This window comes from Ornithodoros turicata, unplaced genomic scaffold, assembly GCF_037126465.1.
Source record: "Ornithodoros turicata isolate Travis unplaced genomic scaffold, ASM3712646v1 Chromosome88, whole genome shotgun sequence".
In the NCBI taxonomy this organism is placed as follows: domain Eukaryota; kingdom Metazoa; phylum Arthropoda; class Arachnida; order Ixodida; family Argasidae; genus Ornithodoros; species Ornithodoros turicata.
The window spans coordinates 26,843-171,021 of record NW_026999396.1 but is presented as its reverse complement, the minus strand read 5'-3'; the positions used below and the strand labels follow the sequence as shown (position 1 = coordinate 171,021).

The 144,179-nt window shown below is 46.5% G+C and overlaps 1 protein-coding gene and 2 long non-coding RNA genes across 6 annotated transcripts in view; 2 read left to right on the top strand and 1 right to left on the bottom strand.

Annotated features, from left to right (window-relative positions):
• Positions 1-26,798: 26,798 nt before the first annotated feature.
• LOC135374647 (uncharacterized) lies at positions 26,799-35,295 on the bottom strand. 4 transcript variants are annotated; one of them, XM_064607596.1, is made up of 8 exons: positions 35,084-35,295; positions 34,877-35,027; positions 34,407-34,525; positions 33,999-34,332; positions 31,132-31,230; positions 29,834-29,927; positions 28,817-28,894; positions 26,799-28,694 (listed from the first exon to the last, which is right to left on the bottom strand). In XM_064607596.1, the coding sequence occupies exons 4-8, from the start codon at positions 34,176-34,178 to the stop codon at positions 28,315-28,317; spliced, it is 831 nt and encodes a 276-aa protein (XP_064463666.1). In that variant the 5' UTR covers positions 34,179-34,332; positions 34,407-34,525; positions 34,877-35,027; positions 35,084-35,295; the 3' UTR covers positions 26,799-28,314. The 4 variants fall into 4 exon arrangements, 3 of the variants coding, with proteins under 3 accessions (XP_064463666.1, XP_064463668.1, XP_064463667.1); XM_064607598.1 differs by lacking the exon at positions 33,999-34,332; XM_064607597.1 differs by lacking the exons at positions 33,999-34,332; positions 34,877-35,027.
• A 20,426-nt stretch (positions 35,296-55,721) lies between these two features.
• On the top strand, positions 55,722-131,021 carry LOC135374639 (uncharacterized). The gene is made up of 12 exons (XR_010417037.1): positions 55,722-55,772; positions 88,473-88,506; positions 88,862-88,891; positions 96,219-96,254; positions 97,643-97,678; positions 97,750-97,780; positions 99,731-99,774; positions 104,575-104,613; positions 106,416-106,430; positions 109,455-109,499; positions 109,988-110,071; positions 130,908-131,021. It is a non-coding gene; the product is annotated as an uncharacterized LOC135374639 (long non-coding RNA).
• Positions 131,022-143,368: 12,347 nt separating this feature from the next.
• Positions 143,369-144,179, top strand: part of LOC135374648 (uncharacterized) — a 22,022-nt gene continuing 21,211 nt past the window's right edge. The window contains exon 1 of the long non-coding RNA XR_010417048.1: positions 143,369-143,385. This is a non-coding gene — a long non-coding RNA (uncharacterized LOC135374648). The remainder of the gene's footprint in view (positions 143,386-144,179) is intronic.

Below are 144,179 nucleotides of genomic sequence, written 5' to 3'. Positions count from 1 at the left end.
CGATTAAAACTGGATCGTCTGGATCGTCATTAAAATCAGTGATTTAAGTCAGTCTGATTCAGATCAATCAACTCTGGTCACACTTCAGGAAAACAAAGATGTGCTTCGTTTGGCATCAAAGCAACATGCCTGCACATAATATATGCAGTTATATGAAGTATGCAGAAAGGCTACATACAGCCTGCAGTAAGTGTGCAGATAGGACACAGAAAGTGCACAACCACTTCGCCATCAAAAAGCCCACAGCAGGGATATAGGGGATACACACAATGTCTGTATACCTGGGTCACAAAAAGGATGAGTCTACAAGTTCACAGGGTACACAGGAAGTACATTGATTGGCGATAGGAAGGTATTATTAGGTTATTTTTGTAAGGGTTGTACGATTGGCGAATGGGACGTGAATTTTTTGGACATCCAGTAAACGTCTGCAGGACCTGTGTGAAATCCACGATGTTTGCGACCAATCTGGTAAGTCTCCTGGATATTAGTGGTTTACTGGGGAAATTCACTCTAGATGTGAAATAATGTTATTTCGAAACACATAAATCGATGGGGAGTCACGGACGTCATAGGGTGAACAATTCCAAAGCTTCCCAGAAAAATAAGAAAATAAAAACATACCGTAGGGAAACCAAGCATGAGTAAACCATACCATGGACGGTTCAAGACAATATAAAACAATATAAGGTATTTATATTTAACAAGTTCAGACAACGATCTAACGCGCAAGAGAGTAAAAGCAAATGAAGCCGATTCTCCAAATGACGTGTGTAGCGTAATGCGCAGTGCACGTTTCTGTAACACATACAAGTCATGGAGGCAAGTGTCATAACTGATACCATAAACCTTCAAGGCGTAAGAGAGATGACTGTGGAACAACGCGTAGTAGACTTCTCAGAGCACCTTCAGAGGAAGGAGATAGTTTAAACGACATATGGCATATAACCGTTTCTTAGCCTTTTTCCTCATATGTTCTATGTGAATTGGCCAAGGTAAATGATAATCTACGTATACGCCAAGAAATTTCGTGTTGCCAACCCGCGGTAGCCGCATACCCCTAAATAATAATTTACAGCTACCACAGTCAATAGATTTTTGTTTTGGATGAAAAATCATATAACATGATTTGTCAACGTTGGGTTTTAGCCCGTTCAGAGATAACTATAAGCTGAGCTTACTGACCACAGACGTAGCCTTGTCATATCAGTCACAAAGGGAACTACTTTCAACAAACATATTCATGTCGTCTGCATATAGCGTGGTAGTGGTAGATAAAAATCTAGGTAGGCCGTTAACACAGACTAAGAGGAGGAAGGGACCAAGAATTGACCCTTGTGACACACTGCGAGACGTGTATTGCATGGATGCGGTATACTGGCCTTGTGATACATATTGTTTCCTTCCTGTCAAATAACTAGGGAGGAGATCAAGCGCCGTACCCCGAATCCCATAGTACTCAAGATTCCTAATTAATATTGCATGGTCCACAACATCGAAAGCCTTCGAGAGATCGATAAATAAACCCAAAGTCAACAATTTATTAATAATATTAGTTGTGATTCTTTCCATAATATCCACCAGAGCAAGCTCAGTTGACTTGCCCTTAGTGAAACCGTATTGAGAAGACGACAGGAGCTTGTGATCAATAAAAAGAAAAATTCTAATCTAGTCAATATTACCCTCTCAAGTTTGTTTGTTTTTTCATTGCGTGTTAGCGCCGCGAAGCAACTATGGCTATGAGCGGCGTACAGATGTGGAGAGAGAGAGAAAGGACAGCAGGAAGGAGTGGGAGACAGGGGGATTAGTGTTAGTCCTGGGCCGACTTCAGGGGGAACTGTGCCGACATTCGTCTGGAAAGTCTTCGGAAAACCCAGGGAAAACCTCAAACAGCACAGCCGGCTGTAGGATTCGAACCCACCACCTCCCAGTCTACAGCACGACCTTGGTTACCACCAACGAGCGGACGCCTTAGCCCACTCGGCCATGCCGCTGGCCCCCTCTCAGGTACTTTACTAAAAACAGAGTATGGATATAGGACGGCAATTGGAAATGAAAGAGGATCAGCTTTTTTTGTAGACAGGTATAACCTTTGCAATCTTAAGTTTATCCGGAAAGCAACCCTCGGAAAAGACAAGGTTGATTAGGTGGGCAAGAGGACCTGCTAACAGGTGGTGAAATTTTTAACGATGTTTACTGAAATACCATCATGACCCACTGCAGCCGTATTATTTAGTTGCAGGATAACAGATTCCATCTCGCCTTCATCTACCGGCGCTAGAAAAAATGAAGCCGGATGTCGTTCAAGATTCAATAAGTTAACCGATTGACAGTCACACTCTCCCGTTCCAATGTTCGTTAAGAAGTTGTTGAACGTATCGGGAATACTAAGTTTGTTCGAGATAAGCGTTCCATCGTCATCTCTAATCGTCATAATGTTGTGTTTCTGGTTACTTGTATTCCACGCCTGATTGATGTTTCCCGATACCTTCTTTGTGTTGCCGCGAGCTTGCGTAACGCGGTCGTGGTAATGCGACGTTTTTGCGCCTCGAAGAGCCGAACGTTGAATGTTATATGTACTAAATCGTCTACGTAAAATTGCAGAATATCTGGATACATACGTATTTTTTTGTAGATGTTATTTTTGCGTTTAATACATCGCAGCAGAGATGCCGTTACACAGGTCTTCCTTAATTCATTGCGTTTACTAAATTCTACAACAGCAGTGTTGGTAGCCACGCTATTGCTAATTTCGTCAATGAATTGGTCAATCTTGTTGCTAACAGAAGTGTCATCGGTCAGAACATCCCGCAATGATTTCTCAAGCAGATTATAATCAACTAAGCGTTTCTGTAGTTTTCTTAGAGGTTTTGTAGTAATTCCTGTATCACACAGGAACACCATTTCGTGATCTGCGACATCAGCAGATACTCTCTGACCATTCATATTTGTGATGATATGATCTAGTGCTGAAGCAGTTCCTGTTTCCATGTATCGAGTCGGGGACTTTATCACTTGTTGGCATCCATTGGATGAGATTAGCTCCAGATATTGCATAGAATCTGAGCTGTGTCTAAGGACATCAATGTTTGTAACCGAGCAATAGTATATTGAGTTTCCGTGAGGAAAGCTCATGGAGTAAGGCCTCTAATGCTGTTAAGAATACACTGTTGTTCATAATTGGAGATTTGTAAATAACACTAATCAGCGGAGAATCCTTAAATGCTAAGGAGGGATCTGAATGAATATGTTTTCGCACATAGGGACGTCGAGTGCAAAGTTATCACAGACGCTTTAAGCTATTTCGTTGCGAATGTATAGTGCAACGCCTCCATGGCTATCTGAAAACCTATTCGCAAATGTGCTCGTGTATCCATCAACATAAAACATTGTCGTTCAGATATAAAGCAAGTCTCAGATAATGCAACCACACTAGGTGATGAACAAAAGGGAAAAAACATTTGTCATTATTGGATCAAAATTTTAATTAAGCTTTGCACATTCATATGTATTACACTTAGGTTGGCGTCCTTTGCAACATTTGCATATCCACACAAAGACATTCGTGCCACCTGCACTGGTGGTGTGAAGCGATAAAACGAGGAAGGAGATAGTTTAAACGACGAAGAAAAAAAAAGTTATGGCATGCATCATTCAGCTGCAACAGCCTACAGCACACTTTGATCATTGCAGTGCTCAATGCGTACTCTTTCAGATGCGGCATCCTTCTTTACAAAGATATTTCCATTACGAACCCACATAAGCATGTATACTTTTTGTTTAGCTTGAAGCCTGGCTTGCCATAACAGTTTTTTGTTTACAGCCGTCAAGTTCTCGCACACAAATGCGTCTTGATACATCGTTCCAAAACTGCGCAGATTTTAGTCAAACTTATTTATTACAAAGCGAACGCCTCTGTGAAGCTATAGGGCGCTCAAATAAACAAACTTTTGATATAGTGGACTAGGATTAGTGGTGTGCTGAGCGAAGTATGGTACTCTCGCTATTAGGTGATTCTACATGAGTCTCGATAGCGCGCGGTTGAATCGCCTCTCATGGATTTCCGCCAAACTAATCGTTACGTGACAGCTCCTGGGCCGTTAGCCCAAGATCATGTATTTCTTCCTTCTTGCATGCACTGTGTTTCACCTTGTCCAGGGCAGAGAGCCCCGCCAATGCCACACGTAGTTCCAGTTTCTGAAATATGTCTTCTGTGCATTATCTGTATGTTAACCAGTCAACCAGCACGTTAATGTCGGTACGCGCGAGCTTCAATGACAAGAATAAGGTTTACAAAACCAACTTCGATATTTTTCAGTCTGCGTGGGGAATCTGGCAGTTCATCCTTACCTCACGCATTTAAGGAAGTTGGATTATCTGAGTATAGCCTCCACATATTTCTGATCATCAGCATGGTAACATCCTCGTTACACATACATTATTTAAGAAAGTTTAACACCGCATAACTTCATTGAATAACTATCACCATATTTACCGCAGCGACAACTGGTACATTATCCCCTCCTAAACAAAGGGCTCAACCGCTAACAACCTATGTCTATGAAGGATAAGCATGACCACGTAAAATTTCTTGACAGAAATAGGTCATAGTGGCGGTTGGCATCATCTCTCTTCATGGCGAAAGATAAACATTGTTAATGCAATATGTCGGGTGTTCCACGAACCGGTGCACCAATCGAAGAACTTTGTGTTTTTATATATGCATTTATATATATTTTAATATATTTTTAAGAATGTTGCTATGTTAAGTATCAATCCGACACCTCCTACAAGCTATACTGCATGAATGGGAGGCAGTCGTTATTTAAATAAAAATTCTAATGAGCTTCACCCAAAAACTTTGTCTCTCAAGCACGGCGCCTCGGTATTGAAGTGGGTACTACCCCTTTTGGCACCTTCGGTGGACATCTTTTAAAGAATAATCTCCAACCGAATAGGGTCATTGCGGCAATTAACAGAAAAAGTAAACGAAAAATGTTCATGCACAACTTGCAAGGTTCCGTCCATGGTTCCGTATGAACCGTAATTTAAACCGGTTACCGGTATTTTTGTTTCAGTTCTGGTTCAGCTCCAAAAGGGCGTCGACTTTTGCGGTTTGGTTCAGTTCCGGCTCGGCCAAAGTTAGTAAAAGTGTTCATTTCAGACTGCATTCGACTCTATGACACAAACAGTCCCACTAAACAAGTGCACGGTTCATAATCTATGCATGGGCATAGGGAGGTGGTCCTCCATGACCAAGCAAAAAGCTCAGGGCAAGAAAAAAAAATGCGCAATGAACTACTCAGTAAGTCTGAGAAGGGTTCCTCTTATCAGGGCACAAAACTAATCCACTAGTTAAACCGGGATCTAGCGCATTGAGTCCGCTGACACAGTCCCTTGATGTAAGTATAGGAAGCAGTCAACAGATGCACGAGGCAAGTAACCTATTCGCTTTCTCCTATTACGTATACATAAAGGGGTAATATATAGTGTGCATGTTTGATGGATTGCTGTTTATGACCCCATTGATAAAAATGAGCGGCCACCGCGCCTGAGAGATCACATGTGCTGTGAATTTCCGGTGTCTTTCCCTGGCAGCGCACATGGAGCGTCACAGCCCCGGGTGTCACCCGATTTGAGCACAAATAGTTGCTGGCGAATGAAATAGCTCACTATCCGGACAAGGTAGCTGCTTTGAAAAAAAACTTGCCACGGACTGGAATACTGAGGTCACCGTAGTTCGACAAAAAAAACGCTTTGTGTGCGGCAATGGCGTGCTCATAAGGTCACGTGCCCGGCTTCAATCCAGGGGTACACGCCTGGAATGCTTTGCAGAGGCCGCTCAACATGGCGCTCACACTAGTGCACCATACTGCTGACGTCATCCGGGGAGAACAAAGGTTTCGAAGCGGATGACAATGCTAACGGGTGACGTCATGCTATCCTGCTCCGGACGAACCACCGTAGTATGGAACTTTTTTTTTCTTTTCCTCTTCGCATTTTGTTTCGTGTGTGCTGTTTTCACAATTTACTAATTAATTACCAGCGCAAAACGAATAAGTTTGTTGTATTCGGCATCGAGGAGGTGCCTCGTGTTCGATGTGATGCTCACCTTTTTTTTTTAATCCTTGCGGAGTCTCTCTCTAACCAAACCCAACCGAACCAGGTTTACAAGTGACAAGTGTTATTGCGTGGTGGTATCGTGGAACTATTTGGCATTCCATTACTGCATTTATAAGGAGTAATGTGTCATGGTTATCTCTGTGCTGTCGTTCGCGGCGACATTCAACGACATTCGGATAACCTACACTGTAAAAAATTGCCGTAAATTTTACGGTCAAAATCTATTTTTTGTCGTAAAAAGAACAGGTATGCTACTGTAATTGGAAATACGGTCGAAGTAGTGTAATTAATACGGCACCAATGAAATATGCCGTTAATATGACTGTTATCACGTAAATAAGACAGTAGTGTGCCCGTAATCCTGATTACGGTCAAATGACTGTAGATATTACAGAAGTCTGCCACACTTTCACATTGGATTCCAGTATCTGACATTGTGCTACGCTTGCTGGGAACAGTGAATTTTGGCCGATTTTGGATAAATGGCCGATTGCTGTACATGTATACATGCATATGGTGGCACAGTGTTGGTATGCATTGTATTTCATTAGATGGTACCAGTTGAAGGTGGTCTGGTGAGCAACTGGAAGTGAGGTGGTGCCAGTTCGAACTGGACCAGTTTACATGTTTGGGGGAAGTTTCGGTTTCAGTGCCATGACATGTTAATATAAAGATTGCAAGGCGAAGTTAAAGTAATTTTATTAGTAGAAAAGAATAATATTTCAATTTTTGGAAAACTTCATTAGCGTTAACGAATGTTATTTTGGAATTCTTATATTTGTATTTTGTGCGTTCCTGCTCCCGTGATGAATGATGCGTTCACTGTGCAACGGTCGCTTGCTTAGCGGCTTGCCTGTACAACGCTTTTTTGCTCGTTATTAGCGTGATGTGTGACACAGGCGTTGGTTTTATAATCGAAAGGATTTGTCTGTAAGTTACGACAGTGCGACAGTACAATGAGCGCCAGCGGCCGGGCGGGCGGGTGTTATAGGATTACAGCTGGCCTACAACTGTGGATACCGCTTTATCGTGAGTACTTTTCCCTTGTGCACCATTTAGAAATATTAGTTCTACTAGAACATCATCTCTTTGTTCCGCGTCAGGTTCGTGGCACCTGTAAGTGCATGCCGTTTTACGAGTAACATGTACGAGTAGCTAGTTAACGTTACCAACAACTTGTTTCATTCTCGTGTTTTTGTCTTTGTATTTCTTCGTCCATGCTTGTGTTTTAGATCCTTCACACCACGGGTGTTCTCGAACTAGCGTAGAACTAAGAGCTTCGCCGACTTTCGGGGGCAATGAGTAGTACTCATTGCCCCCGAAAGCCGGCGAATCTCTTAGTTGATATGTCCAACTACTCCACAACAGAAATGTTGGGAGATTTGCGTGCTTTTTGGGGCCACGACTGCTCAAATTAACTGCACACTCTAATTACATGTTGCAATTGAATGCATATTTACTTGTGCCTTTTCAACTTTCCAGAAACCTTAAGCTGCTTGGGCTCAAGGACAAATGTCGATCCATCGTGTGCTATTAAGAACATCTCACATACTTTGTTGAATGATTCAAGATGACCACAAGGTAGTCGAGCAAGGGACCCATCAGCCATAAAATATTATCTATTCCATGTAACTCTGTAGTTCCTCTACTGCTTTTGTTTAATTACATTATAGTTACGCTACATGTACATTAGAATATGTGCAATGTTTGATTACAAATAAAATGTAATTTTGTATTGCAGTTCTTTGGATCCGTCGTTGCTGGGAACAGCGATCCTGCGAAGTGGCACTGGTTGCCTACCAGCTAGCCTCTGTCCAAGCAGGCCACTGTAAGTCAAACCACTTCAACTGGTCCCAGTTCAACAATTAGGTTTGCAACCAGCTCCAGTCGAGACTGCGACCGGTTAGAAACCAGTTCAGATTGGGACTGGCCAGAAACCAGTTGGGCCAACTGGTTTCTGGCTGGTCCTAGTCACAACTGGTACCAGTTGGCCCAACTGATTTCTGGTCCCAGTCTCAGCTGGGACCAGTTGCAACGGGGACTGGGTGGACTGTGTTATCGAACAGAGACCCGTTGTCCCAACTGGTACCAGTTGAGCTGGAACCGGTTGCACTGGTCGCTGTTCAATAACACAGTTCAACTGGTACCAGTGAAAAAAAATTTTGCCTGAGGTACTCCCAGAAGACACATACTTTTGCCTTATTGTACGCGAAAAGGGAAATGATCCTGTGTACTATTTCCAGTCACCGTTACTTGAAGCTGCTGACGGCTAAAAGAAGCTGAGCAAACTCCGTGCGCATATGCCCACTGATGTAACCTGGAGGTATATTATCTCGCTGATGTGTTAGATTTACTTCTTTGCATACTTCAGTGCTCCAAGATACTGAATGCTAAACCGCTCTGCTGTAAATTTTGTATTCTAGGTGAAAAGATCTAAGAACATGCGTATATGACATATCACATACTTCATATGCGTATGACTTGTCAATGTGGTGTTACTTGAACGATGTCATGATTGTTGAACATGTTTAACGTGTTCTTGACCCTGCATAATTTGTTTGGTTCCAATCTGTTCCAGCAGAGATGGTCACTTCTGGGCACACCATCCTTCCTGGCCAAGTCGTGTGGAAAAGCATCCAAGACACCCTTGGCCTTGGATCACTTTCTGGAAGAAGATCCAGGAGGGGGCATCTCTTTTGCATGGTTTCTCGTGACACTGAGTGAGTATTTCAGTTTTTATCATGAATCAGCATTGCATCACTTTATCATTTCAAACCTTCACTCTGCAGGAGCACATTTCAACTAGAAACTGATACTATTCCGGCTTATTTCATTTAGCCGTTTGTACTGCTGTTCTTTAGTGACTGTAACACATGCTTGTTGTGTTCATAACTTAAATGTCACACCAATGTCTCGAAAGGTAGAACATAGGGAGCTGGTGTCCCTTATAACTTCACATGGAATTAGGGTATTTTGTTGGGTTGGCAGGCTGCTTGTCCACCCTTGAGCATTAGCATTCCTTTGCAATTGAAATTGTGCCTTCTTACCCACTTAGAATTTGCGGCAATAAGTGCATAGCATGGCGGATAATGTTCGGTGTCCCTCTCCTTATTTTTTGTCGGAAACAAAGTCGTTGAGTAAAGTTACTGGTGGCTGGCTAGTACGTGTAGCTCCATATCTTATTATATTGAAAGCTGGGTGACCACACCGGATCAGACAGGGTGGTCCGGTCGACCTCTTCATTTTTTTTTCTTTGAAACATATTTTAAAGCCTTGTTCCTAGGAGGTATATTGGCGCTGAAAGTAGTTGAAAATAATTGGTGGTTATTTTTTAATGTACTATCATTCAGATGTGGGCATTTTGACCATTGCGCTTTCTATGCAGTTTGACGCCAAGTATCTTCATAACTATTTGACATATTTAGATGAATTTGTTATCCGTGTATTGCCTGGGATGGGTAACACTGCATACGAAGTTCTGCAGATTGTAAGAAGGTGCATCTTTGATGAGCAAAAAATCGCAAAGTTGCTTCATTTGTAAAATATGGTACGTTTTGGGAACCTCATAACTCGTCCCCCGTTTGTGATACCGGAAAATTTTCCACTGCGTCCATCATTGCGTTCGTCTCTAAATGCCCTTTCCTCGCATAACGAGTACATTGCATTGTGAATTATGGCAACGGCCCCAACAGTCCTTTTATGAAGGGTGTCTACGAGAAATGCGTAAATTCGACAGTGTGTATCCCATATATTCCCACTTGTGACATCGTTCATTTTACTCACAAACATTCTCCGAGAAGACTCAAAACAGCACACACAAAAATTTGCTTCAGGGATGGTCGAAGTTACGTTCGTAACTCAATGTCATTCGCAACGTAATTTCGACCATGTCTGAAGCCATTTTTTTTTATGTGCTGTTTTGAGTCGTCATGAAGAACGTTTGTGAGTTTACGAGTGGGAATATATGGGATGTGCGATGTCGAGTATACGCATTTTCCATAGATACCATTCACAAAAAGACCGTTGGGGTGCAATTCGCGATACGATGTAATCGCTTTGCGGAGAAAGGTCATTTCGAAACAAACAAAATGATGCAGATCATTTTCAAGCATCACAAGGGGGGGCCGAGTTGTGAGGTTATCAAAACGAATCATATTTTACAAATGAGGCAACTTTGCGATTTTTTATCTCCTCAGAGGCAAACCTTAGGATTCTCAGAGCATAGGACGCAGTGCTACCCACCTGACACAACACTTGAAAACAAATTCAGCTTAATATGTCAAATAGATATGAAGATATGTGGCGTTGAACTGCGTACGAAGTGCAATGGTCAAAATGCCCACATCTGAATGATGATTCATTAAAAAATGACCACCAATTATTTTCAACTACTTTCAGCGCCAGTATGCTTCCTAGGGACAAGGCTTTAATATATGTTTGAAAGAAAAAAATGGAGTGGTTGACCAGACCACCCTGCCCGATCCTGCGTGAAATCACCCAGCTTCTGTTTCTCCCTAGCAGTAAGAAAGTGTGGTGCCCTTTGTACGCTGGTGCACCGTGATGCTGTGCTCTGCTCTCCAAAGTATATATTCATCCAGAATGCAAGAAGCATTACAAAGTTGTTTCTTTGTTATGACTATAGTCTAAAAACTGAGTTGTACAGAAAGCCCATTTTGATCACAAAATATTATACTGGTGCGACACAATTGCAGTATGCTGTTTTAAAATGATTAGTGGGTAAAATGGATGCGAGGCAAACGGGGAGGTAGCTCTAATCATGATTTGTGTGCGGAACAAAGAAATCAGTGTTAGATTCGACATGGAAATTGTGTGCTTTATCTCCCTTTTTTTTCGGTGATGAGTAGTACAGGTGCGGGCATAGGTGGGCATTTTGGTGAAACCTCACTCGCCCTCACCCTCACGGCCCTCACGGGCACAAGCCCTCACTCGCCCTCACCCTCACGGCCCTCACGTGCACATGCCCTCACTCGCCCTCACCCTCACGGCCCTCACAGACACACGCCCTCAATCGTCCTCACCCTCACGGCCCTCACGGGCACATGTCCTCACTCACCCTCACCCTCACGGCCCTCACAGACACACGCCCTCACGTCCCTCATGGGCACATGCCCTCACCCTCACGGCCCTCACTTGCCCTCACCTCACGGCACTCACAAACGCCTGAGGTCGCCACAAAATTCCTGAGGGTCTTACCCTCATAAGGTCTCCTGTGAGTGCACTCATCAGGTCTGAGGGGCGCCAGCTCTCTGTGGGTGAAGTCACTGGTGAGGCCTGAGGTGTGTAGGCTCAGTATGAGGGCATTCAGAAATGAGGTCAAATAATGCATACCAGACGTGCGCAAATTAAATTATGAAGGCATTGATGATATGGTTCCAGCGACACAACCACCGGCTGTGTACACTTTAAGGGGCTGGTGTGCACGTATTTAGCAATTTCGTCTATGTCGCACTGGGAACACAGCAAAGCGTCCCGAGCTGACTGATTACTTGGCGATATGGTTCCAGCGACCCAACTACAGGCAGCGTGCGTTTTAAAGGGCTGGTGTGCACGTTTTTACAAATTTAGTCTGTGTCGCGCTGGGAACACAGCTAAGCGTCCTGAGCTGACTGATTACTTGGCAATATGGTTCCAGAGACCGAACTACAGGCAGGGTGCACTTTAAAGGGCTGGTGTGCACGTTTTTACACATTTAGTCTGTGTCGCGCTGGGAACACAGCAAAGCGTCCTGAGCTGACTGATTACTTGGCGATATGGTTCCAGCGACCCATCTACAGGCAGGGTGCACTTTAAAGGGCTGGTGCGCACGTTTTTACAAATTTAGTCTGTGTCGCGCTGGGAACACAGCAAATCGTCGTGAGCTCACTGATTACTTGGCGATATGGTTCCATCGACCCATATACGGGCAGGGTGCACTTTAAAAGGCTGGTGTGCCCGTTTTTAGCAATTTCCTCTACTTCGCGCTGGGAACATAGCAAAGCCTCCTGAGCTGACTGATTACTTCGTGGCATGGTTCCAGCGACGCAACTACCGAGAGCGTGCACTTTAAAGGGTAGGTGTGCTGGTTTTTAGCAATTTCGTCTTTGTCGCGCTGGGAACACAGCAAAGCCCAGGACACTTGGCTGTGTTCCCAGCGCGACGTAGACGAAATTGGTAAAAACGTGCACACGAGCCCTTTAAAGTGCACCATGCCTGGAGTTGGGTCGCTGGAACCATATCACCAAGTCATCAGTCAACTCAGGACACGTGGCTGTGTTCCCGGCGCGACGTGGACGAAATTGCTAAAAACGGGCACACCAGCCCTTTAAAGTGCACCCTGCCGGTAGTTGGGTGGCTGGAACCATGTCACCAAGTAATCAGTCAGCCAAGACGCTTTGCACTGTTCCCAGGGTGACATATACGAAACTGCTAAAAACGGGCAGACCCGCCCTTTAAAGTGCACACTGCGTGTTAGGTGGGTCGATGGTACCATATCACCAAGCAATCAGTCAGCTGAGGACGCTTTGCTCTGTTCCCAGCGCGACATAGACGAAATTGCTAAAAACAGGCACACCAGCCCTTCAAAGTGCACATTGCATGTAGTTGGGTCGTTGGAACCGTATCACCAACTAATCCGTCAGTTCAGGAGGCTTGGCTGTGTTCCCAGCGCGACGTAGACGAAATTGCTAAATATCGTGCACACCAGCCCTTTAAAGTGCACCTTGCCGGTAGCTGGATCGCTGGAACCATGCCCACGTCTCGTAAGCGTCATTTAACCTCATTTCTGAATGCACTCATACTGACCTCACACCCCTCAGGCCTCACCAGTGCTTCACTCACACAGACCTGGCGCCCCTCAGACCTCATGAGTGCACTCACAGGAGGTCTACCCCTCAGGCCTCACCAGTGCTTCACTCACACAGACCTGGCGCCCCTCAGACCTCATGAGTGCACTCACAGGAGGTCTCATGAGGGGCAAAACCTCATTAGTGCACTCACAGGAGGTCTCATGAGGGGCAAAACCTCATGAGTGCACTCACAGGGGACTTCGTGAGGGTAAGACCTCATGAGTGCACTCACAGGAGACCTCATGACGGTAGGGACCTCATGAGTGCACTCACGGATGGCTTGATCGCGGGCTTGCCCTCACTCACCCTCACCTCAAAGGCGTGAGGTGAGGGTGAAGGGCACTCATGAGGGCCCTCATGAGTGAGTTCGCCCAGCTATGGGTGCGGGACGTGCATGTGTCAGTATGAAGGACATTAGGGTGCAGCGAATTTATGTGGTACATATTTTATAACAAAACACATGCACGCAATTCTCTGGTGCATGGTGAGATTAGTGCAGTGATTTTCCATAAACTAACCATCTCACTCCTGCATACATCACCCGTGTCACTAGTCATGAAAAGTAAAAATTTGTACTTGCTTCACTGATGGCGTTGCTGATTCTTTCCTTTAAGACGTATTTTGTGATTGGAACTACCTGTTGAATTGCTTGGCATGTATTTCCTGGAATAATCTCAGTGACATTTGTGATTATACGAGTGAAGCGTGCTTATTTCATAACCAAACATATTCTTCGTTTCAACAATTTTAGGCTACATCTATAATGACAAACACTGTAAGATCATTGCGTCTTCACACAGTCACTCCACATGAAATCATCAATATCTAACAATATTTAAATCGATATATGTACTATCCCAGTATGGGTGAAGGTCTTTATGAACAGTATAAGACCTTAAGGTATTTCTTCGCTTGTATTGGAAACTACTCAGCCAGCACCATGAAGGTGCCTGTACTAGTGCCACCATACTGAATGTGTAATGTGCAGAGGTGTGTGCATGTGGACCTGCATTCGAATGGTAGAAACTGTCGTACTACATATCCTGCATTTTCTTTCTTACAGGGGTATACTGTGGATCAGCCCTGCAGGGGCAGCAAGCTGAAGAACAAAGCCAGAACCTATGAAGAAGTTCTGGAGATTGTGTCGAAAACAGCACAAGTGTAAGGGAACGTTTTACTTGGTAACCAGATACACTTAATATACTTTGCAACTCTAAGATGTTTTTTTGATCGCTGCAGATTCAACAGATGTCACAGATTTTTCACCATTTCTCTGTATGTGCAATAAATGCTCAGTCCTGTACTCTATGACTTCTGTCACACATTACTGCATGACTTGCAATTCTATTAAAGGAAGACAAACACAATTACACATCCTTCGGTGCTGTTCCCAAATTTGTGGGAATTAATGCACTCCACACTTCAAACAAAAGCCGACTCTCTCAGGTTGCCGTGAAAATTACGGGGAAGAGCCGGCAACATAGCTGCCATTAAAATCCCTGTAAATTTTACGGCTGCATTTTTTGTAAGGCACCGTAATTTTCACGGGAAAAAAACAGCATTCTGGTTACATCAAAATTACTGTACATTTAACGGCAGTACTTCTTCCGAAGTGGCCGTAATTTTAACGGGAAAAGTCCGGCAACATAGCTGCGATTAAAATATACGTAAATTTTACGGTAGTTTTTTTACAGTGGGGGGTGCTATTTTCTAATTTCTAACGTGATGGAAAGAAGCTCTCGCACCCTGGCTAATGGCACATCGCGGCCTGCAGGCACCGACAGTTCCTCAAGAGAGAGAGAGAAAGAAAAAAAAAACAGCAAACATATATGACATCACGTACAAAGTAGGAACTGGCCTATTAGACAGCTAAGGAAAACAGCTGCCGGTTAATGCTGCTACTGTTCCGGTGTCCTTACCTCGAGCTCTGCACTTATGGGGCCACGACTTCTTGCCGGCCGGTGTTCTCAGTATCTACGTCCGCATGTTGCTTCCTGTAGCGCCTTTGCTTTCTCGACGTGGTTAATCGATGGATGAACACCGACTGCAAATTGACAAACCATTATTGCTGACAGCACCATTTAAGAGTGTTCTACGAGAGCAAATATGCCACAACTCACCCAAATTTCCTTGCATCTTTTCTACGTCTTGGTTCCCTCGCGAGCATTTTCCCAGAGCATATAGGGATATACGCTCTGTAAGCGCGCGGGGTCACCGCGCATGACGCAGGAGTGACGTTTCAAGGACGCCTTTGATTGGCTGGACGAAACATGTGCTCGCTCCTAAAAGGTAAACAATGCAGCGTCTAGCCGAAGCTGAACTGTAAAACAGCGAATACGGCTCTGATATCGACATCAAAAGTGTGTTTTTTTTCTATCTGTGATGATCTTGGCTGTATGAACAGACGTGAAAAGAAAGTTGAACGTAGGAAACGCGCTTAAGCGTGAATTCCTGGACGTCTGTATTAGTTCGAATGCGCGTGCTTCATTCAGAGATCGTTCATACCGCGTCAGGGTTACGCTGTCGACCTATGAACGGATGCAGTGTGCTTTATGTGAATGCCCCAACGGAAATGAGAAATGTAGTCATGCCGTTTGCTGCCATCAAGTACGTGTCAAAAACTAACGTACCGCAACAGTAGAAACGCCGCCCCAACAGTACCATACCACTAGACATGAGGAGTGTATTTAAGTGTGTTTATAAAAGGGCCAAATTTAGTCATCGAACTTGAATACTTTTTCTGTACTTCTACGCATTTTCCATGTTACACTGAAAGCACTACTCTGTGTGTCACCCGGATGTCAAGCGAAATATTCCCTTTTGTCGCAGCAATGCATCATGTGTGTATGAATGCTTCAATGACCGAAACAAGCGGGACATCCATGTCCCTCTTTTGAAGGCGTAGCATACTGTGCCTCTGGTTTGGGCGGTTTGGGGGCACGCAGGAAGCGATGTGAGGTCCTGAACGGTATGCGGTTAAACTATCAAAACCCAATCAGACAGGACCGATGTCCGTCGGAATGTGACATCAAAGTATATAGAAAGTAGCTCGTTACTTTTAAAAGTCCTGAAGATGGTGCCTCGGAACTGCGGCGTCAAAGTAACGACAACAAACAACTCTGGTAGCTGTATCTTACCAGTCGCGGCGGTCGAGTGCCTTCCGCCACCGCCTACGTTCCCGTTTGTCTTTTGGAACAGGGGAGACAGATACTTCATCCAATTGTCCATAGCACGTATTTATCACAACACGAAATCCACAACACGTATTTACCATTTTGTCGCTTAAAAACGACGTAAAACACAACAAACTGACAGCGTGAAAGCGACCGATCCGTCTTGTTTACCTTTTTCGCTGCTCGCACGTGGTGCAATGGGCGTCTCCACCAATAGGAGCTCGCCACATCACCGCGCGCGTCACTCCACTCTCTCCCCCTCCTCTTCTGCGCAGAAACTCACTTATAAAGCGTATGGCTTTGCCAAGGAAGCACCTAAAGCATTATACTCCCAGCGCAGTTTTGCCGTGGATCTAGATGTGATTAGGTTATGCTGGCTGCAGTAAGGAGGAAAAGTATATGTAGCTGACCTTGTCCAACTACACTGCACAAGTGAAATGAAAATATGTGCTACATACTCTAGGTAACGAATCAGCTCGTGCCGAAGTTGAATGCTCTGGAGTTTGTGCTGTTTTGGCGTCATTTCTTCGTCAGGAAGTCAGAGAATTGTGGGAGGTGCACGGTCGACGCTGCGTCCTGCAACAACGGTGTACTGCGAGGTCGTGAGAAGCAGGACATAAGCAAAAGGAAAAATTGTTTATTTGCACAATTCATGAAACTTTTTGTGGAGGGGACTAAACTCCTTATGCACACACATGTGGAAATAAACAGCATCAAGTTATATTGAGAACAGGTATTATACAGAGATCAGTTACACATTCTACATAACTAACATGAGGGAAAAAGGGAATGCACTTTGGAATGGCACACATCATGCCACGTGGCTTGTAAATCAACACTGGCCATGGAGTAAGGAACGAATTTAAGTGGACGACACTGGTCTGGTTACTTTCTTGCAGCACAAAAGCATTGATTTTCTGTGCATATTCGCTGCTTGTCAGAACTGAGCAAACGAAGTGTACTTGTCCGTCCCACAAATCTTGAACCTTTCCAAATGTAAGATTATCTCCATCGTTTTCTATCATTATCACATCAGACGTATGGATCACGACATTGTCCACTGTAACAGATGGTGCAGAGAGTGCCAAGTTCCCAACGTCATTCCTGTTGACACCTGCAGCCACAAAGAGTGAGGTCAGCGCAATGGGAGAGCAGGCTCTTGGGGCCTTAGTGGCATCACACACACGTGGTTTGCCTTCTTCATCCCAGAGGTCAAATGAAATGTTAACCTGGTAAAGATCAGCAACAGACAACGGAATATTTTTAAAATTCCAAAATTTATTGGTTTTGGGTAATGCATTTTTCCCTCGAATCTCATCGTCCAATGGTGTCGTGTCGGATCAAACATTTTAAGCTGCTTGACGACATGGACAAGCATATGGTGCTTCGGTGTGTGGGCCTCTCTCCCACAGCAGCTGATGAGCAGTCTGCTGTGCTCTGCAATTATAGCTTCCAGATCACTTAAAGCGTCTACCGTGATTTCGGGTGACAATATTACCTGAGTCAAAGTGCACAGCAGCAAGAAACATTTTACGTGGGGCTCATTTGGAGACACAACATGCGGCTCCGGAATGATCAGCATGTGAAGCACCAGTATGCAGCATGTGCTTGCAGACACAATAGGGTTACAGTCAGGGTCCAGGGGACGCGGAACATTGCCCTTACTGATGGAGTGGTGGAAACCAAAGGTGGTGATAGCATCATCTGACTGCCTTTTAGTCAAGCACTTCGCTTCATATATGAGGAACTTGGCAAATACTTTCGTGGTACGATGCCCTCAAGGAGATTGTGCATCGGGTCAAAACGCATATCAGTCACAATATTGAACTATCTGCTTTCAGAAAGAACTGACCCACTATTTATCCCGAATTCAACAGAAAGCCGTTGCTTCTCAGCTTTGCTCTTTGTAGCATTTAGCTGCCGTACCTCCCTATCGAAAATGTGTCTAAGAGACCACTCAAAATTTCCTGAGAGGTCTGAGAGGACCTTTCAAGAAATTTTGAAATGTCTGGTAGGACCCTTTAGCACTTCTGAGGCGTCTGAGAGGACCTTCAGAGAAAATCCGAAAGGTGTTTTAGGACCTTTCAGGCAGTCCAGAGGAGTCTGAGAGGACCTTTTACAGAAAATCTGGAACACGTTGTAGAATCATTCATGCAGCCCTCAGGGCTTTGAGGGGACCTTTCAGACAGCTTTGGTGCGTCGTGCAGCACCTCCCAGAGCAAGTTGCTACATGTCTTCCGCGCCGCGTGACATGCTTCCTCGTCAACTTTGGAAAATAGTTCGCAAGATTTCACATGTTTGTGGATTATTCCTCCAAGGAACAAGTGCCGTGATAACCTTGTATTGCCGTTCCTCCTTGAAGCTATTGTTCTTCGAATCCGTGCGTTATTGCACTGCATGTAAGTGGAAGCGTTTCGGCCAGTCGCCAGCGGTTCAATCAGTCTGTTTTGAAACGTTGAAACGTTGACGTCGGCCGCGGATCTCAAGTAATTTGCGTTTTGTCTTCAGGATTCTAACTGTTTTTGAGGTATGTAGACGATGTGTCAAATGTGTTTTTGTAAGTGACAGGCATTCCTGTTCACTTTACGCTTTTACCACTGTTCGCAGTCACGCCATTATGAGCGCCGATAGGAAGATTACCAACCACGTTAGGTTACCCGGCGGTTTGTGCCAAACGGTATGTTATATATTTCGATTCCTACACACACAAATTGCATTTCTTACAGATGAATCTCGTATGAAGCGACAGGTGGTGAGAACCCACTGATCTCTATAGTAATAGGCTGGATAGCGGATTGAGGGTGCAACCGTACGGTCACCGGCCGCCATCTTGCGAAGCTCAAAACATTGCCGTCCGCGACTCAGCTGCATATTCTGCATGCGTCTTTGCGTAGCATTTTTGTGGTGTCATGCCCACCTGCTGTGTTTATGGGTGTACTGCCCGTACTGGCAAGATACCGGGGACGACATTTCACAAGTAAGTAAAATAGTCTTACTAATAAATGTGATTTATTAGTCCACGAGCGGGGCGACAAAACGTTGTTGTTGAAGCATGTGCGCGGCACTTTGTGACTCGTATCTCAAGATCTAAACGTTAAACTTTAAGCAGTACGTTATCTGAAAAGAGTCAGTGTGATAGTCCAGACATCCTGCAGTTCACGGGTACGGTTTCGGCACGTAGCAGGCGTTGAAGTGCGCTTGTCAGATGTGAGATATACGGCTCAGTTTGTTGGTCACGGTGTCGACGAGTGCTTGCTTGGATCAGCCTTGTCATCCCTGCCGTAACTGATGGCATAAATTGTTCAATGCAGGTTCCCTCACAGCCGCCCACAACATTTAAAAAAGTGTGTGGTGAATGTCAGGCGAAAGGACTGGACGCCGTCGAGGACATCCGAGGACAGCCTAAGTTACTTTGGCAAAGTTACCTGAAAAAGAAAAGAGTTCCTCTGAATGTTACCAATGCGCAAAAGTATCGAGTTAAGTTATAAGTTACCTAAAAAAGGAACTTAGTTACAGTAACGAGTTGCCTCGAACTCTAGTCCAGTAGTAACCAACTCCAGTAGTCCAACTCTAGTAGTTTCATTGCAAGTATTGTCACTATATCTGACGAATGCTTTACTTCGCTGGTTGGGAAAATTGATTCTCTGATGAACGAGGTTTCGGAACTGAAAGCAGAGATGTCTAAACTACTAAATGCGTTTTAGTCTCTTCAAAAGGATAGCCAGTTCTCTTTGTATTGAACTGGCCAAAATGAAGGCAGAAATTATGGGCCGCTTTGAAAGCCTCCAGCAGCCTCGGGCTGCGTATCTTGAAAATTTCATGGGTACCTATTCTACCGTGCTACGAAAGAAAAAGACCGCACCTCCCTCGTCGGGCCCAACAGTTCGAGGCACATTCCCTTGCGACACTCATGTAGAGGATACCTCCGTTTCGGAACTGGGAGGGCATCCTGTGCTCGGTAACTCCTCTGTGAAACAGACGCGGGGATCCACCAATTCTGGAGACCATCCCTCTGCTCCAGGTGTACAGCAAACTCCTATTTCTACTACTGTGTCTCGCGACAGTGCACTGTCTTCCGTGGTGCACAACACGGACGGCGACGGATTCACTATTGTGCAGAACCGCAAAAGGCGGCCGCCAGTGACCCTGGGTAGAGCTAAATCTTCGGCGCTAAGGATCGCCCCTCTCCCAGCAAAGGAAAAGGCGCTTTTTTTCTCCAGGCTCGACGCAAGTACTACTGTCGACGAAGTCTCCAACTCAGTGAGTGATGTTCTGCAGAGTTCGCCATTCCGCTGCATTAAGCTGCAAACTCGTCGGGATTCATATTGTTCATTTTGCATAGTAACAGACAGTGCTAAGTTCCACCTCATTAACAATCAAGAAGTGTGGCCAGAAGGATGTTTGTTCCGGCCATTTCGCGGTAAGATTCCTGACACCGAAAATCTAGTCACTGTCGCTGCTGACAATAGTGAGCAAAACGCATGACAGGAGACACAACTTTTTCTGTGTTTTACCAAAACGTGCGTGGTTTCCGCACAAAATCAACTGAATTTTTAGCAAGCGTCTCGTTAAACAATTACGATGTAATTTGTCTTACGGAGACATGGCTAAATCCGGATTTTAACTCTAGAGAATATTTCCCATCAAGTTATAACGTTTTTCGGCAGGATCGTCAGTATCATCTTATGGACGCAAATTTTGGGGGCGGTGTTCTTATTGCTGTTATTACTGTTTCTTATTGCACTGCTCTGTTGTATGGAATTGCATTGGAAATGTTTTGGCATCGACCACAGAAAATGTACAACGCCGATTTATCAGAATTTACTTTGATAGATACCTCGGAAGACGATATTTTTATGAGTATAACAGAATACTGAGTCATTGCAATTTAGAAACGTTGGTCGCGAGACGCAAAAGTCGAGACATTATATTTTTGTGCAAATGCGTTCATGCCATTTTCGATAGCCAGTGTTTGATCGAATCAATTAGGTTTCATGCACCAATGAGAATTTTCCGCCAGTGTCGTGTTTTTAATGTTCCGAGATTGAGCTCACTAAGTCCTCTGGCCCGTGTGCAGCGTGTTTATAATCATGAAATTTGACGTTTTTGATTGTACAATGTTTTACTAATTCATGTTCCACTGTTTTGTACTAACCATTGTACCATATTAGAAGGCCATCGCGCTGTTTATGGACAAGCTAATAAAACTATCTAATAAAACTAAAACTATCTGATTGTACACTCTTAGAAATAAGTCTTCTATCGTGCCGTCAAGAGCTGCCGTATCTTCTAGATTCACGCTCAAGGCCGAAGTTTTAGACAACAGATGCCCGCGTGACCCGGGAGAAAAGAAAATACCATAAAAAATGGTCTTGCTTTTTTTGGCGCGTACGCCATATAGAGGACACGTTGATCACGTGACCAGGAATCGGACACCGTGAAGTCTATTTCGTGTTGTCTAAATTTTTGCCGTGGTTTCTATGCTCTCGGAGTGATCACCTGACCGGCGTCGAGGACCGGAGTCACGTGAACTATGCGACGGGGCCAGACATGCTGGTGGTGCGGCACTCGTCACACCTCTTCTTCGATGCCTTGCCGCCAGCGTTTCCTCGCTTTGCTGATTCTGGGATTCTTTTACACGTAAGACACCTTTGTTTAATAAATTTTATTGCGGTAACTATGCTAGCAGCACTACTATTGTCGTGGCTACCTGTTACTTCCCCAAGCTTCTGACGGGCATTTGGAAAGTGCAGGTGCGAATGGGAGTGTCATGGCGGTCGTGACAGAACGTCAACGAAAGTTATGTGGTGATGCTTGAGAAGTTGAGTAGTGAAGGTATTCGAGAGACGCTAATGCAAAAGGCGGCCGCCAGTGACCCTGGGTAGAGCTAAATCTTCGGCGCTAAGGATCGCCCCTCTCCCAGCAAAGGAAAAGGCGCTTTTTGTCTCCAGGCTCGACGCAAGTACTACTGTCGACGAAGTCTCCAATTCAGTGAGTGATGTTCTGCAGAGTTCACCATTCCGCTGCATTAAGCTGCAAACTCGTCGGGATTCACATTGTTCATTTTGCATAGCAACAGACAGTGCTAAGTTCCACCTCATTAACAATCAAGAAGTGTGGCCAGAAGGATGTTTGTTCCGGCCATTTCGCGGTAAGATTCCTGACACCGAAAATCTAGTCACTGTCGCTGCTGACAATAGTGAGCAAAACGCATGACAGGAGACACAACTTTTTCTGTGTTTTACCAAAACGTGCGTGGTCTCCGCACAAAATCAACTGAATTTTTAGCAAGCGTCTCGTTAAACAATTACGATGTAATTTGTCTTACGGAGACATGGCTGAATCCGGATTTTAACTCTAGAGAATATTTCCCATCAAGTTATAACGTTTTTCGGCAGGATCGTCAGTATCATCTTATGGACGCAAATCTTGGGGGCGGTGGTCTTATTGCTGTTAAGAAAACTCACTCTGGTTTTCGTCGTAACGACCTTGAAGTTTGTAAAGAAAGCGTATGAGTTGAAATCTGTACAAGAGATAAACCAAATCTGATAGTAGGTTGTTGCTACTTTGCACCAAATGTAAATAGCCATGATTTTGTCTGTCAACTGGAGGATCTGAGCAAATGCATAGACACCTTTAAATATAGTGTGTTGTGCCTCGGGGATTTTAACGTCCCCAACATTGACTGGACTGGTCCACGTCGTGTCTCACTTTCTGACGATAGATCTGCGTCCAAGGCGGACTCTGTTCTTTTTCTGATGTCTTTCCTGTCTTTAAGACAACAGAATACATTCCAAAATGATGCAGGACACGTATAAGATCTGGCCTTCACAAACTGCGACGTGGAAAGTATCGAAAGTGTCAGAGAACCTTTGGTGAGAGAGGACGTGTGGCATGTTCCTTTTTTGTTATCCTTGTGCCTTACTTCAACGCCGTCCAATAGATTTGATAAAATCACTTACAAGTTCGCCAAGGGCGATTGCCTTGGCATGTATCGATATTTTGAATGTTTGGACTGGTCTGCAGTTCTTGACGCATCCGATGCGGACATTGCTGTCGAATTGTTCACCTCTCCTGTTAAAAAAGGTATTGATGTCTATGTTCGTAAGAGTTGTGCGAGGAAACAAAATTATCCCTTTTGGTTTTCTGCCGAACTTCGGCGTGCGCTACGTAAAAAACTGAAGTTCCATCGTCGTTTCAGAGCATTACGAGATATTGATTCGTACTCAATATACAGCACACATAGAAAACAAGCGAAGGTTTTGTATCGTCGTGATAAAATGCGTTACCTTGATTCTGTTCAAAATAACTTAGTTCGTAACCCGCGAGAGTTTTGGCGCTATACGAAGGAACTAGGTTCCAACCGCGAAAGTATCACACATGTTAATGATCCTTCGGGAAATAGGAGGGATTTGCCATCTGACATTTCCAAGGCTTTTGCGGATCATTTTTCTTCAGTTTACGCCTCACAAGAGGCAAGTTACCCATGCACACCTATTTCAATAACTGATGATTACCTTCATGTACCTTTTATTGATTCCTCTGAAGTGCTGACTGCAATCCATATGCTTAAGTCAAAAATGTGCTTAGCCTTCGACAGTATACCTTCTTTCATTATCAAGGGCTGTGCTGTGCTTTTTGTGGTTCCCCTGACACATGTCTTTAACTTATCGTTATCGACATGCCGATTCCCTAAACTTTGGAAGGATGCCATTGTTATTCCCGTATATAAGTCTGGGAACAAATGTGATGTTCAAAACTACCGTCCAGTATCACTGCTATCTGCATTTGGCAAGGTTTTCGAAATCACTCTGTGTAACCGCCTCACGCATTATTTTAAACGCAAAATCGTACTGCATCAGCATGGTTTTATCAGAGGCAGGTCCACTGAATCTAACTTGGCTTGCTCTTTGAATGATGGGTATGTCTTGTACTTGAGGAAGGCGGTCAGGTTGACTGTCTATTTTGATTGTTCAAAGGCTTTCGATCTAGTTTTGCACCATGCCCTTGTGTCAAAGTTAATTTGTTATGGTGTTAGTAATCCTCTCTGTTCATTTTTCTTAGACTATCTTACACATAGAAAGAACTTCGTACGTGTGTCTGGCTGTTTGTCGCAACCATATTACGCTGTACATGGGGTTCCCGAGGGCTCAATACTTGGGCCTCTTTTGTTTAACGTATTTATTAACGACTTATGTTTTAACTTAAATTTTGCGAAGATACTGCTGTATACTGATGATATTAAGCTTTATATGCCTATAACTTCGATAAATGATTGCCTTATTCTTCAAAGTGAAATTAACAAGGTAAAGTTATGGTGTGGACAAAACGGAGTAATTTTAAACGCATCGAAAACATGTGTAACGTCTTTTACCAAGAAACGTTCTTCCGTTGATTTCTCGTATATGCTGGGGGAAACCCCTTTGAAGAGATCACTTGTAACTCGCGACCTGGGTGTTTCCGTAGACAGTAAGTTGAAATTTGTAGAACATGTTAACTATATTATTAGCACATCTTACTCTGTGTTGGGATTCATTTCAAGGGTCACGCGTGGATTCAGCGACCCTCCTTGTCTCATCAGATTACATCGTTCTTTAGTCTTGCCAAAGCTAGAGCACAGCTCTGTTGTATGGAATTGTATTGGAAATGTTTTGGCATCGACCACAGAAAATGTACAACGCCGATTTATCAGAATTTACTTTGATAGATACCTCGGAAGACGATATTTTGAGTATAACAGAATACTGAGTCATTGCAATTTAGAAACGTTGGTTGCGAGACGCAAAAGTCGATACATTATATTTTTGTGCAAATGCGTTCATGCCATTTTCGATAGCCAGTGTTTGATCGAGTCAAGTAGGTTTCATGCACCAATGAGAACTTTCCGCCAGTGTCGTGTTTTTAATGTTCTGAGATTGAATCACACACGTAACATGAAAAACAGTTAGGAGCAACTAATATGTTTTTCATGTTACGTGTGTGATTCCCTCTTCGCGGGCTCCTTGACAGTGTTTTATTTTTTTCCCCTTTTCGACGTATTCCGATATTGAGCTCACTAAGTCCTCTGGCCCGTGTGCAGCGTCTTTATAATAATGAAATTTGACGTTTTTGATTGTACAATGTTTTACTAATTCATGTTCCACTGTTTTGTACTAACCATTGTACCATATTAGAAGGCCATCGGGCTGTTTATGGACAAGCTAATAAAACTATCTAATAAAACTAAAACTATCTGATTGTACACTCTTAGCAATAAGTCTTCTATCGTGCCGTCAAGAGCTGCCGTATCTTCTAGATTCACGCTCAAGGCCGAAGTTTTAGACAACAGATGCCCGCGTGACCCGGGAGAAAAGAAAATACCATAAAAAATGGTCTTGCTTTTTTTGGCGCGTACGCCATATAGAGGACACGTTGATCACGTGACCAGGAATCGGACACCGTGAAGTCTATTTCGTGTTGTCTAAATTTTTGCCGTGGTTTCTATGCTCTCGGAGTGATCACCTGACCGGCGTCGAGGACCGGAGTCACGTGAACTATGCGACGGGGCCAGACATGCTGGTGGTGCGGCACTCGTCACACCTCTTCTTCGATGCCTTGCCGCCAGCGTTTCCTCGCTTTGCTGATTCTGGGATTCTTTTACACGTAAGACACCTTTGTTTAATAAATTTTATTGCGGTAACTATGCTAGCAGCACTACTATTGTAGTGGCTACCTGTTACTTCCCCACGCTTCTGACGAGCATTTGGAAAGTGCAGGTGCGAATGGGAGTGTCATGGCGGTCGTGACAGAACGTCAACGAAAGTTATGTGGTGATGCTTGAGAAGTTGAGTAGTGAAGGTATTCGAGAGACGCTAATGTGTTATCAGCTGTATCGGGTTTGTAGCTGTGTTAGAATTGCCTCTAAACGTGGACTTCACGAGCGCTAACGTTTGTGTATGGCGCAGGATGTTTTTCTTTCGGGGGCTCGTTTCGACCGTGGTTTGAGTAACCATTCTCTGTCTCAGCTGGCCGCAGTGGGTATGGACGTCACCAACGAAGACTTCACTGGTGGTCAACGTGCCGCCTGGAGGAAATGTGCGTGCGATTCATACTAAAGACTGACAGCCATTAGCCGCACGGCACAAGTGTTACCCCGAACATGCGTCCAATGCTAACACTCACCTGTCGACCATGACCGCATCAGTAAGATATCTCTTTGATCTCTCCTCCTACATACTTCGTACTGCTGTGGTACCAATGTACCATTTTTCTCTCCTCGCTGCCTCACCTATCATCGTTTTAGTATAAGCTATAGTTCGTACCGTTTCACTGTTGTCGATAGTGACTTTTATTACACTTAATGTTGTTCGTATCCACTTTGTAATGCGTCTTTGTCGTCGTTTACTTTGTCACAGTTACGCCTTGAAGCAGAATTTCGATTCGAGGCCAGGATGGGAAGCATGGAGGAAACGCTGCACAACGGGTGACAACTGCCATATCAACAGCCCCCACAAAGAGATGTACAGCCGCTGAAATATGGTGATCATATGCCCTGAGCAACAAACAGGTCTGCGTCCCAGCGAAACTTGTTTCGTAGCGAGTTTCAAGCTTGCAAATAGTTTGGCAGCAGCGGCGTCGAGCCGCGCCGTTTTGTGCAATCTGTGATATTTTGACTATGTGTGGTTCTGATTCATTTTTATTTTCTCTGAGTCATTTCTCTGTGAACAGGGTATTTTGCATAGTTTGCAAGTCTAGTGAATATTTACTGTATCACTGCAACAATTTCACAACTTCGCCGAAATAAAGTCTTCAATCCCCTTTGAAACAAATTCTGTTGACTGCAAGCCTGCCTGCCTGCCAAGCCTGCGTTGGGGGAGAGAGGAAGCAGTGGCACGCGGGGAGGGGGAAACGACCGGGAAAGGAGGAAACTGTGAAGCATAAAACAGACGCCACTTTTGTGGCTTCTACGACGGAAACCACGTGATGCGACGTCATTCCCCGCCCTTTCGCGTGGTCTCTACGTAGAAACCCCAAAATTACCGTTTTTCGGGTGTCTGTAGAAGACACGATAGAAGATCCATTTCTAAGAGTGTACCGCACCGACGACAGGTGGAGCGTAGACGGCGAAATTGGACATTAATGTTCCGATATCAAATTTCGGCATTAGCTTCTGAGAGGTCCTGTCAATCTGAGGGGTCCTCTCAGCTTGAGAGGTCCACCAGCCTGAGAGGACCTCTCAGACCTATAACACATTAGGCCTGATGGGTCTTTTCACTAGGGTTGGTCTGTGATTTCATTGTCAGTTCGTGGTGGGCAATCTGCATCGAACTGCACCTTGTGAAAGTCGCAAGTGGGGAGCTTACAAGCCCTGGAGGCCAAGCGTACGTTACAACCAAAGCTCTCCTTGAAACCCCCAATGCAGTGACTGGCCAATGAGTCGCCCACATACGCAACCAAGCAACCATGAAATGTCTCTTCCCCACACCCTATCTGCAGAGAAATACCATTACATAGGTATCCCATACCATTTACTGTCCCTACAAAATCCTGTAGTATAGCATGCTATGCCTCAGCACTTTTTAAGTCCTTTCATGAGCCACTGCAACTAGAAAAATATTGCTCAATTTGGATCTTTCTTTTTGAGGGACATTGGTGAATGTGACATAAAATATACAAGCTTTTCTTTCATCCCCCTTTTTGCTTCTATTGGGTTAGTCAGCTCTACATCGTCACTGTATAGGATTATTCCTATGACATTCTCTGCGTGATTTTGCAGAACAGGGTGTGATCTTACCCTGAGGCCATCATTATAGTCCCTTAAGACCCCACCATCCACAAATCTGAAGGATGACTTAAAGTACCTCAAGAATTTAGTGTGCCTCACTAAATGCTGCAGGAGTTTCTTTAAGGAAATAAAATAGGCTTTTGAACCACCAGGGAGGGCAACAAGTTCCGGTTTAACATAAAGGCCACATGCCTCATACTGTAGTTTTCGGGCTTTATCTGAGCTCATTGTGGCAGAATTAAGCAGCACATCTTTCTCAAGCATTAGCTGTTCCACAAAGTCCACCACTGTGTCAACAACCTTCTTCGAGCACCTGTGGTGCCCTTCAAGAGTCCTGAACAAATGCCCCAATTTTCTGACTGTAGCAAGACGACTTTCATTAGCCCCATCCCCGTCTAACTCCACCCTTTCAACAATCTGTATGGAGGACTCGCTCCTTTGATCTATTTCCACTGGTGCAGCAGGTTGGAATCACAAAATTCCCAATAGCCTGTAGCCATTGTAGCTGAGACTGAAATGTAGCCCCACATGACTGGCATGAAAACATGAAATTCGACTTTTCACAAAGTGCATCGTGGCTATGAAATCTACGGAAGGAAACTGTTTCTAGTTCCCAATACCGACAACTATGTGCGCGTACAGAGTGGGCTACGTCCTCGAGTCCTTGCTGTTCTCCCTGGTCTGTGTCACTGCTGGTAGTTCGATGCTGCTCACCCTGTTCCACGAGGCCGATGGCGCGCAGTTGATCAGGGAACTGAGACTCGCAAGAGCTAGCCACTTGAAAATTCCCTGTTAAAACGTGATGTGTGCACATAATCACTGCGTTCCTTATAGAGTTGAGCTGTTCTGTGATGTGCTACACACAGAAAGCGATTCTATACTTTCTCACTGTGTGTCATGTTAGAGCTTACCATATTCGTCGACACAGGGGGCAGGCAATAGAGTCTCCACTTGACGTGGATAATTCACTCCCTCTTTCTGTGAGTGTCCTAGTAGAAAGACCCCAGGGATGATTGGTTGATTATTGACTCATAAAACACCCAAAAGTACGCATCCCGCAAACAAGGGCCAAAAACATTGTTCTAAGCTGCATAACAGATTTTTAATAGAAAATATATCGCTTGGAATCGAATATCGCTTGGAATGGAATATCCGCTTTGCGGTTGTTCCCAACGAGTCGCTACAGCTCCTTCACTCTTCACTTGTTGAAAACAGATCGGCTCTTACAGCGTTGTGAATTTGTTGCGCGAAATTTAGGCGTCCACAGGCCAACTCATGTGATGGCGTCGCGTAGACTGCTCCCTTGGCATGCCTGCCTCTCCGAATTTCTTTTCTTAATATACTAACAGCTGCTGTCACACGCCGCAAGGCACTGGCATATCACGATGCATGAGTCCGTGAGTTCGTCAAGCTGTTGACTGTTTCTCCGCACGACAGCTGACCATAGCTCCTTGCCAGCTGTACTCCCTTTGCTGCTCCGTTTGAATTCGCTCCCGAGAAAAACCGCTCCCGTGACAAAGTAAAATTTCTATTCTGGACACAGAAAAACACTTTCCTTCCGAGGAAAACAAAAGAATTTTGTAACCTCTTTATCAAAAATGTATAACACTGGCCGGAGGCGTGACATCTACAAACACGAACGTGTCTTTACATTTTAGTTGTGGTGAGAAGCATCTACATCATCCCTATTTGTCGAAACGCATAAGGTACATTTTTCCTTTGTCGAAATCTCATACTAGTGTGGACGACTTCGCAACGCAAATACAGTTGTATGCGGAATTAATTTTCAGTGACTTTATTCAGGAATCAACCAAGACCAGGAGCACACCAGGTGATGAAGTCAAGAGCAATGGAGGATACTGTGCTGTCAGGCTGAAACAGGGCGAAAGCATATTTACGAATTACGCCGACACCTATAGGCAGCTTACCTTTATAAGGCCAGGGAAAGACATGGCAGTGTCCAGACTTACATTCTCCTGTCTTAATGTCTTTCATCTCAGTGTTTCGATCAGCTGGTATCACCTGTGTACACCAGATTGTTTACAGTCGCTACCAACAGAGAGAAGAACCGAAGAGGAAAAAAAAGAAGAAAGAAAGAAGAAAAGAAGAATTGAAGAGGAAACCAAGGATATATATATATATGAAAGGTCATATAGGGATAGGCCACTGAAAATGCATGGGGCGATATTTTGCTTTATTTTTGTCCTTGTACATGACCACAGCGCTTACAAAACATTAGAATGAAACTTCAGATAAACGGTTATCAGTCTGCAAAGTTTGGGATGGGCCAAACCTAGTGTTCTATTTTTACAGTGCGACCGAAATGTGTAATGTTTGCTAGAACAACCCTGTATATGAAAGGTCAACCTTGTTTGTTAGATAGTTGATTCAGAACACTGTTGGCCACCTCTGGGAAAGTTACAGGTATGGGACGCAAAGTGAAAAGTTACCCACATGAATAGAGAAGGATAAGCAAAGGTGTGCACCATAAAACACTGGAACGACCACAGCTGAATAAAATGACATAACTACGATCCCGAAAGTATGTATTCCGAACGGCAGCTAGGTTCAAGGAGTGGAAAAAACGTGTTGGCAGACAATCAAGAGATATATTACGATGGTGGATCAAATATAAACGAGGGCTTTCTTGTAGAGCGCATTTTGTCAACTGGTCGAAGGGAAATTGAAAAATGGGTTTCTCCATCCGGACACAAAGCAGAAAAATAATGGACACTCATTTTATTTGTTGCTACAAACACAAACAAAATGAAATGAAAGTCAGGTTTATATTTGATCCATCCTCCAATCTTGTTCAATGCAGACAAGGTTGCATGTAACCTGATGAAGATTGAGTTAGAAATCAGATCAATGTGTCAGAAATGGTAGGACGAATTTTCCCTAATGGTACTGTGATGTTACACGTAAGGGTTTGTCTGCGCAGTGTGGCGACATGTTGCACGTGCCGCAGCGTAGGAGTGCGGATAATTATGACCACATGGGTTTTTTTTTACGTAAGGCGGAAATCTCCAACACACTGTGCTGGAACTGTGCGCCCTCGGCCGGGATCGAACCCACGATCTTGAGCTCAGCAAGTCTGCAAGCACACTTACATACCAAGGATGGTCGGATTACATATGACACTCACTTCAATGGAAGAAATCAAAATTATAAATATTTGCTTGTTTTCTGTACCTATAAGGGCAAAATAGCCTTCCTTCGTACTTACTGCGCATTGCTCTCTATCCGGTTCATTTCTCTTCTCAACTTTTCCGTTCTTTGTGCAGTCATATTGGCAATACCACAGGAATCTCGTACCGTAGCCATACTGAAAACCAATGTTTGCCCTGTGTTTAGTCGTTCGCGTGAAATGCCTCTTGAGAATGTCATAACAACTTTAAAGATGATCCTATTTCGAGTTTGCTAAGACCTTCTAAGAGTATTTTCTTCTAACCAGGCTCATTATCTTACTGTCACACCTCGTATATGCACGACGCCCGCCGTTCCGCTTGCCTGAGAGCAGTTGTCTAACTTGGTACGCGCGGGCATCCCAAAAACTGCAGTTTCTTTCACGGTCGTGCAAGCTGGCGCAGCGGTAACGCGTGCGCTTGGAGACTGGGAGGTCCGCGGTTCGAATCCGCGGGCCGGCTGTGCCGTCTGGGGTTTTTCCTGGGATTCCCTCAGATGTGTAATAGGCGTATGCCGGCACAGTTCCCCAGAAGTCGGCCCATGGACGCAGCTATCCTCCCCCCGAGCGGATTCCGCTCGGTCTTCCACTTCACCCTCTCCTCTCCTCCTCACCACCACCTTTCCCTTCCCGAGAAACATGCCGCCTAATCAGGCAGGCAGACCTCTCGGGTTCCTCCCAACGACACTCCTCCTCCTCCTCCTCCTCGTCGTGCAAGCTCTCCAAACTAGACAGGAAAGGATAACACGTGACTTTATATCGCGAGACAGGTGTGGTCCTTGAATACTACTTACATGCGCCGAAATTTCAGCTCATCATATTTGGCAGAGTTCGATGAAACTCGTTACAAGTAATCCACTAGTGTAACTAAGTAAGTAAGTTTTCTGGTAACTTGTAACTTAACTCCTTACTTTTTCGTCATAGGAACTTTCAGAGGAACTGGTTCCTTTTTCAGGTAATTTTGCCAAAGTAACTTCAGCTAAGTTCCAAGTTACTTTTAGTTCGCTTTTCAATTACTTCCACGTATTTTCTTGCTTTCTCCCCGGTTCTTTCCTGGTATTTTATGCTATGAAACGTGATATTCAACCACTGACAGTATTCTATTCAGGAACAAGATCCAAAGTGCGCCCACAGGGTGTATGATACAAAGCTTTCGAATTGTTGGACATAAAGGAAAATGATCTAAGCGCGTTGCATTGACTTGCAGGCAACTCAAGGTCGAACTCAACTGCTCACGCACGCACTGTGTAGTGCTATTTTGGGTGCGAAGTAACTTGGAAGTAACGCCTTTCTGTTAGTAACTCCGTAACTGCGAGCTACATTCCAAAACAAAGGACTTCGTTATTAACTTTGTTGTATTTCTCACATGGTAACTTAACTCGTATCGAGTTCTTTTTGACGGATAACTTCTCGATCTATGATATTTGCCGTCTCCCATACACAACCCCGTGTCAAGTAACCATGACACCAAGTTGCAGGGCTCGACCGCACGCCCTTGGAATCCCAAGCAGATATGCTACCGATCAATAATTTAAGAACCACAGTAACCCTAGCCTGGAACGTATGCCTTAAGCAAGCGACTTTCCCCTTCGAGCAGCAGCACTCAGTGGGGCCTCTTCACTCTAGTGGACAACTACAGGAATGATTAACAACGTCGCGCACTTGCTCTTTGTGCATTCAATCTCGACCAACCTCCGGAGACGCCACAAGGACTTGTGCAAATTATTACTAGTAAATGGGGTGTTTGGATTGCTGGCGTCATTTTCTGTTTTCTTTTTCTTTTCGTATTATGTACTGAGTGTCACTCGGATGTGCAACGAGACCTGTAGCACTGCAAAAAGGAGATCGACACCGGTTAGAAGTAAAATAATGCAGTTGGACAACTCGACATATCATGAAATCGCCCGTCGGTACCTGCCCAGATAAGGACTCCTTATCATAATCTTATTGTCATTGCCATCGAAGCGTCTGTTCAACCAGGACCGTGAGTTGTTCCCGCACCGTGCGTACCTACCGCGATCCCATTTCTTTTTAAGAGTGCGCCTAACAGGTTTCTCTTCATGCGTAGTTAGGAAAAACATAAACACATTACAGATAAAAGCAATCGAATGCGTACCGTAGCTGAGAACAAGACTCATTTGTCTACAGCCTAAAGGTGAATCCTCTCTGCCCATGGGCATAGTAGCCCATAGACACAGTAAGGACAAAGTACAGCAGGAGGGCTGATTGGCATAGTTTCAACAAGGTAAATTTAGCCAGGCAGCGAAGGCAAGAAAAAAAAAAGAGCAAATCTGACACGGCAACACTGTCATCTCCGTGACTCGAGCGATCCCTGGGTGCTCGTGGCACAGCTACGGTCGTAAACAAAATATTTACGACGCGCGCATTGGTATTGTATAAACTAATAGTTTATTCATAATTCAAGTATAGGAAAAGCTATCTGTTGCCCACTAGTGCACATTTACGAAATCATCTACCACCTGAGTACGTTTCCGTATCCTGCTCAACTGCGCATGTGTACAGTACGCTCGTTTGTCCGTGCGTTCTTCTATCCGTGCCGTGTGCCCGCGCATATTTTATAATACAGAGTTCGTACGCTTCTTGGATTAAACAGGAAGCGACGTTTACATTTCGAAGCTGTAGGCCAAGATTAACACGTGTGAACATATGGGTGCTATGCATCCTGTGTTGCTGGCCCCGAGAAAAAAAAAAAAAGTTTCGTCATGGCAAGACCGGCCATGATAGCGTAAGCGTTAGCGAATCAGCTGTGCACCAACGATACCATGTTTTTTTTGCAACTGACCCACTATGACCGCTCGTTGAAGAAATACAGACAGCTAATCACTACCGGGTACGCTTAGGTCTAGGTTAGGAGTGAAACTTGCTGTTTATTTGTGGTTATCACGTACCTTCGTCAAACCTTGTGATAACTCTTCGTATTTCGAACTGACATGTGTCATTAAACCTGATGTGATTTGTTCTTCTCTGTTCTCGTCTGGTATTGCTGTCCTGGGTGAGTAGTATGGCTCGGTCAGGAAAAGGGAATGAGAATACAAGGCAAACGAAGTACGCGAATGCAAACGTGCCATGGCTAATTATGCAATACTTATTGTTCATGCTGCTGACGTCATATCTGACGTCATTTATTTACAAAAGTAGTAGTCCGCGCAATGGATGGATGGCGCTGACAGTCTCTATCATGGCGCCATCTGAAGACGCAGGGTCCTATGGGAGCTTCGCTACCTGTTTAAATATACCTTGGTTTCAACGTATATTTTCATGAAAGAGCTTAGTGGTGATCATCTGACATATCTCACATAATAATATTTGATCTCATGTCTAACGCAGCCATCGGACTCTGTCACTTTTGGTTGGCTTTCTGTTTTCTGGTAACAGCAGAGGACCTCCTCGAAAAGACCGGAAAGGATCATGGACACTGAAATTTAGAGAAAGGGAGCAATTTAATCGAACATGTAATTGACGTACATACTGTGATAGCTTCGGTATTCAATCGAACAACAGGACAACCAGGGATAACCAAAGACAAGATCAGGAAGCGCGGACCGTTTCGCCTCCGCCATACAAAGGATCCGTGCGGACACCTTTGACGTCAAGCTGACCGACGGTCGGCATGGCGGCACTCGCGTCACGGTAATATTTCATGCTCCATTAGCTCTTGTGAACTCGCCCTAAAACGTACACGTTAAATTTGGAACATTTTCCATGTGTACGTGAGAAGAGGAATGCGGAAATGCAAGAAAGCAGCTGTAGTCAAATTTATACGTACAAAATAGGACGTATGCAAGGAAGGTTACGGGCCTATTTGTAGATGCCATTCTTCTGGGTGTACTGTCGGTAGAATGTGCGTAAGCTGCCTCAACACACCTGGTACAAGAACCCTCTAATATCGTGTAAGTGTGATAAACAGGAGAAGCTGTCTGTAATATAACGAAAAACAGCTGAAAGCACAGTATTTGAACTGAACACCACTTACCTGACGGCGAATCCCGCTTATCGTTTTCGTGCAGCGCAATGTACCGCGGAATATTGAGCATAGAAACAGACAAAGAGCGAACGGAAGTGGGGCCAATGAAACGCAATGCACTGAAGCGAGCAGTGTAAGATGCACTTTCGAGCCAGTGCACTTTTATGTAGGAACATAAGGTCTATAAGAAGTCGACGTTAATGAAGGAAATACCATTTTGAACAATCGTATAACTCCACTGCCTCTTGCGGCATCTGTTACAAGGCCTGACCCATGCTTTACGCAACTTTCTCATTCGTCATCCCGCAGCACGTGTAATTAGGTAGTCACACTATGCAACAATTAACCTTTCACTTGTAAGTAACATTTAATTAACCTTTAAGTAACCATTTCAGAGCGAGATGGCCAGAGCCAGAGAAGCCAGAGCCCGGCTGATGACGCGCGATAGGAAAGGTTCATAACCTTAAAGTGCTACAGGCACAAAGACGGAGAGAGATACACAACGCATACAAGCCCTTATTTATTGAAAAACACACGAACTGCTTCAATGCTAACTGGAGCCACCCTTCCGTGGGTCGTGCCCTGCCCCGTCATCAGCCGGCACTCTTGCATACACGTGCTTAGATACAATGTGCAGCGCATTGATCCAATAAATTTTGGCTCACATTCAGTTTAATTCATTTTACACTCATTGGAAAGCTCTGCACAACTAATGTGACTATTAAAAAAAACATACTGGCAAGTGGAAATGGAGAACCAGTCCAATGACAAATATGCTGCTGTGGCTCAATGGTTCAATGATATATGAGGGTGACATTTAATTAGGTTTAAGCCGCCACTTCTCATTACATCTCACTAACATTTGGTTTGATTTCTCATAAAGACTCATTGAGTATTGCACCATTTTCAATGTAATATTTGCCCCAAACCATCTATTGCGAATAAGTATTTTCGTAGTCACTGAATGAGATTTGTGTATGATATCCAATATAATATTTATGATATCCAATAGGTTCAATGGGATTTTTATTAGACTTTCAATGAGACAGTTTCCAGCAGGGAGAAAAGATACACTAACATCACTACCACAGGGGTGGCATCCAACGTATTGCACCGTAGACGAAAGCGTGCTCGGCGAACGCAATGCATCATGGACAGGTCCTGGTCGCACGTCACAGGAAACAGGAAGGCACACGTAACCTTAAGATGCTGGCGCTGGGATCGGCGGCAAAATCGTTTGTAAACAATGTCGTTATTGTTTCTGCGCGACGTTTTTGATGTATTTCGATCATGTAACTATTTTTATCCCATGAATTCGCAGTAAAACGCGCAGTTTTGCACATACGGCCTCGTACCGTTGACGACTTCCAAAGATGTAATGACCACCGCGCGTTAAGACTCACTAAGCCCAAACCAACAATGTCGCCTGGACATCTGTAGAACGTCCGGCTCGGACGATCAAAACCTCCTTAGGGCGTCAATCATCGCCTATGAGACGTTTCTGGGACGTTTATTCTGTGGCTAAACTGACAGCCTGGAGTGTCCAAAAAAGTCCATAAGACGTCCGAGCAGATGTTCAATGGTCATGATTAGGACCTTCCACCAAGACCCCTGTACATCCCTTGTTTCTTGCTTTCTAGTGCTGCTCTCTATGTTTCGTTCCACTCGTAAAGTGACAGACACACACCATAACACAGGAAGCTGAAATATTTTATTAATATACGTTAAAAACATTTAAGACTTGTACTTCTCATCACACAGGCAAATGGCAAAACTCCACTTAATTCTCGAAGTGTCATTAAAAGCAGAATAAGTAGAATACTAACGCGCAGAGTAGGCCATTGTATATGAAGTGACGCTGATAAAATCCTATACGAGCTAATGTACACGAAGGCTATGAAAAGAACTAAACGCTCAATGCCAACCACAGCAGCTAGACGTTAACTTGAGCTTTGTGTACTCGCGTCGAATGGCGCACAATTATTTTTGCAACATTTTAATTTCAGAAAGTTAGAAAGCATGTTCAGAAACTCCCATCACAACTGGCAACGTATGTGTCAGATAGAGTTTTTCTGTCTAAAAAATGGGAGCTAAAAGTACCACGTGAGCATCCGACGCTTTTGCATGCGGTGATGGCAAAGCTCTCAAGTTTCTCAGTGACTTTTTTTTAGCGTGGTGTGTTCTCTAGCTAGGAAAACAGTCTGCTTGAGACACAGGCTGCTCGAAGCAGTTGCGATGATAGTTTCTCAACACTGTCTACAACTTTCCTACACCTCCTAATGTGTTATGGGACTGAGAGGTCCTGTCAGGCTGGTGGACCTCTCAGGCTGACCTCGCAGGCTGAGAGGACCTCTCAGATTGACAGGACCTCTCAGAAGCTAATGCCCAGATCTGACATCGGAACATCAATATTCAATTTCGCCGTCTACGCTGCACCTGTCGTCGGAGCAGTACAATCATACAGTGCTATGATACACCAGAGACAACTACATGTCACAAAACTCCACATATATTGAGTTCCTTCGATTGTACAGATACACTCAAGACGTGCACACTGCTATCAGATTTTCTAACAGTTATTTCAAATGTCTTGCAGAATTGTGAATATCTAATATTTGTTGAAGGATCGCTCGCAAGAAACTACACGAAACGGTAAATAGCAGCAACAGAAACTAGATTTAGCATTTACATATCTACGAAAGCATACAGTCATCATCAAAACATACTGCCGTATTCCACAAAGCGTGAACTCATGGGACACATATTCGCAATGTCCGTACAGCGACGATGAAAAATATTCTTGAGGAACTCTGCTTCTCGGTGATCAAGTTCGTCCGTTTTACGTATACTTTGGGACTCGCGACGCACCGTCTAGTTTCCTTTGCTTGCGTAAGACGCCAACCAACTGGCGAGATCGGGTTATCACCACCTGTCGCTTCGTAAGAGATTCATCTGTAAGAAATGCAATTTCAGAATGTCAGTGTAAGTCAGTGTGTAGGCATCGAAATACCTACCGTTTGGCACAAAGCGCCGTTGGTAACCTAATGTGGTTGGTAATCTTCCTATCGGCGCTCATAATGCGTGTCTGCGAACAGTGGTAAAAGCGTAAAGTGAACAGGAATGCCTGTCACTCACAAAGGCATATTTGACACATCGTCTACATACCTCAAAAACAGTTAGAATCCCGAAGAAAAAACGCAAATTACGTGAGATCCGCAGCCGACGTTCTCACACTTCAACATTTCAAAACAGAGTGATTCAACCTCTGGCGACTGGCCGAAACGCACGGATTGCAAGAACAAAAGCTTCAAGGGGGAACAGCAATACAAGGTTATCACGGCACGTGTTCCTTGGAGGAATAATGCACAAACATGTGAAATCATGCGAACTATTTTCCAAAGCGGACGAGGTAGCATGTCCCGCGGCGCGGAAAACATGTAGCAGCTTGCTCTGGGAGGTGTTGCACGACGCACCAAAGCTGTCTGAAAGGTCCTCCCAAACCCCTCAGGGCTACATGAATGATCCTACAACGTGTTCCAGATTTTCTCTAAAAGGTCCTCTCAGACCCCTCTGTTCTGCCTGAAAGGTTCAACCCTTTGAAGATTTCTTGAAAGGTCCTCTCAGACCCTTCAGAAGTGCTAAAGGGTCCTCTCAGACCTCTCAGGAACTTTTGAGATGTCTCTTTGACACATTTCGAGACATAGGGAGACATTACAAAAAATTGTGGGCAGACAAGACTATAAACACAAGTGGCTCAATCGCTAATGTTCTTTCTGTCCGTTGTCCTTACAGCTCCAATTTCTTCGCACAGGCTCTAAACATTAATTTTCAGCTCTCACTCTTTTGCAATAGTCACTCTTTTGCAATATCCTTGGTGCACAATAACATTGATATCTTGCATACAAAGAAAAAGGGCATCCTATCCATGACATATGATCTTGGCAAACAAGTATTGCGTGCAGACTGCACGTATTCAAAAGTTTTTTTTTTTCGCGTACCACAAGATATTGCACTGTGTCCTATTTGGTACACCGGAACGTAACTCTCGTGGTAAACAAAAGATTGCAAGTCTGTGCAGAAGCCCAAGTGTATAGGCTTCCAACGTTCCACCTGACTCATCAGCACTATTGCTAGTGTTGTGTTGCTGCTCTTTCGTATGGCATAGCCAGTTCTTGATTGATGTTTCCTCTTCATGCCGTGTTCTATACTGAAGTTTCTTGTTCCTCCTCACAGCCTCTGAAAATTATCATTGTAGATGTAGTCGTCCTGTGTAACATACTACACCAGATTATCAATGTAAGTGCCTGAAATACTAGATAAGGATAAGACAACCTCTCGTTTGTGCATCTCTGTACAATTGCTCACATCAAAAATGACGTAGTACTGTGTGCTTCTCTGTACCCTGTACTCTTGTCGGACACCAGGTCTAGTCAGTACGCGTGTTGCAGGAGTGGACAGCCAGAAGAATGGACGCGTGGGCTAGTATCATTCGTTTCGATTCCTGCGAGTAGATAGTTATGGTGGATTCCCACTCCTGGAGTGCTGGAGGAATTCTGCTACAAATAATGAAGTATAAAATAGCTAACCAGCTAGTTCGACACTTACAGATCAACCAATGCAGCAGTGGCGCCACAGAGCAGAGACATCCTCTATACCATAGCATCCTCCTATAGCATGCCATACTGATCAACCCTAAATTGTGCTAAGAGTATTGTATATTCTGGTTTTAATGAGACACTATACAAAAAAACATTATACCAGCTGTCATGTTGATCACGTTTTGGCATGCCTCTCCCTCATTAGGCTGCCATTGCTTCACTAGCAGACAACTCCTCGAGCTCGAGCTCGAGGGAGGTGGAAGCACCCTTCCTCCTCATACCGCGCATGGTTTTTCGTGACAATCAAGCAGGCACTTCTAAAGCAGAACTTCTTTTTTCCTACTCGTTCTGTTTCTATGCTGTGCATAGGTTTTGTTGGGTTTGCAGTTCACTCAATTCAAAATTGTCCAAAGTCTTCCGGACATCGACAAACGTTTCCGGACGGTAATTGCCGAATGTTCCACTATCCTCGGGCGGGTGCGTCGCCATTTTTTATCACTTTAGGTGAAATGCCCCGTATATTAGAAAATAGTTTCGTTTTTACCAAGGGTAGAAAGGTTTGTGAGCGCGATATTGCTAGGAAGAAGAAGATGTCATGCGCCGAAAATATGATTTTCACAGGAGCACTCGGGACAATCCACTCCAGTGGGAAAACGTAACGATTCGAATTCCAGAGTGGTAAATACATCCAACGGCCTTGGTCAGCGCTCGCTTGAGGCATAAGCACTTGTGTGCTTGCTCAGAGCGTCTGAACAGCACACAGCAACAAAGATGACGAAAGCTTCCCAAAATTGTGCTGCAATGCATCTGCTCTGAGGAAGCGACATGGAGGACACTGCTCAAACTAGTACAAATACTAAGTGAAGCTGTGAATTTCGAGAGTGTCACGGTTAGACAAGTGCTGCGAGGCACAGTCAAAGGCAAAAGCACAGGACTGTTCTCCTGCGTTGATGCCCATTTCATGACCGAATTCGTTAGAAACAGGCATCTTATCATAACACATTTACATGCTTTCTTAGCTTTTGATCCATTTGGTTCTGTAACTGTGGCACGGTTTTAATTATGGGACAGTTTGGCTGCACCACCAGTTTAGTTTGACATAAGGAAACTTCACTGTGCATACCCTGCAGGGAGGTGTCCAAAATGCTGCTTGTGCTGACCCCCGTCAGTGCAGATCTGTGCTTGACACGGTTCTATAAATGACAATGACACGGAGTACGACACTGAACGAAACAAACATTACTTGATTATCGGAAGAAAAAAATACATGTTATGCTCCATTTCTATACCTGCGATCGGAGGCAACGTAGATGACGACCGCTGACGCTAACGGTCTACAAGGATTGTTGCATACATGTGATGCAGTGAACTCGAGCCCGGAAGCCTTCGTGACGACCATCATAGCTGCCTGATGAAAAGCAAGGGTTGAACATGAGTTGTATCCATGTAACGTGGGAAGGTTGCAACACAGCTGTTATGGGTAGTGGGCATGCCTTGCTGAAAGGGCCTGTTCCCACCTGGTGACGTCCGACGCGGCGTCGTGAGTGGGCGGCGGATATAGACGTCCATTTCCGGAGTTGGGAGAGGAAAGACGTCGAGCCAAAAAAAACTGCCACGCCGGTCTTCTTCCACGTCGTCTGCGAGAGCTACCGAGAACGACAGCTGGCGACCTATTAGATGGCACAGAAAGTCCACGCATCCTGATTTTTCGTCTGCTTTGGACGACGGAAGGCCATTGTGGTGGGAACATGAAAATCGTGCGCGCTGACGGGGCGGCGGAATTGCGCCTCTACTTCGGCCGCCCGCTCACGGCGCCGCGTCGGGCGTCGCCAAGTGAGAACTGGCCCTAAATGACGATGCGCCTTGCCGCTTTGGGTTCCGCCGCCATTGTAGCTAGACGACCAGTGTGTTGTTTATGAGACCATCGAAACGCGAGCGCAGCGCCAAGCTGGTGCGAACTGTGAAGTGATGGATCAAAATCAAGCTCAATAACGCTCAGGACAGCGCTCTGCGATAAGCGTACTTTTTTTTTCTCTTGCTTTGGGTATGATGAACAAAAGCTCATGAAACCAGTGCACATGTACATTAAGAACACGAACTAAACTTAGTGATCCTGTCACGAGAAACTTGAAAACACGAAGCGATAACTGTTTTTAACAGTTTTTCGTCCAACAAACGTCCTTTCCAATCATCCTTCGCGGCTGACACTGGAACATTTTTACTGACGTCCAGTGTACGTCCTCATAATGCCGATCCCTGACGAGGACGTCGGAGTCACGCAAGGGCGTCCGTGGGACATCCATGGTTTCATGGGTACTTAAACTAAGGAGAAATGGGCTACCATGTTGCGGAGGAGGCACCGCATAGTTTATGCTGGCAAAATACGTTCATCTCTTGACGTTATGACGACGAAAATGTGTCGTTAAACGGCATAACGACAAGTTAACAAAGTCACAAGGCCTCAAAACGACGGCTTCTATGACGTGAGAAAATTACAAGATGGCAGTTTTGCCAAAAGAACCCACTTGAAGGTAGGTACAACAATGTCGGGCTTGTGTCACTCCTGTGATCACACCCCTCGATAGGCATGTGCGAAATCATGTTGACAACATTTTGATTGGCCCTGAAACAACATTTCGAAGTAGAAACCGCTGGTTTTTCCGAAGGTAGGTATAGTGATGTCATATGCCTTCACTTGGCGCTCAAAGGTTTAACCTTTCGGTTCCCTGCCTGCTCTAATTAACCTTTGAGGTTCCTCTATGCTGTAATTAACGTTTCAGTTTCTGGTCTATTGAAATGAACCTTTCAGTTTCCTACCTGTTGTAATTAACATTTCACTGTCCCGTCTTGTGTAATTAACCTTTCGGCTTCCCACCTGCTGTAATTAACCTTTCAGCTTCCCACCTGCTGTAATTAACCTCTTAGTTTTTTGTCTGTGTAGCTGCAGGGGCTGTTAGAGACAACTTGAAAAGCATCTGACTTACATATGCAGATAATATATTTTAAAAGTAACTGAATTACATCTTAAGATAGCTGAGAAATCCGCCGCCCGCTGGTAGGTATCGATAGCAAGCCCAAGCTTGCAATTCGCAACAAGACTTCCTGTAGTGTCATTCGTCTTCGTGTTTCCTCAACGTCGAGGGTGTGCTATGCTATGTGTCTGAATTACGGCTGGGAGTACCCAGTGAGAGAAAATATAACTCCAGATAGGAATTATTAGGCTTCTCCAAACAAAATTTATAGGCTATGTCGAAGCAATTCATCAGAATTTAAACATAAATTTCCGAACAGTTTTCATGATCAGCGCTGTTAAAGCTCAAAAGGCAAAATCAGTTCACATTCGTATTCTATTGAGCTTACCTTTACTCGAAAAGTAACTCAAAAACTTGTTCGCGGAAATTCAAACCTCATTTTCGTAAGTGATACTGCCACAGTCCGCATGCACCTTGCTGTTCCATACGGCAGCGTTCTTGGTGCCCTCGTGCTGAATATCATTATGAGTTCTCTTCCAGAGCAGCTGCCTGGTTACGTTCACACCGCACTATATTCTCATATGTTTGTAACTCAAACGTCGCCATGCCAGTACTGGACAGCTGTTTCGGCCTTGTTGGGCCTCATCAACAGTACGCAGGCAGGCAACGTTTGAGTGGATGGCGTCAGAAGGTCATGTAAGACGTGATTCCTCCCGTCAGGGTGAGATAACTCACTCACTGAAAGCCCAGTGCAAAGCCAGTGAAGTATAAAATGAAAAAAAAAAAAATAGCCGGAGCTCTTTGGCTGCACGTATAGCATATGTTTGTAACTCAAACGTCGCCATGCCAGTACTGGACAGCTGTTTCGGCCTTGTTGGGCCTCATCAACAGTACGCAGGCAGGCAACGTTTGAGTGGATGGCGTCAGAAGGTCATGTAAGACGTGATTCCTCCCGTCAGGGTGAGATAACTCACTCACTGAAAGCCCAGTGCAAAGCCAGTGAAGTATAAAATGAAAAAAAAAAATAGCCGGAGCTCTTTGGCTGCACGTATAGCATATGTTTGTAGCTCAAACGTCGCCATGCCAGTACTGGACAGCTGTTTCGGCCTTGTTGCCTCATGACATCTGGACCACTACCATTCACTGTGGCCCACTGCAAAGCCGACGGAAAGGTTCGTTAGACAATATTTCAATATACCTCCTCGATCGTGGCTTTGTTGTCTCACCTTTCAAGGCTGTAGCGAATGCATTTTTCACGCCAGATCGTTTCATAAGTTCTCGTTTTCATTGGGGACCCACCCATGGCCTTCGTCACGGAGCTGTCGGCGGCTGACGGGTCTGTCTGTGGGTAGCCCGATGGCATTAGGTCGCTCTTCCGGGAACATTTTGCGACCCTATATGGCACTACGAGAGTACCCACTGGGGAGGCCCGCTCTTTCTTGGCTTGTGCAAAACACTTTGCTCTCAATTCCGACCTTTTACGCGAGCTCAATACTGGGCTGCAGTCAAGGCTCTACACACAGGGAACTCTCCCGACTCTGATGGACTTCCAGCTGAATTCTATAAACGCTTGTGGTCGACTTTGTCCCCTTCCTTGACTATCTTTTTCAATAGCTGCTTGGCGGGCGGCTTCTTCTGCCCTTCCATGCGAGATAGAGTTATAGAGTTCCAGCGAGAGAGAGAGTCTTGCTCTGCAAGGACGAGTCTCACAGGCACGATCGGAACGCTTATAGGCAGTGTCTCTACTGAATACTGACTATAAGATTATTGATAACGTGCTATTGCAACGCATTTCTCCCGTTCTGGGCCTTGTCATCCCTCCTTGGCAGGCCTGTGCTGTCCCCGGACGGTCCCTGCAGCTCCATACTTCTGCGCTGCGTGATGCCCTTTATTCGGCTCATAGTCGCATCCAACCCGCAGTTTTGGCCTCTTATGACCAAGAGAAGGCTTTCTGCATGGTACACCACGGGTACATGCACCAGGTCCTGCACGCTTTTGCTTTCCCTGATACGGTTATTGTCTGGACCAGATTACTGTATACCGGCACTTCTGCTACTATTGGGCCAAATGGGGCTCTGTCTGAGAGTTTCCCCATAAAGTCCGCTGTGCGGCGGTGTTATCCTTTGCCCCCTGCCCTCCATGCCATGGTCCTTAGTCCACTTTTTGGGTCTCTTGTAACTGTACTTCCTTCGCATATGCTCAAGCTAGCTGGATTTACAGCTCTTCCGTTTTTTGCGTACGCAGATGACCTGTCTCTAATACTTTTTCGTCTTTTTCCCAGTCTCGGGTTTTCGTCATGGATCTTAGCCACCAGCTCGCTTGCTTTTTAACCATTTTATCTAATACTTAGCGATGAAGCTTCTGTTGCCGCCGTCTTAGGTGCTACAGATGCCTATGGAAACGTACGAAATGCGCGCATTAATCGGGCGAAGAGTGTTTTTCTCTTCCTTAATGCTACCCCGTCGTGTCCGGCGCCCTTTTGCGTTCCTGTTAGCGACGACGTTCGTATGCGACTCGATGTGGCCTTTACAGCTCAGTGGCTTTACCGCTTGAGACAAGTTGACTCTCCCACTTGCCGCCACTGTGGTGCTCTTGATCTGGAGCACATTCTTCTTCATTGTCCCCGCTACCAACCTTCCCGAACCGCACTCTCCGAATCTCTTAGTCAGTCGGACTCTCGCCCCTTCTCCCTATCGAAATGGCTTGATCCCTGGCCCAATCCAGCCCAGCAACGACCTGCGCTCAAAGCTCTTTTGACATTTCTGGACACAATCGGACTTCGATCGTTATTGTGAAGGGGCTCGTTATTTTATTCCCCACCTCTCCACCAGCAATGGGGTAGAGTATCGCCTGTGGCGATGAACTTCCCCTCTTTCCATTCCAAAATAAAGTTGTTGTTGTTAATAGTTGTGTACTCTCGTCGCCCTCATGGCTGAGGACTAGCGCAGTGTTCCTGTTCTCACTGATCTTTGGTTCTCCCTGAGGTTTGGCACTCCCTATCACGTGTCGAGCCCGTCTCCCCACCTCATGTTTTTTTTTTTTTTTTGTCAGTAAGTACTGGTACCACGGCAGTGTCGCTATTCCCCCTCGTCAGATCTTAGTCCTTGCGATCCGCACAGCGTTTCGTTTCATCTGGGTACTTAAAGGTCAGCTACGCCGATTTCCCGATGTGTTGAAACGGTTATGATATTCAGAACGACCACATCCTACTGCCCCCGAAACGCACCTTCGTTTCTCAATTTTGTCTTCCTATTACGAAAATTAATTCATCAAAGAAACCAAAACAAGCCATGGGCGCAGCCATTTTTGTGACGTAGATGGGATAAACCTGCTCCATCTACGTAGATAGAGAATCGTGCGTCTGATTGGATGAAAGCTGAGGCTTTCTCTGACTTCCCTGGCGTCTTCTCCCGTTTACGAGGAAATCCAGTTATGGCCGCCGGCTACGATGAGCGTTTCGTCCGAGGTAATCCCGAGAACTATTGAACGATGAAAACAACAACCGCGAACTCACCTCAACATCATTTTCGGCGTGAAATTATGATTATGTGCTCGAGAACTTCGCAGTTCAACCGTTCAGCTGCTATTCACGTCAACCCGTTTGCTGCTTTTACTACAAGTGCAGGCAGCGATTGAGCAACAACGTGAGACTTGGTGATCGTTTGAGCATATACCTGCAGAGGACTGGTCTTCAAAGAAAGAAGGCCGTATTTCTGCCCATGCACATCGTGCGATTGCCAGGCTTGTTACACGAGATACATATATTGTGCAGCATCATAGCGCGACTGCAATGAACGACGTAGGAATGTATCGTGACCACTCGAACTGCACTCGTTGAACCATTCGTGGGTTATATGAAAGTGCTCAATAGAGTTGCCCCGCACAAAAAGTGTTGGATGTAGTTTTGTAGTGTGTTGTTTATCTCGTAGAGCGCATCGCGGCACGTAGGTCGAGAGCCCTTATACGTATTTTTTGCATGTTTACTTGAGTGTGCGCATTGTTCTATACCACACAGGCCATATTTCATTCATAAATAGTTTCGCAAATAAACACGTACGGGTCGATCTCATATTGCTTTTGGGTTAGGCATAGTGTCTTCAGATCAGGGTATGTGTATCCTGTTTGCATGCCCAACAGATGTTATTAAGGGTAGTGCAACATTTCCCACTTCTTGAACCATGCTAACATTGCCAGAATAAGGAACATTACACTGTGCTGTGTATTCCACACTCAGTTGTCTCGCGACGTAAACCCCCAATTATTATATTGGGTACTCCACATGTTCAACCAGTCAGCACTTCCCATATCCTATTTTTTTTAAACATGTGCTTAAAATTCCACAACTGCCACTCAGGTAACTTTGCCACCAAATTAGTCAGTGACAAAAGGTATATGTACTTTATCACAAATTTAATAACCTTGGTGGAAATGGTTGATGGTGTCCTCTGCCTTGTACGGTGCACTTCATAGCAAAATACACAATAGTCCAAATGTTTTCCTTGTCCACAAATGCCCTGTCAAAGCTGAAAGACTCTTATAAAAATGGGGAAGCGGGCTTGCTTGTCCAGAGAAACAAATATGAAACTGCAGTGCTCAACGTAAATAACTGCATGCTCAGCAACTAGGGCTGGTGATGCCGAAGACCTAATATTTCTAGGTTAAAAGGAACAAAGGAGAAAAGACCACTGCGGCGTATTAATGTTGTTTCAAAAGTATAACACCACAAAATTTGTGAGACTCAGTTGGTGTATTTAGTTATGTTGGTCACCTCCTGCACCAATTTTTAATAAGATTCAAATGCGTTGCTACCAACCAGGACCTAAGCCTGACCTATGATCTAATAATAATAATAATAGTATCTATCTATGACCTATATGGACCCTCACCACTAGTTTGGTCCAGGTTTCACACGTGGCTTCTAGTGAAGTTCGAAGCTGCTTTGTAGAGCTGACAGGAGACTTGCAGAGTAGAGAATTCTTTATTTATATTTTCCATAGAACATGTAAAAAACAATGTGCTCTACCAACTGTATTCAAAGAAATACAAATATACTTTGTTTTAGCTATGTGCATATTAGCAGATTACAGGTGACCGATGACACACAATGGGCGTCAAGGGTGAGAACACAAGAATACTACCACTGCAGGCACTGTCCTGAAATTCTAAGTCACCATTTGTCAGAAAGCAATGACCACACACAGCCTAAGGATCATATTTAGCTCTTTCCATTATTCTTTTTATTGACAGCATGTTGGTTGCCATCTAGTCCATGAAAGTGACCCTTATCGTTGAAAGAACGGTTCAACAGCAAGCGAGCTGGTGATAGTGTCCATGATGGCGAAACCTGAAGAGGAGATACAAGAAGGGACATAAACACGCTATGTTGAGACATTGTGTATGTCCCTCCCTATCCCTCGTCTCAGGGTTTTTCGCTATGGACCTTCATGATGTTTCCTTCCGGAAACTTGACGTATTTTTATGTAGAATTGTGAAGGTACAGCTAGGTGCTGTTAGCAAATCACACAGTACTTTTCTTGAAACAAGAATCCATAGAGGGTACACAATCATCTTCAACATTGCACACATCTATGGGACATGTTAATCACTTTGGAATGTCACAGACAGGTCATGGAGGCCGGCACATGATTAGTGGTGTTGAACAGACGACTATTCGTCATATTTTAGACACAAAAAGCAGTTTTGGCACCTGCATGTTGAGACAGATGTATCTCTACATACTCTGCCATGACACAAATATATGAAGCAAGAAATGTACTCTCTAGTTCATTATGGTTATTAGTCAACACTGCCAAGAATGTGGGAACACAGTCTTTTACCACCTACACTCTTCAAAATTACCTTCACACACGACACATTGTAGGTCAACGAGACTCCAGAATGATGTCCTCTCCCTCCCCATTAGCTGAAAACATTTTTCTACAACCTTGCATAAGGGGAAGTTAGTACAAGAAACGCACACATTCCTTTTTTGAGCAAATTAGTATTCAGAGCGTTACCATACTGTGGTAGGCCTGCAGTGCATTACGTGGTACAGCACACACTGTAAAAAATTTCACCGTAGAACATGTCCCCCATTCTAATGACAGTCTTCTCCAGTTTTTTAAACTGCCATTTCCCATAGTGCTTTATGGTATGACACAGTATTTCTAAATCTTTACTGTAGTTTACTGGTTGTAGCAGAAAAAAGACATCACTGTTCTCGATCACAGGACGCAAGCCATAAGTGCTATACGGAAACAGTACATGCTGCTCTCTAGCAGTTGTTCGTGTTTGGACATGGTATGGTGCATGCAGGGTAAATTCCATGGTTAAAATATCCAAACGTGAACAACTGTTAGATTACATGATGTAGAATGCTCTATAGTACAGTAAAACCTCCAAAGTCTGACACCTCCCTACCTGGGACAACTCCCCACGATTTCATTGCACGGGCAGGCTCCCATTGAAACTACATGGGGACGAAATTCTCTATGTCGGACACCTCCCTATCTTGGAAGTAGGATAGGGTTTTCCCTGCAAAGTCGGACAAAACCCTGGCCAAATTACCTCAATATCGGCCCATCTTTGCACCAAAAAAACCCAAATGGGCCAGTGGCCTTGACTTTTGCCCCTGACTGGTCACAACATTTTGTTGCTTTAGTTTTTAGAGTCCAAAAACAAGTGCTGTCAGTCTACATTGTAATTCTTTATGTGAGCACTTGTCTTCAGTTTGTCTAGAGCCTTTGAACGAGCACTGCATCAAAGCTATCAGAAGTGGGCTGACGCTTCAGAGACAAGTCCTTGCTGCTCGAAAAGCTCCAGAGGTAATGCCATTGAGTAGAATCTGAACAGAATTGAATATACTAAAATCAGTAATAATTATCAGTGAAGAGTGGGTAGAGGTACCACTACCAGGCACCACCACAAGGTACCACTAAGGACCTTAAATTGAAGAAGGGGGACATTTCTCACAGCTGTGATCTCTTCCATTTTTTGTTGCAGTCATATTCTGTAACTCGGACACCTCCATAAGTAGGAGACGCTTCGGCTGCACCGCGGGTGTCCAACATAGGAAGGTTTCACTGTATTTGTGTTCCGTGTCATGTGACCACAAACAATATATGCTTTTGCTCATGCTGCACAGCACAGGCGAATTGAGCTGCATGTGAGGATAATAACATGAAACCCGAGGCCTTTTTCTTTGCCTTTATTTTCCCCCTTTTTTCCTGGGAATAGCAAGCCGCCATACCGGTGGCTAACCTTTCCCTCTTATTTTTTTATATATAATAAACATATCCCCCCCGAGGCGCGGAGGAAAAGGCATGACTTTACGGTCTCTGTGTCAGTTGTTTCATGTTGTAATTGCGTACCAGCTGGCCTGTACCTGAGAATAGGTTTGATGCATTGTACATGCACCATACACATGCAGTATGTGGTGTGTTGTGATAGTAATGCCACTGCCAATTGAAGAACAATGCTCCAGGTGGATTGTTTCGGTACAATCTTGAACTATGTATACCAAGGGGTATGGCATCTGCGTGACAGGTTTACCTGGAAGTAAGAATGTAAATGTTAGCTGAAGTCATTGAATAATTAACATTATCAATATACTGCTGCAGATCATACCAACAATAGCACACAAGATGCTCCGATATGTTATGCAGGAATGTCTCTCTACTCACAATATTAGTACAGCAGCTACAGAAAGGCATAAAACAAGTTTTTGTATACATGATACCACTTGAATGCAACACAAGCTTCTGCTGCACCTGAGAAAAAGTATGTACTGTTGCACACATGATGCTGTTTGAATGTCTCGAAAAACATAATTTATTACCGAAAGACATCAACTGGAAGATTTCGATTTACCTTAGTCAAAACTGAGAAAAAGTATGTGCTGTTGCACACATCAAACTGCTTGAACTGCCCTTGAGCGCTCTGGAAGAACACCTTATTTGCCATTAAACACATAATCAATCAATCAACCTTATTTGTGACCAAAATACAACAGCTGAGCGAACATTGAATTTATACCTTACTCAAAATACACAAGATGTGCTGCCGTGCATATGATACGATGATACTGCTTAAATGTACTCTGAAAGCGCTGGTACCTCAGGCATGGTTGCTCTAAGCTAGCGAGCAACAGCAAGGGTATACGAACACAAGAAGTCGAGCACAAGGGATGGAATGCACTTGATTAATCAGAAAATGAAATGTCTCAGTACCAAGTGTCACTGTTCCGTCAACAAAAACAGATGAACTTTGAAGGGGCGTCTGGTTGGCACTGGTGACAGCCTTCAGCTTGAAACCCAGACGGTGCAAGCTTTTCGGTGGTGCCAGAATGCCTGCGAAATCATTTAACAAATAAGGCAATTCCAAATCTGTACTGAGAATACACCCGCTGGGGCGTAATCTCTAAAGGATGGAGCAGTAACTGACAGATAGCGTATTTTTCTCTTCTACGTGATGCAATTTGCACCGCATGACTGACTTGCCTAACATTACGCGTCTTACCTTTATCTGCTGCCTAGTCCTGCCCCTGCAATCTCCTGCTGCAGATAAGGTTGGCACAGCATCCCGGACGAGACATCTTCGGCTTCTTGTGAAACAAGTTGCGCATTGCTTCCGTAACATTCGTATGAGCCAGATGAACAGATCAAATCACTGCTTTCGAAGGTGGCACCCAGTCGGAGTTGTAACCGATTGTTGCAGTCAATAGATTTCTCTTTCGGCTTTCGGAAAATTGTGGTTTGAAACATTGGCACTGCATGCTGAAGTGTTCTTGCAGACGGGAGCAAAACGCTCACACATTCTCGGCACGCAGCACAGAACACGAATCACACCAGGAAGTCTGTACTGGCCTAGCAAATGCTTTGCAGTCGAAGGAAGCAAAACTCACGTTCCTCGTGGGTTTAGTGAAGTCCAGAAATATACAGGCTCCCTAATAGCGAACTGTTTATCACTTCCCCAATGTGAATCTGCGCAGCAGACGGCTCGGCAGAAGAAACTGGCCGGCTTGGCGGAAGAAACCAAGCCAAAAGTCATGCCAAGCCGGAGCGCGGGCAGACCACGAATGTGTCGTCGACACAGGGTTTGCGGGCCACAAGACGGGATGTCAGTGAAACTAAAAATTCACTTTTTCGGAAAACCGCGAGGAGTTTGGGATAACTATTTTGCATACATAATCAGTGTTCCCTTATGAACACATCGTGTGAGTACCATTCCATTCTGTAACACCCGAAAATCGGCGTAGCTGAGCTTTAAGGACTGGATGCCGTTCGCTCGCGTTAGAAATAAAAAATGGCTCCATATGTGTCTCATTTCCTGCGTGATCTAGGGTGCCTACATCAGCGTGTTCCGTCTTAGGGTGGTGTCAATCTTTGACACACCACATGATGCCGCCGGCCACCTTGGTCCTCATTCCCTAGACGGCGTGGTATTGCGAGCATACTCTCTTACTCTTAGAAACCAACTAACTTCACCGTATACCACGCTCTCAGTCAACCACAATATCGTTATCTGCCCTGATTTGTTAAAACGAGAGGTGTACGCCTTTTTTTGGTGACACTTATGCCGCACATAATCAAAAACAAAACGACGTACACGCTTCCCATTTTCGACAAATAGGAGAAGGCAATGATGGTTGGCTAGCAGCGTGCCATGCGGTGAATTTCATCTCTGCAATACCCTTGACGATTCTGACAAAGCAGGGGACCAACATGGCGGCCGCCTGAGGGACATCGGCTGGAGGTATCACCGCGCTGAAGTCGGATGTATGTAGGCTCCCTTGCCGTTATCGCGTTGTTATCACCGTTCCTCCAAATTCCGTTTGGTGCGTTCGCTAGGATCACATTCTACACTCTTAAAAATGAACAACACTGCATAGCACATTCCTAGCCAACTATCATCCTCATTTGTTGAGAACGGGAGGCGTGCGCATTTTCGTGACACTTATTCAGAATTGTCCAAAACTGCGTACGCCCCGAGCTTTCCACGGATCAAAAATGATGAGGTATCGGTCTGTACAACAGTGGGCCTTAAAGGGACTATGAAATTTCCCGAACCCTCATAGTTTTTTTTCTTTTTTGCTGGAAACTATTCTTGCCGTCGAGAAACTAATATGCCAGAATTTTTCCGGGTGAAATCGCTCCATTCTGTGAGAAGCGCGCGCTTGAAGTGTCTCTTCTGCGTTCCTCCTCTCCCGCGCTAATTCTCCTGCTGATCGAATAGTTGTACAGACTCTTTTTTTGGCCCCCGTTACGTCACCGGCATCGCGTAATGCCAAGTTAGCGGCGTTGCGTTGGCGCCTGCTCGTCCCCAAGAACACACGCGGTCCTCAGGATGTCTCCAACATGTCATCGTGTCTTCGGCCTTCGCGGTTATCCAACGTCCTGAGGATAACACTCTCGGACTGTCCGTGAAGAGTCATTCAGGTACGTCCTGTACCCGTCCCTGTGGGTAGCCTGCCAAGTTAGCGGCGTTGCGTTGGCGCCTGCTCGTCCCCAAGAACACACGCGGTCCTCAGGATGTCTCCACAGTGTCATCGTGTCTTCGTCCTTCGCGGTTATCCCCATAACGTCCTGAGGATAACACTCTCGGACTGTCCGTGAAGAGTCATTCAGGTACGTCATGTGCCCGTCCCTGTGGGTAGCCTGCGGGACGAGAAATATTACTTTTAGTTTAACTGCTCAGACTCCATAAACACATTTGTTTTTTGGGCCGATCCTGGGACCTGACTGACTTCTTTCTGAAATAAAGGGTGGTCCACCGTAAAATTCTCTGTCTCCAAAAAGGATGACTGTCTATGATACCTGGAGCATTTCTCGTGGAATGGAGGAGCCGCGATTCTGTCGCACAGCTCTTGATTTTCTGGGAGGACCAGTTGATGACTTCCTGAGGATGTCATTCAGTCATTCAGGACGTCAGTCTCGGGGTTTTACATTATGCATCATATTCACCAGCTCGCTTGCTTCCTAGCCATTTTTTCATTATCTTAACTTATTCAGGTATAAACAAGAAAATGGCCCCGTCAATATCATATATGATAGGATAACCTGATATGATTGTGCATATGATAAGGTAAACTGAAATCAAATCACAAAATTAAAGAGACTTGTGAACAGCCTGAATGTGAGGCAAGATAATGCTTTCCATTCCGGCGATCCGATTGCTTCCTGTCATCAAAAGCTGTCCGTCTCGTCACTGAGAAACATATGACACTAGATGCTCCGCGGATATTGACGTGAATTAGGGCAACCAACCATCCAACATTGTCTCGGTATGTCGGCGAAACTCACAGGATGCTACTGCGACAGACTGCGACCACCGCGCGGAAGCTGGCGTCATGGACCAGATGACCGCAACGCATATGCATGATCCTACGGCGCATGCTCCTGGCGGGACCACGACACGTCACGATGACGTGTCGCGCGCCCGATCGTAGTTCGCGTCAAGTTAGGGCCGGGTCTCATAGCTTTATGCGAGCAGCAGCAGCAAAGCAGCAGCGGTGCGGCAGCAGCAACACGGCAACATGGCAGCAGAGCAGCTTTCTGCTGCCGCTGCTCTGCTGCTGGAGGCGTCCCATAGCTTCGTTTTGAATTAGCGGCAGCAGCGGCTTAGGAAACACAAAGCGTGTTGGCAACTGTGGCATTGTTTACATTTCGCACATTCCGAAGGCGTACGCAGCGGCTAAGCCTTTTAGTGCACACACCTAGGAACGCAATCCTAGGTGAAAGGCGTTTGTGTGAGAGATATATTGTGGGTTTGGAGCTCATAAGTGAACTTCGAGATGAGTGTGGTAGTGGTCTGAGCCTCGTATTACCTGATTGACTCTTCGTTGATGTGTAGTCAGTTTCATGACATTCAATGTAGGTTCGTCCTCCTGCTGTGCAGAACCGTCCTTGCTGTGTTGTGTGGAGATTCTTCTACGGGATTTTGTCGTATAAATATTGCCTCGTTACTATAGTATTCGATATTTTGACTTACGGTGACTGTCAAATGCGTACGTTGCTATTAGTGAAATTAAATTGTCTAACGAAAACAAAGGCCCCTTCTGCTAGTATTCGCTGCTTTCTGCCTGTTTTCACAAGGAATCGGTTCATTATCTATCTCTGTCGAACCTTTTTTTGTTGTCTGAACGTTGTCTATCTCCATCTAACCCTTTCCAAGGGTCAGTTTCATTTACAACCACCTAGCAAGGTCTTAGAATACCGACCACAAGAAATTTGTTCGGTTTGGTTTTCACACGACATGGACGTGAAAGTAATTTGCTTGTACGTTATCAGGTCACGGGCTTTGAAGTACTTTCCAGAAAACAAGCGAACATGTAGCTACAACTGGTACACAACATATGTATCACGTAGGTTCGGTCGAACACTTTATTGAACTTATGAACTGAATTATGTCCTGAATGCGCACTTCACGCAGTCCCGATGATTGAACACTCGCTCCAAACTACTGGCAATCACAAGCGTATCCAGATCTTCAGAATCAAATTACGGAACAAAAGGAAACAAACCTTCTGCCGTCACTCACCGCCCAGCTAACCCTAAACACCGTCGAACGAAAACAATACCAACCAGCCTCCTGATTGGCTTTCGAGACCGGCTGCTCAGGCTGCAGAGCAACAGGGCAGCACAGCAACCAAAAATTCGGATACGAGAGCAGCAGGGAATTGCTGCTGCTCTCGCCCAGTGCTATGGGACCCCTCGTGTCGCTGCAGCTCTGCTGCTCCGCTGCTGTTGCTCTGCTGCTGCTGCTCAAATCGAGGCTATGGGACCCCGCCTTTACTCACGGCGCACGGTGTCTTCGCGCGGCAGCTCGACACGGCGTGGCGCCAGCTGTACTCCCTTCGCGGCTCCGTTTAAATTCGCTCCCGAGGAAACTCCTCGCATGACGAAGGTAAAAGTTTGGTTCTAGACTCGGAAAAGTGTTTTCTTTCTGATGAAAACGAGAAAAATATCATTTTATAATCGTGCTGTGTGGTTTGGTTTTGTGTTCGTTGATCCGGGTGTCAAATGCACCTCCGGATTGTGCCACATCGGATCAAGTGATAAGGTTACTTGTATTTTACAGACGCTCGTGACAACTCCACGTTCTTGAATCATGACCACAAATCCGGACCAGGTGAGTTGCCTCACAACAACATTGCCGACGGAAGACTTATACGAGTAGTTGTACGATACTGTTGTGAAGTATCGATTTATCCAAAATCGCAAGCATCGGACGGTTCCAAAGTCTTTTATGTACCACATGTATCCAAAGCTGTCGTAGGTTATCCAGGTGGGAAAGGGAGACGTGTACACGCGCGCTTTGGGGAAAATCAACCCTACAGTGCCAACAAGATGGGGTGTCGAAGCACCCTGCTGTTGGGCAAAGTTTGATGGTCTGGTATCCTCTAGGGGTTCCTATCACATCATTGCAATCTTCTTTCGACATTATCCCCACTCCACTCACCAACTACAGGTGTTAGATGAGGCGATAAGATATAATTAGAGTTGTGCTTCCGAGTGTAGTCCTACGCGGGTCAGAATTATCTAACCTGCGCTTTGCCAATTCTACCTTTTCCTGAAGGAAAGCACTCGAAAATTCGCAGTGTAACCACATTGGTAAAGTAGTGCCGACGAAATTCTCACATTTTATTTTTATTTTCTGCGATGACAGTGCCACTCCTTTTCTATTGATGCGAAATTCACTGTTGCGCGTGAAAAGAAGGCGAGTTCCGCAACACTTGAAGTCACAGGAAATATTACTTAATGATTTCTTTAAACTGTGTAACATTCCACTGCGTAACAGAAACAAAAAAGACGAATGAAAAAAAAAACGAAACACTGAACACCGAGGCTGAGTGCTTGTCACATTGTACAATGTGCATTGTGCATTGTGCAATGGTACACACGGCCTGAGAAAGCACAGAGCATCGAGGGTAGTGTCATTCACTTCGGAGTGAACTTTTGTGAAAATACTGGCTGCCAAACTGAAGGTCCGTTCAGCTTCTGCGCTAGACGAAATGACACTCAGATATATCTGTACCTATCACGTAGGCAGCAGTCCTCTGCCTCCGCCAGTCATAAAAAGTGCTATTTCCTTACTAAGTGGTGAGTCTCTGCCTGATGGCCTGCAGGTGTTTTACTTTTCAGTCATATTCGCTGTCACGAAAATCCCGGGATTTTCCGGAAGAAATGTCGGGACGTAAAAAATTGTCCGGGATTCAGGGATATCCCGATTGGCAACCCTAGATATAATGCGACAGTGACATCAGGTAGAGAATTCAAGGAACCCGTAAAAGAATGTTTTGGATGATGGGTGATTCAGGACTAGAGTGGTTGATATTCCCATCAGCGTGCTCTTCTGGGCTTCGTACCTATACAGGAGCAGGCCAGTTCGTCAACGAGTCATCCAACTTGTCATTACATACAACGATGGTATGACGAAAACGACACAGCCCGCATGCATCGGATTGTGCGCCTTGACGAGAAGCCCCAGTTGGACAAACATACCGACAAAGCAGTGAGAAGAAACGAAGAGTTTCGTAAAGATCTTTATCCACTGGGAACATAGTAGGTTTTGTTTCAGGTTCCCGCCAGTCCCCCAGGCAGTATGAAACGTAAAATGTGCACATGCATGTGACATGGATGAGACTCCTGCAGATGATGGCTGCCACCATTGGATTAGCATCATCCGATAGCTTTACATGGTCTTTCACATGATGTAAAGTGGCTGGGTTCAAGCGCATATTTTGTCCGCCTAGTATCGCAAAACCACGAGTGGTACGCGAAAATTTTGCACGTTCTTAATTATTTCTTAAACTGGGAGAGATCTGAATTATGCCCGTACTTTGCACTGGCTGGTAAGGTACCTGTAACGTTGCGAGCGCTACCGTGTAACGACGGACCCTCAAGCAAGAAGCTCGCACTTGGTGTTCGTTTCCAGGAAGGATGTGTAGAGTCCCCTTAACCTCCCCTTCTTCCGTTTATTTTTTCCCATGACACATCGTCTTCGTCACAATACGTTTTATTGAGACGCAGGGCTACCTTTCCGTGGAGCGATTTTTCCACACAGAGGCGCTCCTGGTATGTTTACGAGCGCGTTTTGCTTTGCGTAGTCTTTGCTTGGTAATTTATTGCCCAAATGTTGCATTGTGTACTTATTTTGCACTTATGGCACGTATGTTTATTCTTTCCTTTGGAGATGCAGGGCATGACTTTCGTGGGCGCCTTGAACTTGCTATTACGCACTTTCATGCAGAAAGTTACAATACCTGAGAATACAAATTTGTTACCGCGTGGTTGCAGCAGTCTCTTAGATTGGGCGCATTAAGTGATAGTTCCGAAGCTGTGCACGCTATCTTTAATGAGTTTTATGCCCCGTAGCGTTATTTTTGAACCACGAGGAGTACTACAAAGCCCGTAAGACCGCTGTGATGACAGTATGTTGCTGCTCCCAAGTATCCAGACAACACGGTGATATCCAGTGGACATCCAGTGGATATCAAAGGCATGCACTCCTAGAGTATTGTTGAAGAGCAGGCGTTCAGGAGTCTTTTGAACTGCGTTGTTCCCGAATATGTTGTGCCGGCACGTACGATCCATTGTGCCTGAAATGTTTGAGAAAGCTAAACAGCGCGTTGAGTGCGAACTGCGTTCTATCTTTGAAGAATCTCCATGCAGCTATGCCACTGGCTGGATAGATGGCTGGACCTCAAGAGCAGGAGACAGTTTCCCTAACGCTTCATGTACTACGAGAAGACATCACGCTACGGAATTTCGTGATAGCGTGCCGACACATGAAGGCTGAGCACTCGGCAAAGAACTTTACTCGAAACCGTCATCGAAGAATGGCACATTCCCGCGTCTCTTCCTGGCTACGTTGTCACGGACAAAGCGCGCAATTCCGTTGCCGCTGTCACCTGTACGAAGTGGACGAGCGTAGCACACTTTGCGCACATGTTTCAATTTTGTGTGCATGATGCGAAGAACAGCACACCTGGGTTTCAAGACATTTGCTCAAAGGCAAGGGCAATTGTTGGGTACTATAAGTTCCTAAGTTCCCATCCATACTTCCTGCACTCTTTTACAGCTGCTGCAAGTGGATTTTCCGTTTCATTTCTGAGTACATCCGGGAATGCATATTTGAGGTGCATGCTCTGTTTAAGGTTCCCAAAATATCCATTCGGGCCATACAACCCAAAATATGAAGTGGGTGCAAAAAAGGATTGCCTACATTTCTGCCATTTTGGTTTTTTGAGAAAAGTAATAATTAAACAGTGCAAATTACAAACAAATTATGCAAACTACACTCATGCAAATTTCATGGAAAAGTTCTCTATCAGGCCGTACCATCCATCTGCAAAAACCATGTGCATGATTCTCTGACACTAAGAAAGTAACAATACAATACAAAGTAAAAAGCAACGCCCAAGTCAAATTAACTGTGATTACACTGAGGGAAGGTAAAACGGGTGGGAAAACTTTGTATTACAATTAAGATGAACAAGGCTTTCGTGAAGAGCCTACACTTCATCAAGTTAAAGAGTAGCCGTACACAGGACGTATAAATATATACCAGTAGAAAGGGAGGGAGAAAGGGAAATGGAAAAGCAAAAACACAATCTGGGACGCTTATCTAGCTGAGGGAATTGAAAAAAACAATAAGTAAAATAAGTAAAAAGCGAAGCAGACTGGACAAGACCAAAAACCACATGGGTTAAACATATACGCTGACCCGTTACAGTTGTTCAACTTTTCATTAAGCTTCAAGTGGGTCGTCCTTCCGTTATCCAGGAAGTGTGGATGTTGGGGGTGGATGTGTTTGCAGACCGGGGGGGTTGGCAGCGCGGCCGGCTGGGGACTGCGGAGCGACCTTGAGTCCTCCCCGAAACTCCCGGTTACAGGGAGCATCGGAAGGGTCGCCTTGCCTTTTGGGGCTGTCCGCGCTGTGAACTTTCCCCCTGTTGTGTGCCTGTGACACATGACCCTGGGCTGTAGTTTTTGGTCTTGTCCGGTCTGCTTCGCTTTTACTTATTTTACTTATTGCTTTTTCAACTCCCTCAGCTAGATAAGTGTCTTCGATTGTGTTTTTGCTTTGCTATTTCCCTTTCTCCCTCCCTTTCTACTGGTATATATACGTCCTGTTGTACGGTTACTCTTTAACCTGATGAAGTTCAGGCTCTGCACGAAAGCCTTGGTCATGTTAATTGTAATAAAGTGTTCCTACCCGTTTTACCTTCCCTCGGTGTAATTAATTAAGAAACTGTAATACTAAAAAAAAACTACAAAAAAAAGAAATCACCTTGTATATCACAGCTGTCGCCAAGCCTACTTGTCTGCAGAAGCTGTTCCTTGGCGTGTCGCAGCCAAGATCTTATATGGGCTTCTATCTCACTGTCGGTGTCGTTCTTGAGGAGCCGACTTGACCTGATGCAACCTGAGAAGTAAATGTAGAAAAGAGTAAGCAATGCAGCAGTTACGAGAAATAAAAGAGATTACTCTTATGCCTAGCTCTCTCTCACACGGTTATGCCCAATGCAACGTCATGTTGCAAATACCTCGAGCAGCATTGAGGCAGGGTTGCCGCACATTATCTCTCACTTTTTTTTACGTTCACAAAAAGAAGCGTAGATATACATGCCATTATTTGGAAAGAGACAAGGGTTAGATTGTATGAGTCAACATTATTCAGTAAGATTCACACTGACGACAAGGACAGCACAATTACATGCTCTTTCTAACAGTATGCTGTTAAAGATTGTGAATCATAAAGCTAAGGCGGTATGAGGGAGCAAACCGGGATCACCCTCGAGAAATTCACCGACTTTCACGGATCGATTTCTCGAAAACCCCACACTTTATTTTCTCGATATACGTATACGTATATGCATACGTAAATGCATACGCATTGCCATGCCATTACAGTTGGATCGGCAGCTGGACAAGCGTGGAGAAAGATGTTTAACCGAGTCAGGGGATTGCACACTTTTGTGAAACAAAGAACCAAATATGGTAATGAAGCTAATAGATCCCATGAATAGATAACAAGAATAAGGCCTAGACACACAACAAATGAGCGAACTGCCCACCACAGCAACAATCACGAAGAGCACAGTGGGACCCAAGCTAACCAGAGTTGCAATGAACCTGCAAATACCCGCAATGGACCCTGAAGCATGCATGGGGGCGATGCATTTTGTTACCGTTTGTTATCGTTGTTACCGTTTTGTTAAGATGTGTGTTTTTTGGGGATTGTCACGAACGCCAATCCCAAAAAAACGCACATCTTGGCCACACGAGTAACGTCTCTGCAAGTTCCTCACGTTTCACCTGAGTGATCAAGCTGGAATGATACTGCATGAGTGTTTTGAGATATTGCAGGGAAGCATGCATGCAGCCCAGAGAACGCGTATCCCCTCCTCCCACTGCCCACCAACCGCTGCGGCTCAGAATGGCAAAGAGCGCTCAAACTACTGCTTTCCAATATCAGTGCAACATATTTATTTCCTGAACACAAATAGCCTTGTACACACCATGTACTACAAACGAGAGTACATAAACACTGTGGAAAAACTTGTGAAACGCAGTTGAGGTGCAAGTTTCTACTAATTCTCATTTCACAACCTTCTGTCATCTCTTTCGGAATATAAAATAGTAAAAGGGTGTGCTAAACACAAAGCAGAGAAATGTTTATATACAGGGTGTCACAGCTAATGTCAACGGCAGTTTTAAAACCGGCAAAGTGGTCTATGCGACCAGCAGCTGTTGAACCTTTTCAACAGCATGATCTGCCTACCCGTTTTCCCCTGAATGCTGCTAATAAGCTAGGGATGAGAAAACAAACCTTCCCTAGTTATAGGGTCGATGTGTCAACGAGAAGGCTTAGACTGCATTGAGAAACACTTGCCCCATGTCTTAGCCAAAGTACACATTTTCTTTTTCTTTCTTGAAGAAAAGTGCACCCCGTTACAACCTAGAAACCCACAGAAAAGGTGGACATCTTTTCAAACTACGCGTGAACACTATTCTATCCAAATGCACAAAGCTCAATTACATTACAATGCACAATTACATTCAATGTTAGTGTTTAATGTTTAATGTTAGTGTGAATCTTTAGTGGTTAATGGACGAATGTTACATACCATGATTTCTGTGCTGCAACGCTCCTCCAACTTCTTCACTGTAGCGTTCATGTGTAACTGTACAGCAATGTTAATATTTATCATTCACATATTTTTACTGTAAAAAATAAGGAATACTTTTTGGCATACTTAAATAGTTGCCGTAAATACTTTGTAACTTAAGCGTATCAATACAAACACAGTATTCAAGTACTCAGATACATTTTAAAATTAATGAATTAATATGAATGAATTAATGAATGAATTACTATACTGGACCAAAACCACACAAATAATCATTTTACTCTTACACACATACTTCAAAATTTTAGCAATAATGAAAAAGTCCTAAAGTGACCAGCATGAGCTTTTGCTAAACCAACATTTTTTGTCATGATTCGTGAGACTATTTGACAGAGCTGAGAAATTAGTTGTCAAAACTAGGGCACCATATAGAGGTTCCAGGTACCCGTATGGTACTGTAAACGTATTTTTATTCGCGATGTATTAATTTTCGCGAATGCATTATTCGCGAGTACTTAATTTAGCGATTTCAGGGCTGTTTCCTTTCGTGGGATAAACGTCAAGCTTTGTTCGCGAGTACAATTTTTCGCGAAAATTAATACATTGCGAATAAACAGTAACGTTTACAGTATCTCCCGCACTCTTGCTCTGTAGACATTTGCGCAGTAATCACTTGAAACAATGCCTCAAGCATATTTTGTTTCCAAGCGTTTAAGTATGACTGAACCAACTACGCCTGGCAAATGTTTTGTGTTCTACATTGTGTCCAGTGTGACCTTATAATAATTACAGTTCCTAACAGTCTTGCCACGTACACCTGACTGCTGTCTTTATTGTATTTACCAGCTTTTACATAGTATTTAGAAAAATGAACTCTATTTAAACATAGTTATAAATACAATTTCTCAAATATCTTATTTAAATACAGAAATAAAGTCAGGTATTTATAGATTAAACAGCATTTTAAATGAATTATGTTTTGTTGTAGTTTAAATGCAATGTACTTGAAGACTGCTCATCCCTGCACCAGACGTATGCCGGCTGATTCACCTGTTCTCATTTATTGATTCATTGATTTATATGCATTCACCTATTCATATATGTCTCATTTGTGAGATTGTCAAACAAGCACTGCTGAACTCAAATTCCACTTGATTGCAGCAACTGATTCCACTGAGATCTACTGGCAACAGAGATCCGTCGACATATCAGAAGGCACCCATGAATAAACTCCAGCCACACTCCAGATACTTAACCTCTTAAACATAAGCACATTTGCACCCACCGAGCTTTGCAAATAGAATGCTTCTAGTGTGCGACATGCTCAATCATTCAAAGAACGAATCTAGTTTCAGTAAGGTTATGGTTGGTATCTTTTCTTACTATTTGTAAGCATTATGTTATGTATATCCCCTCACGAAGGAGACTTTCTGTAGTGACAACAGAATGCATGATGATGCTGAGGGATGAAAAGTGCTTTGTTCAGCTCTGTGGCAGGTGCAAGTTTTCCAGCATGCTTTGAGGAAGCACATAATGTGCTAGCCAACATTTATCTTCCTCTCTTACCATAAGAAGCTGCATTAACACTAGGTAGGCACCGTGCGCTGTGTCCCTTGTTCTGCGTATGCCTTGCGAAGTTACCAATCACTTCAACAAACTAAAACATTTTAACTCCTCAGACCACTATTTTGGCAGTATCGAAATTGACATAGACAATGGAACTCTGTAATACTGCAACGCCACACACAATGCAGAAAACATAATGAAATGCTGTACGCACATACAGCACAACACTGACATAATCAGAGAGATGTGAAAACATAGGTAAAAATTTTTTAACAACTTAATACGAAACCTGGCGGTGGTGGTAGCACTGTTTTATCGACCCTGTCAGAGTCACTGCTGCTAATTAGCCTACAAGGTTTCTTCCGGAGACGTCGTGAGTCTGCATCAGATTGCAGGTCTGATGTTTGTTCAGCAGTAGGCAGTTTTCTTCGTGCTTCGTTATCTGAACCTAACAGAAACAGAATGCGGCTATCACACAGAAACTTCTTTAGAAAGTGACAAAATGCGATATGCTACAGCTAAATGGCAACAAAGATTGGAACAGCTGCAGAATTTTACAATAAAAGTTCATGTGGCTGCTGCCGGAGATGTTGTCTCACGTTCCATGAAATGAAATCCGTATAAGCTGGTGAACATGTGGTTGCAGTGAAAACTGCTTATTTCTAAGAAAAAGCCACACTCCAGCACAAAACGAACATTTTTGCCTGTGACGTAGTATATCCTTTGAGTATTTTTCCGGAGGAGGGAGAATTTAATCAATACTGCAGCTTCCATAAAAAGAGGCATACTGTATAGACATCCTATAGAGCATCAGAGCTCACACTCGAGCCGCAGGACGATATGCTCTGACGAATTTTCCGATTTCACCATCCGCATGTCCTAAGCTTATTGCGTCGAAGCTCAGTGCATGCACGAAGTCGTGGATGATACCCTCCGCTTGATTCTCCCGTTCTCTTTGACGAACGAGCGTGTCCATCATGGTGGGCTGCAGACGCTGCTCGCGTTCCGCTGTTTTTAGCTTGATGTGCCGTTTCGATGCAACATGTTCCCAAAAGCGATCATACGGCTTTTTGTCTGGGTCTGGCGACAACTCAACTGCGGAGTACTTGCAGCACAGTAGCGTTGCTGACTCCGGTGCAGACGAAGTTGGAGTTGCGTCGGTGACACCGTCGCCTTTCTGTCGCTTTATGACTTCAAAGTCCGTGTACTCCTTTGACAAATCTTTGGCGCTTTTTTTTTGCGGCGCCCCAAAAGGTTAGCTTTAACTAGTTTTAGGTTACCCGCAAAAACTAATACACACCGAAAAGTTAAACCTTCGATTCCCGGCAGCCTCTCGTCCCAACAACATTCGTATTGCTCGCTGCTCACGCATGCGCATCGCGTGACATTCCAAGGGCGCAAGCAAGCTGATCCAATTGGCAGAGCATTCGTTTTTCTTTTTTTCGTTTTATAACATTTGAAACACCAGCGTCATCTATTGACATTCAGTCGAAATATCTGCGCTGGAATGGGAGACACATTGAAGACCTCGTCTTCACCTTGTCGAAGTACGGTTTTCCAGGTATTTATCGGGTTTAACCCAAACCGCCCAAACTTCCATTCGGGGTGCAAATTCGAGGAAATATCGGGTCAAACCCGAAAACATCAGGCTCTATCTATAAGGCAAGGAGGTACTTACAGAAACCTTCTATTACAATGCATGGTACTTTCCTCCAGCTTTCCAGAGGTGCTTGACCCCTCACAATCATGGTGTGTAGCTTGTTGCAATTTTTCTCTGGCGGCCACCAACACAAGCCACGGCCACGTAATTTTCTTCATCCGGAAATTTAACAATGAGGAAGGCTTCTTCATCTGCATAAAATGTTTGCGTATAAACACAACAAAGATTTGACGCACACAAAACAAACCTTAAAAATGCCCAATGTTTATACAAACTTAGGCACAGACATCTTTCTCCATCAATGGTAGTAATGACGACGAGCTAAAGCTTACTGGCACATGAGTGACGACGGCCATCATGCGCCATCAATGGCACAGTGCATGTAGAAGTGGGAAGACTGCCCACTCTCCTTCAAATAGCAGCAACATGCATTTTGACTACGCGACCAACGGTGGCCAGACACAAATGTCCGAGGGCTCTGATGCCAGGAAGATTTTTAATGAAGATGAAGGACAGGGAAACGAGTATATGTCTCGCATCCGCAGGAACTTTCTTCCGATGATGCAGGGCTTCTTTGTTGTGAAAAAAAAGCAATATTGTGTACTACGACCACCGTGCCATCTAGCAACGTGCAGCAGTTGTCATCGCAGCTTGTCCTCAAGATGCACTTTTCGCCTAGAGCAACCGTTTTGTATTCAGGTCCTCCACACCCCAGTGGCAAAGTTCCGGCAGTATGTTGAAGACTCGATGTTGTTTTGTCTCTTTCTGCTTTCACATGTGGGACGGGTGGTCTTTCTCTCTTTCAAAACACGCGTGAATAACTGTTCAAGCGGCCGCTCTGGCTCTCTGATGCACTGCTTCACCTTCTGCATTAAATTTTCGAATGGGAAAGCGCTCCAACTGTCTACAGGGCCATGAGTGTCAACATCATCCGCTAATCAAAATGTAATGTTTTTTTTTTTTTAATTCCGTGTTAGCGCCTGTGTTAGCAACTGTGGCTATGAGCGGCATACAGCCGTGGACAGATGGAGAGAGGACAGCAGGAAGGAGTGGGGGACAGAGGGGTTAGTATGCGTCCTGGGCCGACTTCAGAGGGAACTGTGCCGACATTCGTCTGGAAAGTCTTCGGAAAACCCAGGGAAAACCTCAGACAGCACAGCCCCGCTGACAGGATTCGAACCCGTATCATTCCCCAGTCTCGGCGTGGAAAGCCATCATCCTAACCACTATGCCACAGGAGCTGGTGATGATGAAAATGTAGACACAAAGTATCGCAGCAGTTCCTTGGCATGTCCCAAGTGCTCCTTGTAATGTGTAGCACTTGCGAGTATCGTGAGTGCACAATATAGCACCGTGAAATTTTTTGCGCGTGACGCTTGGAATCGACGAGTAGAGCACTACTGGTCCAGTATAAAGTAGCGCCATTCTAAATTCAGTCGCTTTCCACGCGTCGAGCTCCATAAAGCTCGTCGGCATCCTCGCAAATTCAGCACCAATATGTTGCCGAAGGGACACATGGTTTTTGGACACCTCCATGCATGTTTTTGAGCTTTGCCTACATGCTATTCTTGGACCAGTAAACCAGAGTTGGAGCAGCTTCCGTACAACGCCTAGGCAAACAAGATACATAAAATCAAGAGGAACTGCACTGATAATATCGATGGGAGGTTGAGTCAAAATAGTTTCTCCAGTGTGATGTTCTTTGCCTGTATTAGTCCTTCCATCAGATGGCACAACAGGGTAACAAACTCTTCCGTCCTTGTAGTCCCCTTTCACAGTACACTTAGTACAGCTGTAGAAGCGGCCGTGACTTTTAACGGACCAGATAAATGCTCTTGCTGGGGCATCAGACACAGTTGCTCAGACTTTAACCTGAACTAGCTTGTGCTGTATTTCGATGCCGGTTGTGAGAACATCTTTCCGTTCTGTTACAAACTGCTCAAGAAAAACATTTGCAGATTGTGGTTTTGACTTTCCACAAAATAATCCAACATGGATGGGTTCTCCAACACTACAGTTGACTACTCTGCAAAGTAGGGGCCAGAATTGGTCCCGCGCTTTGTTAGAAAACATACGTAGACACTGTCACAGAAGCACCAAATGTTGACAAAAAACTTACACGAGCATAGGGTGTACAGCTTGGGACAAAAGTTTACGGAACACGCGACACCCTAGCGGCTGCCGGAATCGGGTGAGTCCACTGTTTCGAAGGGGTGGACGGATGCGCTGTTAGCGACACACAGTGTCGCTTATGCGTGCCTGGGAAGTACAAGTTACCGCTGTGTGTCGCTAACAGCGCACCCTTCCACCCCTCCGAAACAGTGAACTCACTCGCTTCCGGCAGCCGCTAGGGTGTCGCACCGGAGAACGAGTACGTCGCTCGCGTGTTCCGTAAACTTTTGTCCCAATCTGTACATTGACTGAAACACAACGAGCACAACGCATTGAAAAACATCCAGAGGTCAGATAAATTCACATTCCGCAAAAAATGCACAACAACGCTCCTTGTACATACTAGGAAGGGAGTTGCCTCAGGACAGAAGCCGCCGATATTTCGAACAGGGACTGTTCTTCTTCTGAACGGAACAGAACAGTCTGTGTTCGAAATATCGGCGGCTTCTGTCCTGAGGCAACTCCCTTCCTACATCTCTACGGGTTCGCTGGACTTCTACCCATCCTTGTATACATACCAGTACGTAGTACCTACGTACACGCGCTATTTAGGCTTAGGGTTAGCTACTCCCAGTTTTCATTCAAGTTTTTTTCTCGCTCACCCATCACGGCACAAATGTCCGTAGACTCGTTGCACAACTCACAAGCTTCGCCTGCGCGTATGTTAATCCAATGTTTAAAGGACATCACGCGACACGACAAACAAAGCAGCAGCAAAGAGAACAGCGTGGACATTGTCGGATTGGATTGCCTTGGTTTCGAGATAAAATCCACCAGATGGAAGGGCACCCTGGTGGGCTTCTTGGGAACGAGAATCAAGCTTAAAATGTGTGGTAGACGAGAGCGAGTGGGTTCTGGTGAGGCATTTTCGTACGGCGCCCCCAAATTCAACAACCACACAGACCGCACTGATGGTGAACGCAAATTCGCCTGTTCGCCGTGTTTCACAAAGAAAACGAGAAAACCTACATCCGTGGCAGTCAAGGCTGTATTTCTCGTGTGTGTGTCTTTTTTTTTCCTTATTATGGGGGAGTTGGGGGTATCCCGTTATCCAGCAGGGTCATTCCACGCCAAATGATCCAAAGGTCCTGCTCGACCCCCCCGCACTTCTGGACCAAAAAATTATCGTAGATACCCTATGGTATTAATAGACATTTCCCAAAGTTTTACCTGGGAATATTGAGCCCCTGTGATTTTACGCGGGGTCAAAGTTTTCGGTAATCACGGAAACCATAGTATCCGTGGCGGGTGCATCGCTCGCGTTACACGCATAATTATGGTGCTGAAACAGACGTCTGAGTTCGGAAAATGTGCTGAAGCAGGAATTTTTGGGAAATTTCAACGTTTAGTGCCCTAAAACTCCCCGGCTACCGGCGCTTTTTCTTGCGACTTTGCGTTTTTTTAAAATATACTTTACATGACAGCTGGAATTCTTGAAAACTTTGTGGTCGTTCACGAGGACCCATTCTACAAGCCTGCTGGTTTTCAAAGCCGTCACTGCAGTAGTTTTTGCCACAGTACACCTTAAACCTCGCAATTTTCGCAAAGTTTGACGTATTTACGGCCAGTTTTGAAAATGAAGCGGTCGTCATAGAACAGTCATTTGGTATACATTTGGTAGAGGAAACCCTCAGCCAAAATATCTAAAAAAAACTAAAGAGGTACTTTTTGATAAGCGCTAGAATTTTTTTTTTAACTGAACGTTCTACGCAGAGGCGCACGCACTCTCCGGTGGAGGGAGAGCGTTGGTGAGCATCGCGGGCCAGGCGCGCTGCAACGCGACAGCTCAGATACGCCACTGCTTGTCGCACGATGCCAAAAACAATAATTTTGACTTGTGGGGCACCGGTCTAGTGCATGCACAACCTACTGCCAATGTCGCGACAGGTAAGAAGCTGCCTCCACCAGTATAGCAACGCGAGTGGATACTTTGCATTACAAACCCGACCGAAACGTATAGCCACGTAAAAGCACTTTTACTTACACCTTCTTCTTATCGTTCTCATACGAGTTGTACAAAAACAAAACGTCCTAACACAAAGAATCGTTGTGCTCAGCACACTAGCACAGTGAAGGAGCTCAAGATTATGTCCAGTAGTTGATGCAGTAGAAGGCGGCTCGCGCTTCTAGCAGGTTTTTGAACACCCGGAATACCCGATGCTGTTGGGAATGGATGTTGTCTTCATGGTGATTTCAGTGCGGCTAACGGGTTCGAAGCAGAGATGCCTCATTGTTTCAGGCACGGCCCTTGCGCTGTCGTAGCGGTTCTTCAACGCCCCTTGCTGCCGCATTACCTGCTCCTCCAGCACCCAGATCGATGTAATTGCGTCGAGATTTGCCTTTGCCCAGCTGTACAGATCCACGGATCTCAGTATGTGACCTTCAAAGGGCCTCTGAATGCTGGCTTTAGCAGCAAGCCTCTTCAGAGTCCCAGCTCCATCGCACGGCCCTTTCCCACGTGAGGTCGCATAGAAGTGCCATGATGCACTTATGCTGAAATCCCAGTAGTGGTGACAGAAGTTGATGATACATTTTTTGTTTTTGTATTGCGAACCTGCGCCGTCCGTGAAGTAGTGAAGTTTATTGACATGGGGATAGTCTGCTCTTATTCTGCGTGTGAGCTCTGTCTGAAAGGTAGAGACCACGGCATTATCGTGCCGTATGCAATCTGATATCACAACGAATGTACGGTGACGCAAGTTCATATCACCAGGGAACCGCTTGTAAAATACAGTCGAATGAATGGTGGCCTGTCCTTGATCCCAATAGAAAGATTGCGGAGTGTACTGTACGATAAAGCAGTAGGTTTCGGCAAAATCTATTAGGATGACACCTTCTCCAGGAGGGAGCGAATCTAGATTCCGAAGGAACTCTTGATTGTTGCTTTGCCGCGCAGTGATGGTATTTCAGTGACTTCAATTTATGCGTCTAGTGATCCACAAAGTCGTCCCCACAGGGATTTTTCTGTCAGCCACAGAGCATTAAAGCGTATTACACGTATATGTTCACGTGTCGCTGGGATTTGCATCCCAGAGAGGAGATCTGTATCTCCTCTAGAACCTCTATCTCCAAAAGGCTCCCATCTCACTATATATTTGCCTTTTACAAGCGCAATAAACTGGCGGCATATGCAAAGCTGACTAACGTGTACTGCCTGTGCCATGCTGCCACTTGCACCGCAGGCGACTGTCTCCAAAACCAGGCAACTGTCAGTGGAGGACCAGGATAACAACCCTTTTTCACTGATAAATTTTCAACTTTGTAGACTACGTATATGATGCGCGCAACTCTGGGACGTCATCTTGCGTTCCTTGCGCATACTGGAGTACTGAGCAGGACCATTTATTTTTGTTACAGACGTTTTGCTCTTGTACAACACGTATGAAAATGATAAGAGGAAGGTGTAAGTAAAAGTGCTTTCATGAGGCGATATGTTTCGGCCGGGTTTGTAATGCAAAGTATTGACTCGCGTTGCTATACTGGTGAAGGCAGTTTCCTTACCTGTCGCACATTGGCAGTAGGTTGTGCATGCACTAGACCGGTGCCCACTAGTCAAAATTATCGTTTTTGGCATCGTGCGACTAACAGCGGTGTATCTGAGCTGTGGCGTTGCAGCGCGCCAGGCACGCCATGCTCACCAACGCTCTCCCTCCACCGGAGAGTGCGTGCGCCTCCGCGTAGTATGTTCAGGGAAAATATTTTCTCGCGGCTATCAAAAAGTACCTGTTTAGTTTTTTTATATGTTTTGGCTGAGGGTTTCCTTTACGTAATGCATACCAAATGACTGTTCTATGACGACCGCTTCCTTTTCAAAATTGGCCGTAAAAACGTCAAACTTTGCGAAAATCGCCAGGTTAAAGGTGTGCCATGGCAAAAACTACTGTATTGACGGCTTTGAAAACCAGCTGGCATGTAGAATGGGTCCTCGTGAACGGCCACAAGGTTTTCAAGGATTCCAGCTGTTACGTAAAGTATATTTAAAAAATCGCAAATTCGCAAGAAAAAGCGCCGATAGCCGGGGCGTTTTATGGCACTCAGAGTTGATATTTCCCAAAAATTTCTCCTTCAACACATTTTTCGAACCCAGTCGTCTGTTTCAGCACCATAATTATGCGCATAATGCGAGCGATGCTCCCGCCCGATTATTTCAAGCATACTATGGTTTTCGTGCTTACCGAAAACTTTGACCCCGCGTAAAATGACAGGGACTCAATATTCACCAGAAAAACTTGGGGAAATGTCTATTAATAGCTTGGGGTATCCACGGTAATTTTTTGGTCGAGAAGTGCGGGGGTCGAGCAGGACCTTTGGATCATTTGGCGTGGAATGACCCAGCACTGGCTTAGGCAGAAAATTAAATATTTCGCGGAGAAGGGGAGGGGGGGGGGGTTCCGTGGGTGTTCACATGTTTGAGGAGGGTTTCTGAATCGTTTCCTTCTCCCGCACTCTGGTGGCACGACTTTGGAGACGCTTGAGCTCACCAAACTACTCCCTGGGTGTGCTAATATACCCTGAAAAAGAAACAAAAATTTGGTTAACGCGCTTGGAGCACGGTCGCCGACCTTAAGAGTACTTGCAGCTCAATTTTATTTCGGTAAGATATGTATACAATACATCGTAATCTGCGGAGATTTCAAACTTGATGCAATCAAACCTTTAGGCGAAAGAAAACTTCTTTCCCAGAAACTGTACCGCAAGCGATACTGCCCCGACGACATTGTTATCGGCGGCGCCGTTCAAACCTTATTTTGAATATTTTGAAATCCAAATTCCATACTGATGCACTGTAATCGAGGTGGCGAAATATGTATACCATTATTTTATTGTTATTTCTTTTTCATTTCTTTTATCATTTGTATAGAAAAGTTGCAAATGGGGTTTTCAAAGAGAAACCCAATTTTGCAACACATTTACCCTACCACAAGCTAGCTACATGCATAATACGGCTCCGCTGGTTTGGCTGGGCACCAACCTGTTCAGATATTTCATGCCAGACAGTTTCTGTTCACAGGAGGTATATAGTCACAGTGGATCCCTTCTACTGCTGGACTGGATACGGAAAGCTTGGATGTTATATTTAGTTTTCGACAGGATGTTACCTCACGAAGTAACTGTACATGATCTATAAAACGACTTTGTGACGTCACAGGGTGGATACACGTATTTCCGATACACACGTTTCCGCCAGGAATCAGGCACAGTGACAAATTTCCCATCTAAATTCTAAACGGGACATGCACTGGACGTTCTGAATGTCGTCCCTCTGAGATATCCATGGGACATCCTCACAAAGTTTCACCGGGATATTTCCTTCTCCCGGATGTTATGGGATCGTGGGGATATCCGGAGGATTTTGTGTGTTGTCTGGGACGTTCGCCCTCCATGAGCTGTGTCAGTGCCACCGTGGGAATCAAAATTTCCGACAGAACAACGCACAACTAAAATCTCTCGTTTCCGGTAGCCGTAGGTACCTCAAACCCTCGGAGTGGTCCTCAGTAATCCTTTTGGCATCCATGCGCTTCAACCCAGTCAGTTTATATCATGTGAAAGGTCATGTCTAAAGCTATCGGATGATGCTAATCCAATGGTGGCATCCATCACCTGCAGGGGTCTCGCAATGGGCACATTTTACCTTTTTCGAAACTTCCACAACGTTCTTTTACCAATGAAAAGGATATGATTTTCACACTGCCTGGGGGACTGGCGGCAACCTGAAACAAAGGCGACGATGTTACCAGTCCCTAAAGATCTTTACGAAGCGCTTCGTTTCTTCTCACTGATTTGTCGATATGTTCGTCGGACTGGGCTCTTCGTCAAGGGCGCACAGGCAACTCATGTATTCTCCCACGGTTTGAATGAGCCTGGCGGAACTGGGAGACCATTGGGTAAACGTAAAGTGATGCTCTGGGGACACTGTGGGTTCGAGTCCTACAGCTGGCTAACGTTTTCAGTGACTTTCATCATACATCGTTAACTACAACAAGCTCACGTAGTGTGGTCATTGATTTCCCAGTCAGCGGGAGACCTGTAGCAAAGAAGAGGTTGAAGGTCGCGTGCTTGTGGATGGGGCGCGCAAGGCCACAGCCGCGTGGACCCTGCCTGACAAAAAAAAAAAAACAAAAAAAAATCGCTGCGCGTCTCTTAGGTAAAAATAAGATTGTCTCACTTCGCGTCCAAAGTAGGGACATCACGCCACCTTTTCAAAAATAATCAAGGAAATCGAAAATGGCATTTTGAGAAAATTGAGATGCAACATTGGCAATTTTCGCCTACCATGTGCGATTCTGAAGCTAATAACACAAACCACTGGGCTGAGAAAAATAAACTCTCTACAGTACGAAAGTTCTTTCAAGGTCCTATCGAATGGCACTAAGCTCGATGTTCTCAGATGTTCTGTCATGACGCAAATTGGTAACAAAGTTGGCCTTTTTGAACGTTTACGACAATTTTGGCATTTTTTAACCGAAAATCTGTGGCCCTCAGAGTTCTGTGGGTGGCTGTCGACAGTGTCTGTAGAGCAGCCTATAATCATAAAATTCCTCCAGTTCCTAGGCATAAAATCAGCGGTGGTAGACCCCGTCAAAGTCGGTTCAGAAGAAAGCGCGCTCAAGCATCCTCAGAATTTCCTCCTCTCCCACGCGGAAACTACTCCACGCACGAGCGTCGCAAGTTGTGCGATTTGCTTCGTTTGAGCTATTTTTTCTGGCCGAATTAAAACATACGACTTTCACCCGTTGTTCGATTTAAAATGAAACTACCCCCTCCCCATTATGGGTGACGTCGCCAGGTACTTACTTCGCCGGGAGCTGGTTATTGCGGGCCTCTCGAAGTTCAGCGACCGTTCGGAAGACTATAGGTCGTGGAAATCGGCATTTCGTAACACTACTAAAACCTTGGAATATCAGCCACAGAAGAGATGGATCTCCTGGTGAAGTGGCTGTGAAGCGAATCGTCCATGTACGCTAGAAGCTGTGCACATCGGAAACCCGGTCATGGGACTTCAGGCGATCTGGAACGGTTAGAAGGGTAAACGGCAACCCAGAGGCAATCGAAAACGCGGTAATGGACAGGCTTGAAAAGTTTCCGAGGATACTAGGCAGTGGCCGAGAGAAACTGAGGGAGCTGGGAGCTTTACTCCAAAAACTCGAGTCAGCAAAGGCAGATCCACGCTTGCCTGGGATCTCTACCTAGAGACGTCACGTGGGGTCAACCCTATTGCAGCGAAACTTCCTCTACATTTGCAAGAAAAATGGATCGCTCTAGGATCGAAATACAAGCGGGAACACCGTGCGTCTTTCCCACCGTTCTGTCTTCTCAGACTTCGTCCGAACCGCAGCGAAGACAAAGAATGATCCAAGTTTCATAATCGGGCCCTCAAGGGATAGCACAGGCAAGAAGAAGACGTCCTCGTCGACAACGCCTCTAAGAAATCGTCTGTAACGGTGCACAGGATCACGATTACCGCTCAGGAAGACAGCTCAACAAGTCAAGTAGAAAGAACTCTGAAGAACCCGGAAGGAATATGCCCCTTGCATAAGAAGCCACATAAGCTTAGCCGGTGTAGGGCGCTATGTCAGAAACCTCACGCCGAGCGAAAGCGCTTGCTGTCAGAGTTCGGTGCATGCTTTAAATGCTGTGCGATGACGCACAACGCGAAGAGCTGCGACTCAACGATACATTGCACAGAGTGCAACAGCGGCCACCACATTACGGCACTTCATCCTGAGAGCGTTACCATCGCAAGCTCGACGCAGCGCCGGAACCACATCGGCAGAGGAAGAGGGTTTCAACAGGGCATCCGCAGAGGTTACATCAAGCTGCACGGAAGTGTGTGGAGAAGCCAATTCGAGAGTATCCTGCTATTTTTAGCAGGACGACATATTTTAGGCGAGACATATTTATGAGCAGGATACTGAAAAATATGTCTCGTCAAAGTGTATCCAGAAGAGTACAGCCAGAACAAGCAGTTCGGATATATGCAGTCATTGACGACGAGAGCAATAAGTCATTGGCCAGGCCCGAATTCTTCGAATGCTTCAACATTACGGGTGTGAGTATCCATACACGCTCAGGACGTGCGCTGGAGTGGTTGAGACGTTGGGACGACGAGCTACCGGTTATGTTGTTGAGGGTATCGACAGCGGCACACCTCTGCGGCACACCTCTGCGGCACACGTCGGCCTTTACCAACGTTGACGGAGTGCGACCAAATTCCTAATGACAGGAATGAGATCCCAACACCGGACTTTGCTCGCAGACATCCACATGCCAAGGCAGTGGCAAATGTCATTCCGCCACTCGAACCCAATGCACAAATCCTACACTGCTCCTAGGAAGGGATCTCGTTCAAGAGCACAAAGTGCGTCAGCAGCGTAACAACCCTAACCACGCTCCTTTCGCCCAGAAGCTGGACTTCGGGTGTGTCATAGTTGGGGACGTCTGTATCGAACGATCACGCAATTCACAGGTCAGTAGCTTCGCCACAAGCGTGTTGCAAAACGGTCGTCCTTCCTACTCCACGCCCTGCCCCAACCACATGATTGTGGACGAAAAACCCTGTGTTGAGCATTCTACAAAAGAAGCCGTCCAGTCTCTTCCGCTGCTAAGCGACGACCAAACGAATCCCAGATACCCCCTATTCCAGATCACAAGAGATGACGAGAAGCTTACTCCGTCAATGAAAGACAAAGAATGACTGAGCTTGATGAACAGAGCATTCCACAGGGACACGTTACACAACTGAGCAGCCCCTTTGCCTTTTCGTATGCCCCGACGTGAACTTCCTGACAACCGAGAACAAGCGTTTTCTCGGTTCACTTCTTTACATCGCACTCCGGAAAGGACCGCACAAATGAAGCACTTCGTTGCCTTCATGCAGGATCTGCTCGAAAATGGCCACGCTGAGCCAGCACCACAAAGAAAAGAAGCCAAGCAATCTCTGTACCTCCCAGCTTCGGTGTTTGCCACCCGCAGAAACCGAGCCAAATCCGCGTAGTTTCGATTCAAGTACCAAGTACCAAGGTGTTTCGCTCAACGACTTGCACCTTTCGGGACCGACATGACAAATAGCCTGATCGTTTGCTGCTCCGTTTTAGAAAGGAGGCTGTGGCGGTAACAGCTGACATCCAGCGAATGTTTTATTCCTTCTTCGTGCGCGAAGACAGACTACCTGCGCTTCTTGTGGTTCCGAGACAACGACACTATCAAATATGTCATTGAATACAGGATGTGTGTACATGCGTTTGGCAACACATGCTCCCCCTCTATTTGTGACCTACGGCTTAGGGCGCACCGCACAGGAGGGAGAGCAGGACTTTGGAGCGGACGTTCGACACTTTATCGAAAGAGACTTCTATGGTCGACGACGGCCTCAAGTCCTTACCGACCGAAGAGGCGGATATTGACTTACTCAATGGGACACAGCACATGGTGAAAGGAGCAAACATGCGGCATCACAAGATAGCCTCTAACTCTGTGGAAATCGAGGAAATCTTCCCATCCGGTGACTATGCCACGGGCATTAAAGACATGGACTTCGACGGAGGTCATGTACCAATGCAGCAGAGCCTTGGACTAAACTGGGACCTGAAGGCACGTTCACCTTCAAAGTGCCCGTAAAAGACACTCCGAATTCTCGACGCGGCGTACTATCCACTGTGAAAAGCCTATACGACACCCCTAGGATTGAGAGCCCCAGTGACGGTACAAGGTAGGCCGTTGCTGAGAGATATTTCTTATCCTGAGACTGGGATGCCACTCTCGACCTGAATGACAACTGGCGAACGTGGCGAGACTCATTACATCTTGAACGGCTCAAGATACCACTCCAGTACACTGCAATCTCTCTCTCCGGCGCTCGTCGACGGGAAATCTGCGTCTTCTGCGATGCCTCAGAACAGACAATCGCCGCTGTGGCTTACATCAGAGTCACAGATGCTGATGGAATGCAACACGTGGTTTTGTGTTCGCAAAAGCAAAGCTCGCACCACGCCCCTAGCAGACCATTCAAAGACTTGAGCTATGTGCCGCACTGCTCGCCGTCGATACCGCCGAGTTTGTCGTCAGCGAAATCGATGCTCACATTACATACTACACGGACAGCAAAGTTGTGCTCGGATACATCTTCAATCAATCGAGGGCGTTTCTACGTCTGTGTCAGGCAGCCGTGTGAACCGCATACGAGGATCTACAAAGCCCGAACAATGGCATTACGTTCCCACCGATCAGAACCCTGCAGATCACGCCCCTAGAGCTGTCGCTGCAGATGCTTTGGCTAGCACGACTTTGCTGACAGGACCGAAATTTCTTCGGCAAAGTACGGACGCGTAGAGGAAGGGCACAGCCTTCCTGCTTTTTGAACCAGACCAGCACAAGGAAATCCGTCCTCAACTGGCTGTCTCGGCAACTCGCGTAGGAAATCAACAACTGGGGGTTCATCGCTTCGAGCGCTTTCCGACATGGGCATCTTTCCTGCTGGCCGTGGCATACCTGGTGCATACCGCTCGTTCCTTTCATAACCCTTTGGCTGATTGTCACGGGTGGCATTAGTGCAGGAAACCTCTAAGCGCGGATGAGCTGAACGAGGCGAAGGAAGTCATCCTTCGCTGCGTCCAACACGAACAATTTTCAGAAGCCGTCACAAGTCCCTGTGCGGACGCAGCTCAACAAAGTCTCGTTTCGTCCAGCAACCCTTTGTGCGAACTCGACCCGTTCGTCCACAATCAGGGCCTGTTGAGAGTTCGTGGACGCCTACGAAACTCCGACCTCGACAATTCGTATCACTCGGATCAATCGGATCACACCCGGAGATCACTAAAGGGTAGTACACGCATGTCGGAATCGAACTCGTGCCAGAAGCACAATGAAGCAATGTAATCCGGAGTACTCTTTCCTACTCTGGTGCCACTGGTATCATCCGTATACTGCAGATTACTAAAGGGTAGCACACACTTCTAGGAATCGAACTCGTGCCAGAAGCACAACGGAGCAATGTAATCCGTATTACTCTGTCCTGCTTTGGTGCCACTGGTATCATCCGCGTACCGCAGATCAGTAAAGGGTAGTACACGCTTCTAGGAACCGAACTCGTGCCAGAAGCACAATGGAGCAATGTAATCCGTATTACTCTGTCCTGCTTTGGTGCCACTGGTATCATCCGCGTACCGCAGATCACTAAAGGGTAGTAGACGCTTCTAGGAATCGAACTCGTGCCAGAAGCACAATGAAGCAATGTAATCCGTATTACTCTGTCCTGCTTTGGTGCCACTGGTATCATCGCGTACCGCAGATCACTAAAGGGGTAGTACACGCTTCTAGGAATCGAACTCGTGCCAGAAAGCACAATGGAGCAATGTAATCCGTATTACTCTGTCCTGCTTTGGTGCCACTGGTATCATCCGCGTACCGCAGATCACTAAGGGGTAGTACACGCTTCTAGGAATCGAACTCGTGCCAGAAGCACAATGGAGCAATGTAATCCGTATTACTCTGTCCTGCTTTGGTGCCACTGGTATCATCCGCGTACCGCAGATCACTAAAGGGTAGTACACGCTTCTAGGAATCGAACTCGTGCCAGAGCACAATGGAGCAATGTAATCCGTATTACTCTGTCCTGCTTTGGTGCCACTGGTATCATCCGCATACTGCAGATCACTAAAGGGTAGTACACTCTTCTAGGAATCGAACTCGTGCCAGAAGCACAATGGAGCAATGTAATCCGGACTACTCTTTCCTGCTTTGGTGCCACTGGTATCATCCGCATACTGCAGATCACTAAAGGGTAGTACACGCTTCTAGGAATCGAACTCGTGCCAGAAGCACAATGGAGCAATGTAATCCGTATTACTCTGTCCTGCTTTGGTGCCACTGGTATCATCCGCGTACCGCAGATCACTAAAGGGTAGTGCACTCTTCTAGGAATCGAACTCGTGCCAGAAGCACAATGGAGCAATGTAATCCGTATTACTCTGTCCTGCTTTGGCGCCACTGGTATCATCCGCGTACCGCAGATCACTAAAGGGTACTACACGCTTCTAGGAATCGAACTCGTGCCAGAAGCACAATGGAGCAATGTAATCCGCATTACTCTGTCCTGCTTTGGTGCCACTGGTAGTCATCCGCATACCTGCAGATCACTAAAGGGTAGTATACGCATGTTGGAATCGAACTCGTGCCAGAAGCACAATGAAGCAATGTAATCCGTATTACTCTGTCCTGCTTTGGTGCCACTGGTATCATCCGCATACTGCAGATCACTAAAGGGTAGTATACGCATGTTGGAATCGAACTCGTGCCAGAAGCACAATGGAGCAATGTAATCCGCATTACTCTGTCCTGCTTTGGTGCCACTGGTATCATCCGCATACGCAGATCACTAAAGGGTAGTATACGCATGTTGGAGTCGAACTCGTGCCAGAAGCACAATGAAGCAATGTAATCCGTATTACTCTGTCATGCTTTGGTGCCACTGGTATCATCCGCATACTGCAGATCACTAAAGGGTAGTATACGCATGTTGGAATCGAACTCGTGCCAGAAGCACAATGGAGCAATGTAATCCGCATTACTCTGTCCTGCTTTGGTGCCACTGGTATCATCCGCATACTGCAGATCACTAAAGGGTAGTATACGCATGCTTGTAGGAATCGAACTCGTGCCAGAAGCACAATGGAGCAATGTAATCCGTATTACTCTGTCCTGCTTTGGTGCCACTGGTATCATCCGCGTACCGCAGATCACTAAAGGGTAGTACACGCTTCTAGGAATCGAACTCGTGCCAGAAGCACAATGGAGCAATGTAATCCGTATTACTCTGTCCTGCTTGGTGCCACTGGTATCATCGCGTACCGCAGATCACTAAGGGTTAGTACACGCTTCTAGGAATCGAACTCGTGCCAGAAGCACAATGGAGCAATGTAATCCGTATTACTCTGTCCTGCTTTGGTGCCACTGGTATCATCCGCGTACCGCAGATCACTAAAGGGTAGTACACGCTTCTAGGAATCGAACTCGTGCCAGAAGCACAATGGAGCAATGTAATCCGTATTACTCTGTCCTGCTTTGGTGCCACTGGTATCATCCGCATACTGCAGATCACTAAAGGGTAGTACACGCTTCTAGGAATCGAACACGTGCCAGAAGCACAATGGAGCAATGTAATCCGTATTACTCTGTCCTGCTTTGGTGCCACTGGTATCATCCGCGTACCGCAGATCACTAAAGGGCTAGTACACGCTTCTAGGAATCGAACTCGTGCCAGAAGCACAATGGAGCAATGTAATCCGTATTACTCTGTCCTGCTTTGGTGCCACTGGTATCATCCGCATACTGCAGATCACTAAAGGGTAGTACACGCATTTAGGAATCGAACTCGTGCCAGAAGCACAATGAAGCAATGTAATCCGGATACTCTTTCCTGCTTTGGTGCCACTGGTATCATCCGCATACTGCAGATCACTAAAGGGTAGTACACGCTTCTAGGAATCGAACTCGTGCCAGAAGCACAACGGAGCAATGTAATGCGTATTACTCTGTCCTGCTTTGGTGCCACTAGGTATCATCCGCGTACCGCAGATCACTAAAGGGTAGTACACGCTTCTAGGAATCGAACTCGTGCCAGAAGCACAATGGAGCAATGTAATCCGTATTACTCTGTCCTGCTTTGGTGCCACTGGTATCATCCGCATACTGCAGATCACTAAAGGGTAGTACACGCTTCTAGGAATCGAACTCGTGCCAGAAGCACAATGGAGCAATGTAATCCGTATTACTCTGTCCTGCTTTGGTGCCACTGGTATCATCCGCGTACCGCAGATCACTAAAGGGTAGTACACGCTTCTAGGAATCGAACTCGTGCCAGAAGCACAATGGAGCAATGTAATCCGTATTACTCTGTCCTGCTTTGGTGCCACTGGTATCATCCGCATACTGCAGATCACTAAAGGGTAGTACACGCTTCTAGGAATCGAACTCGTGCCAGAAGCACAAAGGAGCAATGTAATCCGTATTACTCTGTCCTGCTTTGTGCCACTGGTATCATCCGCATACCTGCAGATCACTAAAGGGTAGTACACTCTTCTAGGAATCGAACTCGTGCCAGAAGCACAATGGAGCAATGTAATCCGTATTACTCTGTCCTGCTTTGGTGCCACTGGTATCATCCGCGTACCGCAGATCACTAAAGGGTAGTACACGCTTCTAGGAATCGAACTCGTGCCAGAAGCACAATGGAGCAATGTAATCCGTATTACTCTGTCCTGCTTTGGTGCCACTGGTATCATCCGCATACTGCAGATCACTAAAGGGTAGTACACGCTTCTAGGAATCGAACTCGTGCCAGAAGCACAATGGAGCAATGTAATCCGTATTACTCTGTCCTGCTTTGGTGCCACTGGTATCATCCGCATACGCAGATCACTAAAGGGTAGTACACGCTTCTAGGAATCGAACTCGTGCCAGAAGCACAATGGAGCAATGTAATCCGTATTACTCTGTCCTGCTTTGGTGCCACTGGTATCATCCGCGTACCGCAGATCACTAAAGGGTAGTACACGCTTCTAGGAATCGAACTCGTGCCAGAAGCACAATGGAGCAATGTAATCCGTATTACTCTGTCCTGCTTTGGTGCCACTGGTATCATCCGCGTACTGCAGATCACTAAAGGGTAGTACACTCTTCTAGGAATCGAACTCGTGCCAGAAGCACAATGGAGCAATGTAATCCGTATTACTCTGTCCTGCTTTGGTGCCACTGTATCATCCGCATACTGCAGATCACTAAAGGGTAGTACACTCTTCTAGGAATCGAACTCGTGCCAGAAGCACAATGGAGCAATGTAATCCGTATTACTCTGTCCTGCTTTGGTGCCACTGGTATCATCCGCATACTGCAGATCACTAAAGGGTAGTACACTCTTCTAGGAATCGAACTCGTGCCAGAAGCACAATGGAGCAATGTAATCCGTATTACTCTGTCCTGCTTTGGTGCCACTGGTATCATCCGCATACTGCAGATCACTAAAGGGTAGTACACTCTTCTAGGAATCGAACTCGTGCCAGAAGCACAATGGAGCAATGTAATCCGTATTACTCTGTCCTGCTTTGGTGCCACTGGTATCATCCGCATACAGCAGATCACTAAAGGGTAGTACACTCTTCTAGGAATCGAACTCGTGCCAGAAGCACAATGGAGCAATGTAATCCGTATTACTCTGTCCTGCTTTGGTGCCACTGGTATCATCCGCATACTGCAGATCACTAAAGGGTAGTACACTCTTCTAGGAATCGAACTCGTGCCAGAAGCACAATGGAGCAATGTAATCCGTATTACTCTGTCCTGCTTTGGTGCCACTGGTATCATCCGCATACTGCAGATCACTAAAGGGTAGTACACTCTTCTAGGAATCGAACTCGTGCCAGAAGCACAATGGAGCAATGTAATCCGTATTACTCTGTCCTGCTTTGGTGCCACTGGTATCATCCGCTTACTGCAGATCACTAAAGGGTAGTACACTCTTCTAGGAATCGAACTCGTGCCAGAAGCACAATGGAGCAATGTAATCCGTATTACTCTGTCCTGCTTTGGTGCCACTGGTATCATCCGCATACTGCAGATCACTAAAGGGTAGTACACTCTTCTAGGAATCGAACTCGTGCCAGAAGCACAACGGAGCAATGTAATCCGTATTACTCTGTCCTGCTTTGGTGCCACTGGTATCATCCGCATACTGCAGATCACTAAAGGGTAGTACACGCGTCTAGGAATCGAACTCGTGCCAGAAGCACAATGGAGCAATGTAATCCGTATAACTCTGTCCTGCTTTGGTGCCACTGGTATCATCCGCGTACCGCAGATCACTAAAGGGTAGTACACGCTTCTAGGAATCGAACTCGTGCCAGAAGCACAATGGAGCAATGTAATCCGTATTACTCTGTCCTGCTTTGGTGCCACTGGTATCATCCGCATACCGCAGATCACTAAAGGGTAGTACACGCTTCTAGGAATCGAACTCGTGCCAGAAGCACAATGGAGCAATGTAATCCGTATTACTCTGTCCTGCTTTGGTGCCACTGGTATCATCCGCATACCGCAGATCACTAAAGGGTAGTACACGCTTCTAGGAATCGAACTCGTGCCAGAAGCACAATGGAGCAATGTAATCCGGACTACTCTTTCCTGCTTTGGTGCCACTGGTATCATCCGCATACGCAGATCACTAAAGGGTAGTACACGCTTCTAGGAATCGAACTCGTGCCAGAAGCACAATGGAGCAATGTAATCCGGACTACTCTTTCCTGCTTTGGTGCCACTGGTATCATCCGCATACTGCAGATCACTAAAGGGTAGTACCACTCTTCTAGGAATCGAACTCGTGCCAGAAGCACATGGAGCAATGTAATCCGGACTACTCTTTCCTGCTTTGGTGCCACTGGTATCATCCGCGTACCGCAGATCACTAAAGGGTAGTACACGCTTCTAGGAATCGAACTCGTGCCAGAAGCACAATGGAGCAATGTAATCCGTATTACTCTGTCCTGCTTTGGTGCCACTGGTATCATCCGCATACTGCAGATCACTAAAGGGTAGTACACGCTTCTAGGAATCGAACTCGTGCCAGAAGCACAACGGAGCAATGTAATCCGTTATTACTCTGTCCTGCTTTGGTGCCACTGGTATCATCCGCGTACCGCAGATCACTAAAGGGTAGTACACGCTTCTAGGAATCGAACTCGTGCCAGAAGCACAATGGAGCAATGTAATCCGTATTACTCTGTCCTGCTTTGGTGCCACTGGTATCATCCGCATACCGCAGATCACTAAAGGGTAGTACACGCTTCTAGGAATCGAACTCGTGCCAGAAGCACAATGGAGCAATGTAATCCGTATTACTCTGTCCTGCTTTGGTGCCACTGGTATCATCCGCATACCTGCAGATCACTAAAGGGTAGTACACGCTTCTAGGAATCGAACTCGTGCCAGAAGCACAATGGAGCAATGTAATCCGTATTACTCTGTCCTGCTTTGGTGCCACTGGTATCATCCGCGTACCGCAGATCACTAAAGGGTAGTACACGCTTCTAGGAATCGAACTCGTGCCAGAAGCACAATGGAGCAATGTAATCCGTATTACTCTGTCCTGCTTTGGTGCCACTGGTATCATCCGCGTACCGCAGATCACTAAAGGGTAGTACACGCTTCTAGGAATCGAACTCGTGCCAGAAGCACAATGGAGCAATGTAATCCGTATTACTCTGTCCTGCTTTGGTGCCACTGGTATCATCCGCGTACCGCAGATCACTAAAGGGTAGTACACGCTTCTAGGAATCGAACTCGTGCCAGAAGCACAATGGAGCAATGTAATCCGTATTACTCTGTCCTGCTTTGGTGCCACTGGTATCATCCGCGTACGCAGATCACTAAAGGGTAGTACACGCTTCTAGGAATCGAACTCGTGCCAGAAGCACAATGGAGCAATGTAATCCGTATTACTCTTTCCTGCTTTGGTGCCACTGGTATCATCCGCGTACCGCAGATCACTAAAGGGTAGTACACGCTTCTAGGAATCGAACTCGTGCCAGAAGCACAATGGAGCAATGTAATCCGTATTACTCTGTCCTGCTTTGGTGCCACTGGTATCATCCGCGTACCGCAGATCACTAAAGGGTAGTACACGCTTCTAGGAATCGAACTCGTGCCAGAAGCACAACGGAGCAATGTAATCCGTATTACTCTGTCCTGCTTTGGTGCCACTGGTATCATCCGCGTACCGCAGATCACTAAAGGGTAGTACACGCTTCTAGGAATCGAACTCGTGCCAGAAGCACAATGGAGCAATGTAATCCGTATTACTCTGTCCTGCTTTGGTGCCACTGGTATCATCCGCATACTGCAGATCACTAAAGGGTAGTACACTCTTCTAGGAATCGAACTCGTGCCAGAAGCACAATGGAGCAATGTAATCCGTATTACTCTGTCCTGCTTTGGTGCCACTGGTATCATCCGCATACTGCAGATCACTAAAGGGTAGTACACGCTTCTAGGAATCGAACTCGTGCCAGAAGCACAATGGAGCAATGTAATCCGACTACTCTTTCCTGCTTTGGTGCCACTGGTATCATCCGCATACCGCAGATCACTAAAGGGTAGTACACGCTTCTAGGAATCGAACTCGTGCCAGAAGCACAATGGAGCAATGTAATCCGTATACTCTTTCCTGCTTTGGTGCCACTGGTATCATCCGCGTACCGCAGATCACTAAAGGGTAGTACACGCTTCTAGGAATCGAACTCGTGCCAGAAGCACAATGGAGCAATGTAATCCGTATTCCTCTGTCCTGCTTTGGTGCCACTGGTATCATCCGCATACTGCAGATCACTAAAGGGTAGTACACGCTTCTAGGAATCGAACTCGTGCCAGAAGCACAACGGAGCAATGTAATCCGTATTACTCTGTCCTGCTTTGGTGCCACTGGTATCATCCGCGTACCGCAGATCACTAAAGGGTAGTACACGCTTCTAGGAATCGAACTCGTGCCAGAAGCACAATGGAGCAATGTAATCCGTATTCTCTGTCCTGCTTTGGTGCCACTGGTATCATCCGCGTACCGCAGATCACTAAAGGGTAGTACACGCTTCTAGGAATCGAACTCGTGCCAGAAGCACAATGGAGCAATGTAATCCGTATTACTCTGTCCTGCTTTGGTGCCACTGGTATCATCCGCGTACCGCAGATCACTAAAGGGTAGTACACGCTTCTAGGAATCGAACTCGTGCCAGAAGCACAATGGAGCAATGTAATCCGTATTACTCTGTCCTGCTTTGGTGCCACTGGTATCATCCGCGTACCGCAGATCACTAAAGGGTAGCACACGCTTCAAGGAATCGAACTCGTGCCAGAAGCACAATGGAGCTATGTAATCCGTATTACTCTTTCTGCTTAGGGTGCCACTGGTATCATCCGCGTACCGCAGATCACTAAAGGGTAGTACAACGCTTCTAGTAATCGAACACGTGCCAGAAGCACAAGGAGCAAATGTAATCCGTATTACTCTGTCCTGCTTTGGTGCCACTGGTATCATCCGCGTACCGGCAGATCACTAAAGGGTAGTACACTCTTCTAGGAATCGAACTCGTGACAGAAGCACAATGGAGCAATGTAATCCGTATTACTCCGTCCTGCTTTGGTGCCACTGGTATCATCCGCGTACCGCAGATCACTAAAGGGTAGTACACTCTTCTAGGAATCGAACTCGTGCCAGAAGCACAATGGAGCAATGTATTCCGTATTACTCTGTCCTGCGTTTGGTGCCACTGGTATGATCCGCATACTGCAGATCACAAAAGGGTAGTACACGCTTCTAGGAAGCGAACTCTTGCCAGAAGCACCAATGGAGCAATGTAATCCGGACTACTCTTTCTGCTTTGTGGCCACTGGTATCACCGCATGCCGCAGAACACTAAAGGGTAGCACTCGCTTCTAGGAATCGAACTCGTGCCAGTAGCACAATGGAGCGATGTAATCCGGATTACTCTTTCCTGCTTTGGATGCCACCGGTATCATCCGCATACCGCAGATCACTAAAGGTAGTACACGCTCTAGGAATCGAACTCGTGCCAGAAGCACAATGGAGCAATGTAATCCGGACTACTCAATTCCTGCTTTGGTGCCACAGGTATCATCCGCATACCCGCAGAACACTAATGGGTAGTACACGCTTCTAGGAATCGAAATCGTGCCAGAGGCACAATGTAGCAATATAATCCGGATTACTCTTTCCTGCTTTGGTGCCATTGGAACGACCAGCATATTGCAGATACGACAGGATTTCACGAATTCCGGACTATTCACACGATTTCAGGAATGCAATTAAATTTCTCCCAGAAGCACAATAGAGCAATTTAATATGGATTACTGTTTACTGATTTGGTGGCAGTGGTATCACCGGAATATATCCGATCAAAGGGGCGGTGCACACGCTTTTATGGTTGGTTCGGTTAAAGTTCTGGTTCGAGGTTGCTGGTTAGGGTTCATGTTCGTATTCAGCGCAACCAAAATAACGGTTTGAACTCGTATTAATCGGATCGAACCGGATTACGTGTGCTATGCTAATCAGTGTACCATATGAAAGGTAACGCAAGGTTGTCCCTCGTTCTCTACACGCTAGCCTCTACACTTCATAGGTACAAAGAATGATGCAGTTCATAGGAGATCATCCTTTACTGAACCGAAAAGTGCTGGGAAGTGGCGTACAGGATACAATTGAACTCCACTGCAAAAAGCTATCGCCAATTTCTAAGAAAAAAAGAGAGAGAGAGAGAGCTCCCCTCTTCTGGTTCGGCGGTTGACGTTGAGCTGGTGTCAGAGCTCGACGTTCTGCTCCATGCTCTGGACCGCACGCCAACCTAGGGATTCGGTGTAGAAGACGGATTGTGCGTTGAACGGTTAGGATGAGGCTGCGCAAGGGGGTGAACACATCACCGCCATCTTCTGCCACGGAGTGCCTAACCTCTCGTTCCGCAAATATAACCCGGACGTCTTTCAGGTAGAGCAAGAGATTGTCAATCGAGTATTCTTACAGCATCAATCTTGCCCATATTTCTGGTGCACGATTGATGTATTGATGGTGAGATAGGGATTCCACCTAAACACTTAGCTGACCAAGGTTGCTGGCTGCCGCTTCCAACTAGACGGGGACGAAGAGATGACTATCTCGGTGAAAACCGGGTGGTGCATAACTTAACTTGAATGCGGACCGCGTATAGTTCCTCAACACTGCCCGCGAGCACGAATGAGATTGGCACCCCTGGCGTGTAGCCAACGTAAATACGTGCTACCTATATCTACATGGTAAAGTCGTCTCTTTTACGTTGACAATCGACCATTGACCAGGTACAGTTTCCACATTGATTAAGAGCTAGAATGCTGTATACGACGTTGTTCAACATCAGACAACATTCTCTGTTGACGGTAAGGGTAAGGGTAAGTTCACGGTATGGGTTCAGAAAGTAGTTTTGTAAGAGAATTCTCCATGTAACCTTGCACCTTAAAGAAATTAACGCAACCGGGGAAGCTTCGTGAAAAATCGGGTATGTCTGCTTCGCCTGAGGTGTCTAACAACGTCTTTAAGCTGTAAGCCTTATTGTTTGTGCAGGCAAGCCTGAACAAAAAGACACTTGTGCTGCGACTGCGAATGACGGTCACATGTGCTTGACACTAGATGAGGATGCTGGATGACCTGGGCAACCTCTTCAAGGGGACATGCCCACGGTTCTCTCTAATCATTGTGCTTCCGTTTCAGGTTATTCTGGTTTTAGTGGAAGATATACGTCTGGGTTAGTGCTTATACAATATCTCATCCAGATGCGAAAGGCGTTCTTGCGTGGGAAATGCTATCCCGTTCCCCAATGTCCTGCGACTGGACTTGCTTCGTGCCTCAAGACACATTGGAAGTGCCAGGCAGTCATTATTACTGCGCGAATTGTACAACAGAAGATATCCCTGAAAGAAAACTAGTGAAGAAACGTGGCTACGCTTGCGATGTCCTCTGCCTTTTCTTCAAATGCGTCCTTCAAAAAAAAACAAATCGCGCAATAACAGACGTTGGATTTGCATTATGCGCCACGGCTCTCGCATCACTATAGAACATAGCGCTAGAATCAGTTAGTTTACTTCTGTTTTTCATTCTAGCCACTCGGTCGACGTCTACATCGGCCCTACGTAAGTGACTGAGCTTGCACACAAAAACCATGACTTATTTCATTACTCTGCATCTTTAACCCGGAATCTTGCATGAGAAAACCTCCATCAAGGCAGAATCACATGAAACGCTCCGTGAGAACGGCGCGCAGGATATGCGAAGCTTCAATACGCAGGGCGAACAGGGTTGCCAGATGCCAGCTGGTCTCCTGACAAAACTGCTTCAGAAAATAGCCCAAATATAGCCAACTCACGCCAATGCATAAAGGAAAAAAAAAAGAAAGAAAAGCCAAAATATCCAAAAGTTAACAAACCGGGAGAATATACACCATAAGATTGGGGGAAGCATGCAACTTCTCCTGAATTATGGATACATAAGTTCGCTTTTAAACATGTTCAGGTAGGGTTCGGATGGCATAAAGTCTTTTCAGCAACGTCCCATGCCGCGGAAACAGCGTCTATGTGCAATATATGTATTGAATCAGATATGATGCACCACGTATAGCTTATAACTTCATTGCTTATGTAAATAAAGGTCACTTTCAAAGACTCCAAGCCCGAGGCACCATGATATCAAGTACAGGTCCCATATACAAGCGGCAGCTTTGCGCAAAGGTGCTCCCATGCTCGCCACATTGTGGGTTGCTAACGTGAAGCTGGGAACCTGTCCTTGAAGTTAGCAACTCGCGTTGCCGCGGACCCAGCAAATTTTAAGTTGGAGCAACCGTTTATATGCGCGCCGTAGTTACTAAACTATGTTAGTAAACAGACCTGTACATGGTCAGTCTTTAATATTCCAGCAGCATTAGTTTTGGGGCGTTTAATAATCGAACATCAGCGGGCCCAAGGCACTACGTACTCTCTCCAGTTCGCACAACTTATTTAAAGTCAGCAAGTTCAGAAGAAGAATAAAGTCGCACGGGAATTGGTTCCTTTGAACTTGGAAATTCTGATTGTACAGGAACAAAAGCTGCGTTGCAGTATCACCACCTGTGTCCGTCACAGAATTACCGAATTCTGAAAAAAGGATTCCGACTTGTGTGTCTTCGTATCTGCTCATATCTATTCTGTTGCCCATTAACGCGTCCGACCTGGAAGCGCAAAGGATCATTACTTTATTCAGTCTTGACAGACGGCAGTGCATTAATGTGTGCCGGGACACAATGCAGAAACGAGGGGTGACAGTCGTCGCGTGCTGTCATCCGAGCGCATGGCGTGAAACGCTGGTATAGCCCAAAAAAATAGCCAAATAGCCAACATGAAAAACACCCCGCCAACTGTCACAAAAAGTAACCCAACTTGGCGGTTTATAGCCAATCTGGGAACCCTGAGAGCGAACCACATGGCGCTTCGGGTCGGTTTCGTACAGCCGGAGTGATTCCAAAATTTAGCCAAATTTATCTTCACGAGTACTGTACACGTATACAACCGTACGAGCTTTATTCTGAATAATCACCCCCCGCCTGCAGTTCCCGCTGTTGTGTTGTTGTGTCTCCACCCTCTCTTTGGCTGCAAGTTTTTACTCATGAATAATCAAGTCGTTTTGTAGGAATTTGTCGAAACGTTCCGTAATGGCGGACGGCGAAACCTGCGCTTCGAATCTCATCCAATGTCACGCACGACTTCGGCCTGCGGGCATGGCAAAAGGACCGTGCGCTAAGCCATCTCCTTTGCTCTAGAAATAGGCCCACTCAGACATTTCCGCCGGCGGTAAATGTAGCTGCATTGACGATAATGTGGCGCATAATCCAACACGTGGAAGCTAAGTCACGTGTTTTCTTTCCGCGCGTATTTAAGGCGGTTTTTAAATTACGTCATCAGCGACTCCCAAGGAAGCATCCTGTTGTCCAAGGAGTCTCCTAAGCAGTGTTATATGTATCGTCGTTGCAAGTAACACCGTTACAGTAATCGATACTTTTTCTATATCGGAGTGCGTATCGCGATATTTTTTAAACCGGTATCGTAAAGTATTTCCGTTACAAATTATGGTAACGCGATTGCTGTATCGTTACCGATACCGATACTTTCTAATGCCCCACTCCATAGGGCTGACCACATTTCTTATTCATTGTCAATAGTCCGTCTAGCCTTGGACAAGAAACCTGTGGATACGCCTGCGTACGCCGCAACTGGAATTATGGAATTGTACCAAACATATGTTCACTCTTTTCCTTTGTAACTGAAGGAAATAACCACGGCGTGTTCAACAAGAGTGTTGAGGTCAACGAACATAGGTCAGGTTTTTGACAGGGCGCTCTGGATTCCACTCCTAATCTGCAGTGTCGCACTGAGTCACGCTCACATATACTGTGGTATTGTTAAGGGAGCGCAACCCCCTCCTGCTCAATGGCATTCCTCATGCATTTTCAAACCACATAACTCCGCAAGGAATTGCTCAATTTGCATAAAATAGGTCTTGAATTGGAGATCTCAATGGGTTCTAGTACTTAATGGCGCCAGAAATTCATCTTTTGTGTTGGAAAGTTTCTCGCAGACGTCGGAAATTGCGTTTCGCGCTTCCTTCAAATTTGTTGGCTGGTCACAAAATAAATAGACCTAAGGTGAGAATTTTAATCCCATTAAGTACTAGAAAAATATCGCTAAAACCAATAAATACCGAAAGAATTTGTTTATGTCGAAGCATTGAGTTGCTACACGGATTCTTGTGAGCAGTGGTCAGCGAATGCTGACTCGCTGGAATTTTGGCTGTGCGCGGTGGTGCCATCTATCTGCATGCTACAGTAGTCTGCACAAGTTCGAAAAACCGGATGAATTGTCACAATCTGCCTTTTCGCATGTGATAATAGATGGAGCAGCTGTCGCTCGTTATCTCGGAATCCTTCGTTCCGTGGTTGTGCTGTGCCTGCCAGTCACGGTTTCACGCATAGCAGGAAACCTGTCTGCGGAAAACGGAAGAGACGCAAAGAACAAGCCCTGAAAGTACCAGTAGTAGTACCAGACTCTCACGAATCAAGCAATCTTTCATCCAGAGCTAGCAGAAGCGACAGAACGCAAGATGTGTCTGCAGGAACGTCAGGAAACGGACTCTGTGTTGTTGGAAGGCCAAGCATGTGGACAATATGCACTTGTTCAACTAATTTCAACCTCTGAGAATCCACAGCCCATTCAACTGCACACTTGTTGTCATGAAGATAACGTCAGGATAACGTCAGGAACAGAAATGGATTGCGGAGCAAAATTAGACTGCAATGCAAAATGTGCTTGCTGAAGGCCGTTACAGCTACTGAGGGCCAACCAGATAGCATGTCAGATCGTATGGACGTGAACAGAGTATAGCTGTATCCAATGTGCTATCTACTGGGGCTGGGTATACTTTGAGCGGCTTTATAATGCTTAGCTCCATCCAGAGCTTGTTGACCCACGCATACCACGCAGTATGCCGATCAGGGACCCTGACCACAAGAAGAAATACAACACGCAGGAAAGGTCTTCGTAGTGCAACCATTTCGACAGATTGTGCATATTCATACTGTTGTGCATGGTATATGCACTACAATTCCCTTTCCGTCACAGCGCTCTGCATTGCTGTGCTTGCAGTTGACCCCAATGTGGCCTTCATCATGTAAACCAAGTTTTCGGACCCAGTGGCCGAAGCCTCTGCTCCGCCTGCGGTGTCATGACGAACATGAGCACATTCCCGTGGAGCGTGGACAGCGTCACACTGGGAAGACTGTACCCTAGCTGACTTATCATTATCACAGGAAACTTAATTCATGTATGTTTGTGTGTCCGTGGTGCTCCTGGTGTCCAATGGGTACTGTTTATTTTGGAAGCTTATCTCTTGTATTCATCTTTAGACTGCCCCCCGAACCCTTGTGCGAACAAACTCAGTTGAGCCACAGGTGTCTCCGATTCTCATAATCAATCTTCGTTCGTTTTTTATCTACACATATTTGAGCTCGGTATGCCGCTTAACTGAAATATGCGCATCCTGCACAACGCTGTAGTTGGTCAGCTTATTGCCCAATCCCATTTGTGCGCGTCAGTCGCATCTGTTATAGACAACACTCAAACGTTACATTGTCTTGAACTGTCCTTGTGGATTAGGACGTGCTGATTAGGGATACGTGAGTTTCAGTGAAATAACAGAGCGTTCACATGCCTGCTTAGCAAGCATGTGAACGCTGTGTTAAACGCGTGTGTTGAAACGTCTGTTGAAACGTTGTGTGTTGAAAAGAAAACTAGTTTTCTTTTCATAGGGTAAAATACTACAGGGAACGGTTACACTAATGTGCCACAGGTGACAGTTCGGTACAACAGGTACAATTTCGATGTTCTGCATTCTGTGTACTAAAACATCTGGCAGCGAACAGTTTGGCTGACAGTTAAAACATTGGTGTAGAACGTAGCCTAGAACTTGGTATAGAACTTCGTGTACGTCAGATCGCCCTTCTCCAGGTGAGGGAACGGAGGGACTTGTTGCAAGCACGATGGCCGATGGTCAGCGTCCGCGTCTCATTGGTCACAATTTGTGCACTGAGCTCACCTTAGAAATTCCAGTGCACAACTGTTAATGCATGCTACCTCGTTACAAAAGCATCTGGCTATCAAGTTATCCGGTTGTTACAAGCTTACCCTTGATGCCCACCAATGGCGACCAGCAACCTGTCCGACGCCACCGCACGCTGTACAATCCACCACAAGCACTGTACCGCTGGCACTGTGCTCGTGAAGATAACTGCCGCCGCTGTCATATGCAGCTTCATTCCCTTCTTTTTAGACTTTGTGTACATATGAGTGTCGAACTTGTTGCGTCGGTGTAAATGAGTCGACAACAGCACTGTCAACTATACTCAGACACCCATCACTGTTCAGGTGATTAGATGCCGTCGAAACTGAGAATGTAAGACCGCACTGCCGACTACACAACTTGGCTCGTCTTTACCTATCGCACTGAACCAAAAATACAGCATTATATGTGCCAGTGTCAAAGCACCGTGATATCGCAGAACAGTCCACAATAATTTTATAGGACAGTGCCCTGATAATCTGGGGCTGACGATAGTGCAGTAATTTTGCTGTTTTGCTGACGATTCCGAATACATAGAAGCACATGTGAGCTTGCCATGAATTTACTTTTTTAGCAACTTTAGCAGTACTCCGTTACTTTAAAAAAGAAGTGTCGATACCGGTATTTCGATAATTGTCACTAAAGCAACGAGTATCGGTATATCGCGGTACCATATTTCGCTAACGGGTACAACACAGCCCCCAAGGAAGTATTCAGAGTCTGACACACTTTCAGATGGTGATGGCCGGCCTACAATCGATTTTGAAACATGATCACTGTGCAACGGGGAGTATAATGGAAGCCCGCGTAATATATTTTCGTAATTTTTCGAAGCTGTAATGCGACCGCGCGCGTCGATGGCCAGTGACTGCACATTTACGATAGGGTTGGTGTGTTCTGCTAGTTTCAACTTGTCCCTGAGCATTAACATAGTTGTTCTAAACCACCTTGTGGGGCACCTCTATTGGGGGCCGTTTATGCTTGAGAACTGATAGAAAACATACGAGAGTGCGGCCCGTGGACCCCACTCACTCTGAAGGTCGTCTGCTCCCGCAGGTGCACTAGCTTGCGCAAAAGCAGACGATTCCTGTATGTTATCACGGACTTCCCCGCAGGGCGACGTTGCCGATCTTATTGTTGCCAACACAAATCGCGTCATGCTGCTGCAATCTTTATCAATTTAATTCGGTTATTTAATAACCTTGACATGCTTTGTCGGGCAAATTTGCAGTATTCCATTTTCAACAATGAGCAGTCGAATGGTACACTTCTTAAAAGGGGCAGGGGTACTAGACCGTCCCTTTCACGGGACAATGTTCCCCTCAATGCGCGTAATGAACGAGCTGTAGAACCGGCTGCTGCTTATGCGTCACTCTTTGACGGGCTGTGAAATTCAGAACGGGTGTTTGACTTGCGTCTTGCCGTATATGGTGGGGCAAAACAGACACGTTGTCTTTCTCGTACTCTCCATGCCCATATTGTTCTGTATCATCAAGATGAAATTCAGAAACCCTTTGACGGTCACTTCCACGTACAGAAGACCGGTTCTGAGCGCGCAGTGTTGCTGATGTTGTGTGTCTGTGTTCTCTTCCGTCCTGTTACATATCCATCAAGTCCGCTACATTAGGCAGCGGCGATTGCTAAGGCTAACACACCGGTCCCCGGGGCTCTCTCGGAAGCAATTAGTCGCCGCATTCAGGACGCGGTGGTCATGTCCGAAAGGTTGCAGGATATGCCTGTCATTCTCCTGCAATAACCAGAGCTACCTCTTCTCCGTAAAACGACTGGCTCACTGATATGGTGTCTGACGAAATTCGGATTCAGAGAGAGCGCCATCAGATCCTCGTATCATGCGAGAGAATTCTCCGAGCTTTCGCAAGTGGCCGTACGGGCAACGGTAGCGGCAAATTTGGTTCTGTTAATGTCGCGCAGAGCAGAATAAATGTTCCCTCAAGCACGCTTGAATACCGTGTAAGGTATAATATAATTTTTTAAAAAAAGGTAAGAAAACCCATGAAAGTAGACGCAATCACTTTTCGAATTACTTGTACATAAGACATCATTCGTGTTGCTATACATGAAAGTAGTTTTCGATTCCGCAACTGTTCGTGTATGAAGCAAGGGACGCCTGTACGAAACGTACACGGCAGATCACAATTTCATTTTTTATTGTCCTCTGGAGCTATACCGGCTGTTAAATCCACGGGCTAAATAATTCGCGGACGGATGCACCAATCTACGAACTCTCTTCCTCACAAGTATCTGTCCCATTCTGCGCACCGTGTGAATAAGTAGAGGAGCTCATTAGTTAAATAAATACAAATCCACCCCCCTCAAAAAAAAAGAAAAAAAAGAAAGAAACATAGCTTATAAAGCAGGGCCTTGTCGGCATTAAAATAGGTGCTACGCCTTTCGGGACATTCAGTGCCGCTGAAGCAGGTCATCTGTTGCAGTAATTAATTTGTTTCGGTTCACATATTATTGTCGCGGATGGTCGCAGTGAAGCGCAAAAGGAGGCTCTTCCACTTCGTACACCAATGAATTAGTCCTTATGAGCTTCACCGCGACGAGACGCGACAAAATAAATGCGTCCGAAACGTAACCGTAACAACCGAAACGTAAAGCGAAACAAATTAATTAGAGCAACAAATGACCTGCTTCGGTGGCAGATTTTTTCTCTAAAAGTTGTGAGTGCCCCCTACTCATTCAGACGGCGCACAGCCACGTAAAAAAATGTTCGCGAAATATTTATCCCGGGGATTTATCCCGGGGTTTTGTTACAATACCCTGAACGAACATTTCGTCCTTGTCTTCTAGACCCGACGCGCGACGCGTCCTGTGAGACGATACAGGGTACGTATGCTCGTTTGCTTCATGTCTACCACCAAACCATGGAACTATGTGTGACAAACTGTTCGAGATAATCTGCTTCAAACATACGACACGGAAGAATCCGCCGTTCTCCATGCTCGTTCTCCGTGCTTCTTGCGTACTGCATGGAGTCGCTGCTACTGGACCGCTCAAATTCTCGCTCTCGTTGGTCTCTGTTCCTAGCTAATGCAGACTGAGAAATAACTCGCGCCTTGTCTGCACAGAGGGCACCCCTTCCACTTGCGCTCCAACATGCTCTTTCACTCTTAAAAATGAACTTCAATGGACCTAAAAGTAAGGAGAAATGGGCTACCATGTTGGGGAAGAAGCCCCGCATAATTTACGCTGGCGAAATACGTCCATCTCTTGGCGTTATGACGACGGAAATATGTCGGCAAGCGGCAAAACGACATGTAAACAAAGTCACATGACCTCAAAGTGACGTTTCCTACGACGTGCGACCAGGACAAGAATGCAGTTTTCCCAAAAGCGCCCGCTTGAGGGTAGTTACAACAATGGCGGGTTTGCGTCAAACCCTGTGGTTACGCCCATTGGCCGTGTTGCACCTAGACGCAATTGGGCCTCGTTCATGCCCACACTACTTCGTTTGTCGATCTCTTCCGCAAACTGACTACGCCAAAGACTATGTCAATAAGCCGTTCCGCAAATTATTGTGATTTTGCTACCATCTTTGTCGTAATACAAACACGGCGACATGCAGTATCTCGGCGGCCGCGCTTCACGAAATAGCCGCACAGTGGCTTCCTTTGTTCTACATTGATTCAACCGTATTGGCAATTACTTCGGTATACCGCGAAGATAAACTAGAAGACACAATTACAGTGACCTCCTCTAAGGCCGTAACATGTTGAACATGAGAGAACTGATGTTCTGAGGCTGGAACAACATAGAAAGGACAAATCCATCGTTACATGTTGTGCGTCTGAACTCAAGAAAAAAATAAAATAAAACGTCAATCCTTGTGATTGTCTGTTGAGGCTGAGATAACCCGTGTTTCCTTTATGGCTTCAGTTACTGTTCCCTGAATTCTGTTTCAGTTTTTTGTAATAACAAATACAGATCCTGGAAGCCGCAAGAACAAATTTCCAAAATTGTGATATTCTATTTGACCGATATAAAACTGTATCCACGCTTGTATGCGACACGCATCGAGGAGAATATCGTGCGAGTATGGAAGGCCAACAAAACCAGAGAGCGGCTCATTCATGGCGGACGGTGTGACACTGATGTTGTTCTACTTACGACGCATGCTCTGTTTTTCATGAGCTTACAACTGCACATTTGTGTGCCGGTTTGTGCGGTGCCACATACCGCTTCAATGTACACTGACCGCAACACTTTTCTTTCAGCGAAGCACGTGGATGCTGCTACCACGACAAATGAGGGTAAGTACGCTAGATTGCTTCTCTCGCAAAACGGTGTGAGCATACGAGGAAAGCACTATTTTTTTTTTCAGGTGTCGCCAGAGACAGGAAGTAAAAAGCGTGGTAAGCAGGACTTCATTCCACTGGGGTCAGGAGCTGAGCTTTGCCGTATAACACACCCTTAGTGTCTCATAAGCAGGGTTGTTAAAGTTACTTTTCAAAAGTAACTAAGTTACAGTTACAGATACTCAGCTTCAAAAGTAATTAAGTTACAGACAGAAAAAAATACTGAGATACAGTTATAAATACTTTGGAAAAGTATCCGACTACGGGTGGAGTTACTTTTTGCAATTCTGTACGCAGACCATATCTTTCGCCTTTGGCTCATGATAGGTGTCACTCTAGAGCCACAGAGACAACTCTTCTTGGGTAATCGTACATAATTGCAGGCAAAACATTGAAAGGAACGTCTAAACTGGGGGTAACCGAGACAGGGACAGGTGAGACGCTCAGAAACTTCGTCTTCGGCTCACAGCGGAGACACTTCAGCTCAAGATTCCCGTTCTCCTTCGTTCTGATGACTTTAAAGTGCTCTCGATATTGTGGCCACGGTACCTCTGACAGAACGGAGGCACCTTTGCTCGGGCTACTCGCAGTTACAGCCTCACAGACGGCGTCCGCGCCCGAGGTGGCGTCGGCGCCTTCAAACTCGGCCATTCTCTTCACTACCGCTCAGAATCTCACTTGCGAGTGCGAGGGCGTGAGCACGTGCAGGAAGGGCGAGGAGGAGTGGAGCTCGTGCCTGGTGTCGGCTTGGGAGCCTCGACGAGTTTCTGCTGCTTCTCATGCGCATGGAGGATCCCTAGTGTCGGCGCACCCTTTGCGCCACCTCCTTCTCGGCGACGGTGTTGCGTCGTTTTTACTCAAAAAATACTCAAAAAGACAGATACAAGTTATTGAAAAAGTAATGAAGTTACAGTTAGAAGTACGTGTTTGAAAATGTATCTAATATTTCCTCAAGATACATAAAAAGTATCTAAGTACGCGCACTCAGATACTTTTACTCAGTTACTTAACAACCCTGCTTACAAGTGTCACAAAAAGGCGTGCGTCTCCCATTTTCAACAAGTCAGCGGAGAGAAGGATGTCACTCGGATTTGTAGTTGGCTAGGAGTGTGTTATTTGGTGGTGTTCATTTTTATGAGTGAAGGGTAAGGTGGTGCAAGGCGAGACAAATTTGCGATCGAACGCGAAATTTTAATTTTCCTAACTAGACATGGACACGTTCTGAGTGGTCTAGAACTTCTGACCTGCAAAAGCAGAACAGACGAAGCGGTCTAAAATACGCACACAACAAGAAATTCAATGTAAATAAACAATACAATGTCAATATCAATACACTGTCAATACAATACAATACAATGCCATTGTCATTGCCATTGTGTCATCTCCCCCAAACCTCGGGGGAAGATGAGACACGCCCTGGTAACCCAAGCAGTTAAGCCCGTGGGCCCCTACACAACCCTTCCTGATGAACAACCTCACGTGATGTGCAATAAAAGCATACAGTACCCGGTGCTATTTTGCCCCGCCGTCCTTTGCAAACAAGACACTGCCAGTCTGTGTCGCTGGTCGGTCGCTTCTGTGTGGCACTCCTGCTTTGCGCAAGATGTATTTGAAAACAGGAAAATCTTCTGGAAAATGCCGAGTCAATATGATAAAAAAAAAGAAATCGTTTAGGAACAAGCAAAAAGCCACCTAATAGTTGACTTAACCGTCTCTGAATTGCATTAAATTTAATTTGCATTCAATTAAAATAACGCTAAATGGTCCCGTGTTGCCTGTTGCATATTATCGGATGCCTAAATTTTTCTGTTCGACACAGAATAACCCATATTCTGCATATATCTAGATAAATGTAAATGTACTACATTCGTGTAAGTGGCCGGGGCCCATCCGAGTAAAATGATGTCACGCGGACCTGCTCTGGCCTTGGCGGTATAACTTTTGCCCACTTTCCCCCCCTTATACTTCCGAAAATCTTACTCTGTACGTTCTGTTCTGTTCTTTCAGGATCTGGCTTTTGATACTGCTTTTAATCAGCGCAGGAGTAATTTGTGAGTATTTACTAGAGGCCCAGTAAGAATCTGTCCACTTACACTCGGTTTTTGATTTCTTGAGAGGAACTTGCTGTGCGTCTCATATACTTTGTGCGACTACTAGCTATGCGGCCACTACTAGTTGTACAAGCTATGCGGCGCATTGTCGGTAGAAAAAAGGCCCGTTGTCGACCATTTTGAAGAGGTGTCCCCACTATATCCCGTGTAATCACACGGTGTCGGTGGTGTGTCTACACGGGGTGATGTGAAACCAGTGTCGGTTTCGCCAAGACGGGCTAAAAAAGTGCAGTCTTGCAAATTCCTGGCGTTCGGCGTGCCACCTGAACATGCGACACTGCTACGCCAATCGAACACTAACTCCTCTGGACCTGGCAAAACAAGTGGCCACGCATTTTCAACCACCCGTAGTGCCCATATATCAGTGTATTTACCATACAGGGTGTTTCATTTAAATCCCTGGTCTGAATAATCCGCGAACGGGTGCGACAGTTCAACTCTGTACCGCCTACAGGCTGCGTACTGTCGGAATGAGTGCCATGAGTGCTCGTTAATTAATACAAAATTTAAACTCGTGAAAAAACAGGGCTCCATTTGGCACTGAAATTGGTATTACACGTTTACGTATTTTCATTTTCTTCGTTTGCTTTTCACGAAACTCATTATTATTAAACGAGCGCCTCTCGCTCATTCACACTTGACTCAGCTTGCAGGCAGTCTGGAAGAGGTACTTGTAAAGAAAGGTTCTTCGATTGTTGCACCCGTTCGCGAATTAAAGGGACGGTAATGAATTAAGGGACGGTAAATGACTTTTCGAGGGCAATTGCTGACAGACACACGACAGGAGGTTCCAAAGCCAGCCCACAGAGTGATAGTAGAAAAAGAAGCAGTTCCTAAAATAGGGAAAGCACTATCCCAGCGAAAGTCACACTCGATAAGCCATGCCCCTGGTCTTCCTTTCTCCGATGCTGCGGTGGGTTGGGTTTCGAACCTCCTTTCGTCGGACCGACAAAGATTGCGCTGAAAAATTCACTTTGCGCTGTCCTGTGGGAGCTCCGTAGAGCATGATGTTCGGGTATATTTTTTCCGGATGGCTAGCTCCTGAATATCACTGTCAATTATCATTAATCTGTGTATTAATCTGTAAATGAGACACACTCTTCACATTGGTGGGGTAAAAAGTGGCAAATTTCAGACTTGAGCTCGCAAAAATTTACATAATTAAATTTACGTTATACGACACTCACATCAGGAGGTGGCAAAAACCCAGTAAAAACAAATATTGTTGGCTGCATGACTCTGTGTTGCAGTTTTTTTTAAATTATAATTCAATGATACGTTTTCTGCGACACCCTCTATATTGACGGGCACAGATATAGCAACCTAAATTCGCAAAGTTCACACCTGTTTATTTTCTTCCTGCATATTGCTGATGTGATGTGATGTTCAAGCAAGACGACCTGATGTTCAAGCAAGGAGGCCACTGGCTTTAAGTTCCCATAAGCCCTTGCGTGCCACAGGTGGCGCTTGCGATCCCAATGAAGGCTTCTGAGGGATCTCAGGCGGTTGCTATTTTGTGGTCTATTTTTGAAGCATGATGTGGGCAAGCTAACGCTTGTCCCATCCTACAGTTGGCGATACAAGACGACCTTGTTGACAGGACAACACGACAGGTTGCTCTGAGTCTGCAACTTGAACATCATTATGGCTACCCGATACCAGCTACACCATTTCTACGCAGTTGGTTGTGCTGTGGACATACAATACAACCGCAACCTTTATAATCAACATGCTAGCTTGACACTGCTGGCAGCGAATCATGAACACACTGGTGTAACATAAGCAAAAATAAGGCAGACCGCTGTTCCATCTTGTACATTTCCACATCTTGTATATTCAACGTGCTGAACATGTTAGCATGCAAAAGCTGACAATGAACCAAGATATGAGCCAGTATAGGATCATGAACACACCGGTGTGATCCATGCAAAAATAAGGTAGGCGAACAAGTTGCAAACCACCTGCCACAAGAGCACAAGCTCACACACACAGGCTCTTACGCATTTGTCAAAGTTATATCTTTTATACTAACATGCTGGACATGTTCGTGTCTTCCCAATTCGCCTATTCCCATTTCTGCTAATGCGTTTTAGCGGATTATCTCGCAATCCCATAAGAGGTTCACCAACTTCCAACTAAAGGGGGTCCCATTTGGCCCATTTGGCATTATGCTGAGTCACTTGCACATCGCCCACTGATCAGTGTCACGTGATGAAAGGTGGTGGTCCACTGGAGTGATGCCAAAAGCCACTTTCGCATCTTCACATAACTTTACAACCTCACTGGCTCTATCCAAGCATAGTATTGCGTGTAATACATTTTTTTGCACTTCCTGAAAAGTAAATGCAAGAAATTTTGTCGGAAAGTCAAACTTGATTACGCATCCGCAACTTGCCGCCCTTTGCTGGTGTTATTCAAGTGTGCTGTCAAAAGTCACTTTACCTGTTTCAGGTAAACCTCTTGCAGGTTTGCCTGTTATAGTTTGTTTCTGCGTGCTTAATTCATGCGGTCTGCTACAGGTCACGTGCACAGGGACCACGCCACGACCATTTGGTTGGTCACGGTGTATCGTTGGCCATGCCCGTCGTATTCCCTCCTCTCAAGTTTTCTTTATTTTTCTGAAGTTACCAAAAACCCAAAAACCTGAGAGAACTGATGTTCTGAGGCTGGAACAACATAGAAGGGAGAAATACATACAAAGCCTCAAATTGCTTAAGAAATTAACGATGAAGATGAAAGTCACTGAAAAGGTTAGCCACCTGTAGGACTTGAACCTACAGGGCTAACCTTTTCAGTGACTTTCATATTTCACCCAAAAACCTGTCTCTTTCCTTTCATTCCAAGTCCAATTCCTTGAGTCCTCACGAGACCCAGTGTCCCTGCTAGTGATTCTCCAAAGTGGTAGCAGGACCCTTTCCGTGTCCAGTCTATATGGAAACTTATCCCTTTTTTACGTTGAATCTATTATATCTATTATATTCTCGATAATTATTTATTTGGTTTTATTAGTGGTATTGCAGACGCTTTCGTTTGCAAATGTAAAGGGACCTTGTTTCGTACAACGTAAGGTCGTCGTCGGACGACCCCATTCATTTCTTGCACACGTCACTGTAGGAGCGGGGCATGTAAATAGCGGCCACTTGTCGATAGTACCGTTTCGCCTTATGAAAGTGCACCCGCAGCCCTCTTTTTGCCTAACGCACTCATCCCTCCCGCATCCTTAGTCCGATAATACGGATTAGCGAAATGGAAATAGGCGAAATGGCATGTAACCGACATGTTACCACTCAACCCCTGACACCGAATTCAAATGTGAGCTAGTATGGGCTCATCACTGACGTGACATGAGCGGTTCCTGTCTTACGTTGAGAAACGTTCAAGAAACGTAACTTGAGGAATGCACATAAATAAATACATCAATGATGATAAGGCCTTATTCTACGCAGAGGCATGATCTTTGATGCGTACTTATGGGATGGCATTGAAAGGGGCTTTTTCAACGTAGATCAGCCTCTCCTTGATTTTCACATTTGCTGCAGGTGCAATGACATGGAAGGAATGCCTTCGCTTATCACTTTGACAACCTCCTGCCACTTGTTCGAATGGATACTGAGAGTAGCTGCCTTCAGAAGGGTATCCTAGTCGCGATGCTTACGACCAAGTGCCCAAGCCCTGAAATTTTGCATGGTGTACCATTGCACACACATGTTTGCATGCAAACAAAAAACTGTGCAACAAAGGTACACCTTTACAGCCTGTGTACGTGACGGTAGGGCGAATTGTGCGGACAACACATCGCCTATTCCCTTAGACAAAGATATCCCCATTCTATAGACAATAGTGTAAGTTGAGAATCTCATGCCGGTTATCGTTCGATCCAGCCGCTGTATCAAAGAAACGAAGCGCAGCAGACACTGTTCCCGACGTGCGCAAAAATCGGGGAAGAGCGCATGTTTTGTGATGCAGCGTCATCCGGCGTCGTCACTGTCTACAGCCATAGAGTATATGTGCTCGTAAGCCTCTTGCGGCGAGCGGTGGCTACAGACACACCTGCAACGTTTGTACAATTTAGAATTCAGAAGCGGTGTCACGATCAGGATCAGGAAACGCATAAAAGTGCGCATTTGTCGATGGGTTAATCATTCATTTCCACTGGCTGGCCATCGTTGTTGTGGCCATCGTTAAGGTCATCGACGTCTCCTAATTCAATCGGCCTGATCTTCACCGCTCAGTGATATGGACCTGTCACTACCGCCAAATTCGCTGTCAGACATTGCGACGTGGCGCATGGCAACTTCCAATCGCAAACAACACTTTCGTTATTCGGTCGCCCCAACCTTCCACCGTGGTCACCGTATAACGATGTCAATCCCGTCGTTGCATGAGAGGGAGTTAATCGAGCTGCAGCTTCCAGCGTCTGCTATTACGGCATATTTCTGTACATTTTTCGAAAACCACGTCGTTGTTTTGGATGCAACTTTCGCGACTATGTTCCTGTAGCACCCGTGATATAGCTTCCGCTAAGTTTCGGAATCAGTCGATCTGTGCGAGACCATCCCTCAACTGGAACATCCTTTATAGCACGCTCGTAGCCAGTCATCCGGGTGCGGGGGGTTGTAGCCATTTTCGTGGCTTCTTTGTGCAGGGAAACCCTGTTGCACGGTCCCAGCAAGCTCAACGCAGCCTATAGTGTGGAATGCGTTGTATTGATTCCACGAATTATTTTTTTCACTCTTTCAGTCTTGATCATTGTTCGGGATGAGCGTGCACCGATCAACAGTAAGTATTATTTACTACAGGGACCCGATAACGCTCGGAATGTTCGCAGAAGAACACGTAGTGAATCACGAGCCGAAGTGATGCGCAGTTAACGCGCGTTATGGAATAACATGTTGAAGATGAGGCCCCAGGGCGTTCGTTTCTTTCTTCCTCCCTTAAAGCTGTGAAGGGTACACGGAGGGAGTGTTCGGCGGCATCAGAGGGATCGAGATCCTTTCGAAGAGAGCGTAAAACTACAACATTGCAATTCGCCTTCACTTTCAAAATCTGGGAGAAAAGCGCAGATTGCCTCCTGTTCCGCTTGCGCCCCTATTCAAACAATTTTTTTTAGGTATTTCGTCGTAGAGTAGTGACATATTCTCTCCGTAAGGATGTCCTCCTGACAGCAAGTAATACGTGAAAACGAGCACACTGTAGCTTTGCCTCTATGCGTAAGCTAATGTCTTACTAGAGGTTACTAATGACCTTCTCATCGACTTCTCTGAGCTGCCAAAGATTTGCAGCCGAGTGCAACTGCCAAAACCGGGGTTGCTGGTAACATTCCGAACTTGTTGCTTGCACTGTTTGCAAGTAATTCGTAGCGATCTATATTTATTGCTCTGCTTTTGGGATGACTTTATTTGGGCACTTTTGCATTAATGCATTATGCCTTAATTAATTGATTAATACTTAAGGGGTGTACATCATACACCTGTTTTCAACCAGCCCTCACGATGTCATTCTGTATTACTGGCCAGTGTTCCCGTATTGTCAATCTACATCGACGAATTCTTCACGAGACTGGTTGCGAATGATGTCAGACAACCAATGAAAAACGAACGCTTTGTGGGCGAGACTTCTCTTAGTATAGATGCATGATGATGAGGTGATGAAGATATCGGTGCTCTGCTCGCGGAAAGACACTATAACTGCTTTGGGGAGTTTGTTGGACGTGTGCGCAGTATTTCGCGTTCAGCGCGTTTGCTGTGAAACCGGGTGTTATTTTGTCACCAAACCAGAAGCGGTGAAAACTGCATGTTTACAATTCAGAGAGCAACACTGAAGCTTCAGTTGAATAGCATGCCACTGAGTCTCGCATTAGGCCCTTTCTCTAACACATCTAATATGTCTGCAATCATTTTACAAGTCGTTGTCGTTCATCCACCTGCTTGAGCTCCTCTAGCCCCAGTGACTTTTGAATAAGTGCAGAATAGTAGAACCTAAATAGCGTGTTGTCGAATGAGTGAACTGCTATCCCCGCCTCCTATATGTGTAGTGTCATGTGTGCGTATGTCACACATATTGAAGTAGTGTATGGCAATTTCATATTACTGCGTATTACAACCTGAAGTCTTCGAGGTAAGAATAGGGTAAATATTAAACATGTGCTATAAATTCCGGAAGACCTTCCTGTCTGCTAAATTCGGAAGCAGGTTCATTTACTCGAACTAGCTATGTACCGATTTAGCACAAACAGTGATGCAACTGCATTTCCTGCCAAACAGGTTAGTGTGCACCCTACAAACGTCTCAGCGAGGTCAATTTCACCCAAAAGAGGCATCCCTCAATTCGGGTTGCCAATTCGAGGAAGAATCCGTTCAGCCGTTAAACATTAGGATCAATGCAAACCGCAAAGTTCTACTGCTGATGTAACGCCTTGTTAGTCGACAGCAGGCAAACGCACGAACCGTATGTGAAACAAGGGAAAGGGTGTAGGGTTCTCCATGAACCTTATGTATTTCCTGGCTGTTGCTCTTCTTCGATGCATTTGTGCATCTTTTTTACGTGTGATAATTCCTAAAATGTATTCGTTCTTTCTTTAGCCCCGGCAAGTACAGGCAAGTACACCTGATGTCAATCTCGTTGTATTCAGGGGCGTCAGATGTGGTCTGCTTTATAGCATTTATATGATAAGGCTACATGCCGCGTTTGGAGTCAGTGCCGTGTTAGTGACTTATACGATCGCGTGTTGACGTAAACTCCCGATAGCACCTTGGGGCACTATCGCGAAGACGTCGCGAAAAGTCTTCTGAAATGGGTTTCTTTAGTGCGCTTCATTGCGAGCTTAGCAAGTAAGTGCACTGGCCATCGTTGCAACAAGCCTTAAACAATGTTCATCTCTACCTTTCGCGACTTGGAATGGACCTTTCGCCCGAAAAGTGCGTAGAGTTCCCTTTCCCTATCCATAATTTCACTCTTTGGGTGGGTGCAAAAAAATTCGAGCCTGTGCGTTCCCATCACTTCCTTGGTGTAGCACTGGACTCGAACCTGCGCTGGGCTCGCCACATTAAGCACCTTGAAACGAAAGTGCAGCGATGGCTTCGTGGAATACAAGATCTTTCTGGCTTGGGCTGGAACTGTGATCAACGCTCACTTCTAGCCGTTCACGCGGCTTTGGTGAGGGCGACTGTGCTTTACAGCCTCCCTCTCTTGCACAGAGTGTCTACAACATCATTAAATATCCTTCGGACCCTATTCGCCCGAAGCCTTCGTCGCTGCCTTTGAGTTCCAAGAATGGCTGAAACAAGCAAGCCCTACCTGAAGCTGGTGAACTCCCGGTGGAGGTCCTCCATGAGCGGGAAACGGCTCGACAATTCCTACGTTTGCGTGCGCACATACCCCGTCACCCACTCTTCAGGAAAATTTGATACCGTCCTGAAAGTGATTTCCATCGCGTCGCGCAGAGGACACGCTAGGCTCTCAGTGATTTCATATCTAAGGACGTCACATCGTCGACCGCACACTGGTCCCTGCCTGTGCCACCCACCTTAGCACGTCTTCCGGACCTCCGGGACCGCAGAGACAAGGTTCCCCCTCAAGTCCTTCGAGCCCAGCTATATACTGTCGCATAGACGCAAAGCTTTCTACCTCTGCCGCCGCATACACCGATGGCGCATCTAAAATGGCAAGTCCGCGTCGGCGTTCGTCGCCCCATCCGAAGCCGTAGTTGACGGTTGTCGCCTTTCGCATGAACCCTCATCCACAGCTGTGGAACTTTATGCCACACTCTTCTTTCTGCAGCACATCGTTCAATTTACCGCACGGAATTGGGTGGTATTCACTGACTCAACATCTGCCCTGCAAGCAATTGAAAATTCTGGCATCCGAGGTTCCTCCGCACCGTTGGTTATGGATGTGTTAATGGCTTACAAACTCGTCTACGAGGCAGGGCACAGGCTCGTTCTCCATGGGTTCCAGTTCATTGCAGTGTCGAAGGCAATGAACAGGCTGACAGTACCGCTGAAGCAGCTCTCTCGTCTCGGACACAGACGCGGACTGCTGAGAGGAGATCGCCGGTCCGTGCTTCGTCGCCTCGTGACTCCTCTGGCTACTCCCCAGCGGACCGCTGACATCCCCCCCCCCCCGCCATGCTGAGCAGAGTTGATCCAGCGCTCGCTTTCCGCATGTCTGCACATATCCCTCGTCAAGATGACACATTAGTTCATGAAATGTTGAACATGAGAGTGGCTTTCATCTTTGATCATCGAATGTGCCTCGATGTGGCCTTCACAGCACCGCTTGAGACAAGTTGCCTCTTCCCACGGCAAGCACTGCGCTGCTGTTGAAGATCTAGAGCACATTTTTCTCCATTCCCCACTCTACCAACCTTCCCGAACCTACCATAACGAGCTCGACTCCTGCCCCCTCTCTCTCACGAAATTGCTTGGTCCTGGCCACATCCAGCGCTCTAACGCTCTGCCCTCAAGGCTCTTCCCTAAGAAACATTGTCATGCCTGAGATATCGGACGGTTATCACACCGGGACTGGCAGGACGTCCACGGGAGGGCGAAATCGGTCCTCTGGGTACCCCCCCCCCCCCCAATTGGTTAAAATGGGACTCTCACATGTCCGTACGATAAATTTTTGGTTGTTCCTAGGAGGTCATCAAGGACCGATGTAGGAGAGTGTGATGACACAGCAGAGACATAGTCTAGCATCGTTTTATTTTACCTCATTTCCTTTCATCAGAAACCATAACGTGGTGCGTTGCTACCTATACGGCAATGCTTTTCCCGCGAGATATGTAGCCGGAAGAATAGTAACAGTCGTCGTAATGTGGCTCGATTCTATCGTTAAAAGGTTTCCAGTGCAGTAGTAGAGAACATAACGCTTCTAGCAGCTTCAAAAGTTTTGCGAACGTCTGTCTTATGTCCATCCCCAGACGAGGAACAGGGAACCGTTAGAGAACCATATGTGATTGTCATGTGGCATCATACGTATTGTTCACACAACAGCCTCTCGAGTCGCTCAAGGAATAGAATGGACACGCGATTGTACCCAGTAATGGTCGTGCATTGCGAGGAATTAGCTGCGTAATGCGGTCTGGGTGGGCGGGCTTACGGTGACATGTTGTTGTTGAATATGGGTTTAGGAGCCAAGTCAAGAGCTGCTTGCGGGCCCGACTCCAAGGAAGCAAAGTTGTTAGTGTAGTGTATTGTCAATTGCTAGTTGCCCGCAACTTTCGACCGAAGGTTAAGTTCATAATTTTGAAAAGTTGCAGCAAACTGCTAGATATACTTGCCAGTGCACATTTGAGGCCGATGCGATCGGTTTGTTTGTCATCAACGCAACTTAAAGACAATCACAATTTCGACCAGATAAAATCACCGGCGATCCTGCAAAGGCAGCTAAGCGGCCATCATGTGCAGGGGTGGATCTAGGATTTTCCCGTGGGTGGGTCCGCTATGGACAAGTGCCACGTGCGTACTGGGATTTGCCCATTGAACAGCATCTTCAAGTCTGGGATTTGGAGGGTGTAGACCCCTAGACACCCCTAGATCCCCGCCTGGTCATATGATTGGGAGACATAAGCCAAATGGATCCTTCAGGTGGACTGAAATCGATTGATTGTTCTTCCGCAGGAACGAGTACTACCACAGAAGACGACTACCTGACTAAGTCGCACGGTAAGTGCTTCAGGCATTGTTCCTGGACGTACCGACCTGCAGAGGGGATGGGGGTACGCAGTGGCATCGGAACTATTTTTCTACTAAGGGAGCGGGGAAAAAAAAAGTTGCAGTAAACTGCTAGATATACTTGGCAGTGGACATTTGAGGGCGATGTGGTCGGTTTGTTTGTAATCAAAGCAATACTTAAACGAAACTTAAAGACAATCACAATCACGACCAGATAAAATCACCGGCGATCCTTGCAAAGGCAGCTAAGCGGCCATCATGTGCAGGGGCGGATCTAGGATTTTCCCATGGGTGGGTCCGCTATGGACAAGTGCCACGTGCGTACTGGGATTTGCCCATTGAACCGCATCTTCAAGTCTGGGATTTGGAGGGTGTAGACCCCTAGACACCCCTAGATCCGCGGCTGGTCATATGATCGGGAGACATAAGCCAAATGGATCCTTCAGGTGGACTGAAATCGATTGATTGTTCTTCCGCAGAGCTCAGCAGCGACGAAGGAACACCAACGACGACCTCAAGCATGCAAACAACGACGAAAAGCACTCCAACAGCTACAACGCAGGGTAAGTGGTTCAGGCATTGATCCTGGGCGTACCGACCTGCAAAGGGGATGGGGGGTACCGGTACGAGCATTTGTAGAAATTTCAGAGATAGGGGCGTTACTGCGGTGCGCTGCTACCTATACGGCAATGATTTCGCGCGAGATGTGTAGCCGGAATAGTAACAGTCGTGGTAACGTGGCTCGATCGTTGGGTTCGCAGTGCAGTGTTAGAGAACATAATGCTTAGAGCAGTTTCCAAAAGTTCCTGCGAGCGTCCATCCCCAAAATCAGGAGCGAGGATACCTTGGAGGCCGTCCGATAGGGACCTTTATTCGATTGTTGTGCGGCATGATGTGTATTGTCTACAGAATAGCCTCAGAGCGGCAATACCCTGAGGAGCAAATATTATGCTTTCAGGTACGTATGAAGATAATATACCTTGAATTCTACCATAAGCATCATCATCATCGTCATTTATTTTCCTTGAGCCCTCATGCATGCAATACAGGGGTGGTAGTACACAAATTGAAAAGGTGTTCCAGGCAAATTACGACATGTGCATAATTGTACAGCACACCTGAACTAACATTGCAGAAGTAATGTGTATGAATATGTCAGTGAGCAGATACTATAAACATAATTTACGTATCTTTTGTAGATATTTCACAAACAAGGAAATAGATCAACGAACGCTATTAGCCGCGAGAACGCGGGCTTTTTCTGTGGGCTTTTTCCAGTCAAGGATATTTCTGTCCGGGTTGCCGATGCGGACTCAACAATGGAAGACTCAGCAGAAGGAGCATGAAATGTATGTCTACGCGGTAGCCGCGGCACATCACGACCGCAGGACGTGAAATCAAACGAAAATCTGGAACTATATTCCCCGGGGCTGGAAGCGGACATCGTCTGATCCTCAATCCTTTGCCTCTTGCAATTAAACCTAGCTTTCCTGACGCGGTCTGGGGCTCAGCAAGAGCCTATCGTAGTAAGCTAGCACTGCAACGAGGACTGACAGGGGAGAATAAAAACAAAAACAAATACTGTGCTAGACTTCCAACAACATATTTTATTGACTCCGAAACATGTTCCTTTTATGAATGCCTCCATTGTAATCATCCACGTGTCACATTCCAGTCTACACATCAAATCCCTTTGTCCCACTTCTCCAGGAACATTACCTCTTTATCAAATAACGTCACGGATGCCTGGCTGACGCATAGTGACCCCGTGACGTTAGTCGTTGTTGGAAGTCTAGCGCAGTGTTTGTCTTCTCCCCTGTTAGTCCTCGTTGCAGTGCTAGCTTACTACGATGGATCCATACCAAATAGCAAAATATAGCAAATTCTAAAAACACTCTACGCTCAAGAAACTTAAAATAAAACTCGTCACTCAGGCTTCTCCACAAGATGCACAAAAATGATCTCTGCTCCTTAAAATCACAATCGCCAGCTACCCAACAAGTTGTACAAATCCTTAAACTCAAAATTGCTACGCAGGCAACCTAACTGAACCATTTTTACGTCAGTCTCGTCAACTTCACTTAGCTGCAGGGGTGGGGAAGTCCGAATATTCTTCGAAGAGGCCTGAGACGTCTTCTTGTCGGCTGGGTATCTTCTGGAATTTTTCTCGACGTCACAGCGTGGCACACAACACGTGCACACGTCCCAAAAATAATCTAACTGCACTGTACTGCAACCTGCACTTGACACTTCAGGCCGATTGTGGTGCCAACACCGCTGCTATTGCCGCCTCCACTATTCCCAAACTTCCCCGGCGGACAGACCGCTGCTATCCCCCTCGCGTTTACATTCTGCCGTCTTCTAGACCAACCACGGGGCGAGTCTCTCAAGTTCATCCAACAATCCTTTATAAAACCCCGTTGAACGCAGGGGCGGATCCAGGGGGGGGGGGGGGGGCGCCCCCCCCCCGAGACATACCTCTACCCCCCATTCCGGCAGATTTTCCTGCCGCACGCTCTGTTTTCCGCACACGCCGCACGGTGGCGTTCCTCTACAGCTTGCTAAGCTTCGCAACATGTAGATCATAAATAAAGTTCTGGTGTGAAATGAAAGCGCAGCAGCTCGCCGTCTTACATGGCGACCCCCCCTTCTCTCTTTTTTATGTGCCCCCCCCCCCCAGGATCTTCCCTGGATCCGCCCCCGGTTGAACGGGGCTCTCACAAGCCACTCCACCGAACATCCCTCTTTTCTTCGGCAGGAAAAAGTCACGACTCCACTGTCGCAAAACTCAACTATGGGCGCTTTACGTAAAACAACAACAACAATAATTTATTTGTAGTAGAGTAGCGCGGAAAACACACAGACACAGAAGAGAACAAACTGGAGCTTTCTTTCAACACTTGGAAAAATGTACATGAACACATAAGGCCACACAGAACCCACAAAAACCTGCCGTCACACTTCGTTCCGCCGGAGAAATGAGACTTGTCTATCATGAAATGATATCTCCTTTCCGGATAGGTTGGTCGACGTCGTCGCCACACATTCATCACCGAACTTATCAATTGCGTTTACCTCCACTATCTCCCGTGTCAATCGACAAGAAGACCTTGACACGCAGATCGTGTCTGAAAACCTCGGTGCACACCCACATGACTCGCACTGGAGTGCCAACAATCCTTCTCTTTTGTTGTCCACATTATAGGAATGCTCTTTTAGTATTTCATTGACGTAATACTTCCCGCACGACAGCGGGATCTTATAGACTACATTTGTTGTACACTGTAATGGCGGGTTCCTATGCTTATTAGTACACGTACCAACAACAGCATCATCGACATTCTTCATCCCGGACAATTTTCTCAACTTATCTTGAGTTGAAAAAATCACATCCACATCCCATCGCACGGAGAGCACGGACCTCACATACATTTTTCAAGCGGCGCAAGAATACGAGACACAATGACACATGTAACCGCCGCCCCACCGAACATCAAGCACTTCATACTCCACGTAGGGACGAACGACAAAGGGACATCAAATGGTCGACAGCACAACACCTCATCCAGGAATTCGAAGCACTAGTGTCCTCCATCACAAATAACAGACCAGGTGCTGAGATAGTACTGTGGCGGCCCGTGGACGACGATGAAGACGTGCTTCCGCCATGACCATCTGCCCGCCGGGACATTCCATCATCGCCGGTCAGGACTCGTGTGGAGGAAGACCATCGTCCTCAACATTTGGTGACAGGAATAAAGAACACCACTTTCGCCGTAATTCGGCCCCTCCCCATCCCAAATTTTCCCACGACCAGCGAATCAGTCCGGAAGCAGTCACTGAAGGCACGGTGCATAGTTCCTCCGATGACTCGCTAGGCGGTGACGCTCTTCGCTCAGCATTCAAGACCTGGCATATCACGAGGCTGCTCCCGCACCACATCACTCTCACCACGCCATACTCACTCTCACTGCGTCACGCCGCCTCACGCTTCGCGACGATCCTCCTCGGGCATACACCAGCGGCATGTTCCCGAGCCACACGCTGCTGTACCGGTCGCGGTACGCCGCTGTCGACCGCACCACCTGCATCCCCTACGCTAGCGGTCCAGGAACCCAGCCCGCGCTGTCTTCTCGCCCTGCCTTCCACAATAGTTCTGATCTTCGACAACCCAGTAGCCAACCACCTTATAGCAGGCAAGAGGCCCCGAGACCACAATTCCACCGGGGACACGAACGGAGGCCACAATGAGTCCTACTCCCGGTCTCTCCGTGCTCCAAGACGGTCCTCCCCGGCAATTCACAGGCGACAACCATCAGAGCTAACCGCTCACGTACCGGCCGCGATACTGTCGCCCTCTCACCCATGCCACTGCGACCCGCCCTCGGAGACCCGCTGAGCGCTTGCTCGCGCCATTCATTTCGCTCCTACTACACATGAACAAAACTCCCATCCGTCCCTGTTCCACGTGTCGCCCTTCTTCCTCCTCTTCACGTATCGACGCGGACCTCAACCGCTAGATCTACACCGCTCCGCGTTTGAGGGGGGTAGTAATGTGGCGGCCCGTGGACGACGATGAAGACTTGCTTACGCTGGCGCGCGCCGCTGCACGCAGTTCTACCGGCACCGTCCTAGCGTAAGGCCACGACCATCTGCTCGCTGAGATCATCACCGGTTAGGACTCGTGTGGAGGAAAACCATCGTCCTCTACAGTACTGACAGCGACACTTCCCCGACGACAGAACAAACACGAGCACACACACACACCAGGACACACGACTATAAGAGTTCAACAGGAAGGAACACGCTGTCAACAACCACCTCGTCCACATGCGTCAGGCACACGCCAACGTTATGGTTTTCACGCACGCAGCTTTCGCTCGGGACTGCATCCACCCAAACCACGCAGGCGTACGAGCTATGGCACACAACTTCACTAATGGTCCATAGATTCCGTCCTGCACTGACAAACGCTCTAACACAACATCCTCAACCAGCTCACACTTTAAGTGCCAGCACCGCAAACCCCCAGAACACACGATGGCATCAAAGGGACCACAACGACCACTGCACCCACGCATATACACACAGCAAACGACAACACTCTAACAACCCGCACAAACTGACACGGAAGACGACAAGCACGCTAACACAGACAAATTACATCGAGGAACACAGCGAGTCTCCACAGCCACCGACCCCACACTCTTAGCTTCGTACCCTTATAGTAAAGGCAAGAAATTTGCCAAGGAATTATCTCTAACTGTTAAACTGTTCCCTTTCGTTTCCTTTGAATAAAAGCTACGGTGCACCTCTTAAAATATCACGGTACTTTGGTACTACATATACTTACAACCATTTTTCGGTACAAAATTTCAAAACAATCTTTGGAGCGGCACCGCACACACAGAAGGCTCAAGTGACACTCAAGTCACTCAAGTGACAGAATAACCATCCGAATAAATTTGAAAGCGTCCTCAGAGCGAAATAAATTTTGTAGGGGATGCTCAACATTAAAGGCTGTTTCACTTTCCTAACTAAACTTAAAAGAAAAATTCGTAGTTCGGGATTCTATCACACGCAATGAATCTCGCTTTCGCTATAGTGGCCCGAAGAGATGGAAATCGCTGGGGGCGAGGTCTGGACTGTAAGGGGGATGCGGCAGCAACTCCCAGCCAAGTTCCGTGTCGTGAGATGCGCAGTATGCGGGCGTGCATTGTCCTGTAGGAGGAGGACTCCTTTGGTGTGAAGCCCGGCCGCTTATGCTTCAGCGCATTATGCACATCCCTGAGAACCTGGCAGTAATATGCACTATTGATGGTGGTACCACTGGGCAGAAAATCAACATGAACAACGCCAGCCCCGAAAACCGTGTTTGTCCCAGAAAACCGTGGCCATGACCTTACCCGCAGACGGGGTGCTTCGAAACTTCTCGAGAGCTGGCGAGCCGGGTGCTTCCACTGTTTTGATGTGCGTTGAGACTCAGGAGTGAAAGGGTGCACCCACGTTTCATCGCACGTGATGATCCGATCAAGGAACAGCTGTCCTTCAGTGTCGAAACGGTGCCTTAGCTCTTGGGAGATTTCCAGTCTTCTCTGCCGGTCAAACACGGCAAGCTGCCTCGGAACCCAATGGGCACTAACTTTCGTAAGCTGGAGGTGTTCATGAATGATAGAGTTCAACGTTCCCACAAAAAGGTCCGTCTTTCGAGCCAGTTCGAGACATGTTATCCGTCGGTCCTTGAGGATCAGGCGCTCCATAAGTTTTCTCCACAAGTGATGTTCTCATGAACTCAGACACTGGACTCTGAGCCGCCCCGGCTGGGATCGTCCTGCACTGTTGTACGGCCGTCTCGGAACCGTTTGCACCACTCAAATGCTTTGCTGCGGCTAAGTGTATCCTGGCCATACTGAGTCTGAAGCCTTCTGTGAATTTCAGATGTCTTTGTGCCTTCATACACGACAAACTTCATAACAATTCGCTGTTCGATGTGCGCGCTCACCTCGTTGTTGCCGTCTTGTCCAGCACGTGTCTTCTGTTTTGTGCAAACTTTGGACCACCACATGGTGAACGCGTTGGCCTGTCGCGTGTGGAAATGACGAAAAAGAAGTAACGCGAACCATTTGTACACTCAGGAGACAAGTCCCGGTTTGACTTGAACAGCCCTCGTAGGACGACAATGAATTTCACTGAAACTCACCTGAAGCAATTTTCAAGCTGATACATTGTATCCAATTATGTATTTCCAATGTACGATATTAAAGCATATTCTAAAAAGCATTTCTACTAAAGCATATTCGTAAAGGAAAAATACTTAACCACAATGGATTTCTATCCTATTTCATGGCACAGCATCAGATCAAGGTTATTCAAATAATGTTAAAGAAGTAACCGTGCAAATTATCAGTCAAACGGTGAAGCTGGCTGCAGTACACTACAATGTGTCACATGTAACAATATTAGTATACCTCAGTGTTTCCAAAACTGCCACATGAACCTTAGGGAGGCCGCAACGTCCGAGCGGGGGTTACACCACTAGGGGAAAAGAGAAAGCAGATGAAGTGAACGCAATATGCGACAAAACTAAGGAAACTATCTCACTGCTACTGCAATGTATTGAAATTGTTTTACAAAACTGCAAGTTCAGTTCAGCGCACAAACACGCGGGAACCGAGCAAAGGTACAGCAACGCTTTCCATCGAGTCCGTCGCATTATTTCTGTCTCACGACGAGACCCCCGAACCTACAGCATACGTCACTTGCGCACAGTCGTATGCGATTTATGTTATTGTATATGTGTCAGAGCAGAGCTCAAGCTTCCCAAACAAGCGCACGTGCACACGCGCACACACACACACACACACAGGCACAGACGAAGAACTGTGAACAGTTTGGTGTAAACTCCAGAAAACGACAACAGCTGACTGCTGATTTCATGGGCGCGGTCATGCGAACCGCGTTGGGGCAGTTCAATGTTCAAGAGAGGAGCAATTTTAGGTGAACGCGAAGGTGGCGCTAGTGTTGGGCGCAACAATTTGCACTTCAAACGACGTGGATGCTTGCTTGCTCATCTGTCATTACTTGGGCTTGTAATTCACATCAGGGCTCAGCAAAGGCTGCTAAATGCCGATGGCCGGCACAAGAAAAACGTGTTTGCAATGGTTTTCCTCCCGTTGCGGTTCCAGAGAATATACCTTTTTCGCCGCTCCCTTCGTTCCTTCCTTTGCTGTTTCCTTTTGTTTTTCTTTGTCGTTTTTTACTGTTGGAGCCCTGGATTGGAAAGCTTCTCCCGTTTAGTTTAGGGATCGTCGTAAGTTTGGATAATCAGGGGCGTCGGAACGTGGGGGCAGGGGGGACAGTCCACCCCCTCCTAGAGTTTTCACCGTGGCTGTGACCCCCCCCCCCCCCACTCTCCGAACTTTCGCTCAAGGGTCCCGCCACGCCATGTTTTGTCCGCAAGTCTCATCAGAGACAGTTTTCCTCATTATTTTACCGCAGAATGAAAATGAACACCGGTTTAAAAAGTAGTACGTAATAGACGATGAAAAAACGAAATTCACCCGAACGGGTACTGTATTCCAATTCTACGTGATAATGTATGTGCATACCTACTACGCGGACAAGGTTGCCGGGATACAATATATACACTTTGGACGAGTGTTCCAAGGTCTGATTCTGCTGCAGGTAATCGTCGAGATACGCTGGCGCCAAAAATAATATTCTCAGGCTGAGAGCTCAGGTAGAATGATACAGGTAGAACGATGTGAAAGCAGCAGAGCTCTCAGCCTGAGAATATTATTTTTGCGCCAGCGTATCTCGACGTTTACGTGCAGCAAAATCAGACCTGAACTCGAACAGAATCAGAACTCGACTGCTCCGCTGCTGCCTCCAGACTAGCCACTGCCTCCCTCGCTTCCTTGGTCTTAAATGCGCACTGCCTGCTTCGGGTGAGCTGATAACGCAGGTGCCGGTGCCGCCATGCCCCCATGAATCACGACACTTGCGTGACTTGCGATAAGCGTTCCGACAGGGTGATGGCGTCCCACATCTCCCCCTCCTCAAAACTCCGCCAGGTCGGCGATGTCCAGCAAAATGTCTTCGGCGTTGCGTACTCCGACATTTGGCGCTAGCAGCTGGGGGCGTACCGGTGAATGCAGAGGACAGCCGAGGCCAAGTTTTGTGGTGCCGGCAGCCCCCCACAGCTCTCGCAAAATCTGTATCAAAATCCGTGTTACTGCGCACGGAGCAATCCGTGCCTCTCTATTGGTCGGGCGCCACAAGCGTGTCCGGATTGGTTGCCGGAATTTGAAAACTGCACTTCCCGCTTCCTCGCCTGCGTGCTGCGTACTCCCTCGGCGGTTTCATTTGAAATTTGAACGGCGGACGCCGGGTCGGCGGTGTCTTTCGTTGGGAGGCAAGCGCGTTCGCCGTCTTATCCGTGTATTATGGTGTCTTCGATCGTGTTGTACTGCCCCTCGATACAAGCATCGGTCTACGACCAGCCAATCGGATTTCACAGTGAAGTGTTGTCGTGAATTCTGGCTCGATGAACATGTTCGAGCAAGAAAATAGAATTCATGAAGCACCAGCATTTAATGTTTGACCTGTAGCAGGCAAGGACATCATGATCAAGAGATTGTGCGCAAGTATGTGACAGTTGTTCGTTGCTGGGAATAAGCTGTGTCGATATGCGTGTTTTGCAAGTTTGAACTCTAGGAAGTGCTACGCCTGTACTTGTTTGTTGTAATACTGGATTCTACGCTCAGTGCATGTAAATGCGTCAACCTGCCGACTGTGTCAGTATAATGACTTAAATAAATTTCTGTTAATTACGACACTTTTCACAGTTGGTTGGGGATCATGGAATAACTTTACGGCGTGCATGAAAGCTAGTAGACTTAGAGGTCAGGGGTAGCCGGTACAGGCCAGTATGGAAAGCAGAAGTCAGCAACAGCCAGAACCGGTCGGGTTGCGAGCCGGACGGAAAGACTTCTGATTGGAGGATTGAGGGAGCAACAGCTGCATTCTCATTGCCCATGTGCCCAGTGTTGTGTGAATTTACCTATACTATGGGCTCTCTGGGGAGTTGGTGAGAGCTGGTTCAGGCGAGTCCTCGGCTGGAGGGGTACCGTGAAGTGTCCCCGACGGAGGATGCTGCTGCTGTAGACGCTGGGAATGGAGAACGCCGGAGCAGTGGGTTGACGGGTGGATGAGTGCATGGTACTCCGCACACGGAGCACAGGTGCTGCAGTTGCCGAGAAGTTTTCCTTGACGAAGACGCTGACGTAGACTGACAAGCCGTCCGTGGTCCTACGGCTACGAGGGGCCGCAGGACGGCGGGTAGAGAAATGCCGCATCTCCATAAAAAACAAAGAAAACATCGCCTTGGAGGTTTACGGGGGCGAAGTTTATAACGAGGGAACCCCGGTAATCCGCCCAGGGATGTCCTATCTTCAGCGGGTTGAGACTCCGTGTCGATGGGATGTTGAAAAGGTTGGGATCGCGACGAACTTGTGCCGGAGTCATCTTGCCGTTCGTCCTGCTCCAAGATGCGATCGATGAATTCCTTGAGGTCTGTGATGTGAACTGGGCCAGACACTTCGCTTGTACTGCAACGTTCAAGTCTATAAGCAACGGGAGTAAGTTGCGCACTCACCCGGTAAGGCCCGTCCCATCGGTCCGCGAGAGAAGCCCTTCGCTGCGTCGCTAAGTGGATGCGTCCACCTCAGGACTAAGTCTCCTACACTGTATGTTACCTGGCGTCGACCCTTGTTGTACTGGGATGATTGGTCCAGTCGTGCACCCACAAGATTCTCACGTGCACAACGAACTGCAGTTGAAAGACGGTTGCGAATGTCTTCCGCATATCGTGCATACGGGTGACGGGGTTGTTCCCTCAGTGTTCGTAGCGTGTTTTCGAGTGGAAATACTATTTCCCGTCCAAAATTGAACCCAGTAGACCTATTTTCTGTCGTACGAGTGGCGAAGCCAATCTCTGTTAGACGCGCGCCCCAATCCTTATGCCTGGTGGTAAGCGTTACCTTCATCATTTTGATATTCCTATTGAACCGCTCAGTTATGTTTGCCTGAGGGTGATAGGGGGACGTCTTCTTATGTCGAATACTCAATGCCGAGCATGTGTCGACGAACACCTTACTTGTAAAGTACGAGGCGTTATCCGTGATAAGCTGGTCCGGGAATCCGAACCGCGAAAAGACATCGAGCAGTCGATCCCAGATCCAAGCTGACACCAACTTCCGCAGGGGATAGAGCTCAACCCACTTCGTGAAGTGATCTGTAATGAATAACAGGTATTGGTTACCACGGGGACTTCTGGGGTATGGCCCCATTACGTCACATGCGACTATCTGCCAAGGCTCCTGACTGACAATCGGTTGCAGCAATCCTGGCGGCTGTCCGCCCCTAGGTTTCGACTTCTGACACACTGGACAGCTGCGAGTAAACAGCAAAACATCCTGTCTCATGACTGGCTACGTTGCGATACGACATAATTTAGAATAAGTCTTGCTGCCGCTACCGTGACCTGCCAAAGCAGAGTCATGGAAATATATGAGGAATAACTTACGTACCTTTCGTGGTACTACGATCCTGAAAGGGTTGCCACCGATCGATCTCCTCGTCGTCCGCCTCGAGGATGTACCTCACCAGAAGACCATCCTCGCTCAGCTGATAGGAGTCGAACCTCTCTTCAGCGTCTCCGGCGTCCGCTGGCCCCATAGGCTCCAGCCACCTTACTACACGCTGACAGAGTCTGTCCATCCTCTGGGCTTCCACGATGTCCTTCCGGCTGACGATGTGTCGCCACGCCAGCTCTCTGTCCGTTACGGCTTGTCCAACCGCGGCTACGAGCTCCTGCGTGGTAACGACGTCCTCCAGGTGCAGAGGTGCTCGGGACAGCGCATCTGCCACTTTGTTAGAGGTCCCTCTCCGATATTCGATCGAAGTCGTACCGTTGCAACGTCAGACTCCAGTGCAAGTCTTGCGGCGGTACTTTTCAATCTACTCAGCCAGGCGAGTGCCTGATGGTCAGTCTGGATTGCAAATTTCGCACCATCCAGATACATGTCAAACTTATTCAGTGCGAACATGATAGCTAGGCACTCTTCTTCGTCACGGTATAATTTCGTTCAGGTGATGTCAGCGTGCGGCTTGCAAATGCCACAGGCCGAAGTTCACCATCGTGCTGTTGCAACAACACTGCGCCCAGTCTATAATCGCTCGCGTCTGTCTGCATTACAAATGGGCGATTAAGATTTGGGAGATAGACAGGTGATCTGCGCTATTGCTTCCGTCTCGGCGGAGAATGCATTCTCCTGTGCTTCTCCCCACGACCAGCGCGCACTTTTCCGCAATAGCCAGGTTAATTGCTGCGTCATGTCTGAACACCGCGGTATGTATTGTCTATAAAATCCAATCATACCAAGGAAGCGCTGCAAGCTCTTTACATCCTGCGGGCGAGGGTAGTCTAGGATAGCCTTCAGCTTGTCCTCGTTCGGCCTGACCGTGCCGGACTCCACTGTCAACCCGAGCAGGTCGATGCGGTTAGTCGCCAACTGCATCTTTCGAGGACTGACTGTCAACCCAGCAGCTTGCATGCGTCGCAACGTACACTTTCAGGTGTGAAGGGTGTTCCTGGAATGAACGTGAAAAAATTATTACGTCATCCATATAACCCATGCCGAAGTTGTACTTCGCATCGCCAAGCACCTCGTCCATCATTCGCTGAAAACTAGCCAGGGAATTGGAGAGTCCGAAGGGAAGCCAACTCAAACAGTCCCCTATGACAGGTAAATTCTGTCTTTTCAACATCATTAGGTGCTATCGGTATCTGCAGGAATCCTCGACAGCAGTCCAAGATACACTCGTACACCTCGTACACTCCAGCGTGTACGAGGGAGTCTATAGAGTGAAACGGATAGGAATCTCTCAACGTCACCTCGTTCAACCGGCGATAGTCCACGCATAATCTTGGGGTTCCATCTTCCTTCGGAGCGAGTACCACCGCTAGTACCACGGGCTGCGCGAGGGTCTCACAGCACCCGTCTAGATCATTTCGTTCAGCGCAGCATCGAGCAACTTGCGCTTGTGGACGCTGAGCGGCCGCGGGTTGCATCTCCAAGGCCTCGCGTCGCCGGTGTCTATGCCGTGTTCCAAGACGTCGATCAAACCTGGTTTTTCCGTAAACATCCGAGAAAAGGGTAGCAATGCTTGCTCCAGCATTTCTCTCGTTGCTCTGAGGTTCCTGGACATCCTCGAAGACCCTCATCGAAGGCAGCAGTTGCACCTACAGGCGTTCGGTATTCTGTTCCGTGATGATTCTGTGTTCCAACGGGCAGTAATGGTCCAGCACCGCGAAGTACTCCAGCGGCTTGCTGCTTAGGTTCATCGCTGTTGCCAGTCGGTTCCCTGTTTCGTTTGAGCAGTCGTCCTGGGTTCCCTCACCAGTCCGACGTTGGTCCGCTCCAGGGGTTGTCCACTCCAGGAATGGGTAGAAAGTACTGCTGTATGCATGCTGGTAGCCTCCGCGACGCAAGTCCAGGGCAGGTCCCATCAGGATAATGAAGGCACGTCCCAGGATCATTGCTCCTGCCAGTCCAGGAAGGTAAACGAAGCGTTGTCTGACCCGATGTCCATCGACAGCCAAGGTAAGGCGTACCGCGCCACCGGCAGGTACAACCGCATCAGAGGCGAGCCTTAGACGAGTCCTGATCGTCCGTACAGAGATGATTCGCTCCCGGCACCATCGTGGATGGTGTCGCCGATTGCTGCTCCGGTGTCCATCAAACCTGCAACGTCTTTGCCCAGAACGCGCACCACGATGAACGGTCCAATGTTGCAGATGTCTTGCAATCGGCACACAAGTGGGGCCGAGGCCACTGTATTATCAGAAAAGATAGCACGGTTAGAAGTAACTTGCCTCTCATCAATGTTCGCTCCGGCCGACGACGGGGTTGCGTAATCTGCGGTTACCGCCGTCGGCGTTCCGAGTTTCCCTGGGGGGTTCTTTCGGGGATGGCCGATGTACAATGCGGGCAGTCCCGACGGATGTGTCCGTGTTCCCCGCAACCGAAACAACGCGGTCTCCCAACGTTTAGTCCATTAAAGCGCGGTGGGGTTGATCCCTCAGTCCTGTCGTTGCGCCGGTATCCTGACGTTCGGCGACGTTCGCTATCGCTCTGTCCTGCGCTCGAAGTCTTCTCAACAAGCCTCGCCCGGTTCCTTTGCTCGTGCGCAAAAGGATCGAGTGAGCGGTGTGAAGGACCTGCCGACGGTCCGCTATTCGGTCCTGCAGGCCAACGGGGATGCAGCTCCGTTGCCTGTACCGGTCCGCCCCATGCACAACTAGACTCCAGAGTCTCCTCCGGTCTAGGGGGTGGGCGGTAACGCAGTTCGGCTAGCAAGTCGGCCTACATGCTTCTCGCTTCTGTAGCTAACTCCGACAGGGAAGTAAACCTTCGACCCCGTAAATATGGCTTGAACCGAGGGTGGCACTGTCGGATAACGCGTGCCACCTTCTCTTTTTCGTCTACGAGAGGGTACGCTCTTCGATACAGTTCCTGAATCGTCCAAATGTATTCCAAAAGGCTCTCATCACTATGCCACGTTCGTGCTGCAAGCTGCGAGGAGGATCTCGTCCCGAAACTGCTCCTTGAATACGCTCATCAGGCGCGTTTACATGAAGGCGACATAAGTCGACTGGGCGAGATAGGTCGATCGATCTCCCCTCTCCATGTAAACCCGCCTACATCGACCTAAAGGGGACGTCAACGCAGCAGAAATAAGTCGCTACGTTGGCGTGGTGTCGTCTGTCGTCTGCGTCTACGACTGGTGTCGTCTCGCCTTTGCCATGTAAACCGGGCAAGTCGACTGTGCCGACGGTTTCCGCTATGTCACAACCGCATCTGCCGCCGTGCTCCGCCCGCAACATAAATATGGCGACGGATGGATGGTGCGATGGTGCTTGTGGGGGTGAGTATAGGGCTGTTGCCAGACTGGCATGCAATGCAGCCAAAACAAGACTCGTTCCAGGTGTAGATTTATTGACTGGGCCGTCGGTAGAAGGCTTTAATGTTTATAGGTGCAGTAAAGGAAGTAACACACTGATCAAACAGTATGCAATTGCAAAGTGACCACTTTAGTGCCTTGGTGGCGCTGTCATCGACTGAGTCGACTGAATTGCCCGGCTGACTAAGGCGCATCGCTTCCTGCCATGTAAACTGTCCCAAGTCGATCTTTGCGATCAGTCGACTGTTGCTTTCACTCAACGTATGCGCCCTTGTAAACGCGACTACAGCGAGAAATGGGGGCTGGGGCTGAAAATTTCAATTTTCAACAATGGACATTCGAATGGTACACTTCTTAAAAGGGGCAGGGGTACTAGATCGTCCCTTTCAACGGGACGACGTTCCCCTCAATGCGCGTAATAAACGAGCTGTAGAACCGGCAGCTGCTTATGCGTCACTCTTTTACGGGCTGTGAAATTCAGAACGGATATTTGACCTGCGTCTTGCCGTATATGGTGGGGCAAAACACAGACACGTTGTCTTTCTCGTACTCTCCATGCACATATTGTTCTGCATCATCACGATGAAATTGAGAAACCCTTTGACGGTCACTTCCACGTACAGAAGACCGGTTCTGAGCGCGCAATGTTGCTGATGTTGTGTGTCTGCGTTCTCTTCCGTCCTGTTAAGTCCGCTATATTAGGCAGCGGCGATTGCTAAGGCTTACACACCAGTCCCCGGGGCTCTCTTGGAAGCAATTAGTCGCCGCATTCAGGACGCGGTGGTCATGTCCGAAAGGTTACAGGATATGCCTGTCATTCTCCTGCAATTAACCACAGGAAGAACAGCTCCTCAGACTGGGTGACTTACTGACAAAGTGACACGATAACTTAAGAAAAAGACCGGAAGCATCGGTGTTCACCGTTCAACCAGGCAACAAGCTTTGTTGTTGAAGCTTTCTTGTTTTATTTTCTTTCTTTTTTTCGTGAGAAGAAATGTATGCACCATTTCTTCTGCACGTAGTGTCGCGCAGCCAACATTGGTTCCTGGCAGTCATTGGAAAGTGCTGGTTTCACAAGTTTCCACAATGCCTGTGTAAAGGCACATGCCACGTAATACTCAAGGAGTCTTTCAACCCTTATGCCCCTTTGGGAAGGCCGGTTCAGCATTTTCAAGCGATGAGCGCTGCCTGAGCAAACAGAAAAACCAAGAAACTTTGTGCACGATCTACCCTCCGATATATTGGAGAGATTATTTGGCTCCTTTTGGACTCTACGTGCAGTCCAATGAGACGAAGACTGGCTCCAGAAGTATGCTGGCAGGCTGGCAACCTGCAACAAGATTGAGTGGGTGTGAATGCCTCCGTCCGAAGGTGCTATACGGCAGTTGAGGTGGCCATACATGGCTATGTGACTGAGGCTTTTTGTCAAACAGTGTCTGCAGCTTCATCAGCAGCTGTGGGTAATGTAGGTCAACATACATGGAGAGCTTCATGTACATGTACAGAAACTGGCCACCGTCACCAGCCACATGTCGAGCAATACCGAATATGGACCATCTATTGGTATCCTACTTTCAGTAGTCAATAGGTGCTCACAGGGGAATACAGCATACTTCGAGGGGATTCTGACATCAAGACATACCGAAAACCTGGACGCCTCAGACGCCGAACCAGGGAAAAAACACTGCGCAGTGTCAGGCAGTTGGTTTGCTCAGGAAGCAAACCTGGTGCTGAAACTGAAGGGTGCTGATGTAACTGCACCACTCGTCGAGCCACAAGATTGAATCACTGATCACCTGTGAGATCATGCAAGCAGAAGAGGATTTCATACACAAATCCCTTCCGTACGCAAACACGTTTCGGTGCACAGTAAACTTTTTACTTTGTTAGAGTAAATAGCTTGTCCCATGGCGCACGCCTTTTTGGTGTTGCTTTTATAATCAAATGATGGGTGTTTTCTAATGCACCCTTTAGTTAAGTGTATTCCTAATAAAACACTGTTATAATGGGCGTTTGAAAACAAAAACACCCTTAAAAGTGGAGTATTCTATTGAAAACACATTTAATGATGGAATTGTTTGCTGGCAAATATCCCTCGCAAATAGCTAGTGTAATACAAGCTTCCGCGGGAGCATGCCGAGACCAGTGGCCGAGACATACAGTTCGACGTTCTTGCTTCTATGGCAAGCACCACCCTGAACACGGCAGACTACCAGCCGTGGTTCCATCGTAGAACCTAAACCGGAGCGCAATGCGTCGCAGGCACGCCTCGTTAGCTTGGTAACACTGTGGGACCAACGTGAGTGCCGAGCCTTGAAGAGACTTCGGGCACCCTCAGTAGCCTATATTCCCAATTCAAATGGGGTGTATAAAAGGTGTATTAGACGGTAAACACCTGTTTCAACGCACCACTTTACACCCTTGATGGTCGACATTGAATCAAACGTGGTGTATGTCGATATTACACCTTTAGTAATGCTCTTCTTGCACCGTTTGCGGAATAGAAAATGGTGTTTTTATAAGAATACACCTTTTTTGAGCAAATAAAGGTGTAAAATGATCTACTGTGTGGTTTACTACAGGCAACCTAGCACGAAAGGAGCAAGGTATGCCCGACCCGAAAGTGTAGACACTCGGAACAGCTTGACCATCTACCGGGTAACAGGCTTGTTGCTTGAGACTGGTGTAACTTGTTGGTCATATTTTGTTGCAATGTGTCGTTGCCAGGGGACAGCACTTGCCGTTTTAGTTTTTGTGCTCGCGGATCTCGAGACATGCCATCTCGTTTTTCTATTTCGGCTCACTTTCGTTCTTGGCCTGTCTCATTAAACAAGCCTGATCCCCTCGACTCCGAGTCTGCGTCCCTGTTTGCTTCTACCGTCTTCCGGCTCCTGCACAACATAACTTGCTACTAGGCTTGTAGATGCACATTCCTAGTACGTGAAAAACAGATAGTAATAGTTAGTTTGTAAAGCTCCCCTTTCCGCCATTTTCGTCTATTACGACTAGAATTCGTACCATTCTCCGTTTTCTTCCGTATTATGTAATAATCATATATAAAATTCCTGAAACTGACGTTACTGAGGCTACTGTGCAGCGACGTTATCCCTCAAAGAAGAGATCTTGTGCAGTCTTATCGCCGTTCAACGATAACACCTAAAGTCCGGCACTAATTAGTGTAATGTCCCTGCATTTTGTTGCAATGCACGGTACGTTTTCGGATGCGATAGGTTAAGCTGCGATTCACTCTGTATATCTTCTAGTATTTAAAACCGGCGGCCCGCTACCGGGAAGAAGCGGTGCGGTTCTTCATCACTTTAATGGAAGGTGTGGAGGAGGAATAAGGGTCAACCATTCTGCAGTTTTCAGTAGAAGCTTCGGAAAGGGCAGGTTCATGGCCTTCCCGCATCATTTGAGCACGTTACCTTCAAACAATGCCGTTGCCGTTATTCCGATACCCCTCCATCCAAGTCCACACCAACCCAACAGCCGTAACAACCACGGTGCACGAATAACAGGCGGACGCTGTGGGATCCCACTTGCTCTCCTGGAAAGTGGGTTGCTTGGGTGTTTGCAGGGCATAATTCATCAGGAACAGTTACTCAGAGGGGAGGGCAAGCGCAGGTAAAAACGGTGCTCTCATTGTAACGGCACAGTAGCAAAAAGCAGCACATGCAGCGAAACAGGTGTGCGAATCTCAGTGGCGAAGTTAATTCAGCGCTTCATAGCATCTGTCTTTCTGTACGCCTCCACCAGCGCGCTCACTACCGGTAATAGGAATATGTCGCTGGGCTACTTTGCTTTTAAATACTGCTTTGCTTTCATACCAGCTGTGAAGAACCAGATGCGACTGCTTAACCGCGTCCCAAACGTGTCCCAAATGGACGTAAACAGCCCAGGCGTTACACAAACGTTATGATTTCGGGGGCGCCGTACAGTCAGTACAGTTTAGAGTGTCTAATGTAACACCGTCGATCGCTTCTCGGTCGCTTCTGGGAAAGTGGGAAAATGAGCACGGAGTGAACACAGATGCTCGTCTTCTCCCGATTGGTGGTTGCTCTGTCTTGGGAGTCCTTTAGTGGACGCTCCCTTGAACCGTAGCTTCCTTCCTTCTGCCGTTTCGGCGTGACCCTTGTTTTTTTCTTCGGAGGCTGTAAATGTCTCTTCCCTTGGATTCTTATCGAGACAAAACCGAAGAGGCAGTTACAGCCCGACCACGACCAGAATTTATAATTTTCCCGACTTCGCGAAATCTCGTTTTCTGTACTCCACTGATGTTCCGCGTGTTCCGTGTACCCGTAATCGCTTTCATGTTCGTTTAATGACGTACAGCTTTTATTGTTCATTAACGTCTGTCTCCCACTTTGAACAAATCACGGGATCGAATGATAGCACTTGGTAGCAAGGATCCGTTTCTTCGGCTGTCCAGAGCGACGCTCCCGTATTTAGCTGGCTAACCTTTTCAGTGACTTTCATCGTTAATTTCTTAGGGAACTTGAGGCCTTGTATGTGATTGATGTTCTGAGGCTGGAACAACATAGAAAGGACAGTTATCCCACTATTTCCGCCCACACGCCCAAATTTTGCGGCACCATTTTCTCCCACGAGGCCCGGTAGCCCGTCTCTGTGGCTATGACAGCTGAAAGCACGTTTGCGATTGGCTAAGGCCGTTGGGAACACTATCGATGAGCAAGCAGCGCGAGCAAGCGAGCCGCAACAAGGGTGAGCCGATAGTGCACTTTTCCTGCAAGAAGCTGTCCCATATACTGCTCTCCCAAGAGGGGCGCAAAGACCGGACCGCAGGAATACGGAGTGGGGAGAGGCCTGCTTATCTTCCCCAGGGGCGACACAACGTTTGTTTCAATGCAGCGCACACTTCCAACTTCGAATATTTCCACAGTCATTAACGAAAGAGGAATAAGTGCAATCGCAATGAAACTGCAAATGCACTTGACGAATCCAGGAATAAAAAGAACTGATCTCGAAAAAAAAAGAAAATGCTCTGCCGGGAATCCCGAATAACGCTCACCTTCAGAAGGTCATGCCCACGAGCATGCTCTGCGCGGTGGCGTTACGTAATGGATGATGTAGGGGTGCAGGCAGTCTACGTACCGTAACGTTGCAGCTGAAATGCGGATCTATAACACAATGTTGAGCTGAACCACTGCAGTGTCGGCAGCGCCGATATTATATACCTATCGTACATCGTATATACCTATCGCAAGCACATCGTTACGATTTCCAAAGACATCTATATATATATATATATATATTCTTTCTTTTCTTTTTCCCGAAGAAGGCAGAGCTTCCGCCGTAACGTAGACTTCCTCCCTAACTTTTATAATTTTTAAGTTTGAATAAACCCCTTTTCTGTTACTTCCCCTACTTTCGTCTTCTGTCTCCCATTTATTTCAACTATAATTACGTAGCCGTCCGATCCAACTCCAACTTTTCAAGATATATATATATATATATATATATAAAGAGGGGGAAGCCATTAAAAAAATAAGTAAATGATGCTAGACCTGTTTGAAATTCAAACTTACAGATTAAAATGGCTTCTATGGCTGCACGTAGAGAAACAGATACTCATTGAACGATGCGACAGTACCAGAGGACACGTGTTTCGCCGTGTTTGCGGCTCGTCGGCCCTGGGTAGCTGCGCATCGTTCGGGATTGGCAAACCAGGGGTCACTCAGCGAGCGATATACACCTGGGAGGGTGACTGAGCACTCCTCAATGCCACAGTGCAAGCCAGTGAATTATAAAGAGGGGGAAAAGCCATTAAAAAAATAAGTACATGATGATGATCTTCCCGACGCGTTTTTCCCGCTTCTTGCCCAACACAGCAAAATATAGCTCGAACCGGCCTTCTCGTGATGTCACTGAATGAACTGAATGTCGTCTATGCTGTAATACACACACTATGTTCACTCATCGCACACACCTTGTTATAACTTGCTCAGAGACTGGCCGTTATTGAAAACTGAAAACCAAAATGAAAAATTTGGGGGTTGCTGGATGACGAAGATCGCGTACAAGGCGGTGCTGGAGGTGGTGGTGACAGAAAGAAACCTAAAGTAGCTAAAAAGGCCTAACACAACTGAATGTTCGAAATAACACCGAGGAGGAAATACCTCGCGCACTTGGGTGGCTGTTTTCCTTTCTTCAGTTTCGGTTTCGTATTTGTTTGAGAACGCGGCTCAATCCGCTGTGTAAATCTCACTTCCGATCCCTCACAGTTCGCATTAGGTCTGAATCCTTTAGCGAGCCGGTAACCGCTTAAATTTATTTCGATTCAGTTTCAGTTCGGTTCCGGTTGAGTGGTATTGTGTTCGGGTTCAGTTTTGGTTGCAATCCCTGATAACAACGGAGTACGGGAAACATATTGTAGTGGTTGTGACAATTTTGTATGTGTGCGTTTTGCTATCTAGTACAATGCTATCGCCACGACCTACTCTATACTAGAGACCTGGACAGCTAGCGATCCCCTATGGGAGAGACAGGTCACGGCTTAGTTACGTTAGTGACCGCTGCAAGCGCCACATAGCATTATTGGGGAGAGGGAATCACCCTTGCCACCGCCTTTAGTCTGCTACGCAGGGATACACAGGCTGTTGCTAAGCACGCGCTATTACCTCTCTTTATACTCTCTTATACTGCTTCGTCGTTGTCAACACAGCCTACCATACATCGCCGCGGTTTCGACAAGTCGCGGTTTCGATTGCCAGAACTACTACCCCGGTGCTGGGAGCATTGCGGATGTCCAGGTCTCTAGTATAGTAGTAGGTCATGGCTATCGCATTTCATATGTGCCAACTGCCAAAGTGCATTTTGAATCCAGTTTTTACGCTTACGTTTTGTGTTTTACAGCTGAACCCGACCTGAGTGAGACGTCACAGACATCGAGCACGTCCAGCACGACGTCGACCAGCACGACGTCGACGTCGTCCAGCACGACATCGGCGAAGCCGCCACCACCAACAAGTGCCCGTAAGTATCAGTCTTGCAATGTACTGTTGCGAGGAGACAGACAAAGTACGCAACTGCTCAGGAGGAGGACCAGAGCTCGCGAGATTTCGATTTGTCTTGCACGCGCGCTTCGGCGCTAGTGGCCTTGACGATATTGCCGCCACAGTGCTCCCCTCTAGAGAGTGACTGGTGGACGAGTGATATGTCAATAGGGTGGAGAACCAGGCGATGTGACGGGTTATAGACGTTGGAGGAGGCGGATAAGAAGTGGGGAGGGAAACAGCGAGGACAGACATCGAGTGGATGAGTTGGCTATCGATGTAGGCTGTTTTCAGGCGCTCGGTTCTCACGATATCCTCGTGACCATAATGCAGCACTGGGTCGATGTGGACTGGGTCGTCGAAGGACTTTGTAAGGGCTGGTGTGGGTGGCTTCCGTGTTGCGTCAGTCCGGACTAAGACAACTCCAGGTCCGGGTGTTGGTCGGTCTTGGAATAGTGTGAGGGTCGAGTAGAAGCTGGTCGGAGGGCGTTCATTGTACTGCGAAGACGAGAAACCTAGTCCGAAGTAGCGAAGGGTGGTTTGTTAGCTCGGGAAGACACAAGCTCAGCGGGAAGTCAGGCGGTAGAAAACTCGAAGGGACCAGGCGTGTATGTCGCTGGGTCTTGTCGCTTGTCGTGTATGTCTGCGTCATTAGAATATTAGCGTCGTCACTGGCGGCGGCATGTCGAACGTCGCAACCCCACCCCAACCTGGTACAGTGAATTAGAAGAGTACAGGTCGTTCGGTTTCGGAGTAGGGTTGCCACACTCTTAGAAATGAACTTCACCGCATAGCACGCTCCTAGCCAACCATAATCTCGAATGATACCGTTATCTGCCGTGATTTGTTGAAAACGGGAGGCGTACGCCCTTTTTGTGACAAGTGTCACAAAAAAGGCGTACGCCTCCCGTTTTCAGCAAATATACGATATCATTCGAGTTGATGGTTGGCTAGGACCGTGCTATGCGGCGAAGTTCATTTTTAAGAGTGCAGTTTATCCGTCGACCGTGGGGTGTTAGCGCAACGCAGTGGGCTGGCGGATATAGACCTATGAATCGATACAATGTATGGTATTTTTTTAACCGGACGTTGCTTCAGTTATCTCACGCGACAAATGACCGGGCGTCAGGCAGAAAACGAGTAGAAGTCTGTGACAGCCGGGTCCCGCTGAAAGGCGAGATAAGGGGGAAGGCCCCTAATTGGACGACTGGAATGCATAACGTTGCATTGCTAGAGGTCCTATCACTTTGATTGGCATTGTACCCTATGCCGTGCGAGCTCCCTCAAAGTAGGCGTTCTATGGGGAGCTGTTACTGCCACAGCGACCCCCATGTTTTGCCCTGTGCTGGATTGGACGAAGTGGGATGTGAACGACCGTACACTATTAAAAATGAATTTCACCGCATAGCACGCTCCTAGCCAACCACCATCTCGAATGATATCGTTATCTGTTCTGATTTGTTGAAAACGGGAGGCGTACGCCTTTTCTGTGACAATTATGAACAGCATAAGTGTCACAAAAAAGGCGTACGCCTGCCGTTTTCAACAAATCAGGGCACATAACGATATCATTCGAGATGATGGTTGGCCGGGAGCATGCTATGCGGTGAAGTTCATTTTTAAGATTGTACGAAAGCGCGAGTCGTCAGGATTGTACCTTCACCCAGAACCCCCCACGTAAACCTTGAATTCCGGACTGTTGAAATCCGAGCAACCGCACTCCAGAGAGGTCGACCGAGCATTTGGCAGAATGAGGCCAGGGGGCGCTGTAAGTGGGGGGCGCTGCTGACATGGGAGGGCGGGATAACGTTCGTTTCCCCGTTGCACCATTAGCTTTTTTCTTCCTTCTACAAATTTTGTCATCTCCATATTTGTTTGCTATTTCTGCTGTGCGCTCGTGTTTTGAAAGCAACCTCGGTGATAAACTGCTAGGAACGCGGTTGTGGGCAGATCGCCTTCAACTCTCGGATGAAACCCAGATCAGTAACCCAAGAAAACCAAGATAGATCGGTATAGGGATCGCCATACCGCGATTTAATTACTGCTAATCGGCATGTGTTTCAAATTGATATTCGTTTATGCGGAAATAAAACCATCACCATTTAGTACGAAGTAGACCTGACGAGGGAAGTGAATTCTATTTCGTTCGGACAGAGGCCGAGTCACGTGATGAGGAGTACTAAGTGAGCCGTAGTGGTACTTTTATTCGGCATTTTCCTATCATGTACTACCAAACTGGTTCACGACAGAAAAATAGGAAAATACGGAAAGGCAATTTGTCTCGAACGAGCATTCTTTTAGGAGCCGAGCCATTGTGAACAAGCTTCAAGTGTTTGCGGGTTATTATCAGAACTAGGGATGGGCTAACCGAATCCGCGAATCCTTCACAGGGATTCGAGATTCGGGAATCCGAATCCCGGTGCCCAAAACGCTGAATCGAATCCACCAGCCGGTACGTTGCTCTTGGCTCTCATTTAAGTCACATATAACATGGTAAACAACACATGTAAACAATAACAACAACACGTTAAATTCCATTTAGGAAGAAATATACGGGTATGTTTGCTCTTGAAAGTGAACTATTATTTAATTTGTTTCTCGTTAAACAAAGATATCAAATTCTGCTTCAAAGCCTAGAGTTTTTCCCTTGGCTTTCTAACTACTTTTTTTCAAGGAGCCGAAAGATCCGAGATTCGTAAGATTCATAGATTCGCAGAACCTTCATTGGGTTCGGATACGGATTGGATTGAATCCACCCCATCTCTAATCAGAACCAATACATTCAGGTTGTTCTAGGTGTCTCCCGGTGCCACTAGACACACAACACAGCTAATTGCTTGCATTACATGTAAATGGGAATTATGCATCTGATTCAGTTCATATTCACGAGTAAGTAGTTAACTGGCAGGGGTTCATCGCGCTTGCAAGAAAGCCCTCCAGTCATACCAAACATGACCTACCGAATAGTGTGATGCAAACTAAATTGGTGCAATGTGGCATTCTGTACTGTATTGAAAGGGACAGTCTCGTTCAGCCGGGCTAATGCGCACGAGGACTATCAACGAACTCGTATTCACGGAATTTCTCTAAACGTTGCGTAATATCAGACGACGAAACCTTCACTCTCAAGCAACGTCACGCATGACATTGGTCTCCGGGTAAGTCGCTCATTGGCTGAGCGAAGAATAAAATGGCTGTTTGCAGTTACCGCAGCTGTCATGGCAGTTGCAGCTCGCAGAAGGATTGTGGGTTGTCATCCTCATGAGCTCCCATTTGCTCGCGAAGTGGGGACAGCTCAGATGTAACAAGAGCTGCAACCACAGACATCAGACAGATCTCCACCACGAGCCGTTGATGCTGACCGTGCACTAACTGTGGGGTTGACTGAAAATGCGGCGCGTAATCGGCTACGCGTCTCTTTCACACGTTTTCTTTCCGCGAGCACATAATGCGGATTTTTAATAAACACGCGCTCCTTCTCCACGTACGTCGACGTAGTTTTTGGTTGGTCTCGGCTGCATGCGACCGTCAGTGACGACGACTTGTGGGTGGGGTTGGCCTACAGCTACCACCAATTAGGCTGCGAGTTCACACGTCCCCGCAGTCATTTTTGAAAGTCGTCCACTCATCCAATCCCCCGCAGGGTGATGAAGCCATTTTGTTATTGTTGCGGTATGCTGTGCAATCTTTATCAGTATGTCTATTTTCAACTCTACGAGAGACATTTTAAACGGTTTGAACCAGTTTTCGTGTGCTGTGCCCATCAGTGTACCACATGTGAGAGGTAATGTCAGGTTCCGCCGATGGCTTGCTCCTCCTTCCTTCCTCTCGCTCCGTAGCGTTTACACTTCATAGCTACAAGGAACAATGCAGCTCATTCTTTACTGTACCAAAAAAAGTCCTGGGAAAATGCGTACAACATACAAAAGGCTTCTGGCCGTACTGCTTGCGGATGTCACGATTACAATTTCCGTCGCCTTCACACTGGGACGCTGAATGAAGCAGCAAAGGCATCACTGCAAAGAGTAGCTAGCTGTAGGGTAGCACATCTTTTTTGTTTGTTCGTTTGTTTGTTTGCTTACCCCTCGGGTCGGGTACGGGATGTCGTGAACTTTTTGGAGGTGAGGACGCAGGAACTCAGCACTTTTTGGTTTATCAATTCTACGAGGCGCACCATACTCGTCAATGAAATCCTCCAGAAACCTGATGACATATTGCTCGGCTCGGCAGTGCTTACTTCCACCCTCGGGTAGGCATGTAACCGGTTAAACTTCGTGATGTTGTCGACAAGAACAAACAGCACATTGCTCTTCAATGAAATTCTCACAAATGGACCTAAGTGGTCCATATGGAAGATCACTATCGGCTTCTGCCGTGCCAGAATACAATTGAGAAGTCCTTGAGCTTTGCCGCATGGAGCCTTAAGGAAGAGACATTCCAGCTATTGCCGCGTATGTTACCTGACGGACGAAACCATTTTAGAGAACCAGAATTCCTGTCGGATACGCGCGACAGTCTTGCCCGTAGCAAAATGCCCCCAATGCAGCGATTCTTTACCACAATGAACTTTCGGATTCTTTTTTTTTTTTCATTCCATCCTCGCGTTGCCATCCTCGTGCTGACAGTGGAGAAGGTAATTGTTTAAGCTTGAAGGCTCTCACATCCTACCGTTCAATCGATGGTCGTTAGTCTTTTGCAGTATTTATTCTCATCTTGCACTAAAATGCAAAAATAACTTGCTCTCAAATGAAATTCATGTTTCAGTTAGTATAATATAAGCAAAATTGCAGAGATACCGTTTAGGAGAAAAACGCAGTGAAGATTGGCAATCTTAGGCGGCAACGAATGAGATCCACAGAGGAAGCAACGATTGGCGGCATCCAATGAGACAGCAATGAGGCCGCAGGACAAGCGCGTGCTTATCTGTGGCCGTGAGGATTTGGAACGGGTCCGATAGTAGTGTTCCGTATGGGCGCGGCATGATGCGCACAGCTCGATGATGCCTGTGCAAAGCAAGCACAATCCACATTCCGCGCAGGGTTACGCCGTTGACCGGGAGCGCGAATAAAGACCAAAAACGTGACCTCAATTCTGTGCACCAGTGATACGAAGAAGGGACCCTCGATCTTCGTGAAGGAATACGGCTTTCGGAAACAGCGGTGTTCCTCGTCAGCGCTGTTTCGGCATCTACCGACGTCATGATTGTCAGCATAATTGTCGTCTATTGAAATCTGCCTGAGCCTTCAGAAACTTGTGGAGAGGCGCGCCAATCGTAGCGTAGTGCTGCACAAATATCCTAAAAAGGTTGTCAATACGAGGAACCTCCACAGCTTAGTCACGTGCGTAGGCAGTGGTGGTTCCCTAAGTGCTGCCTGCTTTCGCTTTCCCGGCCCTTTATTTGTGAGTACAAAACCTAGACACTCCACCTCAGTTTTCGGAAACTTGCGACGGTCGTGCATCCAATCTCTACTTGGATTGGTGATGGCTGCTTGTTGTGAACTGACTGACTCACCAAGATCCTGAATGTCGATCAAGTTTACGCGGTTTATGGTGATGTCGCAAGTCTTAGCATTCATGATACGAAGGCTTGTCACAGGTAATCCACCTCATCTTCTCCGGGTAAAAGAAGGTTATTTTGTTCCGAAAAATCTGAAAGAAGTAGACCCATTGGACAGCCCATTGGATTGCCCTCGAGCTTCGCCGTCTCGTTGGTGGACAGCCACCCGCAGTGTTTTGACTGAGGGAAATCTCGCTCATTCAACAACACGGTTGTGCCTTTATTCCGCTGTACCACGACGTGTGGTGAATCCATGACGTTCGTTCCCACGATGACCTCAGCGCCAGAGAAAGCGTCGCCTGGAACCACCTGCATGTGCAGCCCTCTGATGGTGTTCAAAATAAGCCTCAATCTTTCCGAGTGTTATGCAAGTTCCTCCCGCAAGTTTCTTTCCGGTGGAGCCTGCCACTTTACCCACCTGCGTTGCAGATTTTGATTTGATGAGGGCTGATCTGAGCACCAGTGTCCAAGAGAACAGTTGCCGGCTCGCCATTCCAACACATTCACCATCTTTACTGCTTACGACGATTCAGACTTCATGTTGGTTTCCGCTTGTGACTCCTAGGGATGAAGCAAGCATGCGGAAGGCCTCATTTAGTACTCCAGATGGACATTTTGAGGCGACATGCATGTTCTTCGGAAATATTTTCTCTTCGTTCAGGACAAGCCTTTCTCCGATCCTTGCTTTTCACAGCGTGTGCACGTCTTCTTTCGTCGTGAATTTGACATCGCGATTTCGACGTAGTGTTTGTGTGACATTTTGAAGATTTTCAGTGCATAGATGCATGCGTATTTTTGGAGTTTTTAGTGCTTATTTATCCGCACTCGTGGTCGAACTTACTTGGAGATGTCATCGTCCGTTCGTGGCGACGCCTGAGCTGTTTTTTAAAATTGCGTAGGCTCTCTTCCTTGTCATTCGCGCCATTCTTCACACATTTGTGAAACATGAGTGAAACGTGAGTATCGTTAGATGACACTAGCATGTCGCTGAGACAAAATGGCTTCTCCAATCGATCACCAGCAAAAGCAACCCCTATCGGGCTTGCATGCCAGTTGTGCCAGCTGCATCCTCGCTGTGCGTGTAACTTTGCCTGTGGGGGACGATCCTCGACGGCGGAGATATACAGTGTAATGCTGTTATGTGTACCAAAAGACGCGCATAGTCGTTGTGGGGTTCAGTGCGCAAACAGTTTCGCGCCTGCCTGTGCTCAAGTTTGCCAGTGCAGAAAATAACCAGGAGACTCAAATGCATGTGCGATTGACGTATCCGTGGCGTCATTGCGGCTCATTGCCAACTCCTGGTGAAGCATGTTGAAGAAAATGTGCACCACGTAACACTAGTAATGGTATTTGCGGCACTTGCAGCTTGTCACCACACAATTGGTACTACACAGACCTTGTAAGTGGAAGTGTACTCCAATTGTCTATGAAGCCCACGAATGAACACTTCCAACAGAACAAACGATTATTATTATCCTTAACTTCCGAGTTGATCGAGGCCAATTGACATGCTAGGACAAGCGAACCAAATGTAGAATATACGAGTGTAGAATATATGAGTTGTGAACCGAACCTGAACCATTACTTTTGACGGAACCGAAACCGAACAGAAATTTTCATGGGACTGTTGAACGCGAACCGGAGTAGAAGCGGAACAAAAAATAATAGCGGTAACCGATTTGCAACGAAACTATTCGGAAAGAAGTGTATGGTCTCCACTCTCCATATCACGGATTTCGTAAATTTTCATCGAGCAGTCAAACGAGTACGTACAGTAAGTTTGCTTTCAGCGTCTTTTTAACACGTTGAAGCGCAGTTGTCCTTGTAAGCGCCCAAGCTTGTTGTCGGGTTCCCAAGCAAACAACGTGGCTGTCCTTTGCCACCAATTGCTGTAGTTTCTGAAGGTGAGTGGCCATCGTCCACCGAATGAAGCAGGAATGGAGTAGGCCAGTTGTGTAGCTCGATAAGACGAATATGTGGTTATGCAGAAATTGAGAAGGAGCATACCCAGAGCGGTGTCTGTATGATTGGTGATGGTTGGGAAAAATGCTTACTGCCTTTACAGCCACATTGTGTTTTGGATTAACTGGTACACTGCTGTTAGGTCGGACACAGCGAGGTTGGTAGACTTATCTTCGACATACTTCAGTACGGTTTAGTACCGTCGTGTATGTAAAATGCTGGCTATCTTACTTTGCTGGCACTGTGCGTGTGAGAAATACGATTTTGGGAATAGACAGTAGCTATCTGCATATCCATTTCTTCTTTCTCCCAATGCAGGCACAGTACGCATTCCCTAAAACGAACACGTTGAAGCGGTTCGCGAACCAGTTTGGGGCTGCAAACTGGTTCGATTTTTGGCGCGGCCGAGCCAAAACAGCGCCGGAACGAAATTCAAGCAAACCGAACCGAACCTGTATTAAATAGAGAGTTTTAGCAGACCGTTGACAACGGTGGTTTGCGTCAAACCGTATTAACCAGATCCAATCAGTGGATAAGATTCTGAGTCACGCGCGACTACGATTGGTTCCGATAGACACGATAATCTTATCAACGGTATACTTAAAACTCACTAATGTCTCTGTAAAGCGTAGTGTCGGTGGAGAGGGGCATACCTCTCTCGCGATGCGGTATCCCCCCCAGAGCTTGTTTATTGCTCGCCGCAGATAAGTCTAGGCGGGCGGTGATTTATCTCATTGGAAGGAACACAGGAACCTTGGTCCATAGAACATGATAAGCCCAGATTCATTTGAAGAGGCTGCATGTTGTGGTTTGAGAGCTTCTTTTATTGTATCGTAATAATGAAAATTAATTCGTACGCTGCTGCCGCAGCTGCCGTTCACCCAGGGCACGGTTTTCGCCAGCGCTGCGAGCTTCGCTCGTGTCTAGCGCCCGTCACATTGATATCTGGGAAGAACCATTTCGTGGTATGTCGTTTTGCTCTATTACGGACTGCTAAAAAAATTTTTCGGAAAAATCGGCAATAGTCTCGCGAGGTCCGAGCAGGTACTTTGGAGTCGGTTCGCATGGAATTGCCCAGGTACCAAATTAAACGTCCCTTCTGACACGACCCTGAGCAATCCGTGAATAGTGTTTCGGAGTCAGGGTTGCACAAAGACACTATTCAGCGCTCGAGAGTGTAACTTGGCCTCCTACTAAGGCTTGCTGTCTGAGAACCTTGTTCGGACCGTGATCGAGATTTGATCTTTGAGATTGCGATTGACATCCAGATCGTGGGACCACGTTGCCGCTGGTGACGGTCATTGCAATACACCAGAATTCATTTCAATGTCCTTTCAATTCCGTTTCAATGCTGGATATCCCTGGGATTTTCAACCCTTGATTTTCCTCGTTCCCACGGAGCTGCAGTACATATATATCACCTTATCCGGAAACCTTGCAATAGGAGTCAACTAGGAAATCAGCTATCATATCTGTCACGAATTTTTGAACGAAGGACTATTGTGCAACTCATTGTAACTTGTAATATTTTTGCAAAATATTGAAATCGTTGTTATAAACTGTTTTGCATGCAACGCAATACGAACAGAAGGAGAAAAAGGACAAGGTGCTAGCTCCTTCCTTGACTCTAGCACCATGTTCTATTCCTCCTTTTGTCAGTGTCCGTGTCACTGAATTTTTCTGCAAAATTCAGTGGGAACCGTTGTGGCCACCCACAATCTGTTATCAGCGGGAATGTATTGTGAAGCCGAAACAAACAAACATGAGGAAATTGATTCATTGGTTGTCTGATTTTTAAAAGAAAAAAATTGAGATGTTAGTCTTGAGCCACTCGGGACTGGTTACGCGTTATGAGGAAATTAGAATAGTGCAATATAGCTAGTTTATTGTAGAAGGAGAATAGAAGGAGACACAATACACAGATGACAACATGTACGATTAAGTAATAATTACGACTTAGTAGTAGTAGTTGTTGTTGTTGTCGTTATTAGTAGTATTAGTAATAAGTACGGTTAAGTAGTAAGTTAAGTAGTACGGATTAAGTGGTGGCTATACGTCTAGTTCGACTCACTTTTATTTCTAGACAGATGCCACTGTATACCAAGGTAGAAATTTGGGGTAGTTGGTACATAGCCATGAGTAAAACTTGCAGCCAAAGAGAGGACAGAGACACAACAACACAACAGCGGGAGCTGCAGTTCCCGCTGTTGTGTTGTTGTGTTGTGTCTCTGTTCTCTCTTTGGCTGCAAGTTTTTACTCATGGCCACTGTATAGTAGGTTCTTTGAGGTGGCGCTGGCACGATCACGGGTTGTCTCGAATAACATGTGTTGCATGTGTCTAGTACCACTGCTCTACGGGAATATGTGCCCGGCTTCCTTGCAATATGCAGGCGCTGTGGAGCTGTGGCCCGTTATGATTATGAAAAAATGAAGCAAGCGAGCTGGTGAAGATGATGCATAATGTAAAACCCCGAGACTAGGGAACACAAAGGGACATACGCAAACAGGAAGCCTCAAAAAGAGAAGACTTCGTGTTTGTGTCTGTCCCTTCGTGGTTCCCTAGTCTCGGGTTCTTACATTATGCACCGTCATGATTGTTGCAAGCGGATGTGAAGTGTGTACACGCTCTTTTCCACCGTACAAGCCAGGAGACTTTCTTCTGTGTTCCGTCACATCCGGCATGGCAGACCATCTCCCTAAAGATGGCTTGTGCAACGTAATCTTCTTTTCACTGATCACGACCAACACCAGCGTGATGTTTTCTAGTATGAGAGTAATTGCGTTGAACCGCATCAGAAGATACGTTGCTGTGTCAAGGAGAACTCAATGCGGGCTCGACTTCCCGTTCAAGTGAGTCCTCCAATTATGCTTTATCCTTGCAAGGATTCCCTGGGCACTTGCCTCATGGTAGTATGAAACTACATATGCGGACGCGTTTTCCATGGCAGCTCACCTAGATTTGTACCATGCCATCAACTTGCTGGCAAGTTGCCTGCTGCCGACAGAGCGCCGAGGGGTCAGCTACAGCTGCTGACCCCTGCTGCTGCTGTATGGCATCCATTGCAGATTGGTCGGAGGTGTGAAAAGTTGCCAACTTCTATAGTTACCACCTAGGTTAGCATAGGGTGGTAACAGCAGTTATCGTATAATAAAATTGCAATCAGCGGGCGTACGTCCCCCTCACTCACCTAATCGGGTACAGGTGCCAACATTTAGGCACAACGTATGGGGCAATTATTACTTCCGAAAAGGTGTAGCTGCTCCACCCTATTTTCTAAGAGTACAGAAGCGGTGTGTACACACGGGTGCAGTCGTACTTGTGACATATTTTTCACAGTGATATCCCAATTCAGGCTTCAAGCGATCACTGCACTCAAAAGTTGGCCTTTGGTCTAGGAAACAACAGTGCTAGAATAAAGTGCAATGCAATGCGAGAAAATAGCGACGACGCGTGACCCGTGCGTACCGTGCATGGCTAAAAACTAGAGACGATATTGTAATGTTTGATATTCGCCCTGCACGGTCACTAATTCGGGAGGCACAATCCTGGTACGGAACTATTTTATGGCAGTGTGAAACTCCATGCGAACGCGTTTTCCGTGGCAGCACGCCTAGATTTCTAACGTGCCATCAAGTTAATGCATTCACTGCCTGCTTCGAACCCGTAACCATGGACCGCTTTGAACTTTGGCACTTGCTGATAACGAAGGAGAAAGTCTCCAAGCTGTTCCGATTCCTTCTCTCTCGGCCAGGTCACTCATGTCTGCGAAAACGAAACGTTCCCTCCTCCCTTCCTCGTTCCTGTAATCTTCCAACATGCGCCGCGCGTAAAAGGAGCACTGGGAACACTATCGGAACAAGTCTGTCTGCTCTGTCTGGAGCAATTCTGTGCTATTTGCAGATTGGAAGACTTCCAGTCGGTGGTTTCCCACGTCCCGGGGTCAATGCAAAGCCACCTAGGCAGCAGAAGGCCCGCGTACTCTTTCAATTCACGTCATGCTCCTGGACCGAGTGTCGCTGAGAAGCCATCTCATTGAAAATGTATGGCAGCCGGTCGAGGTGCTTGACGGTATCGAAAGAGTGCACAGCCCTTGTTATCCAGGTGGCATTGGTCAAGGCCACCCCACGGAGCACCGCTGACTTCTCCTTCCAGATGGATAGATTTGACCGGAGCTACGGTGTCACGTGGCATCTGGTTTCTGCTATTGGTTACTGCACTTATCTTCCATTCGCTTTCGGTGACATAGTGGAAGCTCCTGCTTGTACAGTGCTGGGCAGAAGTTTACGAAACACGCTCCTCAGTATTCCTTCCTCAGAGTGACAAGCTAGCAGCGCATGGGGACCGTACGGATTTGCAAACAGGACTGGGTTACCTAGTCCGTACAATCCCGTTCCCTGCTAGCATGTCGCTTTGAGGAAAGAATACGCCGGATCGTGTTCCGTAAGCTTTTGTCCGGCACTGTACTTCGCTTGCGCCCGGTCGTGTGCGAGCGCCCCACACCCCCGCTCATTCTAACGCGTGATACAGACCGTGTGCTGTTGGCCGGAGCGGGGCACTCTATGCAGTCGCCTGATTGTTCCGAATAGCTGCACCCGCACCCAGGGTCAGTGACCATCTCAAGCATCTCAATGTCCGTACACTCACTTTCGCACTGCTTACTGCATTCGCAGCACTATTGTCGAGCACCGAAACAACATCGGAAGTTCATCGATGCTCCAAGCCATCAGAGAGATCGGCGCGCCCTTGTCCGGCGTCCTCACTGCCAAAGTGGGACCAAACTGGGATGAGCGTAGCGAAGCCACGAGTGTCTTGCTTCGTGTAAGTTGTAGTTGGAACAGTTTAGGCTCGCGTATTACGATACCCCGGCAATGTAGGCATTGAACGTCTTCGTCAAGCGCGTTATTCCACATATTCCGCGGAAAGCACTTCTAAAAATTGTGTGCGCGAAAAGTTCGGAATTCCCACTCAGAGGTGCCTTCCAAGAAGAAAATACACACACACAGACAAAAATGCTTAGCAAAATTTGTTGTTTTTTTAGTCAAAAACGTCGAATTCGGTTGAGACGGCATTTCTATGCTTCACCTCTTCCGGTGATGTAATTGGCATTGCCGCCGAGATTCACCACGCTGGTTCCTATCCGACACGTAACGAAATCATGAACGCAGACGTCTCACTGTTCGGCAGCATACTCCATTGACGTCGGTCCAGTTACACGTATTTCAGGCACCCACTATTCCGATAGCACCTCCAGTACAGCGGCATTTTTTTCCAGACACCACTTTCAATGAGCAATATATAAATAGTAAACGACAGCATGGAAGACAGATGTCTAACAACGTTGTCACTCTGAGGATTGCTGATGCATATTCGTGCAGCACTGTGTTGCAAACCATATATACATCCCAGGTAGGGTAAGATGGGACAAGATAATACAGAAATTTGCAGTTGAATATGAACTGAGTATGGAATATGCCCCCCCCCCCCCCCCCAAAAAAAAAAGCTGGCCACAGGTCTAGAGCTTCCGATCTGTAAATCGTAACCGACGCAGCCGGTTGTACAATAAACACAGAAAAAGAACAAGAAATTCAAAAATGCAGATTGTCTCATCTTGC

Bases quoted from the DNA above. Each gene is read 5' to 3' on its own strand.
- LOC135374647 (XM_064607596.1), bottom strand. From the start codon at position 34,178: ATGGCACGTTTGCATTCGCGTACTTCGTTTGCCTTGTATTCTCATTCC. The intron at 31,231-33,998 runs GTACGTGATAAC...ATTGGTTTTCAG, and splicing joins TATCACAAGGTTTGACGAAG to TATGGCTACGGTACGAGATT. The intron at 28,695-28,816 runs GTAAGCTCTAAC...ACGTTTTAACAG, and splicing joins CCCCTGTGTCGACGAATATG to GGAATTTTCAAGTGGCTAGC.